General features: G+C 46.5%; 1 protein-coding gene across 1 annotated transcript; it reads left to right on the top strand.

Annotated features, from left to right (window-relative positions):
- Window positions 1-261: 261 nt before the first annotated feature.
- Window positions 262-110240, top strand: blacat1 (BLACAT1 overlapping LEMD1 locus). Its single transcript, XM_086011053.1, has 2 exons — window positions 262-647; window positions 104862-110240. The coding sequence occupies exon 2, from the start codon at window positions 104903-104905 to the stop codon at window positions 105002-105004; it is 102 nt and encodes a 33-aa protein (XP_085867179.1). The 5' UTR covers window positions 262-647; window positions 104862-104902; the 3' UTR covers window positions 105005-110240.
- Window positions 110241-144179: the final 33939 nt, after the last annotated feature.

The raw sequence follows: 144179 nt of genomic DNA on the forward strand, positions 1-144179 counted from the left end.
TCAATAAGCGTGCAGTCAGCGTTAGCAGGCGAATTGCCCTCCTCCCTCCTTCCCTCCCTCTCTCTGTGGTGTGGGAGTGTTCCTAATGCATTTCCCTCTGTAATTCCTACTTTATGAGAGCGAGAGAGAGGGAGAGACGTTGAAGGAGAAAATATTCAGCCCTCGGTTTTTTTTTCCCAATTGCATGACACGTAATCTATATGTGATTGCTGTTTGCTTTATTCCCAGTTTATCAACAGCAGTGATGTGAGTCAGGCTGTGCGTTCAGTCCGCAGTTACTGAATTTCTCTCTCAGCATTGACTGCAGCCAAGAGGGGAAGAATAAGATTTAAAGTGAGCGGGGGTGGGAACATTTCTCACTGTGTCATTTAAAATCTCTGCAGCAGCCTGATGGTGGGGGCTTTTTATTTATTTTTTTGTTTTTTACCGAGGCTGTAGAGGAGAATTGGTGTGTGTCAAGTGGATGTTGCCTCTTGCACATTGATTGGGTGCCTGGATCTTGGAGCTGTCGTCTTGGCTTTTGTGTGTGTGTGTTGTGTGTGTGTTTCCAGAGAGAGAGAGGGAGAAGCGATCATTTAGTGCGGAGTTGCAGAGCTAAACTGGGGGATCCGGCATTCAACAACAAGAGAAACCCATGCAACCCAGCGGTGAGTAGGGGCGCATTTTGCAAAGGGTGGGCTGCATGGCACGGGGGGACGGGGGCTGGGGGGAGAGTGGTCGAGAGAGAGAGAGGAGGGGGGGAGGGAGAGAGCTCAGGATCTGTAAACATACAGAGAGGGGAGAAAAAAACAAATGGATAGTAAACAAAATGCTGGGGGAGGGGAGAAATCCCATTCTTCATTTGGGGTGTAAATATTGTAATGGGTTGCAGTCTGTGATGATCAGGATAGTCTTGAGCCTGGCTCTTATTTTAATGCAGAATTACTAGGTTCTCTCCTTTTTACCTGCGTGTTTCACCTCTGAAATGTCATTCGTATTTGTCTGATTGTAATATAAGCTGCTGGGTTGCTGTTTTGAAATGTTAGCAGCATACGAACCGCAGCAGCTCTGGTTATCACAAGGCTGGGACTGAGCTGAGCCTGGTGGTGGTTGTTGCTGCTGTTGTTGTACATTTTATTGTTCATTGTATCTGATCATTTTTAATACTTAATACTGTGAAATATTTCAGCATTGAAACAGATTTCCAGATTTCCATTGTATCTTTAAGGTGCAGCATTTTGAATCCAGAATCCTACTACATCGATTAGAAGTGATGTATATACTACAGAGAGAGAGAGAGCGAGGTGTTAGCCCAGTTGCCATGACCAGCTAGTCATTTCACCCAGAGCTTCCAAATAACATCATAAACCGTAAAAGCCAAGCTGGCATGGTTTATATATTACTCTCTTCTCATCCTGGCTGTGAGATTACTGCCTGGAAATATATATATATATATTATACAGACAGTGTTGATGGGTGGGTGTTGTTTTATTTTCATGCTTTCTGTTTTAATTGGTAGTGGGTGTCACAACCAGAATGCTGCGTTCTTTGATGTGAGCCGACCTCACGCTGAAGTTAACGATAAGAAAGAAAGATTTCCATTTCTATAGCACCTTTCACGACCACCGGATGTCCCAAAGCGCTTTCACAGCCAAAGAGGTGCTTTTTGAAGTGTTGTTATGTAGGAATTAATTCTAAAGCCATCACTGTAAGTTTATCAAGCGCCAATCTGCCGTTGATTACCAGTGAATAACAAACAATTGTTGTGGGTGTGTATTTTAAATATCTATATGGCATCACATGGTAGAATCATACAACACTGAAGGAGGCCATTTGGACCATCTCTTGGCTCTCCAATTAGTCCCACTCCCCTGCTCTCCCCACAGCCCTGCAATTTTTTTTTCCTTTTCAAGTATTTATCCAATTCCCTTTTGAAAGTTATTATTGAATCTGCTTCCACCGCCCTTTCAGGCAGCGCGTTCCAGATCATAACAACCCGCTGTGTAAAAAAAAAATCTCATCTCCCGTCTGGGTTATTTTGCCAATAACTTAAATCGGTGTCCTCTGGTTACCGACCCTCCTGCCACAGTTTCTCCCTATTTACTCTATCAAAACTCCTCATAATTATATATAGAATATATAAATTTGCATGTATATATAATATATATATGTATGTATGAATATATATACTTATGTATATACATGTATGTATCTATATTTTTATGCACTATATATATGTGTGGATATATATATGTTTAACAATTATGTATTTAAAATGAGAAAATATTGCAATAGCAAGGCTGGTTGATCAGCATCAGAATGACCAAGATAAGTTAATCTTTCAGGTGTAATCCTTCATGTATTATTTTGAAACTTATGGGCTTTTTGCATAAATTTTGCTGTCTTCAAAGGGTAATGAGCACTGCCCATCTAAAATGTAAATGTTAGTCACCATTTGGAGCATCAGATCACTCTGAGGTCTTCTCTCCCTGTCTTTGCTGAAGGCACAGGACTCTGATGGGAAACAGGCCTCTGATGGGGCACAGGCCTCTGATGGGAAACAGGCCTCTGATGGGGCACAGGCCTCTGATGGGAAACAGGCCTCTGATGGGAAACAGGCCTCTGATGGGAAACAGGCCTTTGATGGGGCACAGGCCTTTGATGGGGCACAGGCCTCTGATGGGAAACAGGCCTTTGATGGGGCACAGGCCTCTGATGGGAATCAGGCCTCTGATGGGAAACAGGCCTCTGATGGGAAACAGGCCTCTGATGAGGCACAGGCCTCTGATGAGAAACAGGCCTCTGATGGGAAACAGGCCTCTGATGGGAAACAGGCCTCTGATGGGAAACAGGCCTTTGATGGGAAACAGGCCTCTGATGGGAAACAGGCCTCTGATGGGAAACAGGCCTCAGATGGGGAAACAGGCCTCTGATGGGAAACAGGCCTCTGATGGGAAACAGGCCTCTGATGGGAAACAGTCCTCTGATGGGAAACAGGCCTCTGATGGGAAACAGGCCTCTATTGGGAAACAGGCCTCTGATGGGAAACAGGCCTCTGATGGGAAACAGGCCTCTGATGAGATACAGGCCTCAGATGGGGAAACAGGCCTCTGATGGGAAACAGGCCTCTGATGGGAAACAGGCCTCTGATGGGGCACAGGCCTCTGATGGGAAACAGGTCTCTGATGGGAAACAGGCCTCTGATGGGGCACAGGCCTCTGATGGGGCACAGGCTTCTGATGGGATACAGGGCTTTGATGGGATACAGTGCATTGATGGGGTGCAGCTTCATAGGTTGTAGTTGCCTCTTAGTGCCTTACCCAAGTGGGCATTCTATGTGTGTGACTTTAGGCGTCGAAGCGTAATTTTCCCGTTACCAGCTGGCAGTGAGGACCCCCATCTGCCGCTGGTGCACGGATGTACTGCCCGCTATTTTCAGACATGGTGGGTGAGTTTCTTTGCTACCAGCCGTATTTGGAGAACTTAAGCTTGAATTTAGGATATTCAATCATCAGGAACGCAGTAGGCCGTTTCTGATCTCATCCTCGTCTAAAATGCACTCTATCCAACATGGATAATGATCAGGAGTAGGATCCCTGGCTGACTTTTCCCTTCCCTGGTCCAAAGTGCTTGAGGTCAATTGTATCTCCTCTACTTGCTACCTAACTGAGATCAGCGGACTCAATGCAGACCATCGACTGGGACCTACCTGATCTCATGGGCTCTGAGATCTTCCATCGAGGAAACTGGAAATTACCAGATGCTCCTCCTTGATCCCAGCTGTAATCCAGTTGATTACTTTTCCATATTTTTTTATTCGTTTCTGGGATGTGGGCATCGCTGGCAAGGCCAGCATTTATTGACCAACCCTAGTTGCCCTCGAGAAGGTGGTGGTGAGCCGTCTTCTTGAACCGCTGCAGTCCGTGTGGTGAAGGTACTCCCACAGTGCTGTTAGCGAGGGAGTTCCAGGATTTTGACCCAGCGCCAATGAAGGAAAGGTGATATATTTCTATGTCAGGCTGGTGGGGAACTTGGAGGTGGTGGTGTTCCCATGCGCCTGCTGCCCCTGTCCTTCTAGGTGGAAGAGGTCGCGGGTTTGGGAAGTGCTGCCGAAGAAGCCTTGGCGAGTTGCTGCAGTGCGTCTTATAGATGGTACACTCTGCAGCCACGGTGCGCCGGTGGTGGAGGGAGTGAATGTTTAAGGTGGTGGAATGGGTTGCCAATCAAGCAGGCTGCTTTATCCAAAATAACCTGTTTTCCTCATTTTTTTTTTAACTGAGTGGGAATTCCACAGCTGAGGATAAAAACGAGCACTTGAGGGGGCACAGTTTCTTACCTCATTTTCTTCAAACTGCTTAATTTAGAATTTAGCAAATGCATTTAGGAACAAGATTGTCAAAATGCAAAACAGGAAACAACAGAACCTAATGCCATCCAAACATCACAATCAAGTTTGTAACAACATCCACCATCGAAATGCAGCATGGATCAGAATCTTAGTGTAAATCTGTTCATCGGATGTAGAAATATAAACAAATAATGAGAAGAGGGAACGAAGGTAGCATGAACTGGGGGAGAAAGGTTTTTGTATATTTTGAACTGGAATGTGAGATTGTTTTGTGCTTTTTTTTGTTTTGTTTTTTTCGGGGAGAAGTAATGTTTGTGTGTGGAGGACTGGGAAGACAAAATGCCTCCTATTGCTATCTCATCTTGCTTGCTACGTTAGAGAGCTGTTACGATTCGTGCATGCTATCCAGATGGTGCCTGTGTGAGGTTTGGGCTGTAAACAGAGTCAGATCTGTAATCTAGGGGGAAAAAAAAACCAATATTCTCTTAACAGCTGAAATGATTTGGTTAACAGGAGCATTCATAGTGAGCTTGAATAAATAATGGTTTTGGATTTTTTTTTAATGTCTATTTATTCAGCCTCAACACTGCTGATAAGATATTCATATAAGTGGTAGCAAAATACTGCGGATGCTGGAAATCCGAAATAACAACAGAAAATGCTGGAAAAGCTCAGCAGGCCAGGCAGCATCCGTGGAGAGAGAAATAGAGTCAACGTTTCAGGTCAAAGACCTTTCGTCAGAACTCAGAAAAAAGCAGGAAATGCTGCTTTTTTCTCAGTTCTGAAGAAGGGTTTCAACCTGAAACGTTAACTCTGTTTCTCTCTCCACAGATGCTGCCTGGCCTGCTGAGTTTTTCCAGCATTTTCTGTTGTTATTTCATATAAGTGGAGCTCATTGTATCTCCCAGTTCATACAGCACAGACTGGAGACTAACATTTAGCTTAACTTCAACTCCATTGTGACCTGAATTGGGCCACCCTGGTCACTGGTTCACTAATGTCCTATAGGGAAGGAAACCTGCCGTTCTAACCTGGTCTGGCCTGTATGTGACTCCAGTCCCATCCCAACGTGGTTGACTCTTTAACTGCCCTCTGGACTGGCTGAGCAATCGCACAGTTGTGTCAAACATGAGACAAGGAAGGGGCAAGAAATGCTGGCCTCACCAGCGACGCCCACATCCCGAAAATACATTTTCAAAAAATTGTGCAAATAACCGCATTTTGTCTAGTTAAGAATTTGTTTATCTTTGAGTTGGCCCTGCTGCGGTAGTATTTTAACTTGAAGCGGGTTTTGCAGATGGGGACAAGGTGCCATTCCTTGATGCAGACACTGTTGCATTTTGAGTATCGCCAAATTTACTGCCTGACGTGAATCAGTCATTCATGAAAGAAAGACTTATGAAATAATACTGAGCGGCCTGCGGGTGGCGCTGTCCAGGGAGAGTATAAATACTCGGGCAGGGGCCCAGCTTGCGCAGGACATTCTTAACAGGAACTAGTGATGGACACAACTAGACCGCCATGTTGTAAAACAGTTGATTAAAGCTTTGTTTAACGCTTAGACCAAGTGCCTAGTAGTTTTCTTACATCACTGCCGTCAAGACTATTGGAAACGAATCTGCCAGCTGTGGGTGGCGACAGAGCAAGAAGATGAAATTTAAAATAAAAACAGAAAAATGCTGGAAACACTCAGCAGGTCAGGCAGCATCTGTGAAGAGAGAGAAACAGAGTTAACGTTTCAGGTCGATGACCCTAATTTTCTAATTACCTGATAGACTGGAAGGTGAAATCATATCCCTGGCAGTTCATTGGTGAACATGTATTTTTTTTTTGCTGGTAGTCTTGTAGGTGCTGGTCAGCCTGGCATTGAGTATGGATCTTTTTTCTCTGGCTGTGTTATTTCTGACAGTGTCGTTCAGCGGTTTAGCTGGGGCAGATGTGTCCTTACGCTATAGAAACATACAGGCCTAGAAATTCAGTTGCGTTTGCGCCCAATTAGGGGCGAAAGAGTGGGTTGCGCCGGAAGTTGCGTCGCGCCCGAAATTAGGTGGGCCCTAACATTGGCGTTAGCCGGTAGCGCTGCGCTGGCACCGATGACGTCATCGGTGTGCGCAGTGCCCCGGTACCGCCCGAAACCACGCCGATCCCCATCTTCAGTAGCGGCCGCCTCTTCCGTGGCGGGCGCTAACAACATCGGGAGACCGGGTCCTTACTGCAGCCTTAGTGGCGCAAGTTAAGGTGGAGGTGCGGGGCGGCCGCTTTTTCGGCGGCCGCCTGCCCGCACCTCCTTCCCCGGCCTCCTCCACCCCCCCCCCCCCGCGGCATTGCCGGCTGGTTTCCGTGGAGCCCGGCACTTCTCCGTTGTGCCGGGCTCTTTTGCCGGCACTTGCAATCAGGGCTCCGGCCGTTGCAGGCACCTCCCCCTTAAGAGAAGGGGGAGGCCTGCAGTGCAGCAGCCTGCCGCACCGCATCGGGTGGCGCAGCGGGACCGGGAGCGCTGAAATTCACTTTCAGCGCCCCAAGCGGGGCGGACACACCCTGTACCAGCGCCCGGTTCCGCTTTGGGGCGCTGAAAGTGAATATGGGGCGGGCACGACTGGCTCCGCGGCGGGCGCAAAATTTTCGGCGCAAACGTGCTGGCGGGGCTATACCCAATTTCTAGGCCAGAAGATAGGAGCAGGAGTAGGCCATTCAGCCCCTCGAGCCTGCTCCGCCATGGTAGTTGGGGTGGGGGATGGGGCTCGTGCATCAGCAGTGGGATTGGGATGCGATGTTGGGCTTCTGCTCCACGCAGATCCAAGATTTTATGTGCCCCGTTGGGAAAGAAATTAAAGAGGCAAAGTTCATTCCTAGTGTCACGCACATGTGATCAAGAGCAAAGACAGAATTCAGCATCCCAAGCCAGTTCCTTTCACAACCCATGTACAACCTACTCTGTCAAAGACTTTGCCCAGCCCATTTCATCTCCGAGGGAAAGGTTCTGCCATTTCTCCCTGATCCTGCCTCCTAAGGAAACCAAACAAACCTCCAGAATATCTATTGAGCTTTATATCCTACATTGTACACCCATCAAGCTTTCTTGGCTTGTCAACTCCATATTATATAAATGTGTATTTAACCTCCAGCCCATCAGTAGAGAAAAAAAATAACTTGCATTTATACAGCGCCTTTCACGACCACTTGACGTCCCAAAGCACTTTACAGCTAATTAAGTACTTTTTTGAAGTGTAGTCACTGTTGTAGGAAATGTGGCAGCCAATTTGCACACAGCAAGCTCCCACAAACAGCAATGTGATAATGACCAGACAATCTGTTTTAGTGATGTTGATTGAGGGATAAATATTGGCCCCAGGACACCGGGGAGAACTCCCCTGCTCTTCTTCAAAATAGTGCCATAGGGTCTTTTACGTCCACCTGAGAGAGCAGGCGGGGCCACGGTTTAGCATCTCCTTTGAAAGACAACACCTCTGACAGTGCAGCACTGGGAGTGTCAGCCTAGTTTTATTGTGTGCAAGTCCCAGTACCTTCTGACTCAGAGGCAAGGGTGCTTCCCACTGAGCCACAGCTGACATGGCAAGGAATCTTTCTGTTTCAGGAGTTATTTAATAGATAGTGAACAACAGTGAGAACACCGGCTGTTTCTCCCCTCCCTACTTTGCCCCTCCCTTGACTGTGACAAACTGAAGCAGCCACTATCACATTGGTTGAAAATATCTGACACAGCACTGAGCAGAAGTCAAACCAGGGATCACCTAGTCTGCATTGCTCATTTTTCCCATCAGGGAACTAGAACATAAATATTTACAACCACAGCAACTTGCATTTATACAGCATCTTTAATGTAGTATAACGTCCCAAGGCGCCTCACAGGAGCGTAAAGAGACAAAAATGGACCCCAATCAAACGAAAGAGACATTAGGACAAAGAGATAGATTTTAAGGAGTGTCTTAAAGGAGGAGAGAGAGGCGGAGAGGTTTAGGGAGGGAATTCCAGAGCTTAGGGCCTAGGCAGCTGAAGGCACGGCCTCCAATGGTGGGGTGAAGGAAGTCTTCTTCTTCTCAGGCAGTCCCTCGGAACCGAGGATGACTTGCTTCCACGTTATAAATTAGTTCTCGGGTGACTGATGAGTCCAATGCGGGACCTACAGTCTCTGTCACAGGTGGGGCAGACGGTGGTTGAAGGGGCGGGTGGGTGGGGTGCTTGGGTTGACGTGCGCTCCTTGCGCTGCCTGCGCTTGGCTTCTGCTCACTCCCGGCGAAGAGACTCGAGGTGTTCAGCGCCTTCCCGGATGCTTCTCCTCCACTTTGTGCGGTTTGGGTGAAGGAAGTGCGGGATTCACAAGAGGCCAGTATTGGAGGATCGCAGAGTTTTCAGAGGGTTGTAGGGCTGGAGGAGGTTACAGAGATATGGAGGGGGGGGGGGGGTGTGAGGCCATGGAGGGATTTGACCACGAGGATGAGGAAGGTTCTTTTATTAAATACCTTGCAAGAAACACTATCTGGTGCAGCACTTAGCCATTATAGATCAGGAATTTCTGGTCCACGCTGAGTTAGCTGACCTCAACCAGGGCACAAAGTGTGGCCTCAATGTCCCTGTGATATGGAGGGGAAAATCAACCAGAGCGCGCCAATTTTGATCACTGTTCAGTGACTCATGCTGCATAGTACATGTGTGGACATTGGGTGAGGAAAGGATTGGGATAGGCTGCAGCATCCTAAATAGTCCAAATAGTCCACTGACACAGTACAAAGAATGGCCACTCACGTGAGGGCTGTCAGCAGCTGTGGACCCTTCGCCCAGCAATGAATCACTGCCCCCAGGGGTGGAAGGAAGAAAAGGATCAGAGTTTGGATGGTTTGAATGCAACTTGGAGTACTGTGCACCAATGTTCCCTCTAATTTTATTTTTGGGTGCACGGTCTCTTTAACGGGCTGCGCGGCCCATTCAAAGGAATTCTCCCATTTGAAAAGCCGGTCCCAGGCTGTGTGGGACCTCCAGACAGCTGTGCGACTGCGCAGCTTAGAGGGAACATTGCTGTACACAGCTCTGGTCTCCATATCATAAAAAGGATAGGGAGGCACTATAGAAGGTGCCACAAAGATTTACTAGGATGATATCAGAACTGCGAGGTTATACCTATCAGGTAAGATTGAACAGGCTGGGACTCTTTTCTCTAGAAAAGAGAAGGCGGAAGAGTGACCTAATAGAGGTCATTAAAATTATGAAGGGGTTTAATAGGGTAGACGTAGAGAAGGTGTTTCCACTTGTGGGGAAGACAAAAACTAGGGGCCGTAAGCATAAGACAGTCACTAATAAATCCAATGGGGAATTCAGGAGAAACTTCTTTACCCAGAGAATGGTGAGAATGTGGAACTCGCTACCACAGGGAGTGGTTGAGGTGAGTAGCATTGATACATTTAAGGGGAAGCTGGATTAGCACATGAGGGAGAAAGGAATGGAATATTATGCTGATAGGGTGAAATGAAGAGGGGTGGGAGGAGGTTCTTGTAGAGCATAAACACCGGCACGGACCAGTTGGGCCGAATGGCCTGTTTCTGTGCTGTACATTCTACATAATTCTGTGTAAAACTTAGTGCGGGGGTCTGAAGTAAATCAAAGGATAAACATTGATTTTTTTGAAATTAGCAAATAAATGTCCAGCTGTTCCATAGTCAGGAATAGAAGCTTATCCAATTCACAGTCTGTGTATTGATCTGTGAGGCTGTGCAGACTGCATGAGTGATTCAGGGAGCAAAATGTTCTCAGCAGGTGACTTTTGAAGGCCGTTACGATTGTATTCCTTTTTGTAATTAGAATCGTTCCGAAGTGCCCTGATGCACCGATAAACACCTGCTCTTTGGAGACTGTTTATTAATCGAACTGCTTGTCCCGTGAAGGGTCAGTTTCTCTTTAAACATGCACAATGATGGAGAGGTAGGTGGCTGCCTGCGAGGTGGGAACGCAATTAAAAGATTTCAGATGACATCAGAAACAAGGAAGGAAAAGCCTTAGGTGATTTATACACATCGTTCTAAAGCTTGAGCCCTTAACCCTATCCGATCTCTCTAATGAAGCATTGTAGAAAGTCTTGCATTTATATAGCGCCTTTCACAACCTCGGGATGTTCCATAACGCTTTACAGCCAATGAAGTACTTTTTGGAGTGTAGTCACTGTTGTAATGTAGGAAACACAGCAGCCAATTTGCACACAGCAAGCTCCTACAAACAGCAATGACCACATTGACATAATAAAACTCACTACACACTTAGTTTGAGCATAAAGCAAGGCTTTAATCAACTTGTTTCAGAACATGGAGGTCTAGTTGTACTTCACTAGTTCCTTGTCTTACAAAATGTCCCTGACAAGCTGGGGCCGACGCCCGAGTATTTATACTCCTTGGACGGCGCCACCAGCTGGCCGTCCAGCATTATTTCACGAGTAGTTTCTTGATGAATAATGAGATTTATAACACACATGATGGCTGAGGGATAAATATTAGCCAGGACACCGGGGAGATCTCCCCCTGCTCTTCTTTGAAATAGTGCTGTGGGATCTTTTATGTCCAGCTGAGAGAGCAGATGGGGCCTCGGTTCAACGTCTCATCTGAAGGATGGCACCTCTGACAGTGCAGCACTCCCTCAGTACTGCACTGGAGTGTCAGGCTAGATTTTGCCTCACTCAGAGGTGACAGTGCTACCAACTGAGCCACAGCTGACACCTTGTGCGTGAAGATAAATGACTGCTACCAAGTTCCAAATCTCTTCCTGAATTAATACCCCAGTTAAATTTCCGCAACAGGATAGGGTTTTGATTCCGAATCTACGCTACTTATGCTGCTCAAAATCATGTTCAAAACAATGTAATTCTGGTTGGCATCGACGCTACACGTCAGGGAAAGATCCAGATGGGCCAGCAATCTTAAATTCAAGTGATTGGCATCTGCCATGACCAGTGGGGCTGCTGGGTCAGTCTGCCTTACAAAATGGAAGCCTCAACAAAATATGGGGCCAGTAGTTGACTTTGCCACTGGTAGTGCTTTGCCCATGGAAGAGTCACAGGAGAATCTCACCACTCCCCAGCTCCCGATGGTGGTGGGTCCTTGCCGCTGGTGCGTGCCTCCATAGAGTTAAGCTCATCCGAAACTCTGCTGCCCGTATCCTAACTCGCATCGAGTTCCGTTTACCCATCACCCCTGTGCTCGCTGACCTACACTGGCTCCCGGTTAAGCAACGCTCGATTTTAAAATTCTCATCCTTGTTTTCAAATCCCTCCATGGTCTCGCCCCTCCCTATCTCTGTAACCCCCTCCAGCCCTACAACCCTCCGAGATCTCTGCGCTCCTCCAATTCTAGCCTCTTGTGCAACCCCGATTTTAATCACTCAACCATTAGCGGCTGTGCCTTTGGTTGCCAAGGCCCTAAGCTCTTGAATTCCCTACCCTAAACCTCCGCCTCTCTACCTCTCTTTCTTCCTTTATGATGCTCCTTAAAACCTACGTCTTTGACCAAGCCTTTGGTCACCTGCCCTACTATCTCCTTCTGTGGCTCGGTGTGAAATTTTATTTGGTAATGCTCCTGTGAAGCACCTTGGGACGTTTTAGTATGTTAAAGGCGCCGTATAAATGCAAGTAGTTGTTGTTGATGCTTGCCACCTAATTTATATCACGGTGCTGTCTCCGGGGGGCAGGAGTAGCGGGTTCACGTCGCGCCTTGAGCTCTGAGGATTCCTTCCTGATTGATTGAAAACCTGAATGCCACCCCACCATAAGGCACAGATCCAGGGTAGAACAAATGATAAAAGAATAACCAGAACTTGGTGCCTCTGTACTTTTTGTTAGAAATTTCTGGACAAGCCACTCAAAGGTGAATTTGAAAAATGTGTTTCTAAGTTAATAGGCTAGAGAAAGTTAATATAGAAAATAAAAGCACAATGTACTGAAACGCCCAGTATAAATAGAAGACATAATGGGGTACATGCTATATTTAGCTAATGAGGGTGACCTATATAACTGACAGGTGATTAAGGGAGCCGGTGACTTATGAGATTGGCCTATCCACTAGAAGTTAAATAGTGTTTCATACATTTCCATTAGTTATTCTCTCAATCTAACAGAGCGGATCGTTTATTTAGCTACTTAATTAGTTCAAATATTTTGTCTGCAGTATTCCACTGAGACATCAATGCCTTACGCCCTCTGGTCCCAGGTGACAGTGTAGAGGCAGCACACACACACAGAAAACTTCCTCGCTCGAATTTCAGTCAGGTGTGTGGAAATGTTGGTGCTATATGTCCATTTGAACTGTGAGAAGCACCCAGTTGTATAATTATGGACTTTGTCTTTCCAAAGCTGGGTTGTGTCTGGTTAGCATTTTGAGCCGTACGACTGGAGTCTCGTCGCCGGTGGTGGTAACGGGAGCAACTTGTGGTGATGGATTCAGGGCAAAGATATTGCTCCAGCATTAAAGTGTGAATACGCGAAACAGACCTAGTGGGGGACACTGGGAAATTATGAAATGCACCCCAAAGTCTAGCGCCATTCACCTCTGGAAATTCGAGAAAACAAACTGAGCCCATACGGAAGAGATGAAAGTCTCTTTCTAAAGGGAGCCGGTGTGTCAGAGCCCTGTCTTCTCACATCTGGGGCCTGGATTTGAAAGTTTTCTGTCTGTAAAAAGACACTAGGTTATCCTTTCAGCTGTAAAACCTGGGGCTAAGTGTAATTCATTGTACTTTCATCTCTGGACCTGGCTTGAAATATTGCCGACCCGGGGATGAAGCTCTTAAGACTCTTGGCATAATGAGTTTCAGAAGCCTCAATAGAACTTACAACCCACACAGCACAAAATTTCCTTTGTATCTGCTCTTAAATTATCCCTCTTGCTTTAATCATAGAACACAGAAGGAGGCCATTCGGCCCATTGTGCCTGTGCCAGCTCTTTGAAAGAGCTCTCCAATTAGTCCCACTGCCCCCCTGCTCTTTCACCGCAGCCCTGCAAATTTTTCCTTTTCAAGTATATAGCCAAAGCCCTTTTTAAAGTTAAATAGCTTGTATGAATAGGAATAATAGTGCAGGTGTTGGTGATTTTGTTTATCTCCAGTAAAGGCATTGATGTCTTGCTGGGGTACAAGTCTACAGGTACTGGGCAGCATCCATTAGCTCCCCTTGGTGACTGTTGTTCAGGTATGAGCCTTGAGCGTTGGCAGGCTATGTAATTGCAAGGGGCCACCACAGCCACAGTGCAGCCTGTCTCCACCCGAGATCTACACACTCACTTCCAGCAGGGGTTGAAATCAGGAGCAGTAACTCTGGATGACATCCCCCCCTCTCTGGCAAAGCCCAGTACTCAGGGGGAACTGAGGCCCATGGCAGTGCCCCTAGATCAGCTAACTCAGCACAGCCTGGGGATTGAACTCTGAAACATATACTCAGCCACTCAGTAACTAAAGTCGTTGAACCATTAGTAAAGTACCACCACCTTCTCAAGGGCAATTTGGGCAATAAATACTGAGCTTGCCAGCAACGCCCACATCCGTGAATGAATAATAAAAATAATAATGTTTATATAGTCCAGAGGATACATCAATCTGCAGTGAAGTAAATTCTGGACAGTTAGTTCCCACTTGGTATTCAGAAGGTGTTTAAAAGATGTTTAGAGAGCAGAGTATCACACCATGATACACATCTGAGCCACGATCCCTCACAGGGCTAGTTTATCTTCTTCAGTGTGTGCGGTAAGCTCTTACTTTTTTTCTTCTTCTTCCCCACTTCATTTTCTTTTCTTTTACTTTCCTGAAGGTGCTGATTCATGCTGCACACCGCACCATGTGGCACTGCCCGTTCCTCCCTCGGAGCATCCTTCCGTTAGCTGTCAGCCGGGGCTCAGTGGGTCACTCGCCTCTGAGTTCGAAGGTTATGGTTTCAAGTCCCATTCCAGAGACTCGGAGCGCAGGGCCTGGGCTGACACTCCAGCACAGTGCTGCATTGTCGGAGGTGCCATCTTTTGAATGGGACGTTAAACTGAGGCCCCGCCTGCCCTGTCAGGTGGGTGGCACTATTTAAAGAAGAGCAAGGCAGTTCTCCCAGAGTCCTGGCTAACATTTATCCCTCAACCAACACCTAAAACAGATGATCTGGTCATTTATTTAATTTTTGCTTGTGGGAGCTTGCTGCGCCCAAATTGGCGGCCACGTTTCGTACATTACAACAGTGACTACACTTCAAAAGTACTTCATTGATTATAACACGCTTTGGGACGTACTGAGGTCGTGAAATGCGCTATATAAATGCAAGACTTTAACTTCTTTCTTTATGTGTGGACAGTGGGGAAGACCAACAGCATTAGGTATGACTGTGATGCCCTCCATGGGGAATAACTTGACTATGTTGACAGGGGATCAGAGGGATCTTGGTGTGCATGTACATAGACCTCTGAAGGCAGCAGGACAGGTAGATAAGGTGGTTAAAAAGGCATATGGGATACTTGCCTTTATTAGCCGAGGCATAGAATATAAGAGCAGGGAGGTTATGATGGAGCAGTACAAAACATTAGTTAGGCCACAGCTGGAATACTGTGTGCAGTCCTGGTCGCCACCCTATAGGAAGGATGTGATTGCATTGGAGAGGGTGCAGAGGAGATTCACCAGGATGTTACCTGGGCTGGAGCGTTTCAGCTATGAAGAGAGACTGGACAGGCTGGGGTTGTTTTCCTTAGAGCAAAGAAGGCTGAGGGGGGACCTGATTGAAGTATACAAAATTATGATGGGCATAGATAGGGTAGATAGAAAGGAACTTTTCCTCTTAGTAGAGGGGTCAATAACTAGGGGGCATAGTTTCAAGGTAAGGGGCAGGAGGTTTAGAGGGGATTTGAGGAAAAACTTTTTCACCCAGAGGGTGGCTGGAATCTGGAACTCACTGCCTGAAAGGGCGGTAGAGGCAGGAACCCTCACAACATTCAAGAAGCATTTAGATGAGCACTTGAAACGCCATAGCATACAAGGCTACAGACCAAGTGCTGGAAAATGGGATTAGAATAGACAGGGCTTGATGGCCGGCGCCGACACGATGGGCCGAAGGGCCTCTTTCTGTGCTGTATAACTCTATGGCCTAGAAATTCGATGGAGCCCCAAACGGGGCGCCAAGCTCGCCTGGGCGCCGGAATTACCGCTGCGAACGGAGCAGTTGCGCCCGCCGGAAATTCAGTTTGAGCACCCCAAGAGGGACGCGGGGCGCTGCTCGAGGCGCCCCGCGTCCCTCTTGGGGCGCTGAAACTGAATATCGCAGCGCAACGTGCCGCAGCGCCACACGCTGCAGCACGGCGTGCTGCGGTACTGCAGGCCTTCCTCCCTTTCTTAAGGGGGAGGGGCCTGCACCAGCGCGATGACCGATCGCCAGTGCCGGCAAAAGAGCTCGGCACCGAGGAGAAGTGCCGGGCTCTCGGGACACAGCCGGAACTGCCCGGGGGGGGGGATCAGGAGGCCGGGGACGGAGGTGCTGGCAGGCGGCCGCCGAAAAAATGGCCGTCCTGCACCTCCACCTTAATTTGCGCCACTGCCGCCACAGGTAGGCCCCATGAACTGGGCGCGATTTGCAATCGGCATTACAGAGGCGGGCGCGACCAAATATCGCGATCAGGGCACTAGTGGGGCGCTGCGCACACCGATGACGTCATCGGTGGCGGCGCAGCGCTACAGGCTAACGCCGCCATTAGCGCCCCGCTAAATATCGCGGGAGGCGTGGCCAGTGGCGCTAAAGCCACTGAGTGCCCTCTTTAGGCGCTAACTGGTGGCGCAGCCCACTGAATTTCTAGGCCTATGACTCTAATATTCCCATATGTGAGAAATGGCTAATTGCTTGAGATACTGCAGAGTGGTCGGCACTCACAGAACAGTACTCCAGCACAAGTGACATATTCAACAAGAACTTGCCTTTAAGTGCAGATATCTCAGGGGGTTGTAGGGCTGGAGGAGCTTACAGAGATAGGGAGGGGCGAGGCCATGAAGGGATTTGAAAACAAGGATGAGAATTTTGTAATCAAGGCGTTGCTCAACTGGGAGCCGATGTAGGTCAGCGAGCACAGGGGTGATGGGTGAACGGGACTTGGTGCGAGTTAGGACACGGGCAGCCGAGTTTTGGATCACCTCAAGTTTATGAAAGGTGGAAGATGGGAAACCAGCCAGGAGTGTGTTGGAATCGTCAAGTCTCGAGGTAACAAATGCATGGGTGAGGGTTTCAGCAGCAGATGAGCTGAGGCCGGGGCGGAGTTGGGCGATGTTACGGAGATGGAAATAGGCGGTCTTGGTGATGGAGCGGATATGTGGTCGAAATCTCACTTCACGGTCAAGTACGACACCAAGGTTGCGAACAGTCTGGTTCAGCATCAGACAGTTGCCATAGAATCTGAAGCGCAGAAACAGGGCCTCTCGGCCCAACTGGTCTGTGCTGGTATTTGTACTCCACACGAGCTTGCTCCCACTCTTGTTACCTATTGCCTACCCTTCCCCTATCCCTCCATTCCCTTCTCCTTTCTGTGTGCCTCTAACCTCCCCTTAAATGCATCACTGCTCTCTGCTTCAACCAACTGCATGTGGCAGCGAGTGTCACATTCTCACCACTCTGTAAAGAAATTCCTCCTAAATTCTTAATTTGATCTGACAGTGGCTATCTTATATTTTTGTCCCCTTGTCCTGGACTCGCCCACAAGTGGAAACAGTGGGGTATGAATCTGTCTTGGATGGTAGAGCAAAACAAGCGATAGTGAATCGGTAGCCCGTTTTTCATTCCGCCCAATTTTCTTTCCTGTTGACAATGGAAGCAGGTCCACCCTGTGTTGAGGCTGATGATGACCTTTTTCATTACAATGAATGTGCGTGCGCAGTTGTTCAGAAGTCTCGATCTGGCAGTAGGCTCCCCCCGAAGTCTGTTTTTTTTGCATTACTGGGTCACACAGACGGCCTGTCCTAGTTCACTAAAAGATAACAGCCGGTGACATCAGGTGTCGCTGCCATGACTGTTTGCCACAACAACAGCCTTTGCCGACACCTTGCAGGTGTCACTCTTGGCTCAGTGGGTAGCACTCTCTCACCTCTGAGTCAGAAGGTTGTGGGTTCAAGCCCCACTCCAGAGACTTAAGCACATGTTCCAGGCTGACACTTCAGTGCAGCACTGAGGGTGGGGGGGGCCGTCTTTTGGAGCATGACATTAAATGATGGATGAGATATACAACAGAGACCCCATCTACCCTCTCAGGTTGAGTTTTAAAAAAAAATCACAATATTTTAAGAACAAGGGAGTTCTCCCCGGTGTCCTAGCCAGTGTTTATCCCTCAACCAAAACAAATGATCTCTTTATCTCATTGCTGTTGTGTGGGAGCTTGCTGTGGGCAAATTGGCTGCCGCGTTTCCTACATTACAACAGCGACTACACTTCAAAAAGTACTTTACTGGCTTTGGGACATCCTGAGGTTGTGAAAGGCGCTATATAAATGCAAGTCCTTTCCTTGTTCCTTTGAGAGTGATGAGGGAAGAAATCAGCTCTTCAGATGGCTCTTCGCGAAGCTGGAGGCACTAACAAGGCCGCACAGGATGTTGCACGAACCGACTGAGCCATCGTTTTTTTTTTAGGATGTCGGCGGGTTGGAGTCCTAACTCCATTGATGGCACTTCTCCTTCCTTCACTCACTGTAGAATGTTCACCAGAGTCTGGGTCCTCCCCGTTTCAGTGAGATCGAGAAAATTGCCCACAGGCTGGTGAGCGACTTTGTATTGTGATGGGAGGCCAGTTTCCTTGCTGCCACACAAGTTCAAGGCTAGATGCGCCTCCTTACACCTAGACATTAAACAAGACCAATGATCTGTGTGCACGAGGGCAACTAATTAAGGGATAATGAATGAGAAAATGAGATGGCCCATTAAGTTATAATTAGTGAAAGAGTCGGTATTAATTTTTGATTGACAGCTGCGTTTAAAGGTCAGGTGAGGTAGGAGGAATGCAAGACGATTCCAGGAAACCGATGAGAATCATAGTCACTGCTTTCTTCCCCCCTTTCAATTAGTTGACTATATTACACATTGTGTGTTATGTGACTGAAAAGCCTAATCCCTGGCCAAGGCTGAATGTATCACTCATGACAGTGAGTGAGATTCTTCAGGAATGCACAAGCATTTTTTTTTTGTTCACCAGAAAGGGCAAGTTGTCAGCTGATGGATGTTTGAGACTCAGGCCTCAGTAAAGAGGCTGGAACAGAGTCGTAGAATCTTACAGCACAGAAGGAGGCCATTCAGACACATCGTGCCTGTGCCGGCTCTTAGAAAGAGTGATCCAATTAGTCCCGCTCCCCTGCTCTTTCCCCATAGCCTGGTAACTTTTTCCCTTTCAACTATATATCCAATTCTCTTTTGAAAGTTACTATTGAATCTGCTTCCACCACCCTTTCAGGCAGTGCATTCCAGATCACAACAACTCGCTGCATAAAAAAAAATTCTCATCTCCACCTTGGTTCTTTTGCCAATTATCTTCAATCTGTGTCCTCTGCTTACCGGCCCACCTACCACTGGAAACAATTTCTCCTTATTTACTCTTATCAAAACATTTAATAATTTTGAACACCTCTATCAAATCTCCCCTTATGCTCTAAGGAGAACAATCCCAGCTTCTCTGATGAGAAGGTCCAAATTATATCGTATTGCTCCCTGACCACCACCCTCCCCTCCTCGCCCCCCCCCCCCCCACCCCCCACCCTACAACCAACTTTCTCTCCTGACTTGCTGGTGAAAGTTACAGGGGTCTCCTGCCAACATGACCGTTCTTTTCCTATGAGCTCGGATCGTGTCATCAAGCTATTCCTTCATGGGGATCATCACACCCAAGTCCAATCCTTGTGTGCTTTCCACACACATACACAGAGGGTCTTCAGATAGCGATCAGCAGCGGGTTCCGTGGCTGGCTTCAGTAGCGGGTAAATTCAAAACTAATCCGCGGAAACAATATTTCAGTGAGCGAGTGGTCAATCTACGGAACAGGCTCCCTAGTGAGGCAGTGGAAGCAGTTAATAACAATTAATTCAAATGCAAATTAGACAGGTTTCTTTCAGAAATTAACATTTTGGGATACAGTACATGAGTTATCTGAGACATGACATGTGGTGAGTGTGACGTGCTCGGGAGGGACAGAGGACTCTGGACTTCTGGTTCCCAAAGCTCTCCACCACTGGGGGTTTCCCTCACCTCATGTCTGGGTCTGATGTAGATTAATTGATGGAGATTGATTGCTCTTATAGTCAACAACTCCATTATCGGTGTATCATGCAACTACCCGGATGGTAGCAGGCGAACTAGCTGGACTTTGGTCTTTTTCCATCTCGCAATTCCTATGTTTTTATGACTTTTCTACTCCCTAGCCCAGGAGCACTGCGGCCAGTTTATAGCACCCTAACTGCACACTGGATGGGATCAACTAACTCAGCATCAATCGATAACCATACCTGGGACCTTCTGGTCCGTATGACCTGGTACTTTATTGGGCGGTGTTTTTACCCACTGGGACATCGGGGAGGTTAAGATGTCACTTTGACACAATTTGTCAAACTCCATTCTTCCAGGGCACACACTAGTAACAATGGATCAAATAAAGGTTACAAACTAGTGAAATATGTAGTGAGAGCAGTGGTTTTTTAAAGGGTACACACAAGGCAACGGTGGTTTTACAGAGGGTGCGCACTAGAGCTAGGTAGGTTATGTGGGGTGTATGCAATAGGGAATGGTAGTTGTATAGAGGGATACACAATGGAGACAGCGTGCTGAGGAATAGTGGGCCACATAAAGGGTACACACCAGACATGGTGGGTTATGCAGCAAGTAATAATAGAGACTGGAAGAGAATACACAATGGAAATGGTGACTGTACATAATTTGGAAAAATGGATTATATAGAGCGCGCAAGTTAGGAAAAATGGTTTGAACAGAGAGCATGAAAGAGGGAATGGTAGATTAAACAGAGGCAACACAATGAAATAAAGAAAGACCTTGCATTTATATAGTCCCAAAGCGCTTTACAGCCAATGAAGTACTTTTTAAATGCAGTCACTGTTGTAATGTAGGAATGGGCAATGGACATAGTTCTGTGTGTGGAATGTACGTATTAGGGAGCTGTGGATTATTGTAGAGTCACAGTACAGAAAAGTGGCTATATAGAGATGACACAAATGAGAAGGCTGGGCTGCGTTAAGGATGTGTATTAGGGACTGGCAGATATATGGCAGGGACAGTGGATCATGTAAAGGGTACACACCAGGCAATGGTAATAGGGAGTAATCATTCAGGAATAGTCGCTATATGGAGCTAAATGATAGGGAATGGTGGGAGATTGCAGATTATCTGATCAGAGTGAAACTCTTTGAATGACAATCAGCAGAATGGCCATTTTCTCCACAGCTAGTGACCCCCCTAACAGGACTGTGCTCTCCGAAACCACAAGCTTCAAAGCTGCGTGTTGCCATGCGTCTGTTAGCAGGTCATTGAAGACAACAACAACTTGTATTTATATAGCACCTTTAACGTAGTAAAACGTTCTTCATAGCGCTTCACAGGAACGTTATCAAACACAATTTGACACAGGGCCACATAAGAAGATACTGGGGCAGGTGACTAAAAGCTTGTTCAAAGAAGTAGGTTTTAAGGAGCGTCTTAAAGGAGGAAGGAGGGGTAGAGAGACGGCGAAAAACCTGATGTTAAAAAAGGAATTTAGGGTCCAGGGGTCGTGAGAGGGTGACTGGCCGTTGAGGTAGCTGCTTTCACAGGTGACTTCAACAAAACTGATCTCATTCTTTGCTTGGGCAGAACAGAAGAGATTGTACTGTGGCAAACTGCAATGGGATCTAGCTCCACCAGCCAGCACTGAGGGAGAAGTAACTGATTAACTCGAAACTACATTGACCATACAGGGCAATGACTGAACTCGCCTTAAGGTAGCATACATATGTGCACACATCTTTTAAAAACCACTTGTTAGATTAGGTTGCACCAGTGTCATCAACAGGGAAACAAATCTGCCAGTGCCCCCTCGTGAGAGGCACAACTAATATATCCAAAGATAAATTCTGCTTTAAACAAAAGGAAAACTTATAAACCTAAATTATATGGTGGAATGAAAAGAAAGACTTTTATTTCTAGAGCGCCTTTCACAACATCAGTACATCCCAAAGCGCTTTACAGCCAATTAAGTACTACTTGAAGTGGAGTCACTGCTGTAATGTAGGAAACGCGGCAGCCAATTTGCGCACAGCAAGCTCCCACAAACAGCAATGTGATAATGACCAGATTATCTGTTTTAGAGATGTTGATTGTGGGATAAATATCGGCCCCAGGACACCGGGGAGAACTCCCCTGCTCTTCTTCAAAATAGTGCCATGGGATCTTTTACATCCACCTGAGAGAGAGCAGACGGAGCCTTGGTTTAATGTCTCATCTGAAAGACGGCACCTCAGACACTGCCGCAGTCCCTCAGTACTGCACTGGAGTGTCAGCCTAGATTGTGTGCTCAAGTCGCTGGGGTGGGACTGGAACCCACAACCTTGACTCAGAGCTGAGAGTGCTACTCACTGAGCCACCGATGAGATCCAACCAGGGTCTGAAGTAATGGTTCCATGCAAGTGTCGGCAACCCCCAAGTAAACTTGTCGGATCTGCTAAGGTGGTCCAGCAGGAAGACACACTCCTGTTGGGTTTGCCAAGCAGCCGTTCTTAATGAACCCAGCAGGTTGACTTTGGGGGGTGACCACCCATTGCATGAGACCCGTGCCTCAGGAATCAAGGCTGTTAGTATCTCTGATGATATAAAAGCAGCATTATTGTCCGCCAGGGAAGGATAGAGGGAACAGCTCTTTGTGTGCCCTTTAAGCAAATACCAGACTCGGCTAATCTGGCAGAGTTTCGATGAACAGGATGAATTCATCGTTTCACCAAGAGCCTTGCGGAGATCCAAGAAGTGCTGAAGTAGTCCTTGTTGTTTCGGGAAGATAAGAGCGCAGCAGAGCATTAAATGTCCTGAACTGTGAAATGTACCTGTCTGGAAAACTGAAGCATACTGGAAACCCATAATCTTTTTAGACAGGTACAAAGGGACGCCCAGACAGTACAAGCACTGTTCTAGCAAATCACAAACATAATTCAGTTCTTGCTGCAGTGACTCACAGTCACAAAGCTCCCTCTTTTCCCCTGTACAACCAGGTGCTCCTTTCTCCAGTATCGCCCAGTAAGGGGAACAGGAGCGATCTCCAGGCTCTTTTTATATTAACCGTTTATTTTTGTTTCAGTCTGAGGAGAGCGCGTGCCTCTCCTCTCCCACTTCAGGTTTGTCTTTGGGTGCTGGTCTCCATGGACCAGCTAGGCCCAGACCCCCCCCTGCCCCGGGCAGTGCAGAGACCCAATTGCAATGGGGCGCAGACAGGTGGGACTGGGTCCCTGCCTTTAGCTTGCATGACAGAGGCACTTCATCCAACAGCAGTCCATAGACCCAGGGTCTATGGTGCAACTCATTCCCAGCAGCTCATGCTGTTTTCCCTTGGGATATAGGAACACAAGTAGGCCATTCGGCCCCTCCGGCCTGTTCCGCCATTCAATTAGATCGCGGCTGTTTTGTGCCTCAACTCTACGCCATTTAGCTCCATATCCCTTACCTAACACAACTCTACCGATCTCAGTCTTGAAAGCTCCAACTGTCCCCCAGCATCCACAGCCTTTTGGAGGCAAGAGTTCCAGATTTACACCGCCCTTTGTGTGAAAAAGTGCTTCCTGAGTCAGATTATGTCCCCTTGTTCTCGATCCCCCATTGGAGGAAATAGTTTCTATCCTATCTATCTACCCTATCGAATCCTTTTAACATTTTAAACACCACTATCAGATCACCCCTCAATTTTCTATTCTTAAGGGAATACAAGCAACCAGCCCTCATAATATAACCCTTTAAGCCCTGATATCATTCTGGTGAATCTGCGCTGCACCCACTCCAAGGCCAATATATCCTTCCTTAAGTGCGGTACCCAAACCTGAATACAGTACTCTGTGTGGGGGTCTGACTAAGGCTGCACATGGGGGTGCAGCTAACAACAAGATAAACTCCACCGCCCTGAAAATTCTCAAAGTGGGGGGGGGTCCGTTTCACCGGTTTCCCACCATAACCTCACCGGAAAATGGCAGGTTGCACCAGGTCCCGCCATTTCTGGGAGTTTCCGGCATGCAACAGCAAGCATGAAGTGCTCTTGCAGGGAGCCGGCATGGGCTCGACAGACCGAATGGCCTCCTTCTGTGCCGTAAGCACTCTATGATTCTAACTTCTGCCCACCCCATTGACGTAAGAAAACTATTAGGCACTTGGTCTAAGCGTTAAACAAAGCTTTAATCAACTGTTTTACAACATGGAGGTCTAGTTGTGTCCTTCACTAGTTCCTGTTAAGAATGTCCTGCGCAAGCTGGGCCCATGCCCGAGTATTTATACTCTCCCTGGACAGCGCCACCTGTAGGCCACTCAGTATTATTTCATAAGTCTTTCTTTCATGAATGACTGATTCATGTCACCCATAAAATGTCAAATGTCGCATGTGGAGCGGAGCCTGGCGCTGGGCGTGCCCTACACCGGGATCGCCCCTGCTTCCCGGGCTCATCCAGGATCTGGCGTGGTGCTGGAGGCTGCCGCTATGCCAAGTGAGAACAGGCATACTGGACTCTAGGTGGGCGAATGTGGGCCCCGCCAGAGGGGGAGGGGGAACAGCAAGCCTAGTAAGCACCCCCCCGAAAAAAGGAACGTTTTTTTAGGTTTTTTTAAATGTCGATTGATCCTTTACATAGGGGGACGTGACTAGGTAACCACCCCCCCCCCCCCCCCACCGCTCCTCCCGCCTCCATCAATAGGGGCAGACTTTATGGTTAGATGAGACAGGCAGCCATGGGAAATGTGTTGGCACTCGCGTTGGTGCCCACCTGCCCCCAGTTCTCCTGGTGTTCGCCGTTCTTGCTCCTAATCTTTTAAAAAAAACTTGTGTGCCCTGTCCTTTGAACTCTGTGGGGCACAATTTGCCTGGAGCAGCTTTGTCACTTCCTTTCAGAATCTTGAAAACTTCAAGTCATCTTGAAGTCCCGTGTTCCAAAGAAAACAAACCCAATTTCCTGAACCTTTTCCTCATAACATGCACTGCTGAAACCCCAAATCAGGCCGAGTTACAGCTGGAATATATTTTACTGCAGCGATTGCAGTGCATTACTACCATAGTTGTATTTATTGTGAGGGTCGGTGTGTAATATTGTTTCTGTAATGACACCCCAGGGCTTCCATTAAACTACACTTTGAAATGACCATGGCGTTTACCCTGGTTAAATATTTATAACTGGAGAAAGGAACTGTGGATTCAGAATGTAGTCTCTTTCTCTGTGTGTGGTTTTTTTTTCATTTGTCCCAGTGTTTCTGTTAAGATCTGTTCATGTTCCTCAGACGCTCACTGCCTGCACCAACTCCGACTGACGTCAAAACACCTTCATGGTTAGAAGCGGCCGGCATAGATTTTCAAATCGGCAAACGTATAAAATTCTTAGAGGGCTTGACAGGGTAGATGCTGAGAGGCGGTTTCGCCTGACTGGAGAGTCGAGAACTTGGGGGTCCTAGACTCAGGATAAGGGGCTCGGCCATTTAGGACTGAGATGAGGAGGAACTTCTTCACTCAAGAGGGTGGTGAATCTTTGGAATTCTCTACCCCAGAGGGCTGGGGATACTCAGTCATTGAGTATATTCAAGATTAAGATCGATAGATTTCTGAATATTAAGGAAATCAAGGGATATGGGGATCGGGCGGGAAATTAGAGTTGAGGTTGAAGATCAGCCATGATCCTATTGAATGGCGGAGCAGACTCGAGGGGTGGCCTACTCCTGCTCCTGATTCTTATGTTCTTATGTCCCTGAGGTCTGAAGGTCATCAGGTTTTTTAACTCTATTTTCTGCGTTTGTTGACTTACTGGTACATTGTTTCTGTTACTGTGTACAACATAGGAAAGGTTCTCTGCAGTAAGAGCAAGGTTCCAGTCTGGGAACCTTTGTGTGCCATCCTAACACACACCCTTTTACCCTGTTTTTATATTGGGTAAAGTGCCATGTTGGTGCCGCCGGCTCCCAGTGCATGGGTTACAGGATAGCATCAGCGAAGGGAAGGTGAATTTGTCAGATTCTTTGACCCATTTTTGTGCGAGAAACCTTCAGCAAATCAGGCAACATCTGCGGAGAGAACCGAGGAGATCCGGGTGTGGATCTTTGGTCAGAACAGGAATGCTGTGAATGAACAGCATTTAAAAAGGATCAGAACAAATGGGAGGTAGAACACACACACATACACACTCACACACAGACACACACACACAGACACAGACACACACACACAGACACACACACAGACACAGACACAGACACACACACGCAGACTCACACACGCAGACTCACACACACAGACACACACACATACACACACACACATACAGACACACACACATATATATAGACACAAACACACACATAGACACACACACACATACAGACACACACATATATATATAGACACACACACACATACAGACATACAAACATATATATATAGACACACACACACATAGACACACACACATATATATAGACACAGACACACATACACACACATAGACACACACACATATATACAGACACACACACACATATACAGACACACACACATATATACAGACATACACATGTGCGCATACATACAGACACAGACAAGTACAAACAGACTCACAAGAAAAGAAATAGAATGACCTGTAAGGTGCTTAAGTTGAATTAAATTGATGGTTAAAGGGCAGAAGTGATATTAGCAGGAGACAACAGGGGGTATAGTGAGGGAAAGCGATAAGTGAGACACAGAGTGTAACTGAAAAAGATGGGGGATGAGGCAGGTAGAAATACAGCAAGTGAGGAAGGTTCTGTGACTCAGGAACCTGTTAGAAGTTAAAAGCAGGTCGATACCATGAGTGCAGCAACTTTGCCGGTACGATCTTGTAATGGAGGGTCCCCACCCCAAGCACCAACCCATACTCTTCACCCCCGCCAAAATCCCCGGAAACATCGACACATCACCAGCACTTCCTACCCAAGAGAAAGGGAGAGCTATAGTTAAGGTTGGGAATCATTAAAGTCAATATTAAGGCCAGAGCGCTGTAAATTGCCTCGTAGAAAGATACGGCGCTGATCAGATTTTTGGTATTGGGTTCGCATTTTGGAAATTTCCAATGTCCTGGTCAATATTCATCCCTCAAGCAACTAAAAACAACAGCTTAGCTGGTCATTATCGCATTGCTGTTTGTGGGATCTTGCTGTGCGCAAATCGGCTGCCACGTTTCCTTCATTGCGACAGTGACTACACTTCAAAACCTACTTAAATGGCTGTAAAGTGCTTTGTGGCCTCCTGAGGTCATGAAGGGGCTGTATAAATGCAAGTTCTTCCTTTAGAATGCAGGCTCATAAAATGGACTGTCTGGTGTGAATACTGAACAGGTGACCCTAACGACTATTCCACTCGCAACCACATCAAAACAAAACACAGCGAGCTGTTGTGATCTGGAACGCACTGCCTGAAAGGGTGGAGGAAGCAGATTCAGTAGTAACTTTCAAAAGGGAATTGGATAAACACTTCAAAAGGAAACCATTTGCAGGGTTATGGGGAAAGAGCGGGTGGGGTTGGGGGGTGTGGGGGGGGGGGAATCATGAAGGGCTTAGATAGCGTAAATAAAGAAAAACTGTTCCCAATGACTGAAGGGTCGATAGCCAGAGGGCCCAGATTTAAGGTGATTGGCAAAAGAACCTGAGGCGACATGAGGAAAAACCTTTTTACACAAGCAGTGGTTAGGATTTGGAATGCGCTGCCTGAGGCATGGCATGGCGGCCAGAGGCCGGACCGTGAGTGGGAGAAGCAGGCCCCGGGCCGTCGGACCGTGGAGCCGGCGACAGTGAGGAGGAGGCCGCGGTGACGAGGAGGACGGAGCGGCTGAGGGACATCGTGCTCCCACTGCCACTGGATGCCAAAGAATTGACTTTCTGAACACGGCGCTGTAAGAATAGCTGACGTGTCCCGACGGGGAGTAAGCATTCCATTGTACTTGTACTAGTACTGGTTACATATGGCAAATAACATTGAATTGAATTGAATTGATAGGGTGGTGGATACAGATTCAATAGTAGCCTTCAAAAAGGAATTGGCTAAATACTTGGAAGGAGAAAAAATTGCAGGGATATGGGGAAAGAGCGGGGAGAGTGGGACTAACTGGACTGCTCTTCGAAAGAGCCGGTGCAGACTCGATGGGCCGAATGGCCTCCTTCTGTGCTATATCATTCTATGATGATTCTATGAATGGGACTAATTGGAAAGTTCTATCAAAGAGCCGGCACAGGCCCGATGGGCCGAATGGCCTCCTTCTGTCCTATATCATTCTATGATTCTATGTGCACGAACCAACTCTTAGAAACTGAATCCCAATAAATGAGGGGACATTTGGCAATGCAAAAACATTTCAATATTTAAATGTAGATATATATTGGTCAGAACAATAGGAGGGTGTACTGCCGGATCTGGCAAGGCAGTTGTCTTTCAGAAACATGGAGAAGAGAGTACTTCAAGGCTGGCTGCTTTCACAGCCCACATATCTTCTGGCTTGTGTGGCTGGAATGTTAATCTTTTACTTTGATAAATGAGCTTGACCCTCCCCGTTCCACCCCCTGCCCAACCACCCCCCCACCCCCGCTCTCCCCCCACCCTGAGTGGAATGTACTGTACCTTGGTAGCAAGTCAATATGTGCGCTGGTCATCCACCTCAAACCGATGCTTTTGCTACTCTCGGTGTGGGAAGAAAACAAGTGAATAAGTCTGTCTTGTAAAGCCTATTAGCTTCGTCAAGACACACTGCAACATGATCACGTTAAGATTAAATTTGTGTGGCGTTGGTAATGTTTCTGCATGACCAGAAATGCAGAAAAGATAAATAGTGATTTGGTTAATTAGAGGAGGGGAAGAAAATATGTGCAGTCACTGTGAACAATGGCAGTATAGATCCGTGAGCCAGCTAATAACGGAGCTCTCCTACACTGTAGTGTTTATGTTTAATCTCGGGGTAGGGGGCGGGGGGAGGGGAGGGATTGCCATTGTTGCAGAAGGCCAGCATCAATGGCCCAGCAGGGTGCTCCAGCAATACCCTCTCCAACAGTCAGTGCAGAGCCAGTGAAGTATATACAAGGGCTTTCTGCTCCACAGACCAGAAACGCTCTGTAATCAAAAGGCCCTTTTGTTGTGCGGCTTTACCAGACCTGGGGCTTGACAAAGAAACCTGAGACTGGGGCGGGTTAAAAAAATAAATCGCAAGACCTGTAGAGGTGACCGTGCTGGGACGGAGCTCTTTTTTTGCCTGTTCCCGAGCTGCCCGTGAAATTGGCCGTTGAGCCAAATCGAGTTGTTTGCGAATCTCTTTATTTTTCATGTTGTCATTTTTTTTTCCAGTAGCACATTTTTTATTGTTGCCAGGTGTCCAAACTTCTCTGATGTGGGTTATTTTCTGCTCATGTCCTTAGGCCATGCGTGGACTGCTGCTAATAGGGCAGTTGGGTCACCTTCTCCCGGTGATACTCGTCACCCTTTCTGCCGGGATGTGCCTGGCCTTTGTTTGGCCCTCTCTATCCCAGAAAGAAAGAAAGACTTGCATTTCTACAGCACCTTTCATGACCTCAGGACGTCCCAAAGCACTTCACAGCCAATTAAGCACTTTTGCAGCGCTACTGCATCACTGTTGCAACGTAGGAAACTCCGCAGCCAGTTTGCACACAGCAAGCTCCCACAAACAGCCATGAAATAAATGATGAATGAGATCATTTGTTTTAGGTGATGGTTGAGAGGTAGATATTAACCAGGACACCGGGGAGAACTCCCAAACTCTTGTATTCAAATCTCTGGAACGGAACGTGAACCCACGACCTTCTGACTCAGTGGCGAGAGTGCTACCCAATGAATCAAGGCTGGCACCTTGGCATAAAATGGCAAAGTGTGACTTCAAAACAAGTGAAGACACTCAAGTGTACGTCCACATGCTCTGTGTTAGCACAGGGTGCTGCCTGGGTACATTTTCATAGAATCATAGAAATATACGGCGCAGAAGGAGGCCATTCGGCCCATCGTGTCCGCGCCGGCCAAAAAAGAGCTCTCCAGCCAAATCCCACTTTCCAGCTCTTGGTCCGTAGCCCTGTAGGTTGCGGCTCTTCAAATGCATATCCAAGTACTTTTTAAATGCGATGAGGGTTTCTGCCTCTACCACCCTTTCAAGCAGTGAGATCCAGACCCCCACCACCCTCTGGGTGAAAAAAATTCTCCTCAACTCCCTTCTACCAATTACTTTAAATTTATGCCCCCTGGTTATTGACCTCTTCGCTAAGGGAAATAGGCCTAGAAATTCAGTGGGCTGCGCCACCAGTTTGCGCCCAAAGAGGGCACTCAGTGGCTTTTGCGCCACTGGCCAAACCCACCGCGATATTTAGTGGGGCGCTAATGGCGGCGTTAGCCTGTAGCGCTGCGCCGCCACCGATGACATCATCGGTGTGCGCAGCGCCCCGATGGCCATATTTGGTTGCGCCCGCCTCCTCAGCGCCGGCCGCAAATAGCGACCGGTACACAGGGGCCTACCTGTGGCGGTAGTGGCGCTAGTTAAGGTGGAGGTGCGGCCGGACGCTTTTTCGGCGCCCGCCTGCCCGCACCTCCGTCCCCGGCCTCCTACACCACCCCCCCCCCCCACAGCATTGCCGGCTGTTTCCCGAGAGCCCGGCACTTCTCCTTGGTGCCGGGCTCATTTGCTGGCACTCGCGAGCGGGGATCGCGCTGTTGCAGGCACCTCCCCCTTAACAGTGGGAGGAAGGCCTGCAGTACTGCAGCGTGCCGTGCCGCAGCGTGTGGCGCTGCGGCCCTTAGCGCGCCGATATTCAGTTTCAGCGCCCCAAGCGGGGCGCGGGAAGCCTCGTTTAGCGGCCCGCTTCCATTTGGGGCGCAGAAACTGAATATCCGGATGGCGCAAGTGGTTCCGCGCGCAGCGGTAATTCCGGCGCCCAGGCGAGCTTGGCGCCCCAAACTGAATTTTTAGCCCATAGGTCCTTCCTATCCACTCTATCTAGACCTCTCATAATTTTATACACATAAGAACATAAGAACATAAGAAATAGGAGCAGGAGTAGGCCATACGGCCCCTCGAGCCTGCTCCGCCATTCAATAGGATCATGGCTGATCTGAATCTAGACTCACGTCCACTTCCCTGCCCTCTCCCCGTAACCCCTAATTCCCTTATCTGCTAGGAAAATGTCTATCTCCATTTTAAATTTATTTAATGTTGCAGCTTCCACAGCTCTTTGGGGTAGCAAATTCCATAGATTTACTACCCTCTGAGTGAAGAAGTTTCTCCTCATCTCAGTTTTGAAAGGGCAGCCCCTTATTCTAAGATTATGCCCCCTAGTTCTAGTCTCACCCATCAGTGGAAACATCCTCACCGCATCCACCCGATCAAGCCCCTTCACAATCTTATATGTTTCAATAAGATCGCCTCTCATTCTTCTGAACTCCAATGAGTAGAGTCCCAACCTACTCAACCTTTCCTCATACGTCAACCCCCTCATCTCTGGAATCAACCGAGTGAACCTTCTCTGAACCGCCTCGAGAGCAATTAAATCTCCCCTCAGCCTCCTCTACTCCAAAGAAAACAACCCCAGCGTTTCCAATCTTTCCTCACAGCTAAAATTTCCCAGTCTTGGCAACATCCTCGTAAATCGCCTCTGTACCGTCTCTAGTGCAACCACTACTTTCCTGTAATTTTCTGCCATATTATTGCAATCTGATTGTTTTTTAATGGTTTGAGAGTTTCCATGAAAAACAAACCTCCAGTTTGACTCAAAATTTCTCCCTTTTCTCCCTTTACACTGTTAGCTGATCCAAGTTAGGGTACGACAATTGACCACATGGCTCCTACTGGGGAGGGGAAGCGGAGGTCAGGCAGGGTTCCTGTTGTGTCCGAAAGTAATAAGACACAAGACTGCAGGGGAACGGTACAACAGGTGTTTACTCAATGTGGCTCACTCTGGAACTGAACTGTACAGATTACTACTCAGTGCTATATACAGGTGTGGTCACTGCCGGTACTACAGTATACAAGAGCTGTAAAAGGTAGTTCCCCCCTTAAAGGTATATACATTACAATTCCCACTCCTAATCGATGGTCAATGATTCCTGATGGGAAGTACATATGTGGGGGATGCTGCTCGAGCACAGGGTTGGGCTCAGCTATGAAGCTGCCCAGGGTGGAATAGCCTGCAGACATTCACAGTCTGGGCTCGCAACGTGAAGAACGGCCACTTTGGCGATTTATCTCAGGGCTGCCTGTGCTCAGGGAACTGTCTGCCAGCCAGAATAACAACAGAAAACGCTGGAAAAACTCAGCAGGCCAGGCAACATCCGTGGAGAGAGAAACAGAGTTAACGTTTCAGGTCAAAACCCTTTGTCAAGACTGAAAAAGCGCAGGAAATGAAACAGATTAAAAGGCCAGGTTGGGGGCTGGGAGAGAACAAAAGAGAAGTGAAGAGACATTAAGAGGTATTCAAAACAAGACGAGATGGTGATAGGACTAGTGGAGACAAAAGACGGCTCTAGATTAGGTGTGAAATGGGCTGGCAGAATGGGAGACAGCTGCCATGTGGGAGAGAAAAAAAGGGGGGGGAGGGCCAAAACAAAGGTGTGGATAAAAAATATATGTAAAAAAGTAATAGGGGCCGAGGTTATGATCTGAAATTGTTGAACTCGATATTGCAGGGCCTGTGCTTTTAAGAGAAGCAGGGAGTAAATTGGAAGAAAATACAACTTCTTGGAAAAATTCTGTCTATGGACCTACTCTGACCAACATATCCACGTACAGAAAACAGTGGGTCATTGGGTGGGGGGGCAGGGGGGGGTCTTGTTACCCATTCTCTGTGGTCTTCTGGAGCTTGAGGGGGTCAGAGAGGAATTTCCAAGAATTTTTTTTTCCTTAAATGGGCCTAAGTTTTTCTTTCCCCCCCGCCCCCCTCCCTCCTTTGGATTTTTGCCTCTCCCGGGTGATTGTGTGGCTGTGTGACGGGGGCATGATGGGAACGGGGAAAATGGTGCGCAGAAGCTCCACCATGGCCGGATGGGATAGGTTCGATGGGGCCAGCTGGTTTTTCCCTGATGCCCACTTGCAGACTCACTTGTCTTTAATTCTCAAAGACCGAAAGAAAAGCAAATGTCTGTCGTTGGGACGGTCACAAATTTCCAGAGCAGCTGCATCTGTCATAAGCCACCTCATCAGAGACTAAACAAGAAACAGAAAAACAAGTCGATAATGTCAGTTTCATTTTGATAAGATTAGAGCCTAGTTGACAGATATGAAAAATCATTATTCTCCTTCATTTCTGGTCTGTACTCTACCAACAAATCCTGGAATATAGAATGATGCTAGAATTTCCCAACATCTGATAGACACATGAAACCAGAAAAACCCGCTGGTTAATACCTGCTACCACCACAGTCAGCTGAGCATCATCTGTGGCTCAGTTGGTAGAACTCTCGTCTCTGAGTTTGAAAGTTGTGAGACCCACTCCAGAGACCTGAGCACAAAATCCAGGCTAACATAGAAACATAGAAGATAGGAGCAGGAGTAGGCCATTCGGCCCCTCGAGCCTGCTCCGCCATTCAATGAGATCATGGCTGATCATCCAAATTCAGTACCCTGTCCCTGCCTTCTCCCCATATCCCTTGATCCCTTTAGCCTTAAGAAATATATCTACTGTAACTCCTTCTTGAATATTTTTAATGAATTGGCCTCAACTGTCTTCTGTGGTAAAGAATTCCACAGGTTCACCACTCTCTGGGTGAAGAAATTCCTCCTCATCTCAGTCCTAAATGGTTTACCCCTTATCCTTAAACTGTGACCCCTGGTTCTGGACTCCCCCGCCATCGGGAACATCCTTCCTGCATCTAGTCTGTCTAGTCCTGTTCGAATTCTATAAGTTTCACTCTGCAGTGTAGCCTGCCATTCGCCACCACCGTGCTCCATAAGATGGAAAAAGTCATGAGCAACATCGATTGACCTTCCCATGCAAGAGGACTTGAAAAACCCACCACGAAAGTGCTTAAAATTGCGCTGGCCATTCTGGGAAACAGCAGCCAATATTCTTGCAGCTGGTATCGACCCACTGTCCAGAGGGACGGAATCGTGGGACACACGGCAACATAAAGAACCTCATCACTGACCCAACAGCAGAGGTCCCCGGCTTCGGCCTCCCTCGAAGACAGTGGACAGCACTCAACCCAATCCGCACAAGACAGGGACGATGTGGCCTCCTGCTCCACCAGTGGACGATGAGGGAACGACCCAAAGTGCGACTGTGGCCATGAGTCCCAGACCATGGAACCCATCACATCCACCTGCCCACCGAGATCTGTTGCTGGAGGCGCCTCATTTCTCCCCTCGGCATCTCGGGGGGCCATCGAATGGAGAGCCAAACTAGACATCCCATTATAAGCTTGTACTGTGGTGTCCACATTGCCACTATTTAGGTTATAAAGCCTGTGTGCATCCTTCCTGCCGGCCACAAAGCCCTCTCGTTCTGCTTTATTTTATTATAAGTAACTGCATATCTGGAGACAGGTTCATATCGTCAGGAACTGTTGAGCTTTTGATCCCAGCATTCAGAAACATGGGAAGCTCCCCCACCCCACCCTGGTTCAGTTGGAGGATGTTGACTCTCCGTATCATGGTGCAAACACACACGAACCAAACCCCTCTTTTGGTGTGTGCGGAGTCACTGCTGTGCCCTATGGCTTTTTATTCCTATGTGATAGTATTTCAGCCTCATGTAGGGGTGAAAGCCATGGGATACTCAGTGAGAAACACGTCTGCAGTAACCGACTGAAGGTCTTTCCAGCAAAGTACAGCCTCATTAGCGGGCTTTGGAGTTCTCCAACAAATGTTTCAGATAGTAAGTGTCCTTGTAGGGCCTCTGTTTTATGTGGTTTCTGTCTGAATTAGGCAGGTATGAAGGTGTGCATTATTATATATCAGAAGTTGGTTGTATCTGATGTCTCATACAGCCTATGTTTTACAACATGCAGTTGCTCTATTAATGAGGGAACCGTAAACATTTTGTTAGACTCACATCGACAATGAGGAGTTATCAGATGACATATTGCAGAGCGTATAAAAGCAAAATAGGTGGCACTTTTATAGAGAGGATTGTTATAAGGAGGGAAGTAAGGTGTATCCTTAAAGATAGCATGGGGGGGGGGTATGTCTGTGAAGTGCAGCTGATCTCTGTTGAATCGGAAAGATAAATATTCTGAAGTTTTGCTCAGTTACTTTTAGGGATCAGAGGATATTTATACAAAACTTTAAATTTGTGGAGTAAATAGGGCACATTGTACTGTATGTGGTCTTTGGAAGGAGCGGGCTTGATGGGCCTTAATAGCCTTTTCTCATTCCATGCTTCCTTGGCAACATGTTGAATAAATTATGCAATCTTGGAATGAGTAATTAAGAAACAAAGTACAATTATTTTTGCCCTGGACCACATTTAGTAACGAGGAGGTGCGGAGTGGCTCGCCCTACAATTTCCCCTCTCATCACTTGAAGGAAGCATCTTGTCTTCCAACCTTATTGGCACGGTGTGGACTTCCCTCTTATTGGCACGGTGTGGACTTCCCTCTTATTGGCGCGGTGTGGATTGGGAACTTGCCGCTTTGGTAGTGAATCACGGCAGCAGGCCTGAGTCAAGTTGTTACATCCCCTGCTGGCACTAGGGTGCCAATCCTACAGGATTGACCTGGGGTCTCCAGGAATTGAATTGAAGATATCCAGAACACTGCTGCGAGTGACCCTGGAGAAAAATCATAGGGGCAGCAAAAAAAATTGTGTGTTTTTGTCATTTACTTTGGACACTTCTGTTTATTACTTATAAAAATATTGGCGATTGGGGAAAAAAAAAGTTGTTTGACTGACAGCCAAGAATCATCCAATTGGGTATTGAAGAGTCCTTTCGTTTTCCGATTGGCCGTGGGAAGGCGGGCGCTGTGAAGATGGACATGTCGGGGCGACCAATGGTGAGAGAGTGGGGGCTTGCATTTCTATAGCGCCTTTCACGTCCACCGGACGTCCCACAGCGCTTTACAGCCAATGAAGTACTTGTAGGAGAACTTGATGGTGGTGTTCCCATGCACCATGTAATCACTGTTGTAATGTAGGAAATGAAGCAGCCAATTTGCGCACAGCAAGCTCCCAAAAACAACAATGTGATAATGACCAGATAATCTGTTTTTGTTATGTTGATTGAGAGATAAAGATTGGCCAGGACACCAGGGAGAACTCCCCTGCTTTTCTTCGGGAGAGTGTCATGGGATCTTTTACGTCCACCTGAGAGGGCAGACAGGGCCTTGGTTACCCCTTCCCAACTCCATAAAATCTGCAATAATGGCTAAAACTGGATAACTGTTTACATGATTAAGTTGTGTTTTGATGGGTTGCTTGCTGGCGAGGATGTTCAAGTTATTTCGGTGGGTTTGTCAAAGCATTTTCTGATTCGATGGCAGAAGGCAGTTTCATCGGTGACTGACAAATCCTGCAGACGACTCATGAGAGAGTGCGTGAGGAATGACAAGTGGCAGATGTTGTTGAATGTGGCTGGCACCCGTCCAGAGAGGAGAGGGAGCTGGGATAGCTTACAGAAACCACCAGCTCAGCGTGCAGCTGCAGCAAAGGACACAAGCAAGAGTGCCTGGTTGGCCTCCAGAGGGACGGAGCATCAAGTCCCAGGAAGTGATCAACAAGATTCTGCAAAGCACTGGTCCTCCCCCATTTGGAGTACTATGTCCAATTCTAGTCACCGTACCACAGTGGGGACATCCTGGGATTGGAGAGCGTACAGCGAAGGGCATTTAAATTTGATTAGGCACTTAAGAACATAAGAACATAAGAAATAGGAGCAGGAGTAGGCCAATCGGCCCCTCGAGCCTGCTCCGCCATTCAATAAGATCATGGCTGATCTGATCCTAACCGCCAATCCACTAGCACAGAACCATCTCCTGAATCTAACAGAATTAGACACACGAAATAGGAGCAGGATCAGGCTACACGGCCCCTGGGCCCGCTCCGCTACCCACAGGGCCATGACCGATCCGAACCTAGACTCATGTCCAAATTCCTGCCCGCTCCCCGTAACCCTTAATTCCCTTTACTCCTAGGAAACTGTCTATTTCTGTTTTAAATTTATGTAATGATGTAGCTTCTACAGCTTTTTGGGGCAGCATATTCCATGGACCTACCACCCTCTGAGTGAAGTAGTTCCTCCTCATCTCAGTTTTGAAAGAGCAGCCCCTTATTCTAAGACTATGCCCCCTAGTTCTAGTTTCACCCATCATCGGGAACATCTTCCCCGCATCCACCCGATCCAACCCCTTCACAATCTTATATGTTTCAATAAGATCGCCTCTCATTCTTCTGAACTCCAATGAGTAGAGTCCCAATCTACTCAACCTCTCCTCATATGTCCATCCCCTCATCCCCGGGATTAACCGAGTGAACCTTCTTTGTACTGACTCGAGAGCAAGTATGTCCTTTCTTAAGTATGGACACCAAAACTGTACGCAGTATTCCGGGTGCGGTCTCACCAATACCTTGTACAACTGAAGCAATACCTCCCTATTTTTATATTCTATCCCCCTAGCAACGAAAGCCAACATTCCATTGGCCTTCTTAATCACTTGCTGCACCTGCATACTAACCTTTTGCGTTTCGTGCACCAGGACCCCCAGATCCCTTTGTACTTCAGTACTTTCCAGTTTCTTGCCATTAAGATAATAACTTGCTCTACGATTTTTCCTGCCAAAGTGCATAACCTCACACTTTCCAGTATTGTATTCCATCTGCCAAATCTCTGCCCACTTACTTAGCCTGTCGATGTCCCCTTGCAGGTTTTTTATGTCCTCCTCACTCACTACTTTCCCTCCCATCTTAGTATCATCTGCAAACTTTGATATGTTACACTCGGTCCCCTCCTCCAAATCGTTATTATAGATTGTAAAGAGTTGGGGACCCAGCACTGACCCCTGCGGAACACCACTAGTTACTGATTGCCAGTCTGAGAATGAACCATTTATCCCAACTCTCTGCCTTCTGTTAGATAGCCAATCCTCTATCCATGCCAGAATATTACCCCCAATCCCGTGATTTTTTATCTTAAGCAATAATCTTTTGTGTGGCACCTTGTCAAATGCCTTTTGGAAGTCTAAATACACTACGTCCACTGGTTCCCCTTTATCCACCCTATACGTTACTTCCTCAAAGAACTCCAGCAAATTTGTCAAACATGACTTCCCCTTCATAAAACCATGCTGACTTTGTCCTATTAAATTATGATTATCCAAATGTCCTGTTACTGTCTCCTTAATAATAATGGACTCCAAAATTTTACCTACCACAGATGTTAGGCTAACCGGTCTATAGTTTCCAGCCTTCTGTCTACTGCCCTTTGTAAATAAGGGTGTTACATTAGCAGTTTTCCAGTCTGCCGGGACCTTTGCCGAGTCCAGGGAGTTTTGGAAAATTATTACCAATGCATCCACAATCCCTAACGCCACTTCCCTCAAGACCCTAGGATGTAAGCCATCAGGTCCAGGTGATTTATCCACCTTGAGTCCCATTATTTTACCGAGTACCACTTCCTTAGTGATTTTGATCGTGTTTAGCTCCTCCCCCCCTTTAGCCCCCTGTTTGTCCAGTGTTGGGATATTCTTAGTGTCTTCTACTGTAAAGACTGATGTAAAATATTCATTCAGTGTTTTTGCCATCTCCATATTTCCCACCATTAATTTCCCGGTCTCATCCTCTAAGGGACCAACATTTACTTTAGCCACCCTTTTTCTTTTTATATAACTATAAAAACTCTTACTATCTGTTTTTATATTTTTTGCTAATTTACTTTCATAATCTATCTTCCCTTTCTTAATCAATCTTTTTGTTATTTTTTGCTGTCTTTTAAAGTTTTCCCAATCCTCTATCCTCCCACGAGATTTGGCTACCTTATATGCCCTTGTTTTTAGTCGAATACTATCCTTAATTTCTTTACTTAGCCACGGATGGCTGTCTTTTCTTTTACACCCTTTTCTTCTCAGTGGAATATATATTTTTTGGAAGTTGTAAAATAACTCCTTAAATGTACACCACTGATCATGTATCGTCTTACCCTTTAATCTATTTTCCCAATCCACTCTACTCAATTCCGCTCTCATACCTTCATAGTCTCCTTTATTCAAGCTTAGCATGCTTGTTTGAGATCCAACCTTCTCACCCTCTAACTGAATATGGAATTCAACCGTGTTATGGTCACTCATTCCAAGGGGATCCTTTACTAGGACATTTTTAATTAATCCCATCTCGTTACACAGGACCAGATCTAAGGTTGCTTGCCCCCTGGTCGGCTCAGTTACATACTGCTCAAGAAACCCATCCCTAATACACTCAATGAACTCATCCTCAAGGCTGCCCTGCCGAATTTGATTTGTCCAATTAATATGATAGTTAAAATCCCCCATAATTATAGATGTTCCCTTATTACAAGCCTCAACTATTTCCTGATTGATACTCCGTCCAACAGAGTTGCCACTGTTCGGAGGCCTATAGACTACGCCCACTAGTGTTTTTTTCCCCTTATTATTCCTTACCTCCACCCAAACTGTTTCATTATCCTGATCTTTTGACCCAATATCATTTCTCTGTATTACAGTGATTCCTTCCTTTATTAACATAGCCACCCCACCTCCCCTTCCTTCCTGCCTGTCCTTCCTGATCGTTAAATAACCTGGTATGTTTAATTCCCAGGCATTGTCACCCTGCAGCCATGTTTCTGTAATGGCCACAAGATCATACCCATATGTAGTTATTTGTGCCATTAACTCGTCCATTTTGTTACGAATGCTACGTGCATTCAGATAGAGAACTTTCAAAGATGTTTTGTGACACTTAGTTCCTGCTTTTGCCCTTTTTATTACTTTACTTTTTACTCCATACCTTCTGCCCCTTCCTGACACGCTCTGGTTTTTAATTTCCCCACTGCTACCTAAGTCTATGACCTTCTCTGTTGTCATTTTTATTATTTGCTCTCTAGGAACCTCCCCCCCCACTAGTTAGTTTAAAGCCCTCTCTACAGCCCTAGTTATATGATCCACCAGGACTCTAGTCCCAGCACTGGCCAAGTGAAGCCCGTCCCAACGGAACAGCTCCCTCCTGCCCCCGTACTGGTGCCAGTGTCCCAGGAAGCAAAACCCATTTCTCCCACACCAGTCTTTGAGCCACGCATTTAACTCTCTAATTTTATTTGTCCTAGCCAAATTCGCTCGTGGCTCAGGTAATAATCCAGAGATTATTACCCTTGTGGTTCTGCTTTTTAATTTGGCCCCTAGCTGCTCAAACTCCCTCAGCAGAACCTCCTTCCTTGTCCTATCTATGTCGTTGGTACCAACATGGACCACAACAACTGGATCCTCCCCCTCCCACTCCAAGTTTCTCTCCAGTCCAGAGGAGATGTCCTTAACCCTGGCACCGGGCAGGCAACACAGCCTTCGGGACTCTCGCTCTCGGCTGCAAAGAACTCTATCTATCCCCCTAACGATACTATCCCCTACCACTACAACATTTCTTTTAACTCCCCCCACTTGAATGGCCCCCTGCTCCACGGTGCTGTGGCCAGGTTGCTCATCCTCCCTGCAGTCCCTGCTCCTGTCCCCACAGGGAGTAAGAGCCTCAAACCTGTTGGACAAGTGCAAGGGCTGCGGCTCCTCCAACACTACCGCCTGGATCCCCGTACCTGCCTCACTTCTAGTCACACCATCCTGACCCTGGCCACGGACTACATCTGAATTAATTAATCTAATTGGTGTGACTACCTCGTGATACAGAGTCCAGGTAACTCTCCCCCTCCCTGATGTGTCTCAGTGTTTGAAGCTCGGACTCCAGCTTTTCAACACGGAGCCGGAGTTCCTCGAGCAGCCAACACTTACTGCAAATGTGATCACTGTGAGCATCAATGGTGTTCACCAGCTCCCACATATTGCAGCAGCAACACATCACCTGAGCTCTCATTCTATGTAATTAAATTTATTAATATTATTCTTAAATATCCTCTGCCCCGATTCTAGATGGTGAATATCACACCTTAGAAACTATAAACCAAAAGAGATTTAAGCTTAAAAGGGAGAAATACTTACCAACCAATCACTTACCCGCTTTCTGGTGACGTCACACTTGGATTACTTTTTACCTCTCTCCTTCCAGACTGGAGATTGGTACGCCTTACCTGGTCTCTGGGGCCTTTTATAGCCCCGCTCTGCCGCTCAGGATTCCCGCCGATGCTGTGAGGCCTTACCTGGTCTCTGGGGCCTTTTATAGCCCCGCTCTGCCGCTCAGGATTCCCGCCGACGCTGTGAGGCCTTACCTGGTCTCTGGGGCCTTTTATAGCCCCGCTCTGCCGCTCAGGATTCCCGCCGACGCTGTGAGGCCTTACCTGGTCTCTGGGGCCTTTTATAGCCCCGCTCTGCCGCTCAGGATTCCCGCCGACGCTGTGAGACCTTACCTGGTCTCTGGGACTTTTATAGCCCCGCTCTGCCGCTCAGGATTCCCGCCGACGCTGTGAGGCCTTACCTGGGTCTCTGGGACTTTTATAGCCCCGCTCTGCCGCTCAGGAATCCCGCCGACGCTGTGAGGCCTTACCTGGTCTCTGGGACTTTTATAGCCCCGCTCTGCCGCTCAGGAATCCCGCCGACGCTGTGAGGCCTTACCTGGTCTCTGGGGCCTTTTATAGCCCCGCTCTGCCGCTCAGGATTCCCGCCGACGCTGTGAGACCTTACCTGGTCTCTGGGACTTTTATAGCCCCGCTCTGCCGCTCAGGATTCCCGCCGACGCTGTGAGGCCTTACCTGGGTCTCTGGGACTTTTATAGCCCCGCTCTGCCGCTCAGGAATCCCGCCGACGCTGTGAGGCCTTACCTGGTCTCTGGGACTTTTATAGCCCCGCTCTGCCGCTCAGGAATCCCGCCGATGCTGTGAGGCCTTACCTGGTCTCTGGGGCCTTTTATAGCCCCGCTCTGCTGCTCAGGATTAAGCTTGAAGAAGCTACAGAAACTAAGGGCGATTGCACTGGAAGGAAAAAAAAAAGGGAGATCTTATTGAGGTATTCAAGGTTCTAAGAGATGTAGGTAAATTGAAGCCTAATAATATGGCCGACATATTCCAAACCCACTGTAACATTTGCATATTGATTTATCATTGGCCCGCAGGCATATGTAAGGAATACCTATTATATTCACATGTGATCACATGCTGAGTTGTCATTGGCCTGCAGGCATCTGTAAGGACTGCTATTGTTTAGAAGACCCAGGGGTTCTAACTCCATTTTGTCCACATGGTGCTGTACTGTTGTGAGTCAGATCAGACCTGATGCTTCATTAAAAGAGTTTAAACTGTAATACTCCGTTGTCCTGCAATTTATTATTTTTGTACAAAGTATGCAAAACAAGACATGGTGTCAGAACAGGGATTTGAAATGGACATCGTTGGAGCTCCCTTACCCCGAATGAATTGGGAATCTTTGAACTTACCTAGAGAATGGAGCAAGTTCAAGCAACACGTGGAGTTGATGTTCTCGGGTCCACTGAAAAGCAAAGGGGAGGAAGAAAGATGCAGCTACCTACTCCTGTGGATCGAAGAAAAAGGGAGAGACATTTTTAATACATGGTCTCTCACCACGGATGAAGCAAAGGTACTGAAAAGTTATTTTGACCGTTTTGAAGCATATGTGATGCCCAAGACAAATACGATATTCTCTAGGTACAAGTTTCAGGAGAAAGTACAAGGAGCTAGTGAGTCATTTGAACAGTTCGTGACTGAATTAAAACTGCTGGTAAATGACTGTGCATATGCAGATAAAGATGAGATGGTCAGAGACCGCATCGTGTTTGGAATACATTCAGCTAAAGTGAGAGAGAAACTTTTGAATGTTGGGTCCGGGCTAACGCTGGACAAAGCTATAGACATAGCTAGATCGAACGAGATAGCCCAAGCACAGTTGAAAACCATAACCGGCGCCACGAGCAGCTCGAGTGAACAGACAGTGCACGCAGTTAATAGACACACACCAAAGAACACTGCCAAGAGAGCGTGTTTCAGAACAGAAAATACAGAGAGAGTTCTAAAAATGGGCGACACAGACATAAAACGCTTCAAAAACTGTGGATATTGTGGAAACAACTGGCATGGAGAAAAGGTGTACTGCCCTGCCAAAGGAAGGCAATGTACTAAATGTGGTAAACGGAACCACTTTGCTAAAGTTTGCAAGACTGTTTTCGGAAAAGCAGTACACACAGTGAGTGACAGCCAAATGCCAGATAGAGAGCCAAATGCAGAGGAGCTGTTTATTGATTCTGTGTCACAGCAAAAACAGATTTCAGAGATTGAGCAAGCTTATGCTGATATTGAGATAGGAAAACAGGACAAAGAGCTTAAGTTTAAACTAGACACTGGAGCTCAGGTTAATGTAATTCCTCTGAGTGAGTATCACAGCTTGAAGGATGAGTGTGAGCTACAGCCCACCTCACGCAGACTGACCAGCTATGGGGGTGAGCAGCTCATTGTAAAAGGCACATGCGCGATGAAATGCAAGTACAAAGAAAGCGACATGATGTTGAACCTTTACATTATTGACACTCAAGCACCTCCAGTGCTAGGTCTAAAGGCATGTTTAGACATGGACCTCGTCAAGCTAGTGCTATCCTTGACAGCACCAGTTGAGAAGCAGACAGTCATGGAGGAGTTTGCTGACGTTTTCAAAGGAATCGGACTATTCCCAGGTGAATGCACTATTCACCTTGACCCAGCAGCAACCCCTGTGGTTTGCCCACCGAGAAGGATACCCCTTGCTCTACATAGTCGCCTGAAGGAGGAGCTGCAGAGCATGGAGAATACAAAAATCATCGTCCAGGAAACAGAACCGACAGAGTGGGTCAACGCGTCAGTAGTGGTTGAGAAACCACGTACAGGCAAGCTCAGAGTCTGTCTCGACCCCAGAGATTTGAACAAGGCTATCAAACGCCCTCACTACCCTCTACCAACGCTAGATGACATCACACCCAAGCTAGTGGGAGCACGTTACTTCAGTGTAATGGACGCACGATCAGGATACTGGACTATCAAGCTCACGGAAGAGTCATCCTAACAACGTTCAACACACCATTTGGACGCTACCGATTTCTGCGTTTACCATTTAGTCTTATCTCAGCTCAGGATGAATTCCAGCGGAAGATCGACGAAACCTATGAAGGCCTCGACGGTGTAGTCGCAATCGTAGATGACATCCTCATCTATGGCAGGAATAGAGAGGAACATGACAGGAACCTCCGTGCGATGCTACAAAGATCACGGGAAAAAGGTATCCGGCTCAACCCCAAGAAAAGCATAATCGGATCCACCGAGATCAGTTATTTCGGGCATCGCCTCTCAACTGATGGCATTAAGCCGGATCCAGAGAAAATCTCCGCCATCAAGAAGATGGAGCCGCCGAAGAACCGCGCAGAGCTAGAGACAGTACTAGGCATGGTTAACTACTTAGTCAAGTTTGCCCCGAGCCTCTCCGAAATCAACGCACCCATGCGTCAGTTGCTCAAACAATCCAATGGGTTCCTGTGGGACAAACAACATGACACAGCATTTCAGAAAATGAAAGACCTAATCACCAGAGAACCAGGACCAGTTCTTGCCTACTTCGACCCCAACAAAGAGCTCAGACTACAAGTGGCCGCGTCAAAGTACGGACTAGGCGCAGTATTACTGCAAGAAGGAAAGCCCATTGGCTACGCTTCCAGATCTCTCACAGACAGTGAAATCAACTATGCTCAAATCGAGAAAGAGCTATATGCAATTCTGTTCGGATGTAAGCGTTTCCACCAGTACGTCTATGGCCGACAAGTCATTGTGGAATCCGACCACAAGCCCCTCGAGTCAATCATGAGGAAACCACTAGCCGCAGCCCCACCAAGGCTACAGAGAATGATCCTTCAGCTACAGAAGTACGACTTCACAATCATTCACCGTCCAGGCAAAGACATTCCTGTCGCAGACACGCTCTCCAGAAAGTCTCTTAGCCACCAGGACAGCAGCCTCAGTGAAGGCATGGATGTGCAGGTGCACATGGTGTACAACAGCTTACCTGTGAGTGACTCAAAACTGAAGGAGATCCGAGCAGGAACAGAGAAAGATGCACAACTCACACTGCTGAGCAAAGTCATACAGGAAGGATGGCCTGAGGAAAGGAGGAAATGCCCTCAGAGCATATCTGAATTCTGGAACCACAGAAACGAACTGTCACAAATCAACGGAATCGTCTTCAAAGGGGAGAAAATCATCATTCCTACCAGTCTCAGAGAAGAGATGTTGACAAAAATTCATGCTGGACATATGGGCATGGAAAAATGCAAACAAAGAGCACATGACATTATGTTTTGGCTCGGAATGTGCAAACACATTGAGGACATTGTCGGAAAATGTTCCATTTGTCTAGAATGCCGCCCATCAAATGTCAAAGAGCCCATGATACCTCACCGTATCCCAGACAGGCCCTGGCAGGTCGCGGCAATGGATCTGTTCACATGGAACAGCGAGGACTACAGCAGATTTTTTGAATTGGACAAGCTTCACAGCACCACATCTGCAGCTGTGATCCACAAGCTAAAGACAGCCTTTGCCAGGCATGGCATTGTAGAGACCTTAGTCTCAGACAATGGGCCCCAATACAAATCAAAAGAGTTTGAGTCGTTTGCCAAGGCATGGGATTTCACACATGTCACATCAAGCCCACATTACCCTCAAAGTAATGGTCTTGCTGAAAAAACTGTCCAGATTACAAAAACACTCATGGACAAAGCCAAAGCGGACAAAAGAGACCCCTACATCAGTCTCCTTGAGTACCGCAACACTCCGGTTGACAACTTCAAGTCACCAGCACAGCTGTTGATGAGCCGCAGACTTCGCTCAATCCTTCCAAGCACCAACCAGCAGCTGCAGCCAGAGGTCGTCAGCTGCAAGCAAGTGCATGCAAAATGTGTACAGAGACAGCAACACCAAAAGAGATACGATGACAGGTCAGCTAGACTACTGCCGCCGCTGCACAATGGAGAATCCATCAGAATCCAGGAACATGACTACTGGAAGCCAGCAGTCATCATCCAGCCAGCTGACACTGAGCAATCGTATCACGTCCGCACCCCAGAAGGACAGGTGTACCGCCGCAATCGCAGGCACCTCCTGAACACCAAGGAACAACACCGTCATTCCGACGAGAGGATCAGTGCAACAGAGTGTGATGAACAGAGCAATACACAAAACACATCATACTTACCTGAACCTAAACCTGAACCTGATTTGTTGACCGATTCAGGAGCATGCTCAGTTCCATACCACACAAGGTCGGGATGAGAGGTCAAGCCTAGAGTTATCCTTGGCTTGTGAACTGCCAAAGGGTGTAGGCGGATCGCTGCCCTAAAAAAACTGTACATCATTATTGAAACGTTGAGATGTTTTCAGTGCTAGTTAAATGTTGAGTTTACTTATATGTTGATGCTACTGAGAACATTATGTAGAAGAAAGGTTCAAAAGTAATGCATAACATTTTTCTTTTAAAAGAAAGGGGATGTAACATTTGCACATTGATTTATCATTGGCCCGCAGGCATCTGTAAGGAATACCTATTATATTCACATATGATCACATGCTGAGTTGTCATTGGCCTGCAGGCATCTGTAAGGACTGCCACTGTTTAGAAGACCCAGGGGTCCTAACTCCATTTTGTCCACACGGTGCTGTACTGTTGTGAGTCAGATCAGACCTGATGCTTCATCAAAAGAGTTTAAACTGTAATACTCCGTTGTCCTGCAATTTATTATTTTTGTACAAAGTGTGCAAAACAAGACACCCACGACCTCCACCACCTAGAGGGAGAAGGGCAGCAGGTGCATGGGAACACCACCATCAAGTTCTCCTCCAAGTCAAACATCACTCCGACTTGGACATATACCACCGATCCTTCATCGTCGCTGAGTCAAAATCCTGGAACTCCCTGCCGAACAACACTGTGGGAATACCTTCACCACACGGACTGCAGCGGTTCAAAAAGAAGGCCCGCCACCTTTTCAAGGGCAAGTAGGGATGGGCAATAAATTCTGGCCTTGCCAGTGATGCCCACGTCCCAAGAATGGATAAATAAGATCAGAGAACTACAACAAGGGGCGTAAACTCCAGCTCATGATACAACAATGAGCAGACAGTTAGGATTTCACACAGGGGATAACGCACAGATAAGGGGTCATGGTGTCGGCAAATTCAAGGGGGAATGGGATAGATATTTGGCAGAAAACCAATTGTGGAGCATAAGGCTCAGAGTAGAATAGTATTTTTGGGACTAGCCATCTTGTCCAGCCGTATCCATTCCTATATTTGTATGAATTAATGATTGAAAAATGGCCTCCTGTGTCGTCCATGGTCCCAAAAAGAACATTTATTGCTGCAGAATTTGTGTTATAAGTGATGTGATGAAAAATTCTGATGTATCACTGTTGACAATCTTTTAGTCAATTATTAATGAGTGTTTAAAATATTAAAAAGATTGGATAGGGTAGATACAGAAATCAACAACAAGAGGACATTATTTTAAGGTTAGAGCTAGGCCATTTAGGAGGGAAATCAGGAAGCACTTTTTCCACATAAAGAGTAGTAGAAATCTGGAATTTCCTTCCCCCTAAAATGCTGTGGATGCTGGGGGGCAATTGGAACTTCCAAGACTGAGATCGATAGATTTTTGTTAGGTAAGGGTATCAAAGGATATAGAAACATAGAAGATAGGAGCAGGAGTAGGCCATTCGGCCCCTCGAGCCTGCTCCGCCATTTAATGAGATCATGGCTGATCATCCAAATTCAGTACCCTGTCCCTGCTTTCTCCCCATATCCCTTGATCCCTTTAGCCTTAAGAAATATATCTAACTCCTTCTTGAATGTGAGAAGTCACACAACACCAGGTTATAGTCCAACAGCTTTATTTGAAATCACAAGCTTTCGGAGCGCTGCTCCTTCATCAGGTGAAGTGAAGAGATGCATATAGGCACAGCATATATAGTCAGAGAACACTGCCAGATGATTACAGGTAATCTTTCTAACTGCCCTTTATCACCTATATGCTGTGCCTATATGCATCTCTTCACTTCACCTGACGAAGGAGCAGCGCTCCGAAAGCTTGTGATTTCAAATAAAGCTGTTGGACTATAACCTGGTGTTGTGTGACTTCTCACATTTGTCCACCCCAGTCCAACACCGGCATCTCCACATCATGGCTCCTTCTTGAATATATTTAATGAATTGGCCTCAACTGCCTTCTGTGGTAGAGAATTCCACAGGTTCACCACACTCTGGGTGAAGAAATTCCTCCTCATCTCAGTCCTAAATGGCTTACCCCTTAACCTTAGACTGTGACCCCATGTTCTGGATATGGAGCAAAGACAGTTAGATGGAGTTGAGGTACAGATCAGCCATGATCTCATTGAATGGCGGAGCATGCCTGAGGGACTGAATGGCCCACTCCAGTTCCTAATTAATATTACCTACCCACACACGGGCCAAAAGAAAAATAGAAAATACTGGAAAGGCACAGCAGGATAGAATCGGAGCGACAAAGCTAAATTAAAGTTATGGGTCATAAACTTATGGTAAAGCTCTGTTGAAGAGACATACATGAGATTTTTTTTTAATGCACTGACTGACGTGTTTTGCATTTCCAGGTTTTATTTCAGATTTCCAGAATTAATGGTTTTTCAATTTATTCATGTAACGCGTCTGGATTGCTGAACTGGGGCTGTACTGATAAACTAGCAGCCCTGTTGTTGCAGTCGTGTAAAGGGGAAGACAGTGAAAAGGCAGCCTACCCCAGCTAGAAACACACTACAGGATCAGTTGGGTTCCTTCTGAATGCCGCCGCAGCTTTGGGCTGGTGATCGAGACTGGGCCTGTCTGACCTCTCCAGGCCCTAATTTACCTTTGAGTGACACTGCACCGTTAGTCTGCCGTCCGATTCTCAGCCAGTTGTTGCACTCGTAGATTATTCTGCCGGTTGCCTCTTCTTTCCTTTCGAATGGGTCTGTCAGGTGATGCTCTGCCTCTTCAGTAGTTATAAAACAAAGGTTATTAAAAAGAAAAAAAAAGTTCAAGAATTTAATCACACAGCAGACTGTTGTCACTGAACCTTATGTAGTTGAATCAATGCTGCCAGAGCTGTGCTCTTCACAGCCTGACTTGTTTTTAGCATCTCACTGCCTACAGCAGAGTAAAGAGACACTAATTGTGCCTAATAATGCATTAATAGTCTTGTCCTTCTCCCAGGCCTATGATTGATGTTCCTCACGCATGACTATGCCCCGCTTCTTCTGCAGCACTGACTTGAGCTTGATTGCAGCTGCCTTCAGCCCAGTGGCCGTCTCTTCACATGAGCCCAGACGATGAATGTCAACGGGCTATTTCACCGTGGGCAGCATCGCAGCCGAGCTTGCTCCTGTTCTTGCACACGTCCACTTTCAGGAAGGGGTCCTGAGATAATGATCAGGAGTGGGACCCCAGACAATGATTCCCTATCCTAGTCCTGGGGTAATGAGGCGACACTGCTGCTGCTTTCTCACCCTTTAATGGGCCAGAAATTCGGGTCGGAGGCTTCCCGCGGATGCAAGCCCCCGACCTGCACTTACCTAGCGCGCCGGCCGTTGTGCTGTGGGCCCGCGTGGGATTCTGATCCTGGGCCTGCTGCAACTGCCGGCGCGCAGTGCTTGCGTATCCCAGGGGCGCAGTTAGTTCGAAGCGTCCCCTGGGATCACGTGGGCCATGGAAAGCCAATGGTAGCAGGAAGACCTGTCAAATCTATGAATACAGTTCGGCCCCAAAACATAACTAAAACTTCAAATACATTTTTTTTAAATCACATTTTAGAATAACTATAAATTACATATAATAACTATTTTAAACAATAATTAATTTTTGAAAAAATTAATTACAGTTTTTAACGGGGCTAAAAATAAACTTACCTTTCTTTAAAGTATTTAAAAATAATAAACCTGTGGAAAAAATGTTTTAATTTTACTTAATTCACCACTTACCTTGTTAAAAGCAGGCCTTGCGACTGCTTTTTACAAGCGTAGCTCCTGGAGACTTACCCTCCTGGAGAAACCTGCAAAAAAAACGGAAGTTCCAGGCGTACGCGCTGCCTCTCCGGCGCACAACCTGTGAATCCCTTCTTTCAAGGGAACGGAAGTTCCGGTTTCCCGCGCATGCGCAGTGCATGCACGAAACCGGCACTTTCGTTGGGCCTACGGGTGAGTACCCCATGCGTACTCACCCGTAGGGACCCGAATTTCTGGCCCAATGTTTCTATCATCTACCCATATAACATTGGCCTGTATTTTGTGGCTCCTACGGGTGAGTATGAGGTGCGTACACGCCCGTAAGGGCCGCGCAAGCTCAGGGTTTTCACACGCGTAGCGCATGCACGAAAACCCGGAACTTGCGATCTGTCAAGAATTTTCTTGACAAATCACAACGCATCCCCGGGCAAAGGGCATTTGCAGGCAGAGAGCTGGGCTATTTGCCCAACTTCTGCCCAGCGAATGCCCGTCAAATTCTTATGCCTGGTAAAAGCAGGCGTAAGGCCTGCTTTTACCAGAATAAGGGCGCTAACTTCGTCGGGACGCTACTTTTAACACCCCAGAAAAATTAGCACCCTCGCGCATGGAACTTGAGTGGTTGCGTCCCAAGAGGGAAGCGGGGCGCTACTGGAAGCGCCCTGCATCCCTCTTGGGTCGCTGCGAGTCAATATCGCGCCGCGGTATTGCAGGCCTTCCTCCCCTTCTTAAAGGGGAGGGGCCTTGAGCAGTGTGACCCAGGGCCCAGCTGGGCCCCCGGGGATCAGGAGTGCCGGCAAAAGAGCCGGGCACTCGAGAGAAGTGCCGGGCTCACGGAGCGCAGCTGGCAGTCGGCGGGGGGGGGGCGTTCAGGAGGCCGGGGACGGGAGCGCAGGCAGGTGCTGGCAGGCGGCCAACAACAAAAATGGCCGCCCCACACCTCGCCTTTAATTTGCGCCTCCCCGGCCGCAGGTAGGCCCCCCTAACCCCGTCGGACATAGCGTCTGGCGGTAACTCAGGGGGCGCTCCCGAAGATCGTGGCCAGGGCGCTGCGCACGGCGATGACGTCATCGCCAGCGGCGCAGCACCACGGGGCACTAACGGTTAGCGCCGCCGCTAACCTCCCGCTGAATTTCACGGGAGGCATGGGCGGCGCTGCGCCAGGGCGGTACTTGCTTTGCGCCTCCCTTTAGCGTCTTAGGGCGCTAACGGGAGGCGCAAAGCAACCCAATTTTTCCCCCCTAAGAGTCTAAATGAATCTAAAAATAAATTATTTTCAATCATTTAAACATTAAAACACCTGTAAAATAAGGTAAGGTTATTTTTAACCCCTTTAAAACATTTAAATTTATTTTAAAAAAATTTAATTTTTGATTTAATTATTTAATTAAATGGCATTTTAATTAATTTTAAATATGTAATTTTTATTTATTTATTTGAAGTGTACATGTATTTTTTGGGGTATTCCTATTCATGGTTATGGGTATACCATACATATGGAATCCTCATGAGCATGAATGGTGAGCCCCTTCTATCATTCGTTGGGCTGGCCCACGTGATGGCCCACGCATGCGCCCCTGGGATAGGTGGGCCTCTGCCCGCGCGCACCCGGGGAGGCCCAGGAGCGCAGGTGGCCATCGATCCCGAAGCCCCAGGTAGGCACGGATCTTCTATGCGGATCGGAGGCATTTCCCCGCGGGAAGCCTCCGACCGCAAATTCAGGGCCAATTATCCTGCTGTTCTTGTGTCACCTGTTTGGGGCCTGAACTTGACAACAATATCGGCCCCACTGTGCTTCCTGTCAGAGGTCCTAAAAACAGACGTCTGACTAATTGTACATTTACATCCTGACCGATGAAGCACAACATGTCGATACATCACGAACCAGACTGTTCGCAATCTCGCCGTCCTATCTGACCCCCAGCTGAGCTCCCACCCCCATATCTTCCCCGTAGTGTCAGCTGTGACTCAGTGGGCAGCACTCTCGCCTCTGAGTCAGAAGGTTGTGGGTTCAAGTCTCCACTCCAGGGACCTGAGCACATAAAGCTAGGCTGACACTCCCAGTGCGGTGCTGAGGGAGTGCTGCACTGTCGGAGGTGCCGTCTTTCGGATGAGATGTTAAATCAAAGCCCTGTCTGCGCGCTCAGGTGGATGTATAAGATCCCACGGCACTATTTAGAAGAAGAGCAGGGGAGTTATCCCCGGTGTCCTGGGGTCAATATTTATCCCTCAACCAACATAACAAAAACAGATTATCTGGTCATTATCACATTGCTGTTTGTGGGAGCTTGCTGTGCGGAAATTGGCTGCCGTGTTTCCCACATTACAACAGTGACTCCACTTCAAAAAGTACTTCATTGCCTGTAAAGCGCTTTGAGATGTCCGGTGGTCATGAAAGGCGCTATAGAAATGCAAGTCTTTCTTTTGTCACTAAGAAGGCCGACTCCCACAACAACAACTTCCATTTATATCGTGCCTTTAACATAGTAAAACATCCCACCTCCATAATACCGCCCGTCTGTGCCCTGCCTCAGCCCATCTGCTGCTGAAACCCTCCAAGACACACACCATCCTGCCTTGGACATATATTGCCATTCCTTTATATCCTGGAATTTCCTGCCTGTTATCATTGTGAGAGCACCGCCAGATTGAGAACTGCAGCGGTTGATGGTGAAGGCCCACCGCCATCCTCTCCGAGCAACCAGAGATGGGCAAGAAATGCCGGCCTTGCCAGCATTGCATGCATCCTGTGAACAAATTTATTTTAAAAAATGGTGCTGTGTACAGATCCATAATAGGAATATTTTCACAGGTTACTTTGGGCCAGTGCATGGAAAGTGCAAAAATATTCTTACAATGAATATAAACAGTTCTGCAGTAATAAGACTCTGGGGATATGATTACAGAAACAAAAATAAATCAGGGAGCTATTCTGCAGTGAATCTCCATCGCAAGTCAGTTTCTAACATTTCTATATACAGTATGTTGCCTAATGGGCTGTCAGCAGTGGCTCAGTGGGTAGCACTCATTCTTGAGTCAGAATGTTGTGGGTTCAAGTTCCACTCCAGAGACTTGAGCACATAATCTAGGCTGACACTCCCAGTGCAGTACTGAGGGAGTGCTGCACTGTCAGAGGTGCCGTCTTTTGGATGAGACATTAAACCGAGGCCCCGTCTGCCCTCTCAGGTGGACGTTAATAAGATCCCACGGCCACTATTTTGAGGAAAAGCAGGGGAGTTCTCCCTGGTGTCCTGGGCCAATACTTACCCCTCAACCAACATCACTAAAACAGATTATCTGGTCATTATCACATTGCCGTTCGTGGGAGCTTGCTGTGCGCGAATTTGCTACCACATTTCCGACGTTACAACAGTGGCTACACTTCAAAAGTATTTAATTGCCTGTAAAGCGCTTTGGGACGTCTTGAGGTCGTGAAAGGCGCTATAGAAAAGACAGGGCTTTTTTTTACAAGTTACAGGTATTTGGACTGAGAGATTGAAGGCGTTAATGCTATTAAATTGCTCTGAATGTGTCGCCTCTGTGATTCGTATGCAATGCGAATCCTCCGCGTATGGCTGGTTATTGCAACAAAATAAGCTGACAACCTCTATCAGAGCTGCAAGCCTCCTCTCTGACAAATTGCATTCTGTCTCCTGGGTCAATTCTTCGTAGCTGTAAAGATTTCAATTTACTGGGGTGCTATTGAAATGCTTGACGGAGCGTTAGATTGTCGCTGGTTTCTATACAGCATATTGTTTCTGCGCGCCCGTGTCATAGCAGCCACCAGATTCTGATTATTTTTTTTTAAAGTGTTTCGGACTGGCCTCCTGATTGAAAATGTAACATGTCTCTCACTGGCCCATTCTGACGGGGCTTTTCCCCTCTTTTTGAAGCTGAATTGTACACTCATTTTTCAGCACCAAGGCTATGAAATTAGATTTGAAGTTCAATTTCGTTTATATTGGGCAAGAATTTTAAAAAAAAGAAATGGCTTGAAGCATTTATTGCGCAGCCTGGGTTTGATGACACTTATTACTGTAGACGGCTCCTGCTATACCTCCCTGTAAAAGAGATCATATGGGGGCAGATTCTCCTGTTCATGGAGCTATTGAATCGCCTGGGGGAGGCGAGTAATGGAAAATCGGAGGAGAGTTGCCCCTAAAGTCCGACTTTCCATTCAGTTAAATTAATGGATGAAAAAGCAAGTGGGTTTTGTTAGGATCGTGCATTCCATCCTGCACCATTTTCCTGTATTCGCTGAGCCCAGACAATACGCTGTGATTGGAGCACAGAATCTAGGCTGACACTCACAGTGCAGTGCTGAGGGAGCGCTGCACTGTTGGAGGTGCCGTCAGTCAGATGAGACGTTAAACCGAGGCCCCATCTGCCCTCTCTGTCAAGCGCTTTGGGACATCCTGAGGTCGTGATAGGCACTATATAAATGCAAGTCTGTCTGTCTTCTTTATTTCTTTCGCATTACACTGTTATTGAGTTTTCTCCCCCCACGCCCCCCCAACAATCCCACTCCTCTCGCAAAGGCACTGAATCCTTGCTGGAGGGCAGTACCACATATATCGGCCTTGCTGCACTCTTTGTGTGTGATCCTAGATCGTTATTTAACACTGTTGAAAGTAACCTCAGCATTAACCAAGAAGGATGTTTCCTGCTGGGTATTCCTGGTTGGGTTTAGCCTCTCTTCTCAAAGCTGAATGAAATCTTCACTTTTCAGCGTGCCTAGATGCACGCAATTTCCAACGAGTCACTGAAGTCTCTGTCTCAGGAGAAGGAATTTTGACTGTATCCCCCACTCCCTTCCCTAGGGCAGCAATGGTTGAGATAAACCGAGGCATTTTTATTGCTGTACGGCTGATATCAGCTAATTTAGTACAGATTGAGCAACCTTCCTGGACTGTGTGACTTGGCTGCTCAGCACACAATGCATTTTAGCATCTGAGCCTTGGAGGCAGCTGACTACTGCCAATCTGCAGCTGGGATTGTGAGATAAGAATGGGGTGAGAACAGAATGGGGGCAAGAGAAGGATGGTGGGAGAGGGATGGGGAGAGAAGGATGGGGAGAGAAGGATGGGGAGAGAAGGATGGGGAGAGAGGGATGGGGAGAGAAGGATGGGGAGAGAAGGATGGGGAGAGAAGGATGGGGAGAGAGGGATGGGGAGAGAAGGATGGGGAGAGAAGGATGGGGAGAGAAGGATGGGGAGAGAGGGATGGAGAGAGAGGGATGGGGAGAGAAGGATGGGGAGAGAAGGATGGGGAGAGAGGGATGGGGAGAGAAGGATGGGGAGAGAGGGATGGGGAGAGAGGGATGGGGAGAGAGGGATGGAGAGAGAAGGATGGGGAGAGAAGGATGGGGAGAGAGGGATGGGGAGAGAGGGATGGGGAGAGAAGGATGGGGAGAGACGGATGGGGAGAGAGGGATGAGGAGAGAGGGATGGGGAGAGAGGGATGAGGAGAGAGGGATGGGGAGAGAAGGATGGGGAGAGAAGGATGGGGAGAGAAGGATGGGGAGAGAAGGATGGGGAGAGAAGGATAGGGAGAGAGGGATGGGGAGAGAAGGATGGGGAGAGAGGGATGGGGAGAGAGGGATGAGGAGAGAGGGATGGGGAGAGAAGGATGGGGAGAGAAGGATGGGGAGAGAGGGATGGGGAGAGAAGGATGGAGAGAGAAGGATGGGGAGAGAAGGATGGGGAGAGAGGGATGGGGAGAGAGGGATGGAGAGAGAAGGATGGGGAGAGACGGATGGGGAGAGAGGGATGAGGAGAGAGGGATGGGGAGAGAGGGATGAGGAGAGAGGGATGGGGAGAGAAGGATGGGGAGAGAGGGATGGGGAGAGAAGGATGGAGAGAGAAGGATGGGGAGAGAAGGATGGAGAGAGAGGGATGGGGAGAGAAGGATGGGGAGAGAAGGATGGGGAGAGAAGGATGAGGAGAGAGGGATGGGGAGAGAAGGATGGGGAGAGAGGGATGGGGAGAGAGGGATGGGGAGAGAGGGATGGGGAGGGAAGGATTAGGAGAGAGGGATGAGGAGAGAAGGATGGGGAGAGAAGGATGGGGAGAGAAGGATTAGGAGAGAAGGATGGGGAGAGAAGGATGAGGAGAGAGGGATGGGGAGAGAAGGAGGGGGAGAGAAGGAGGGGGAGAGAAGGAAGGGGAGAGAAGGAGGGGGAGAGAAGGAGGGGGAGAGAAGGAGGGGGAGAGAGGGATGAGGAGAGAGGGATGGGGAGAGAAGGATGGGGAGAGAAGGACGGGGAGAGAGGGATGGGGAGAGAAGGATGGAGAGAGAAGGATGGGGAGAGAAGGATGGAGAGAGAGGGATGGGGAGAGAAGGATGGGGAGAGAAGGATGGGGAGAGAAGGATAGGGAGAGAGGGATGGGGAGAGAAGGATGGGGAGAGAAGGATGAGGAGAGAGGGATAGGGAGAGAAGGATGGGGAGAGAAGGATGGGGAGAGAAGGATGGGGAGAGAGGGATGGGGAGAGAGGGATTAGGAGAGAGGGATGAGGAGAGAAGGATGGGGAGAGAAGGATGGGGAGAGAAGGATTAGGAGAGAAGGATGGGGAGAGAAGGATGAGGAGAGAAGGATGGGGAGAGAGGGATGGGGAGAGAAGGAGGGGGAGAGAAGGAGGGGGAGAGAAGGAAGGGGAGAGAAGGAGGGGGAGAGAAGGAGGGGGAGAGAAGGAAGGGGAGAGAAGGAGGGGGAGAGAAGGAGGGGGAGAGAAGGAAGGGGAGAGAAGGATGGGGAGAGAAGGATGGGGAGAGAGGGATGGGGAGAGAAGGATGGGGAGAGAAGGATGGGGAGAGAGGGATGGGGAGAGTGTGATGGGGAGAGAAGGATGGGGAGAGAAGGATGGGGAGAGAGGGATGGGGAGAGAAGGATGGGGAGAGAAGGATTAGGAGAGAAGGATGGGGAGAGAAGGATGAGGAGAGAAGGATGGGGAGAGAGGGATGGGGAGAGGAGGGGGAGAGAAGGAGGGGGAGAGAAGGAAGGGGAGAGAAGGAGGGGGAGAGAAGGAGGGGGAGAGAAGGAAGGGGAGAGAAGGAGGGGGAGAGAAGGAGGGGGAGAGAAGGAGGGGGAGAGAAGGAGGGGGAGGGGGAGAGAAGGAAGGGGAGAGAAGGAGGGGGAGAGAAGGAGGGGGAGAGAAGGAGGGGGAGAGAAGGAGGGGGAGAGAAGGAAGGGGAGAGAAGGAGGGGGAGAGAAGGAAGGGGAGAGAAGGATGGGGAGAGAAGGATGGGGAGAGAGGGATGGGGAGAGAAGGATGGGGAGAGAGGGATGGGGAGAGAGGGATGGGGAGAGTGTGATGGGGAGAGAAGGATGGGGAGAGAAGGATGGGGAGAGAGGGATGGGGAGAGAAGGATGGGGAGAGAAGGATGGGGAGAAAGGGATGGGGAGAGAGGGATGGGGAGAGAAGGATGGGGAGAGAGGGATGGGGAGAGAGGGATGGGGAGAGAGGGATTAGGAGAGAGGGATGAGGAGAGAAGGATGGGGAGAGAAGGATGGGGAGAGAAGGATGGGGAGAGAAGGATGGGGAGAGAAGGATGAGGAGGGATGGGGAGAGAAGGATGGGGAGAGAAGGATGGGGAGAGAAGGATGCGGAGAGAAGGATGGGGAGAGAGGGATGGGGAGAGAAGGATGAGGAGAGAAGGATGAGGAGCGAAGGATGGGGAGAGAAGGAGGGGGAGAGAAGGAGGGGGAGAGAAGGAAGGGGAGAGAAGGAGGGGGAGAGAAGGAAGGGGAGAGAAGGATGCGGAGAGAAGGATGGGGAGAGAGGGATGGGGAGAGAAGGATGGGGAGAGAGGGATGGGGAGAGAGGGATGGGGAGAGAAGGATGGGGAGAGAAGGATGGGGAGAGAAGGATGGGGAGAGAGGGATGGGGAGAGAAGGATGGGGAGAGAAGGATGGGGAGAGAAGGATGGGGAGAGAGGGATGGGGAGAGAAGGATGGGGAGAGAAGGATGAGGAGAGAAGGAGGGGGAGAGAAGGAGGGGGAGAGAAGGATGGGGAGAGAGGGATGGGGAGAGAAGGATGGGGAGAGAGGGATGGGGAGAGAGGGATGGGGAGAGAAGGATGGGGAGAGAAGGATGGGGAGAGAGGGATGGGGAGAGAAGGATGAGGAGAGAAGGAGGGGGAGAGAAGGAGGGGGAGAGAGGGATGGGGAGAGAAGGATGGGGAGAGAAGGATGGGGAGAGAGGGATGGGGAGAGATGGATGGGGAGAGAGGGATGGGGAGAGAGGGATGGGGAGAGAAGGATGGGGAGAGAAGGATGGGGAGAGAAGGATGGGGAGAGAAGGATGAGGAGGGATGGGGAGAGAAGGATGGGGAGAGAAGGATGGGGAGAGAAGGATGCGGAGAGAAGGATGGGGAGAGAGGGATGGGGAGAGAAGGATGAGGAGAGAAGGATGAGGAGCGAAGGATGGGGAGAGAAGGAGGGGGAGAGAAGGAGGGGGAGAGAAGGAAGGGGAGAGAAGGATGCGGAGAGAAGGATGGGGAGAGAAGGATGGGGAGAGAAGGATGGGGAGAGAGGGATGGGGAGAGAAGGATGGGGAGAGAAGGATGGGGAGAGAAGGATGGGGAGAGAGGGATGGGGAGAGAAGGATGGGGAGAGAAGGATGGGGAGAGAAGGATGGGGAGAGAGGGATGGGGAGAGAAGGATGGGGAGAGAAGGATGGGGAGAGAAGGATGGGGAGAGAGGGATGGGGAGAGAAGGATGGGGAGAGAAGGATGAGGAGAGAAGGAGGGGGAGAGAAGGAGGGGGAGAGAAGGATGGGGAGAGAGGGATGGGGAGAGAAGGATGGGGAGAGAGGGATGGGGAGAGAGGGATGGGGAGAGAAGGATGGGGAGAGAGGGATGGGGAGAGTGGGATGAGGAGAGAAGGAGGGGGAGAGAAGGATGAGGAGAGAAGGAGGGGGAGAAAAGGAGGGGGAGAGAGGGATGGGGAGAGAAGGATGGGGAGAGAGGGATGGGGAGAGAGGGATGGGGAGAGAAGGATGGGGAGAGAGGGATGGGGAGAGAAGGATGGGGAGAGAGGGATGGGGAGAGAAGGAGGGGGAGAGAAGGATGGGGAGAGAAGGATGGCGAGAGAGGGATGGGGAGAGATGGATGGGGAGAGAGGGATGGAGAGAGAGGGATGGGGAGAGAGGGATGGGGAGAGAAGGAGGGGGAGAGAGGGATGGGGAGAGAGGGATGGGGAGAGAAGGACAGGGAGAGAAGGATGGGGAGAGAAGGATGGGGAGAGAGGGATGGGGAGAGAAGGATGGGGAGAGAAGGATGGGGAGAGAAGGATGGGGAGAGAGGGATGGGGAGAGAAGGATGGGGAGAGAAGGATGGGGAGAGAGGATGGGGAGAGAAGGATGAGGAGAGAAGGATGGGGAGAGAAGGATGGGGAGAGAAGGAGGGGGAGAGAAGGAGAAGGATGGGGAGAGAGGGATGGGGAGAGAAGGTTGGGGAGAGAAGGATGGAGTGAGGTTGGTGGGAAGAGGGATTTTTGTCATTTTTGTGTTGGTGGGTCTAACTTGTGTGTACAAGTGTCGCTCCCCCTACACCTGCAAGACCCAAAAAGACGTGTGGCTGTGATATAAATACCATATTCTATCATAAGCTGCAGTAAAACCAGTTCAGAAGCAAGAGATATAAATGTGATTTCAGATTTTATTTCAGTACACTGTTGAGAATGTGATTACCCCTGGGTGTTTGAAACTACTACCTTGGACCTTCATTTGCAACTGCAGAATCAAACAGCAAACTGTGCCTTTGATAACACTCCCTGTTTGTGTGTTTATTTATTTATCGTTGCATTCCCGGGAGATTTGAGTTTTCCACTGACTGGCAGGTGGAGCTGTTTGATTTGACTTGTCGAGAATCAGCCCCTGCAGATTTTTGGCCCATGTGTCTGTAAACAGCCTTTGCCGTATTTGCAACACAACGCCCTTATATTTAACATGCCCATGCATTTATATAGCTTCTTGGTTAGGCCACACTTGGAGTACTGTGCGCAGTTTAGGTCTCCATATTACAAAAAGGATATTGAAGCACGGGAGAAAGTGCAATCGTATTAGTCACATGCACTAATTTTAGTAGAAAATGCTCCACACACACACACTAATACAAGTAAATGTACTTCACGTTAAGTAAATTTACTTAACAAGGACCCACCAAGATTCAGTAACCAAGGAAGTAAAACCACACACCGACAGTCAAAAAAAACTCGCACACTCTGCTTTTCATTTTCTCATTTTACCAACAAATGCACAAAAAGGTTAAAGTTCACATGCCGTGTGAATATGAGTATTGAGATCACATGCCCAGTGATGGTGTCTAATACTCATTATTTACTTAGTAATCAGAAATGCAATTAGCTATATCTGCAGTCCCAATTGGCCACATGTGACTAATTTATTGGACAGCACGGCTCGAACTAGGGACAAAACTGTGAAAGATAGAGTATTGTGAACAGATTAACAGCTTTTACAATCAATCATAGACGATTGGAAAAAGGAGCTGGCCTGTTTCTGTGCTGTAAATTCTATGTAGTTTATATAGAATCTTGGTTAGGCCACACTTGGAGTACTGTGCGCAGTTCAGGTCTCCATATTACAAAAAGGATATTGAAGCACTGGAGAAAGTACAGAAAAGGTTCACAAGGGTCTTGTCAGAATTGAAAGGATGCAACTATCAGGAAAGATTGAGCAGGCTGGAAAAGAGAAGAGGTGACCTGATAAGGGTCTTTAAAATTATGAAGCGTTTCGCTAGTGGATGTGGAGTAACTTGTGGGTGAGACCAGAACAAGGGAGCGTCAATATAAGATAGTCACTAACAATTCAAACAAAAAATTCAGGAGACTTGTGCTCCAGAACTACCCGGGCCTCTAGCCAAGCTGTTCTAGTACAGCTACAAAACCCGGCCAATTACTGCCCCATCAGTCTACTTTCAATCATCAGCAAAGTGATGGAAGGTGTTGTCGACAGTGCTATCAAGTGGCACTTACTTCCCAATAACCTGGTCATCGATGCTCAGTTTGAGTTCTGCCAGGACCACTCGGCTCCAGACCTCATTACTGCCATGGTCTTAACATGGACATAAGAGCTGAATTCCAGAGCTGAGGTGAGAGTGTCTGCCCTTGACATCAAAGCAGCATTTGACCGAGGGTGGCATCAAGGAGCCCTAGTAAAACTGAAGTCAATGAGAATCAAAGGGAAAACGCTCAACTGGCTGCAGTCATACCTAGCACAAAGGAAGATGGTTATGGTTGTTCGAGGTCAATCATCTCAGCCCCAGGACATTGCTGCAGGAGTTCCTCGGGTCAGTGTCCTAGGCCCAAACATCTTCAGCTGCATCATCAATGACCTTCCCTCCATCGTAAGGTCAGAAGTGAGGATGTTCGCTGATGATTACAGTGTTAAGTTCCATTCGCAGATAATAAAGCAGTCCATGCCTGCATGCAACAAGGCCTGGACAACATTCAGGTTTGGGCTGATAAGTGGCAAGTAACATTTGCGCCACACAAGTGCCAGGCAATGACTATCTCCAACAAGCGAGAATCTAACCACTGCCCCTTGACATTCAACAGCATTACCATTGTCAAAGCCCCCACCATCAACATCCTGGGGGGTCACCATTGATCAGAAACTTAGCTGGACCAGCCACATAAATACTGTGGTAACAAGAGCAGGTCAGAGGTTGGGTATTCTGTGGCGAGTGTCTCACTTCCTGACTCCCCAAAGCCTTTCCACCATCTACAAGGCACAAGTCAGGGGTGTGATGGAATAGTCTCCACTTGCCTGGATGAGTGCAGCTCCAACAACACTCAAGAAGCTCAACACCATCCAGGACAAAGCAGCCTGCTTGATTGGCACCCCATCCACCAACTTAAACATTCACTCACTCCACCACCAGCGTACCGTGGCTGCAGTGTGTACCATCTACAAGGTGCACTGCAACAACTCGCCAAGGCTTCTTCGGCAGCACCTCCCAAACCCGCGACCTCCTCCACCTGGAAGGACAAGGACAGCAGGCATATGGGAACACCATCACCTCCAAGTTCCCCTCCAAGTCACACACCATCCTGACTTGGAAGTATATCGCCGTTCCTTCATCGGCGCTGGGTCAAAATCCTGGAACTCCCTAACAGCACTGTGGGAGCACCTTCACCACACGGACTGCAGCGGTTCAAGAAGGCGGCTCACCACCACCTTCTCAAGGGCAACTAGGGATGGGCAATAAATGCTGGCTTTGCCAGCGACGCCCACATCCCAGGAATGTATTTTTTAAAAACAGAGAGTGGTGAGAATGTGGAACACGCTGCTACATGGAGTGTTTGAAGCAGAGAGCACTGGCACCTTTAAAGGGAGGCTTGATACATACATGAGGGAGAAGGGAATAGGAGGATCTGCGGGCAGAGTGGGAGGTGGTAATTACACTGGTAGGAGCCTCCTGTGAAGAATAAACAACGGCTTAGACCAGTTGGCCAGCTTGGGCTTTTTTTGTGTTGTAGATGCTATGTAATTCTAAATAGTGCTTCTCATTTTGTGAGAATGCTGCTTAGTTGTGCAAAGTGCTGTTGTCTGCACTGCTCACGGTGTTGATTTTGGGTCAAGCGCAATGAATGGAACAAAATAGCGCTACCGTTTACAGCATTAGGGCTAGTGTGCAAATGTGTTGGGAGGCTGCAGCATTTTCAGACGCGGCCAGAACCACAGCATATTCAATCTTTACTGCAAGTTTGGTGTTGGACACCTTTTATGCTTAAGGTTTGGTTCCGTGCATTGCTCTCACTCCTTCTACACTCCAGTCAGATACCGGTTTCGAAGATGTGCTGAGCTTACCCCATCAGCACAGTCAGAGACCCACACACACATGAGGCTGCAATGCTGAGAGATCCTAGAATGAAGAAGAGATGTGGGAGGAGGCTCGTGTGGAGCATAAACGCCGGCATAGACCAGTTGGACTGAATGGCCTGTTTCTGTGCTGCAGACTCTTAAGTAATTAAACAGATTTGTACAACCAGAGATATTAATTTCGTGCAGTTAGTAAATGTGGTACTGAGCCAAGCAGACCGGCATGCTCCCAGCTCCAAAGCTTGCCTGCACTGAATTAGCCAATAGCAGTAGGGGTTTCTACAGCTAGCCGCAGTGCCCCCTGGGTTAGTTGTGTGGATGAGCCTGCGGTTTCAACATGTACCTTAACGCTAATCATTTTTCCAGCCTTGTGTCTCTACTGGCTGCATGTGGACTCAGTTATACTGTGCGGATGACTCGAGGCTTTGTTGGAGATCACATGACCTGCAGTTGCATGGGGCTGGCCAGGGCTCCGTAGCAACGTGCCAACGCCAACTGCGTGGCCTGACATGGTTGGGTCTTTATAGTAATCTGGGATGTAATGTTTAAGTTATCCACCAGATGGAGCCAAATAGTAAGGATTCACATTCACCAGTATTTAAGGTAATGGGTCATGTATTCAATGTCCTGGTACACCAGTTTATACGGTAATGTGGCATTGCATTATGGGTGTGACTCAGAGGTGAATCCTCCATCTTGCCATCGTGCAGTTAGAATTGTGTGTTTTGCTTGCAGCCTGTAAGAGATGTTTCTCTGCTACACCATGTAATAAACAGTTGGGTTTTGTTCCTAATATCTCGCTTCTCTCAGTTTCTGACCTTACCACTCGGATATCACATGTTGGCAACGAGGATAAACAGATCACATCTTGAAGAAGAAACAAAAAAAGAGCACTGAATAGAGGATCATGGCTGCTACGGTAGGAAAGATCTCTGCTTTTGATGTTCAGACGCAGACCTGGGATGAGTACTGTGAGTTGCTGATGCATTTCTTTGAAGCAAATGATATAAATGATGTCGGAAAAAGGAGAGCTATTTTGCTCACTTCCGTGGGAAGTCAGACATATAGTTTAATGAGAAACTTATGCAGTCCTGAAAAGCCTGGAGACAGATCATTTGCTAACTTAGTGGCCTTGCTAAAGGACCATTTCAATCCCAGACCGAATGAGATTGTACAGCGTTTCAAATTTAATTCACGGAACAGAAAACCGGGAGAGACTGTATTGGATTATGTAGCGGTGTTGCAAAAATTGGCACACGATTGCAATTACGGCAACAACCTGAAAGACATGCTGAGAGATAGGCTAGTTTGCGGGATAATGGATGATCGAATGCAGCGGAGATTATTGTCCGAGACTGGGCTTACGTATGAAAAAGCATTGGAACTTGCTCAAGCCATAGAGACAGCGAACCGAGATGTAAAAGAAATACAGGGTTCGGACTGGGCTACTACAAAGCAAGTTGCAGGTCAAGTTGTTGTGCACAAGTTAAATATGCGCCAGAAACCACAACGTGAGCATGTGAAGGCATGTTATAGATGCAATGGCGATCACCTGGCGAGGGAATGCAGGTTTCTGGAGGAAAAGTGCCACAAGTGTGGGAAAAAAGGACACATAAAACGTGCATGCAGGGCAAAAGCAACCGTGGAGGAATACAAACCAAAAGGGGGAGGAAAGCAAAACCTAGGAAGAGAAGTGAAAAAACAGGGAGCACATCACATCAGCGGAGAAGCTGAGAAAGAAGACGACATGTTCATAATGCATAGTATGGTAGAGAACATTCCAAAAGTGGATCCTATCACTTTGCAACTGACAGTAAATGACTCTAAGGTCAACTTTGAAGGGGATACAGGATGCGGCGTAACCATAATGAACAGGGAGGAGTACTCAAAATTGTGGAACCGTGCAAAAGTTCCAGAGTTAAAGTCTTGCTCTATGCAGCTTAAAACATATACCAGTGAGCGAGTGGCGACATTGGGTACGGCTACTGTAACTGTGCAACACAGGGACACCGTGGAACAGCTACCTGTAGTTGTAGTATTGGGTTCTGGACCAAACTTGTTAGGTCGGGGCTGGATACAAGAACTTAAATTAGATTGGGGAGCAATAAATCAAATAGAGGGAGGCAAACAATTGTCTTTGCAAGAAGTGATGATGGAACATGAGAACGTGTTCAAGGAAGAACTTGGCACATTTAATGGCCCCCCAGCTAAGATTTATGTAGACAAGGAGGCACTGCCAAGGTTTTTTAAACAACGACCTGTGCCTTATGCCATGAAACCGAAGGTAGAGGCTGAGCTTGACCGTCTTTTGAGAGAGAACATTCTGGAACCCGTGAAATGTTCAGAATGGGCAGCTCCCATTGTACCTGTTTTAAAACCAGACAATTCGGTAAGACTCTGTGGAGATTATAAATTGACAGTAAATAGGGTGTCTAAACTAGAACAGTATCCTATTCCCAAAACAGAGGATCTCTTTGCAAGCCTGGCTGGAGGGAAGAAATTCACGAAGCTGGATATGAGTCATGCACACTTGCAGATTACACTAGATGAGGAATCCAAGAAGTATGTAACCATAAATGCACACAAGGGTTTGTTTACCTATAACCGCTTACCATTCGGTGTCTCATCTAGTCCAGCTATTTTCCAGAGGACTATCGAGGGTGTACTGCAAGGGATCCCACATGTTTCAATCTATCTGGATGCCATTCTGGTGACGGGAAGAACCAACCAGGAGCATCTGAGCACTCTGAGAGAGGTACTACAAAGATTGGATAAGGCTGGGTTACGGCTCAAGAGGAGTAAGTGCACTTTCCTGGGGAATGAGGCCGTGTTCCTGGGACACAGAGTGGACGCCACCGGGCTCCATCCAATCAAGGAGAAGGTACAAGCACTGCAGGAGGCCCCAGCTCCGACCAATGTGACTGAGTTAAAAGCTTACCTGGGACTGCTAAACTATTATAACAGATTTTTACCAAACTTGGCAACAGTGTTAGCACCTCTTCACAAACTTCTGCACAAGGAGACACAGTGGCAGTGGGAAGAGGAACAGAGGGTTTCATTTGAACAGTCCAAGAAACTGATGCTGTCCTCGGAGGTGCTGGTTCACTACAATGCAGAGAAAGACCTCATTCTCTCTTGTGATGCTTCACCTTACGGGGTGGGGGCACTTCTTTCACACAGCTTGGAAGATGGAACAGAAAGACCAATAGGGTTTATGTCTCAAACTCTGACACCAGCGGAAAAAAACTATTCCCAGTTAGATAAAGAGGGGTTAGCAGTAATGTTTGGGTTACAGAGGTTTCACAAGTACATATATGGCAGGAAATTCACCATATGCACCGATCATAAACCTCTTCTATCTCTTTTTAATGAAATGAAAGCAGTACCACAGATGGTGTCACCCCGGATCCAGAGGTGGGCAGTGACGTTAAGGGCATATGAGTATGTCATCGTTTACAAGGCGGGCAAGTACCATGGGAACGCAGATGCCTTGAGCCGTCTTCCACTGCCAGGTACACCTATCTGTGCAGCGCCAGAGGACAGAGTTTTGATGTTGGAGGACACGGACACGGCAATTGTGACCGCAGAACAAGTAAGGACATGGACCGGTAAAGATCCAGTACTGTCTAGAGTCCGAGAATATGTGATGAGGGGTTGGCCACAGCATCCAGAAGGGACTGATTTCACACCTTACAGTGTCAGGAAGACAGAGCTGAGTGTGCAGGATGGTTGCATGTTGTGGGGAGCACGAGTGATTATTCCACAGCCAGCATGACAGTCTATCCTAGGGCAACTACATCAGTGTCATCCTGGAGTTTGCGTATGAAAGCCTTGGCAAGGAGTTACTTGTGGTGGCCAAAGCTAGATGAGGAGATAGAAAATCTAGTCAAGACATGCAGCACTTGTCAAGTACCCAGGAAGGCACCAGCAGCGGCTCCTCTCCACCCCTGGGAGTGGCCAGATAAGCCATGGAGAAGACTACATGTAGATTATGCGGGTCCATTCATGGGAAAGATGTTCCTCATAATCATTGATGCCCATTCCAAATGGATGGATGTTTATCCTGTAAATTCTGCTTCATCTACTGTTACTATAGACTGCCTGTATAGAAGTTTTAGTAATCAAGGGCTACCGGAGATCGTAGTAAGTGACAATGCCACGTGTTTTGTGAGTACAGAAACAAAAGAGTTCATGAGAAACAATGGCATAGTGCACGTGACCTCAGCTCCATATCATCCGTCTTCAAATGGCCTTGCGGAGAGAGCCGTACAAACATTTAAGGAGATGATGAAAAAAAGTGCGGAAGGGAGTTTGGCAGCCAAGGTGTCACGAGTTCTGTTCAGCTACAGAATAACACCTCAATCTACCACAGGACTCTCTCCTGCTGAGCTGTTGTTAGGACGTCGACTACGCTCCACTCTTGACCTGGTTCACCCAGATCTAAAAAGGAAGGTGGAAAACCGACAAATCAAACAAAAGGAGAACCATGACAGAAGGACAAAGAGCCGCAGTTTTGGAGAAGATGCGGTCCTTACCAGGAATTTCAGTTATGGTCCAAAATGGATTCCTGCCGTCATAGACTCAATGATTGGTCCAGTATTATATACGGTCATGGTGGGAACTGGTCAGGTAGTACGCAGACATGTAGATCAGATACTGACCAGACCAGGGGAAATCGAACTGGAGGTTCCAGAGGAGATGTCGGAGGACAAGTTGGCCCCCAGTTATCCAAATGCATCGGTGGTACCACCACCACGAACAGAGCCAGTTCCACCTGGACCCCTTCGTCAAGAGGAAACCATCGTAGCAGAGTCAGATACTCTGGGTACTGCTCAGGAGCAGCAGGTGGCTCTACCACAACCAAGCAGGGACTTGACTGTAAGACGTTCACCAAGGGCTCACAAGCCGCCAGAGAGATTGATAACGACCTGCTAGATTCGTTCAGTATGGACTATCGTTAAAGGAGTTTCCGTATGGGACTTTTTAAGAATGTTGTTAAGAAATTAATGTTCCACTTAAGAGGGGAGGGATATAGTAATCTGGGATGTAATGTTTAAGTTATCCACCAGATGGAGCCAAATAGTAAGGATTCACATTCACCAGTATTTAAGGTAATGGGTCATGTATTCAATGTCCTGGTACACCAGTTTATACGGTAATGTGGCATTGCATTATGGGTATGACTCAGAGGTGAATCCTCCATCTTGCCATCGTGCAGTTAGAATTGTGTGTTTTGCTTGCAGCCTGTAAGAGATGTTTCTCTGCTACACCGTGTAATAAACAGTTGGGTTTTGTTCCTAATATCTTGCTTCTCTCAGTTTCTGACCTTACCACTCGGATATCACAGTCTTGTTCTGCCAGTGTCGAAGTGGGTACCCATGAAAACTGGAATGCTGAAAGACAAATCTGGAATCGACCAATTCACAAGCGCAAATATCACATTCCTTCATGGACAGTCAACACAAGGATCTGCTGGAAAAAAAGACAAGTATATACTGTGTATATATTGTCCATCGTCTGCAACTGCACAGGCTCTCTTAGGAACATAGGAACAGGAGGAGTCCATTCAGCCCCTCGAGCTTGTTCCACCGTTCAATTAGATCACGGCTGATCTGTATCTTAACTCCATTTACCCGCCTTGGTTCCATAACCCTTAATACCCTTGCCTAACAAAAATCTATCAATCTCAGTTTTGAAATTTTCAAATGACCCCCAGCCTCAGCAGCTTTTTTGGGGGAGAGAGTTCCAGATTTCCACTACCCTTTGTGTGAAGAAGTGCTTCTTTGCATCACCCCTGAACGGCCTGGCTGTAATTTTAAGGTTATCCCTCCTTGTTCTGGACTCCCCCCACCAAAACAGATAGTTTCTCTCTATCTACCCTATCAACTCCTTTAATCATCTTCAGCACCTCAATTAGACCACCCCTTAATCCTCTATACTCACAGGAATACAAGCCTAGTCTATGTAACCGGTCCTCATAATATAATACTTTTAGCCCCGGTACCGTTTGCTTCATCTCTTGTGAAGCCAAGTCACAAAGTGAGAATCCAGTACAGAACACGGTGGATTTTGGGTTGCCATGGAATTGCAATCCCGAGAGTGTAGATGACAGACATCTCTCAGGCCACTGAGGGTGTCTTCCGACTTAAAACAAGGCGGTGGGGGGGTGGGGGGGGAGAGAACTTCTGAATAGTGAAGAATGCTGTGATGTCTTCACTCTTCACTGGTTTAAGACTAAGTCATTCAGACTAGAAGGTCCCAGGCTGATCTGAGTCCGGCAGCAGTTTGAGAGCTACAGTTGGTCTTAGGGCCCATGGGCTTGGGAAGGGAGAGGGCATGGGGGGGCGGGGAAATCAGGCAGGATCAAGCGTGGCTGTGACGCACAGTCAGATAACCTGCCGACACTTGCTGTTCAAGGTCATGCTTGGGTGAGGTATGGGAAGAGAGGCCGGCACTTCTGGAGCCGTTCTCCAACACGAGCATCTCCTTCAGGAGAGATGGGGAGAACTTTGCGTGGGGGTGGGGGGAAACCAAAAAAGAAAAATAGCTGTCGAGAGTTGGTTTAGAATTCTCATTACATTGTGCCCAATTCTGGGAGCCACGCTTTAGGAAGTGTGTCAAGACCGCGGAGAGGGTATGGAGGAGTTTTACTGGAACAGTACGCAGGATGAGGGACATCAGATATATGGAGAGACTAGAGAAGCTGGGATTGTTCTTCTTGAGCAGAGAAGGTTAAAGGGGAGATTTAGTAGAGGTGTTCAAAATGATGAGGGGTTTTGATTGAGTAAATAAGGAGAAACTGTTTCCAGTGGCAGGAGGGTCGGTAACCAGAGGTCACAGATTTAAGATAAGAGGGGAAGGGAGGGTTTTTTTACGCAGCGAGTTGTAATGATCTGGAATGCGCTGCCTGAAAGGGCGGTGGAAGCAGATTCAATAGTAACTTTCAAAAGGGATTTGGATACACACTTGAAAAGTTAAAGGGGGAGAAATTCAGTATCGCCCCGTTTGGGGCGCTATTATTGGCGGTGCGCAAAATTTAGCACCTGGCGCTAATTATCGCCTCCGACAGCAAACTTGGCTTTTATCGCCCCTGCAGGTGATTGGAGCGCTAAATCAGGCGCTACACACCTCTCTTAAGGCGCTAAGGCCGAGGAGTGAGGTGCTACCTCACAGCGCTGGCGAAGCTCATGTGATTTCAGTCAGCAATGGAACACAGACACACTGGCACCGTCCAATTCTTAAAGGGGAGTTCTGACAAATGGTCATCGACCTGAAACGTTCAGTTTTTATCTTAAAGGGGAGGGTTGATCTTGCTCTCCATCCACATCCTGCTCATTGCAGCCTTGAATCTCGGCCTGAATCTCGGCTTGGAGAGACCTGTACATCAAATCTGCTGGAAAGAACAATGGAGAGAACCAGGGAAAGAGCTCAGAGTGCAGCCCCCACAGTCTCTTCTAAATCGATACAAGGGCAAATCAAAACCAACCTGCAAAGTGCTGCTCAGTACCCAAAACTCCTCCACACAGCATTGAATCTCTCCAGAAGTCTCTCTCTCAGAATGCGTGGTGCAAAAATGTCACCAACCAAAAAAAGGCAGGAAGTGGTCGCCTTTAAATAGCGCTCCCCCAGTCCCTTTCTGACAGCATAACGCTCCCCTCAACCTGTCATTGCTAGTGGCAGGCGGTAAGGCAGGGGGCGCCACTCAATTTCTGGTCCGGGGCGCTAACGGGGTGCTGCGCACTCAACTGACGTCACAATCTGCCGGCGCAGGAGATCGTGGCGGTATTGTTTAGCGCCGCCACAAAATGTCCGGTCAATTTCGCGAGAGGCGCAGATATCGCCGCGCCTGGGCACTAGTTGCTTTGCGCCCCACTTAGCGCCCTCTTAAGGTGCTAACGGGTGGCGCTACCAACTGAATTTTTCCCCCAAAATCTGCAGGGCGATGGGGAAAGAACAGGGGAGTGGACTCTTTAAAAGAGCTGGTACAGGCACAATGGGCCGAATGGCATCCTTCTGTACTGTAAGATTCTATGATTCTACATGCTTAGTTACATCAAGTCAATTTGCAAATGGTAGGACTGTGGGGGAGGAGGTAATGGGGCAGAACCTGAATCTAGAGGAAGTGCTTTATGGAAACATGATGTGCATATTTACTGTCAGGTTTAACCAGTTTAGAGGGTTTTATTACTGAGTTGGTTACAGAATAGTTACACTGGCCTAGAAATTGGGTTTTGGCGCAGCGACGGCTTTAGCGCCGGAAGTTAGTGCCGGAGCTAAGTCGCGCTGGGCGGGCCAAAAATTCACTACTTCTGCGCCCAAACGGCTGCCGGCGCTGCTGAAAGCTGTTAGCGCCTGAAAACTGGCGCTATGCGCTGAATTTCGGCGCTATTCCGGCGCTGCGGCGCCCGCTGCGGTGCGGCAGGTTCGGGAAGTGCAGGCCTCCTCCTTCCCTTAAGGAGGAGCTGCCTGCACCCGGCCGCGGCCCGCGATAATCTTTTTAAAAATGAGCCCGGCACCTCGGACAAGTGCCGGGCTTGCTTCTGTTCCGGGGGGGGGGGGGGGGAAGTCCGGGGAGGGAGCTGCGGCCAGGCGGGCGGCGGGAAAGCGGCCGGCCGCCGCGGGGCCTTTAATGCGCCGGCGCAACGTTCTGTAAGGCACCTCTGCCAGAACGTTGCTTGCGGCTGCCACGGGCGAGGCGGCCGCAACTCAATTTCCGAGTTCGGGCGGGTTACCATGGCAACCAGGACGCTGCGCACACCGATGACGTCATCGGTGCCGGCGCAGCGCTACCGGCCTAACGCCGATTTAGGGCACCTGTCAATTTCAAAACTGGCCATAACTTCGCCGCTAGGCCCTCTAGCGCCTCAAAAGCGGCGCTAAGGCCAGTGAATTTCTAGGCCACTGACTTTAGAAACAGATAACCAGACATCCTGGTGTGACAGGCACAGTCGTGATTGTCCCACAGTGGTCCTGACAGGTGGTTTCACCACTATGAGCTGTCTCTCTCACTCAGATATTCATTGACAGGTAGCAGGTGCGTGATTAACATAGAACATTGCACCTGCAACCTGTGAATGTAGACTTGACCTGGGACAAGCGTTAAAGGGGCCATGTCCTCAAGTAAGCAACTGCCCAAATTTCCCCACCGCAAACTGTGAGTTCGTGCTGCGCAGATTTCTTTTCAATCGGTGCCAGAAATCAAAGCATTTTGGTCTTGGTTTAAAACAATTTTTTTCACCTCCTAATCGTCTCCCCATCTCTCCTGAAGCTGTTGACTGGTACTGAGGTATGATGTTATAGGCACTGACTACCCACCCTGTGCTTCACCCGAATGGACATTCTTTATGGGTGAGCCTAGACCGCGAGTGTCTGAAAGCTAATCAGTGTCTCTTGTCCTCACCCAGTGTCCACGTTCCACTAGTGGGTCACTCGATTGAGGTTGGGAGATGGGAACCCTGGCTGATTTTCCCTTTTTGAACCCGGGGAGAAGCGGAGGGGGGGTGGGACTGAGACTAACTGTGGCACCCCTACTGCCGTCCTGGCTGCGATCAGTTAATTCAGCACAGGCAAGCTTTGGTGCTGGAACCGTGTTGGTCTGCTAGGCTCAGCACCACACAAGGCGGCACACATACTAATTGGGTGCTAAATTTTATGAAGAAAAAGAACTTGCATTTATATAGCGCCTTTCACGGCCTCAGGACAGCCCAAAGCACTTTACAGCTGCTGAAGTGTTGTCACTGTTGTAATGTAGGGAAATGCGGCAGCCAATTTGCGCACAGCAAGCTCCCACAAAAAACAATGTGATAATAACCAGATAATATGATTTAGTGATGTTGGTTGAGGAATAAAAATTGGTCGGGATAGCGATGAGAATACTCCACCTGCGAGGGCAGATGGGGCCTTGGTTTAATGTCTCATCTGAAAGACGGAACCTCCGACATTACAGCACTCTTTCAGTAGTTCACTGGAGTGTCTTCTTCTTAGGCAGTCCCTCGGAACCGAGGATGACTTGCTTCCACATTAAAAATGAGTTCTCAGGTGACTGATGAGTCCAATGCGGGACCTACAGTCTCTGTCACAGGTGGGGCAGACGGTGGTTGAAGGGGCGGGTGGGTGGGTTGCTTGGGTTGACATGCGCTCCTTCTGTTCTTTGCGCTTGGCTTCCGCTTGCTCCCGACGAAGAGACTCGAGATGTTCGGTGCTTCCCGGATGCTTCTCCTTCACTTTGTGCGGTCTTGGACCAGGGATTCCCAGGTGTCGGTGGGGATGTTGCACTTTTTCAAGGAGGCTTTGGGGGTGTCCTTGAAACGTTTCCTCTGCCCACCTGGGGCTCTCTTGCCGTGTCGGAGCTCCGAGTAGAGCGCTTATTTTGGGAGTCTCGTATCGGGCATGCGGATGATGTGACCCGTCCATCAGAGCTGATCGAGCGTGGTCAAAGCTTCAGCACAGAGTTATGTGCTCAAGTCTCATGGAGTAGGATTTGAAACCACATACCTTCTGATTCAGAGAGGTGACAGTGCTACCCACTAAGCCACAGCTGACACCTAAACTGCCCTAGAGTGGTCAGCTTACTTGTAACAATGGAGAAAGACTGTGACAACATGGTGTTTCAATACTCAGGCGATACCGTGTTGTAGATGAATATTCCCCTTGTTTCCCAGGCCCCCCACACACACCCTGCAGTCACGACAGCAGGTGGCCAACTTGCCCTCAAGCCTCCTTCAGTATTGCTCTGAAACCAGCTACCAGGAGGCATGATTCTTTTGCTGCTCCTATACTGGGTTTAATACGGTAATACTGTTGCCAGTTCCCGACAGGGGGGAGCTTGTGTCACTGATGGTGACCCCCCACAGTAAACTTGTTGGTTTCGGCCACTTTTGTTGCCTTGGATATTTTTCTGAAGAAGTTATTTTTTGTTTTAATTTGCACGGCCTGAAGTGGAAAATGGTAGTAAAATACTGCATCCACTCAGCTCCTTGTTTGCTACTATTCATCTCTTGTTGTGAGTAGCATTTGAAATTTACAGACGGGCTTCACAGATTTTTAGTTGTTTAAAAAGCTCCATTTTGGAAGGATAATAGAGCGGGGTTTTCTCCTATCCTATTGTACCTTAAAACGTGGTGCGTGACTCACCGTTTACCTTTGACAGGACCATGAATGGGCAATAAATGCAGCCTTGCCAGCATCCTTTGGCATGTGTAGGGCTTTGTTTAAAAAGGGAGTTCAGTTGAGGAAACTAACATCATACCACAAGATGACTCAAATGGCTTCTGTTTCCAATTTATTTTCCATCTTTTTAAAAAAAATGGTTTTCCAGAAAAATTACAGTTTTGTCAACTCTATATGAACACGTCCCTGGCAATCTGTGTCGAGAAATCCAATGGACCAACCTCCTTTTCCACTCAGTCCCTTTATGTCAAATTCTAATGGAAACCCGTGTCTTTCACTTCCATTGATCGAATTCCAGTGAACCAAATGACTTGCTATTCATTCCCAATGATAGAATTCCAATGGACCAAACTGCTTTCCATTGTATGGCAAAACCTTTTTCCATTCACTCCCAATGTATAGAACATTAATGAATCAAACCAGTTCTCATTCACTCCCATTGTATAGAATTCCAAGGACCAAATCACTTTGTGTTGCACAGAATCTTACTGAACTAAATCCGCAATGAGCAAAGCACCAGGTGCTTCCCTGTGGGAGGGATGGGGAAACTCAAAGGGCCAGCTACCTTGGTCCTCTCTCTCGCATACCTCCTAGTGGTTAGGTTCAAAGTGGCTTTGCTAGATGCCTGACAGCAGCTCTTCCTGCCTGTCCTCACAGCAGGGACAGGAGTGGTGTGGCATCAAACATGGCTCATGGGAACCTAAGAGAGGGGAAGGAAAATAAGAAAATAAATTATAGAAACAACTGAGGAAATTAGATTAGTGTTTAATATCTTTTATTCTTTTTCTGTCCGTATATGTTTTTTTTGATAACCAGGTGACTTAGCAGGGAAGAGTTACTGAACCCAACAATGTTGAGTTACCCGCTGACATGAATCTTGCCATTCATGTAGAAATGATTTATGAAATACTACTGGGCGGCCTGCTGGTGGCGCTGTCCAGGGAGAGTATAAATACTCGGGCACGGGCCCAGCTTGCTCAGGACATTTTGTAAACAGGAACTAGTGAAGGACAACTAGACCTCCATGTTGTGAAACAGTTAATTAAAGCTTTGTTTAATACTCTGACCAAGTGCCTAGTAGTTTTCTTATGTCACCCGCCATGGCCTCGCCCCTATCTCTGTAACCTCTGCCAGTCCTACAACCCTCCGAAAACTCTGCATTCCTCCAATTCGGACCTCTTGCTCATCCCCGATTGACTTCACCCCGCTATTGGCGGCCACGTCTTCCGCTCTGGAACCTAAGCTGTGGAATTCTCTTCCGTCTCTCCATCTCTCTCCTCGTTCAAGATGCTCCTTAAAACCTACCTCATGACCAGGCTTTTGGTCAGCTGTCTTAATGTATCCATCATTGTCTCGGTGTCAATTCTTTTGTCTGAAGCACCATGGGACGTTTTACTTTGTTAAAGGTGCTATTTAAATGCAAGTTGTTGTTACTGTATGTTGATACAGCTCCCTCACACTATCAGGCTGAGTAATTCATCCCAGCTAATATTCTGTATTACTGACTCTATCTCTAAGGATGTTAGTCCAACTCCCTTACACAGTCAAGCTCCGGAACTCTTCCCAGCTAGTTCCATAAGATGTCAGCAACCCTTGCATTTAAACAAAATTATTTAACAAAATAATGGCCCAGAAATTCGGGTTGGGGGCTTCCCGCGGGTGCAAGCCACCGACCTGTACTTAGCTTGCGCGCCGGCCGTTGAGCTGTGGACCCCTGTGGAATTGCGATCCTGGGCCTCCTCCAGCTGCCGGCGCGCAGTGCTTGCGTATCCCAGGGGCGCAGTTAGTTCGAAGCATCCCCTGGGATCACGTGGGCCATGGAGAGCCAATGGTAGCAGGGAATGCTTCATTCATAAGACCTGTCAAACTTATAAATACTATAAGCCCCAAAACATCACTAAATCTTCAAATAATTTTTTTTTTAAATCACATTTTTTAAATAAACTATAAATTACATGAAATAATTATTTTAAACAATAATTTAAATTTTTGAAAAAAATTATTTTATTTTCTAACGGGGCTAAAAATAAACTTACCTTTCTTTAAAGTATTTAAAAATAATAAACCTGTGGAAAAAATGTTTTAATTTTAATTAATTCACCACTTACCTTGTCCAACTTCTAGAGACTTACCCTCCTGGGAAAACCTGCAAAAAAAACGTAAGTTCGATGCGTACGCGCAGCCTCTCCTGCGCACGCGTTCGACCTCTGAACCCCTTCTTTCAGGGGAACGGAAGTGCCGGTTTCCTGCGCATGCGCAGTGCATGCAGGAAACCGGCACTTCCATTGGGCTTACGTGTGGGTACCCCGTGTGTACTCACCCGTGGAGACCCGAATTTCTGGGCCATTAATAATTCTTTACCCAGAGAGTGGTTAGAATGTGGAACTTGTCATAGAGTAGTTGAGGAGAATAGCATAGATGCGTTTAAGGGGAAGCTAGACATGAGAGAGAATGGAATAGAAGGGCATGCTGATAGTGTTCGATGAAGTAGGGTGGAAGGAGGCATGTGTGGAGCATAAACACTGGCATAGACTAGTTGGGTGGAATGATCCTTAAATTCTATGGCTGCGATTTTGCCGGTGCTCAGAGCGTGGATTCGGAGGCGGATCCGCTGTCAAAATCACAATGATTGATGGCGGGTTGGGAACCCGCCTCCGTGTAAGTTTCCAAAGCGTCGGGTCTGCGATTTCAGAACAGACCCGGCACCAAGCAGCGGGGGAGGCATTTAGGATACTTAACTGCTTATTATCTGCTTGTTAAAGACTATTTTGCCAGCCTTTTCCTATTTTCCCACATTTTCAATGGGGTTCACGTTGTTTGGAGATCACGTCAGGTAGGTATGTCGAGAGTTCAATCGAGCTGAATTGCAGTATAAAATCTAACCTTTCATATCTGTTCAGTTTGCAGTGTCAGAAGTTGCTAATTTCAGGATTAGGAAGACACATTTGATCTGTATTGAGGCTGTAAGTGTGCGGTGTAAACTCTATATGCACTCCTTGGAATAACTTCTCTCCCCATTAACTGATTGCTTCTACCATCTCATCCTCAATTGCCATATATAACCGCAGAATGGGAACGATTTATACTCTCTCACCCTGGTCCTCAGAATCGGAAGATGATCATCCGCAGCAGCAGCAGAACCAGGCACACCAGCAGCACCAACAACAAGAGCACCAACGAGATACCCCCAACACAGGGTTTACAGGCAGAGAATGAGCTTCCTCAACATGGCTGAGCAGCAGTGCCAAAGGAGGCTGAGACTTTCGCGACAGGTAGTCGCCGGCATTTGCGCAATGCTCGGTCAAGACCTGCAGCCCAGAGGAGCGGGTGGACACGCCTTACCAGTGGCTGTCAAAGTCACCACCGCACTCAACTTCTTTGCATCAGGCTCCTTCCAGGGATCATCAGCAGCAAACATTAGCAGCATCTCCCGGTCGGCCGCCCACAGATGCATCACGTAGGTCACCGATGCCCTCTTTGCCAAATCCACCAATTACATCCACTTTTCCACTGATGAAGCCAGTGTTATCGAGCGGGTGCTCAGCTTTGTCAATCTGGCTGGCTTCCCACGGGTGCAGGGCGTCATCGACTGCACACATGTGGCCATCAGGGCACCCCATCAGAACCCAGCAGCATTTGTCAACCGCAAGGGTTTCCATTCCCTTAATGTGCAGCTGGTGTGTAACCATAGAAAGAGCATCATGCAAGTGTGCGCGAGATTCTCTGGCAGCTGCCATGACTCTTACATCCTGCGCCAGTCCAATGTCCCTCAGCTCTTTGCTCCGCCAAACAAACTTTCCAGCTGGTCCTTGGAGACAAGGGCTATCCCATGAAGACGTGGCTAATGACACCATTGAGGAGGCCATCAACCGAGTCTGAGGAGCGTTACAATCAAAGCCACATTTCCACCAGAAGTCTCATCGAGCAAACAATAGGGTTGCTCAAAATCTGCTTCAGATGCCTGGACAGATCCCTTCAGTACGCACCAGCCAGGGTCTCGAGAATCGCCGTTGTCTGCTGCGCCCTGCACAACATCGCACTGCAGCGAGGATTAGCGCTGCATGAGGAAGAAGGCGCAGAGTGCACAGCCTCTTCAGAGGAGGAGGAGGAGGAGGAAGAGGAGGAGCAGAATGAGGTTCAGCAAGGCAAAGACCTGGAGGAGGCGGCTGACCCAGTGTGACCAGCACACGAGCACATTGCTGCCCGTGATGCCAGGGATGGCCTAATCAATGCCAGATTCACCTAACGTTATGCAGCACAGACATGTGGGTGCCACATGCACATGAAGGTTGGCATCACCCCACTGCCACACCATAGAGCATCTCTACAATGAACTGTTCAATCCTTGCACTGTCACCACCATTGCTGGACAATAAAGGTGCTCTTACCCTTGTCTGTGCCATTTCAATTTGTGACCACACATTTGGCAACAAAATCAAACATTCAGAAAACATTACTTTATTACAAAAAATAAAAGAACAAAATCTTAACACTCATTTATAGCAATTCACCCAAGTGACTACCCTTGTGACTATTTCTGTGGGAGCTTTCTTTTACGCGTGCTTCTACGTGGTGCTACCTCTGTGGCTTCACCAGATGTAGAGGCAGCCTGATCACTTCACTGCTGCGCCTGCTTAGATGCCTTTGGCGGTCATCCTCTGGGTTTTGGAGTCTTTGAGGGCCCCGCCAAAGTCTGCTCCTCCTGCGGCTGTGCAGGGGCAGACTCGGCCATCACTGTTCGGGGAGGCATCTGGGGCTCTGACCGAGGGGTTGGCAAGGGGGAGGAAGTGTGAGCACTTGGAGAGGAGCCCCACTTCCATGTCCCCTCCCACCATCATCCTTCTCGTGGGCCACCCGCACTTCTCTGCTAGCAAGTAGCTGGAGAGCACTTTGCTGCACATCAGTGGGGCCATGAGGACCTATTTCTGTGCTGACATTCCTCATAACAAGGACGTCCATGAACCTCTGGTTTCTCTCCTCAATAGATGCCATCTATCCTCCATAGATGACCATTTATTTAGAAGTGTTACCATGTTCTCCTGAGTCTGGTGATTTATGTCCTCCATGGAGGTTGCCATCCTTTCTCTGGCAGAACCTACAGATGCCAGTGCGTGCGCCATGGCGTTGCTCATATTTGAAATGGACTCCTCCATTCTCTGCACACTCGCAGTCACCATGGTTGCAAACCCTGTCAGAGCCTCCTGCATTTGTTCCTGAAGCTCCAGGATCGCCCTCTTCCCGGATGATCCCCGAGGCTCAGCGTCTGCATGCAGCTCAGCAGAGCTGGGAGACTCCTGCGGCCTCTGAAGAGGAGTCTCCACTGCTGTCCCTGTTTCCACCATCTGATCTTGCTCACTAGTGACTTGTGATACACTAGCTGACAACACTACTCTATCTCGCATAGGACCCACCGAGGTGTGCGTCTCTGCGCTGGTGCTGGGTGCGCTCATTTCTGCTGATGCTGCTCCCTCAGAGGCTGGAGGATCCTCTGAGGAGTGCTTCTGCTCTTCCTCCTGGAATGTGGAGGGCCGGGCTCTTGATGGTCCTGTGGGAGAGTAAAGACATGAGTTAGACATGTGATATGTAGATTGCAGACACACCCCATTATGCACATGATGAGTATTCAATTTCTATTGATATCAGATCCCAATCGAGTCACTCATGAATGCAAAATAAGATGTTTGGAAAATAATTCTGTCACCAGGTTGTTCTAATGAGCCCCTCTCTCCGTCCCCCACTTCAGGCTGGTCAACTACTCCTGCGATGTCCAGAGCTGCCACCTCAGCGTGGGTGAGTTCAGCCAGTGATGGTGGTCCTCTTCGTGTTCTCTCCCTCTCCCTCTTATTGTGGGCTCTCTTTTCCTGCAATGAGGGAAAGAAGTGCAGTGTTAGTGAGAGTGATGGAATGAGTGTAAAGAATGGATAGGATAGATGTTTAGAGGGAGACTGTGATGGAGTGGGGTGTCAATACCAAGTTGCCTCCTTTTAAGTTGTTGGTTGTTGTCATTGCATAACGTTGAGGGTGAGTGTGAGGGGAACATAGTAAGATGGGGATGTGATTCTGTAGATAAGGAGACAGGCATGGGTGATGGTGCAAGGGATGTTGGGGTGAGTTAGGATGTGCAGGAGTAGGGATGGCAATGCAGGGTGATGGGAATGTGATGACAGGCACAGCAGAATGAAGGTAAGTGTGCTTTTATACTCACTTTTCCTGAACGCAGGAGATCATCGAACCTCTTCTGACATTGCACCCAGGTGCAAGCAACAACAGACCTTGCATTCACCTCTTTAGCTATTTGTAGCCAGGCTGCTTTGGTCTGGTGAGAAGGTCTTGTCCTTTCATCTCCAGTGGACAGAGCCTCCCTGCGTCCTCTGACTCCCTCCACAAGAACATGGAGGGCGTCATTGTTGAAGCGTGGCGCAGCCCTCTGTCTCTCTGTAGTCATTTTTCAATCAAGCAGCGCTCAGGAGTATGAAAACAGAAGTGAGAGCAAATGGGATCATGGCCCCCTTAAATAGACCAGCAGCAAATGCGTCATCAGAGGAGCTCAACAGACCCGCACCTAGTGACTGGGCCGAGTAACGCGCACGGCGGGCTTAACAAGCCCAAACAATGCAGCACAGAGCGGCTGGAGCCGGGAGCGGGACCGGAACCCGCCAACTACCTCTCCCGCCGCGAACCCGCCTCAGTGGCAAAATCCAGCCCTGTGTAATTCTATGTGCAGGAACACAGATGAGAAGGTCAAAAGATCTGATGGTGAAAGTTTGCCATTGGCCCCTGAAATTAGGGGGACAACTCAAATCAGTCTCAGTGTTTTTCAAACGTCTTTACAGTTTTAGTGCTACCACTGGTGAGGGTGAAGCACTCAATCTTTGTGCGCTGCACTTGGGAGATGTGGCATTAACGGGGCCAAGAATGGAGGGAAAGAGTATCACCCAGAAGGCCTCCTCCTTCAATTCCCAGGGGACAGAGCCTCCCTGCGTCCTCTGACTCCCTCCACAAGAACATGGAGGGCGTCATTGTTGAAGCGTGGCGCAGACCTCTGTCTCTCTGCAGTCATTTTGCAATCAAGCAGCGCTTAGGAGTATGAAAACAGAAGTGAGAGCAAATGGGGACATGGCCCCTTTAAATAGACCGGCAGCAAACGCGTCATCAGAGGAGGCTGGATGGGGGAGGGGAAATTCCATGTTGTTGACATCCTCATGTTTGAAATACAGTAGAAATTACCTCTGGAAATAATGAGGTTTCACTCTAGCGTTCTTCCTTGTGCATCTAATGATTTGTTTTCTATCTAAAAGAGTTTATTCAACTGTATATGTTTAGTCGAACGTGGCTTGCCCGATGAATCTGTGCAAATTTATAATCGCCAGGTCAAATGAAACTCGTTGAAGCTCTAGCTCCTCGATTTTTGTTCTGCTTGACGCAATCACTGGTAATGCAGATCGTGCCTCTCCTTCAGGATGACAGTCATTAGAGCGTAACATATTGGGAGAACATTTCGAAAAACAGACGTGATGGTTTGGGCGGACAATTTATCCATCGTGCTGACACTGATGAGGAACAGCAGCCAGGAGCCAATGTCACCCGTTTCTTTTCTGTTGAGACAAATCAATAAGGTGTCTGTGATTACTATTCCAACACCTTCGCGCTGTCTGAGGCACAGGAGAGCTGTAAATTTCAGATTGTCCATTAACCCCTCAATATCACAACTTCTATCATTACTATTCCAACACCTTCGCGTTGTCTGAGGCACAGGAGAGCTGTAAATTTCAGATTGTCCATTAACCCCTCAATATCACAACTTCTATGAATACTAAGCCTTCATTGTAACAAACTTTGTGAATACAAATCGAGCCTCCAACTTTTCTCTGTCTGCCCTGATCTTTTTCTCTATTTTATTGCTGCTGCTCTATGTAGGCATCACTGGCAAGGCCGGCGGTTGTTGCCCACCCCTATTTGCCCTGAGAAGGTGGTGGTGAGCCGCCTTCTTCATGAACCGCTGGTAGCGATTTGATGAGCAGCTTGCTAGGCCGCTTCAGGGAGCAGTTAAGAGTCAACCATATTGGTGTGGGACTGGAGTCACATATTGCTAAGGATGACAGATGTCCTCCCCTAAAGGACAGTTGTTTTTTTTACGACAATCCAACAGCTTTTACTGATACCAGCTTTTTATTTCCAGATTTTTAAAAACTGAATTCAAATTCTCAAACTACCACGATGGGATTTGAACTTGCATTCTCTGGATTATTAGTCCAGGCCGACTAGATTACTAGTCCGGTAACCTAACCACTATTTCCACTTCCTTGCATCCTTACTGTGCTGAGATCAAGGCTCATCATATGGACTCCTACTTTCACTCATTCATTTTCTGGACCTCAAAACTATGGAGCTTCTTGCCTCCTTCATCTTTCCCCGCTTCTCGCAAACTGCAGGCATTTAAATTCCAATCTTGCATCGGAGCTCAAGCTATCGAAAGGTCCACGTGGTCGGTCGCAGTGTCCGGGAAATATCATATCCCACCATGCCTCTCATGATACTCGTCTATCAAATCTTTTGCCAGGTCTTCATCCAGTTCTCTCCTGAGTTTACTGAGACAATCAGACCCACAACCTCCCCTGGAGAGACCATGTTCATCACCTTCTACATAAAGTAAGCAAACCGAAACTATCTTTTCACCTTCTTCATTCTAAGTTTGAGGCTATGCCCTCTTGTTGTAGCTTAGGTGTCACCTAATCACTATCTCTTAATTTACCTTATCTTCTCTCCTAGTCTTTTATTGTGTTGCACTATGGTCCTTCACCTGGGTTTCTCAATTTAAAAAAAACTCACATTACAAAACAAACTACGTGATAACAAACCTCTTATACCAATTAGTGTTTCCCTTGTCCTGGCTGAAACTTCTCTGACTCTTGATTTCGAAGAGACGTCCCGTTGAGAAGAGGAACTGGTGATTTTCACACTGTTGGATAGGCGCTCCTGGTCAGCAGAAACTGGCAAAAATTAATTCAGAGGTGCTGTTGTTGGTGTTCAGCGTGAAGCGTGATCAAATCCCTCCATGGCCTCACCCCTCACTATTTCTGTAACCTCCTCCAGCCCCACAACTCCACAGATCTCCAATTCTCGCCTCTTGCGCGTCCCCGATTTTCATCACTCCACCATTGGCGGCCATGCCTTCAGCTGCCTGGGCCCTAAGCGCTGGATTTCCCTCCCTGAATCTCTCCGCCTCTCTGCCTCTCCTTCTTTAAGACGCTTCTTAAAACCCACCTCTTTGACCAAGATTTTGATCACCTGTCCTAGTGTCTCCTGATGTGACTCAGTGAAAAACTTTGTCTTATAACACTACTGTGAAGCGCCATGGGCCGTTTTATTACAGAATCACAGAAATCACAGAATCACAGAAATCCCACAATGCAGATAGAGGCCATTTCGGCCCATCGAGCCTGCACCGACACATATCCCACCCGATCCCTGTAACCCCTACACCAACACATATCCCACCCTATCCCCGTAACCCCACGTATTTAATCCCCCTAACACTAAGGGTCAATTTATCATAGCCAATCAACCTAACCCGCACATCTTTGGACTGTGGGAGGAAACCGGAGCACCCGGAGAAAACCCACGCAAACACGGGAAGAATGTGCAAACTCCACACAGACAGTCACCCGAGGCCGGATTCGAACCCGGGTCCCTGGCGCTGTGAGGCAACAGTGCTAACCACTATGCCACCGTGCTGCCCATAAAAGGCGCTATATAAATGCAAGTTGTTGTTGTTGTTGTTGTGGAGTGAGTGCCGGTCTTCTTCAGTCACATTTCCCCTTGGGCCACCCAGCACTCTGATTTACTTTTGAGTTCAAGCAGGTAACAGTTGGCCAATAGTTGGAAAAATGAGCTCGGAGATGAAAGGCTGGGTCCAACAGGACTCAACTTCTTTCAGTAGAGTCGCATCTCATATTGTCCCATTGGAGACAATGAAGACATTTGCAGCTCAGGCCATCCTGCCTAAGCCAGCTGGATCAGGATGTGGAGGGTGAGAAAGCATTTCCCTATCCTTGCTGGAGAAGGAAGTGTGGAGGGTAAGGTGGGGTGGCAGTGACCTTCTTGACAGGTGGGAATTATATAGCAGTGAGAGAAAAGTAGGAAAATTCACTTGGAACGAAAGGACCTGTGTAGAGTGTTTAGACTATGGTCTAATTTCCTACATTACAATAGTGGACTGTACTTCAAAAGTACCTCATTGGCTGTAAAGCACTATGGGACGTCCTGAGGTCATGAAAAGCGCTGTATAAATGCAAGTTTTTTTTATGTTGCTATATTCAAGTTAATGATATTCACTCGTAGTATGGCTTCAGGAAATTTTCAGACTTAATGATGCCTGCATTCAATATATTGCCATTAATAATTATCTGACGCAGTAAAGTTTTATGATTTACGACAGGCTATCTGGGTCACAAAAGGTTACAGTCACATTCTGTCGCTTTGTAAGATTCTAAGATTTCGTGTGAAATTTCATGGTGACCTTTATTTTTCATCCCATTACCTCTTAAATGGTTGAAAATGCCAAGCACTGGAAAATATAATTGGGTGAGCAATAATAATTGGGGCCCAAGCCTCATTAATGGTAGAATTCCTATTGTGCTTTATATTATGGTGTGGCGATATTAGTCCACACCCTGCGGGGATAAACCCTTGGAGCCTCAGAACATGTCCTGTGTCAATGAATCTTGGGGGTGGTAAATGAAAGGATGCAATATTCGCTTTCCCAAATCTAGTCATTAATTTCTTCATTCATCCTGTGAGGGTTGTGGTGCACTCCTGCTCCTCCTGGCCCCACAAGGACATTTTATAACAAAAATATCAAACTTGCCTTTATTGGGCTTCCTTCTGGCCCCACTCCACTCCCACGCTAGGGTGTGACGTAAGAAAACTACTAGGCACTTGGTCTAAGCGTTAAACAAAGCTTTAATCAACTGTTTTGCAACATGGAGGTCTAGTTGTGTCCTTCACTAGTTCCTGTAGAAGAATGTCCTGAGCAAGCTGGGCCCATGCCTGAGTATTTATACTCTCCCTGGACAGCGCCACCAGCAGGCCGCCCAGTATTATTTCATAAGTCATTTCCACATGAATGACAAGATTCATGTCAGGGTGTACTGGCGGGAAACTGACTGCTGCTTCCCGCTCAGGCCTCCTAGTAAATATTGCAGTCGGGTCCCGATGACAAAGAAGGACCCCGGCGGGTTTCCTTACCACCTGCTCAGCGAAGCGGGTGAAAATCCCGGCAGGTCAGCTCCGGGGTGGGTAAGTGACCTGGGCGATTTTTAACTGCCCACCCGCCTGCTTTCTGCCTTGTAGAGTTAAAATCACCCCCCCCCAAATAATATTATCAAGAATTTTAACATCATGTCATGAAGTAGCTGATCACAGCTGGGCGGCAGTAAGGGTTCCACAATTGAACTCAGCACCCCAGAGATTGGGGGAGAGGGGGAGAAGGGGATGAAAATTAGTTCAGTTTCCCGTTCCTTTTCACTGTCCAGTGAACCCCCCCCCCCCCCCCCCGCTGTCTGCGTGTGGTATTGCTGAGGACCGGATCAAGCTTGACTGTGATGCCCCCTCAGGTCGAATAACCTGCAAATACTGCAACAACAAAAAAAGTGGCCGCGGACCAGGTAAGAAAGAACCTGGGTTTATATAGCGCCTTTCTGCATGATGCATCTCAGGATGTCCCAACGCACTTTGCAGCCAAAGAAATGCTTTTCGAAGCGTAGTCGCTGTTGTAATGTAGGGTACAGAGCAACGTTCCTGCCAAGCTGCGGGCCGCACAGCTGTCTGGAGGTCCCGCGCAGCCCAGGACCGGCTTTTCAAATGGGAGATTTCGCGATTTCGAATGGGCCGCGCAGCCCATTAAAGGGACCGTGCACCCCAAAAATCATTAGAGGGAACATTGGTGCAGAGGGTGCCTGGGAACACATCACAGATATTTATTATGCGCGGGAGGCATTTTGTTTCAACCTGCAAAGCACAGCGTTTAATTTGGGAGAAATGGCTCTCTTCAAACAACCGAGAGATGTAAAATGTGAATGTGTGTTGCTGTGTGAAGGGAATAGTCAGGGTTTTAATGATGCCATATGGCTTCTAATTACGGACAGAGCAGGAGCAGAATTTACTGCTACTTTCTCTAATCTGCTATTCAGTGCCTGCTGCTGCAGACCCTGCTCAATTGGGGAGTTGAGCAATAGTATTGCAATTAGTGATTGATAGCAGAAGGCGCACACACATTACGCGGAGGGCACGTGAAGAATGGAGCAGGATCGAGGCTTACAAAACAAAAACAAACACAACATTTGTCAGTCTCCGTTTGTCAGCTGTATTTTTGTGGCTCAGTGGTTAGTGCTCTCGCCTCTGATGCAGAAGGTTGTGTGGTTTAAATCCCACTCCAGGAACTGAAGCAAAGAAATCTAGGCTGACACTCCATTGCAGTGCTAAGGCAGTGCTGCACTGTTGGGAGGTGCCATCTTTCAGATGAGACATTAAACCGAAGCCCTGTCTGCTCTCTCAGATGAACGTTAAAGATCCCACGGTACTGTATAAATAAGAGCAGAGGTGTTCTCCTGATGTCCTGGCCAATATTTATCCCTCATTCAGCATCTGAAACAGATTATCTGGTCATTTATTCAATTGCTATTTGTGGGAGCTTGCTGTGTGCAAATTAGCTGCCACGTGTCTGACAATACAACAGTGACTACACTTCAAAAGTACTTCATTGGCTGTAAAGCGCTTTAGCACATCCTGAGGTTGTGAAAGGTGCTATAGAAATGCAGTTCTTTCTTTATACCATTGAGTTCAATCGGTTGCTGAAGACATGAAGCTCAGGGTCACCGGGTGCAGTGCTTGACGGTGCATACAGGCAGATGGGTCACGATGTTTGCTGCAGTGTGCAGCTGAATTCTTCTTCTTCTTAGGCAGTCCCTCGGAACCGAGGATGACTTGCTTCCACATTAAAAATGAGTTTGCAGGTGACTGATGAGTCCAATGCGGGACCTACAGACTCTGTCACAGGTGGGGCAGACGGTGGTTGAAGGGGCGGGTGGGTGGGGTGCTTGGGTTGACGTGCGCTCCTTGCGCTGCCTGCGCTTGGCTTCCGCTTGCTCCCGGCGAAGAGACTCGAGGTGTTCGGCGCCTTCCCGGATGCTTCTCCTCCACTTTGTGCGGTCTTGGGCCAGGGATTCCCAGGTGTCGGTGGGGATGTTACACATTTTCAAGGAGGCTTCGAGGGTGTCCTTGAAGCGTTTCCTCTGCCCACCTGGGGGTCTCTTGCCGTGCCGGAGCTCCGAGTAGAGCGCTTGTTTTGAGAGTCTCGTATCGGGCATGCGGACAATGTGAGTTGCAGGGATGTAGAATGTACTGCATGTTACAGCCAGTGTATGGCAGGCTTACCGGGCATGTTACGCTATACTGTAGCCATAGCGGTGCGCTACTTGATAACAATCCTGACACACATCTGTACTATGTGATAAGGCAAAGGTGTGGCAGGCTGACTACACGACGCTACAGCTAGGTCACGGGGAGAACTATGCAACACTATAGGCATACAGCTATATCACAGGACATATTAAATATTCATAGAAAGATAGAAGATAGGAGCAGGAGTAGGCCATTCAGCCCCTCGAGCCTGCTCCGCCATTCAATGAGATCATGGCTGATCATCCAAATTCAGTACCCTGTCCCTGCCTTCTCCCCATATCCCTTGATCCCTTTAGCCTTAAGAAATATATCCAACTCCTTCTTGAATATATTGAATGAACTGGCCTCCACCGCCCTCTGTGGCAGAGAATTCCACAGGTTCACCACTCTCTGGGTGAAGAAATTCCTCCTCATTTCTGTCCTAAATGGCTTATCCCTTATCCTTAGACTATGACCCCTGGTTCTGGACTCCCCGGCCATCGGAAACATCCTTCCTGCATCTAGTCTGTCCAGGCCTGACAGAATTTTATAGGTTTCGATGAGATCCCCTCTCAATCTTCTAAACTCCAGTGAGTATAAGCCCAATCGACACAATCTCTCCTCATACGTCATTCCTGCCATCCCAGGTATCAGCCTGGTGAATCTTCGCTGCACTCCCTCCATGGCAAGAACGTCCTTCCTCAGATAAGGCGACCAAAACTGCACACAATACTCAAGGTGCGGTCTCACCAAGGCCCTGTACAACTGCAGCAAGACATCCTTGTTCCTGTACTCGAACCCTCTTGCTACGAAGGCCAACATACCATTTGCCTTCTTAACCGCCTGCTGCACCTGCATGCTTACCTTCAGCGACTGGTGCACAAGAACACCCAGGTTTCTTTGCACTTCCCCTTCTCCCAATCTATTGCCATTCAAATAATAGTCTGCCTTCCTGTTTTTGCCACCAAAGTGGATAACCTCACATTTATCCACATTATAGTGCATTTGCCATGCTTCTGCCCAATCACCCAACCTGTCCAAATCGTACTGGAGTTTCACGACATCCTCCTCACAGCATACCCTCCCACCCAGCTTTGTGTCGTCTGCAAATTTGGAGATATTACATCCAATTCCCTCATCCAGATCATTAATATATTTTGTGAACAGCAGGGGTCCTAGGACCGATCCTTGCGGTACCTCACTAGTCACTGCCTGCCACTCGGAAAACGACCCGTTTATTCCAACTGTTTGCTTTCTATCCGCCAACCAGTTCTCTATCCAAGTCAATACCTTGCCCCCAATCCCATGTGCCTTAATTTTGCACGCTAATCTCTTATGCGGGACCTTATCGAAAGCCTTCTGAAAGTCCAAATATACCACATCCACTGGTTCTCCCTTATCTATTTTACCAGTTACATCCTCAAAAAATTCCAGTAGGTTAGTCAAGCACAATTTACCTTTTGTAAATCCATGTTGACTTTGTCCGATCCCGTCACTGCTTTCCAAGTGCTCTGCTATTACATCTTTTATAATGGACTCTAGCATTTTCCCCAGTACCGATGTCAGGCTTGCCGGTCTATAATTCCCCGCTTTTTCTCTACCACCTTTTTTGAATAGTGGGGTAACATTAGCTACCCTCCAATCCATGGGTACTGTTCCAGAGTCTATCGAGTTCTGGAAGATGACCAGCAATGCATCTACTATTTCTAGGGCCACTTCCTTAAGTACCCTGGGATGTAGATTATCAGGCCCTGGGGATTTATCGGCCTTCAGTCCCATCAATTTTCCTAACACCATTTCCCTACAAATACTGATTTCTTTCAGTTCCACCCTTTCATCAGACCCTATGTTCCCCGGCATCTCTGGGAGGTTATTTGTGTCCTCCTTTGTGAAGACAGAACCAAAATATGTATTTAGTTGGTCTGCCATTTCTTTGTTCCCCATTATAAATTCCCCTGATTCTGACTGCAAGGGACCTACGCTTGACTTCACCAATCTTTTTCTCTTCACATATCTATAAAAGCTTTTACAGTCAGTTTTTATGTTCCCTGAAAGCTTACTCTCATACTCTATTTTCCCCTTCTTAATTAATCCCTTTGTCCTCCTTTGTTGAATCCTAAACTGCTCCCAATCCTCAGGATTATTGCTTTTTCTGGCCTATTTATATGTCCTCTCCTTGGATCTTATGCTATCCCTAATTTCCCTTGTTAGCCACGGTTGAGTCACCTTTTTTGTTTTATTTTTATGCCAAACTGGGATGAACAAGTTCTGTAGTTCATCCATGCGGTCTTTAAATGTTTGCCATTGCCTATCTACCGTCAACCCTTTGAGTGACATTCCCCAATCAATCCTACCCAACTCGCTCCTCAGACCATCATAGTTTCCTTTATTTAAATTTAGGACCCTAGTCTCTGAGTCAACTACTTCATTCTCCATCTTAATGAAGAATTCGATCATATTATGATCGCTCCGACCCAAGGAGGCTCGTACAACAAGATTGCTTATTAATCCTTTCTTGTTACATAATACCCAGTCTAAGATGGTCTGATCTCTGGTTGGTTCTTCGACATATTGGTCCAGGAAACCATCCCGTAAACACTCCAGGAATTCCTCCTCTACAGTATTGTTACTAATTTGGTTAGCCCAATCTATATGTAGATTAAAGTCACCCATGATGACTGCTGTGCCCTTATTGCACGCTTCTTTAATTTCCCTTTTAATGCCATCCCCAACCTCCGCCTTACTGTTTGGAGGTCTATATACCACTCCCACTAACGTTTTCTGCCCCTTAGTATTTCTCAATTCTACCCATACAGATTCCACATCATCAGAGCTAATATCCTTCATTACAATTGTGTTAATCCCTTCTTTAACCAGTAATGCTACCCCACCTCCCTTTCCTTTTTGCCTATCTTTCCTGAATATCGAATACCCCTGGATGTTGAGTTCCCCGCCTTGGCCATCCTTGAGCCACGTTTCCGTAATCCCAACCAAATCATATTCGTTTACCTCTATTTGTGCAGCCAATTCATCCACCTTATTACGAATGCTCCTCGCATTAAGACACAAAGCCTTCAGGCTTGTTTTTTTAATGCTCTTAGACCTATTAGAATTATTATTTACTGTGGCCACGTTTGATTTAAACCGTTGATTTCTTTGACTGCCACTTTTGTTTTTCTCCTTCCTATCTTTTGCTTTTATCCTTGTTTCCCTTTCCTCTGTCTCCCTGCTCAGGTTCCCAACCCCCTGCCTTTTTAGTTTAAACCCTCCCCCAGAGCACTAGCAAACACTCCCCCTAGGACATTGGTTCCAGCCATGCCCAGGTGCAAACCGTCCGGTTTGAACTGGTCCCACCTCCCCCAGAACCAGTTCCAATGTCCCAGGAACTTGAATCCCTCCCCGTTGCACCATTCCTCTAGCCACGTATTTATCTGAAATATCCTTCTATTTCTACTCTGACTAGCACGTGGCACTGGTAGCAATCCTGAGATTATTACCTTTGAGGCCCTATTTTTTAATTTACCTCCTAACTCCCTCTATTCCGCTTTTAGGACCTCATCCTTTTTACCTATATCGTTGGTGCCTATATGCACCACAACAACTGGCTGTTCACCCTCCCCTTCCAAGATGTTCTGCAGCCGCTCTGAGACATCCTTGACCCTTGCACCAGGGAGGCAACACACCATCCTGGAGTCTTGTTTGCGGCTGCAGAAATGCCTATCTATTCCCCTTACAATAGAATCCCCTATTACTATAGCTCTCCCGCTCTTTTTCCTCCCATCCTGTGCAGCAGAGCCACTCCTGGTGCCAGGAAGTTGGCTGCTACTGCTTTCCTCTGATAAGCCATCCCCCCCAACACCACTCAAAGTGGTGTATCTGTTTGAGAGGGGGATGTCCACGGGGGACCCCTGCACTACCTGCCTGCGCCTAGTACTCTGCCTGTTGGTCACCCATTCCCTTTCTTCCTGTCCAACCTCTACCTGCGGTGTGTCCAACTCCGTAAACGTGCTAGTCACATCGTCCCGAGCATCGCGACCGCTCCAGTACGCATCCAGTCGCAGCTCCAGTGCTGCAATGCGGTCTGTCAGTAGCTGCAGCTGGATGCACTTCCTGCACATGTAGTTGTCAGGGACACAGGAAGTGTCCCTGAGTTCCCACATAGTGCAGGAGGAGCATACCACAGCACCAGGCTGTCCTGCCATGACTTACCCTTTAATTAATTGAATTTAAATTAAATCAATCAATCCCATTAATTACACTACAGTTAAATGGTTTACCAACAGTCCCCACTACACCAGAGAGACCTTAGTAACTATAAACCACAGAGTTAAAGTTTAAAAAAGAGAGACATACTCACCAACCAATCACTTACCTGCTTCCTGGTGACGTCACACTTTGATTACTTTTTACCTCTCTCTCCCGCTGCTGAATTGGTAAGCCTCGCCTCATTGCTGCCGCTTTTAAACTCCGCTGCGGTCCTCACTCCACACCCAGGTCCGCCGCTCTGGTCGGGCCTCGCCTCGTTGCCGCCGTTTTTAAGCTCCGCCGCGGTCCTCACTCCACACCCAGGTCCGCTGCTTAAAATAACAACAACAACTTGTATTTATATAGTGCCCTTAACGTAGTAAAACGTCCCAAGGCGCTGCACAGGAGTATTTTTAGACAAACAATTTGACACCGAGCCACATAAGGATAAATTAGGGCAGGTGACCAAAAGCTTGGTCAAAGACGTAGGTTTTAAGGAGCGTCTTAAAGGAGGAAAGAGAGGTAGTGAGGCGGAGAGGTTTAGGGAGGGAATTCCAGAGCTTAAGGCCCAGGCAACAGAAGGCACGACCACCGATGGTTGAGCGGTTATAATCAGGGATCCTCAAGAGGGCAGAATTAGAGGAGCGCAGATATCTCGGGGGGTTGTGGGGCTGAAGGAGATTACAGAGATAGGGAGGGGCGAGGCCATGGAGGGATTTGAAAACAAGGATGAGAATTTTGAAATCGAGGCACTGCTTAACCAGGAGGTCAGTGAGCAACAAAAGGATAATTGCTTGCATTAAAGTAAAGCTGATCCTAATATTTATCTTACTAGGTTTGGGGTGCCTAATATGGGACTTCGCCAGATCTGATGTGCTTCATAATTTCATCCAGCCCACCACGGCCATACATTGTGTAACCCTCCAAGGAGCTCCTTGTTCTAAAAAAAAATGTTCTGCCCTGATCTGATCCTTCCCATTCCCAGCACAGAACCACAGATGAAGAGTTTGAATGTTGTCAACTCAAAGCACGTGATGAAAATAGAATTTTCTTTCTTGAGTTTTATATAGTGTTTAAGATGGAGGTTACTATGTACGAAATGGTGGGCTGGTCTACAAGGACTAGAGAGAGTTGTTGATCACGATTTAGCAAATAATGAATTCCATCTGATGGGGAGGCGACGTGACTGCAATAACTAATTAAGCAGCTTCGGCAGATTATTGTGTGATTTCTGATTGTTGTCCTGTGCTAACACAGTCTAGTTGAAATGCAGGAAAGGAAAATTAACTGTTACAGATGGTTTCCAATGTCCCATTGACTACCAATGCGCCGAGTCCCACATCATCAACATCCTGGGTGTCGCCATTGACCAGAAACTCAACTGGACCAGCCACATAAATACCATGGCTGCTAGAGCAGGTCAGACACTGAGTATTCTGTGGCGAGAGGCTCACCTCCTGACTCCCCAAAGCCTGTCCACCATCTACAAGGCACAAGTCAGGAGTGTGATGGAATACTCGCCACTTGCCTGGATGAGTGCAGCTCCAACAACACTCAAGAAGCTCGACACCATCCAGGACAAAGCAGCTTGCTTGATTGGCACCCCATCCGCCACCTTATGGATCCACTTCCTCCACTATCGGCGTACCGTGGCTGCAATGTGTACTATCTACAGTGTGTACTATCTGCAGCAGCTCACCAAGGCTTCTTCGAGAGCACCTCACAAATCTGCGACCTCCACTACCAAGAAGGACAGGGGCAGCAGGTGCATGGAGACACCATAACCTCCAAGCTCCCCCTACAAGTCACACACCATCCCATCTTGGACATATATCACTGTTCCTTCATCATCGCTAGGTCAAAACTTGCATTGGAGGCAGTTCAGAGAAGATTCACTAGGTTAATTCCAGAGATGACGGGGTTGACTTATGAGGAAAGGTTGGGCCTATACTCATTGCAATTTAGAAGGATGAGAGGGGATCTTATTGAAACATATAAGATACTGAGGGGGCTCGATAAGGTAGGTGCAGAGAGGATGTTTCCCCTCATGGGGAAATCTAGAACTCAGGGGCATAGTTTCAGAATAAAGGGTCGCCCTTTTAGAACTGAGATGAGGAGGAATTTCTTCTCTGAGGGTCGTAAATCTGTGGCATTCTTTGCCACAGAGAGCTGTGGAGGCTGGGTCATTAAATACATTTAAGGTGGAGATAGATTTTTGCAAGATAAGGGAGTGAAGAGTTATGGGGAGCAGGCAGGGAAGTGGCTTTGAGCCCAAGATCAGCTATGATCTTATTGAATGGCGGAGCAGGCTCGAGGGGCCAAGTGGCCTATTCCTGCTCCTGTTTCTTAGGTTCGGAGTTCCAGGGTTTTAAGAACATAACAGCATCATGGGAGTACCTTTACCACTTGGACTGCAATGGTTCAAGAAGAAGGCCCACCACCACATTCTCAAGGACAACTAGGGGATGGGCAATAAATGCTGACCTTGCTAGCAATGCCCTAATCCTGAGAATTCATTTTCTAACCTAGGCAATTTACTGTCAGTTCAGTGCAGTGCTAGTTCACTAATTACCTGTCTGTGTTATGTAATACGTGCATTTATATCATGCTTTTCCAGTCAAATTATCACAATATGTTCTACATAATGATTTTTTTTTGAAGTGCAGTGATTGTTATATTGGAAAACAGCCATTGTTACAGACAACACAGCTCACTCAATAAAAAAGCGAAATGAGATTCCTGGCCTCAGCTGCTCTAAATTCCCCATATACTCAGTAGACAATATTTGCGATTTCAACCCCAAGCAAAACACCTGCTGGCCGCTGTCAGGGACCGCCAGTTAAAGCCCTCCAGATACTACTGAATAATACCTGGCATCTGTCCAGTGCAATGTAGTATCAGGAATTAGCAGTTGAACCCTCTAGATACCATTGAGTGACAGCTGGCACCTGCCCAGTATCAGATAGCATCAGGTATTGGCAGTCAGAATTCTCCAGATGTCATTGAACAATACCGCGAACCTGCCCCTGTGCCAGCTGGTGCCAGTATTCACAATTGGAACCCTGGAGAAAGCACTGGATTTGTTTTATAATCCATATAATTACAGAAATGTCACTACCCTTAGGGGTTCTATGTTGATTGTGCACTGCAGTGAGGTTTGAGCATTTGTTCAATGCGTCTTAGAATAAAATTGGGCCAAGTACAATTCCAAATTGTAGCTGTTTAGAGTTGAGCCGAACCTTGCATGCTTGGCAAGCTGGGTCTAGTTATGTTCCTTGGGGTTGGCTTTGGCCTGTGCTCATGCGGAGAGCTACAGTCTTGCGATCGTCTTCTAACCCATTCACTAATGCTGGATATAGCTTACTCTCAGTAGGTCCTACTGTAACATTAGAAAAGAGCCAGCTGGAGTCTTTCTGGAGCCAGGGATGGGCACTGAGATTGCGTCAAGCCCTGCCTTGTCTCGATGCAAACTCTGTGACCTCAGTTACTAGATTATTGCCATTACGTTTTATAGAGACAAATACTCACATTGGAGGATTCAAGCTGTCTGAGTTCTCAAACCTGGTAGCTAACTGAAGATTTATCACACATGTTTGCACAATCACAACTGTGTTATAATGGACAGGTTGGTGGTCATATTGAATGGGTAAAAGATTTGTAAATTCTATTCACTTTCCAGTTTGAAGATCAAATATCTTTCAAGTAATATCTGTTTATCCTTCTATCTGTGAGGATTTAGTTTATTTATCCCTGAATCTCTGATCTTTCTGTGTGTTTATCCCTCTATCTCCAATCAGCCTATCTATTCTTCCTTCTCAATCTTTTAGTGTATTTATGCCACATTCCTAATTCATTTTCTCCCTTACAAGTAACGTTGGCAAGTAAGTCACATCAGACAGATTTTTCCGATAATATTCTAGCTGGAAAACACAATACTGCAAATGCATCTTCTTTCCAACTCTTTGCTACTCTCTTATCATTTTGGTCGTAGTTGCTATTTAAGAAACATGTGGCTGCTGGAGACTATACTTGCCCTCCATTTTATTTTGCCAGAGTACAACAGGTCACTGTGAGTTTAGACACTCTGTCACTCCTGGCCACTGTCACTCTTTACATAGGATACACGGCACAGAAACAGGCCATTCAGCCCAACCAGTCCATGCTGGCATTTATGCTCCACTCGAGCCTCGTCCTGTCTTTCATCATCTAAATCTATCAGCATAACCCTCTATTCCCTTCTCCTTCATATGCTTGTCTAGCCTCCCCTTAAATGCATCTATACTATTCGCCTCAACCACTCCCTGTGGTAGCGAGTTCCACATTCTCACCACTCTTTGGGTAAATTCCCTATTTGATTTCTTGGTGACTATCTTATATTGATGGCCTCTAGTTATGCTCTTCCCCACAAGTGGAAACACTCTCTCTGTATCCACTCTATCAAAACCTTTCATGATTTTAAAGACCTATTAGGTCACCCCTCAGCCTTCTCTTTTCAAGAGAAAAGGGACTCAACCTGTTCATCCTTTCCTGATATGTATACCCTCGCATTTCTGGTATCATCCTTGTAAATCTTCTGTGCACCCTCTCCAGTGTCTCTATATCCTTTTTATAATATGCCGGCCAGAACTGACCGCAGTACTCCAAGTGTGGTCTAACCAAGGTTCGATACAAGTTTAGCATAACTTCCCTACTTTTCAATTCTATACCTCTAGAAATAAAACCCTAGTGCTTGCTTTGCCTTTTTTATGGCCTTGTTAACCTGTGTCGCAACTTTTAGTGATTTGTGTATTTGTACTCCGAGATCCTTTTGCTCCTCTACCCCACCTAGCACCCTCCAAGTAATAAGTGACCTCCTTATTCTTCCTACCAAAATGTAATACCTCACATTTATCTGTGTTGAGCTTCATTTGCCAATTATATGCCCATTCTGCAAGATTATTAATGTCGTCGTGTAATTTGTTGCAGTCCTCCTCAGTATTGACTATCCCCCTCAATTTGGTATCATCTGCAAATTTAGAAATTGTATTTTTGATTCCAAAGTCTAAATTGTTAATATAAATTGTGAACAACATTGGTCCCAGCACTGATCCTTGTGGAACACCACTACCCACCTTCTGCCACTGTGAATAGCTACCTTTTACCCCTACTCTCTGCTTTCTGTCTTGAAGCCAGCTAGCTATGCATTCTGCTACTTGTCCCCTGACTCCGCATTCTCTGAACTTATTCATTAGTCTATTATGCGGTACCTTATCGAAGGCCTTTTGAAAATCTAGATAAATTACATCTACTGCATTACCCTTGTCTACTCTCTGTTACCTCTTCAAAAGATTCATTGAGCTTGGTCAAGCAAGACTTTCTCTTTTGAAATCCATGCTGACTATTCATTACTATGTTTTTGGTTTCTAGATGTTCTTCTATTTTCTCCTTTAGTAGGGATTCCATTATTTTTCCGACCACTGATGTTAAGCTGACTGGTCTATAATTCCCTGGACATGTTCTATCCCCCTCTTTAAATATCGGTATTACGTTAGTTATCCGCCAGTCCTCTGGCACTACATCTTTTTCTAACAAATTATTAAATATGTATAGTAATGCCTCTGCTATCTCTTCCCTAGATTCTTTTAAAATGAGTTGGTTGGTCAGAAGGAAAAACTTGCATTTATATAGCTTCTTAGTTTAGCTAAAGACTGGTAAACCATCAAATAGAAACCGCTATCGTAAACCCCACGTGTGGTATAAAGACCTGTAACATACTCCAAGCAATTAATTCTATTTTCTTCAGTAACTTCATGATGATGTATTAATTCGTTTATAGAAATTTGTAGCAAATCTTAAAAAAAATAAAGAGCAAAACATTAGGTGGCTTACAGTACGTGCATTCCTGAGCGATTGAGGTGTTGTTGTATACTGCAAAGGACAAAAGCTGAGGCTGGGTTACAGTGATTTAAGACAGTTATTGTTTCTTAAAGTACATACACTGTGAACGTCCCTATTGGTGTGTGCCAGGTGCTTCCACTTGTGATCACTATCCAGCAACTTCTGCTGGAAGGTGTACATGGATGAACAGGTATGAGCCCATCTGTGATGCCCAGGTGGTATAGCCTGTGGAAAATCACTGCCATCATGTGAAAAGTGGCCACTTAGGGCAAGGTATTAGAGGATGACCAGCACCTGTGGAACCATACCCCAGCAGGAACCAACACCTTCAGGAGAGGAAGAGAGAAAATTAACCCAAACAAGTACCTTTTTTTTAGTATTTGTTCATGGGCTGTGGGCATTGCTGGCAAGGCCAGTATTTATTGCCCATCCCTAATTGCCCTTGAGAAGGTGGTGGTGAGCTGCCTTCTTGAACCACTGCAGTCCGTGTGGTGAAGGTGCTCCCACAGTGCTGTTAGGGAGGAGTTTCATCATTTTTACCCAGTGGCGATGAAGGATCAGCAATATATTTCCAAGTCAGGATGGTGTGTAACTTGGAGGGGAACTTGGAGGTGGTGGTGTTCCCATGCGCCTGCTGCCCTTGTCTTTCTAGGTGGAAGCGGTCACGGGTTTGGGAGGTGCTGTGAAAGAAGCCTTTATTGGCGCTTTTAATTTTATTTTTGGATTGAAAAAACATGTCTGTTTTTGCTGGTATGAGCAGCTATGACTTTATGTTTCTCGCGTCGAGCATTGTGAGGTACCCCCTATCAGCAAGTTGCAGATATTATAACTGAGCCAATTATTTATTTTTTCTTGAGTAGATGACGACCTTAATTCATTCCACAGTATACATGTTAACAAAGTACTTTCTTGGCTCAAAGAAAGAAAATCAACTGCTTTGAAATAAATGATTTTATTGTTGTACTAAACAGGAGTTATTGGGCGTCTGTTAAACCTCCAAGGGCAGTTCTGTACCCGTGAAAATGCAACTCAATTTCCATCTATCGGGTGAAATGGATAGACTGAAGTGAATGATTTCTTTATAATGCATCTCTGAGGAGCATTAGATTGAAATCTGTTCACTTTCAATCCATTAATTCCATCTCTAAGGACTCGCTTAGCTGAGGCACCATATCTACAGTTCGATAGCCCGTAGTTGTAGTGGACTATTTTAGTATTTCACTAGTGTAAAAACATAGTTTTTGTGCAGTGAAGTCGGTGATGTGGTGAAAATGGATCAGTGATGAGCCACTGTCTATAGATAACCCTGAGATGAGTTGTGGGGGTGCGGGAGAATATGAAGTGATTGAACACTCGCCATCATTCTGCCTTCCTGCAGTATTTGCTGGAATCACATTACATTATTGGGAAGTGCAGGAGCTAAAATACTCACTGCCCGTCTGCTCTGCAATTATCAATGTTAATATAAAGAGAATGTAGGTCACAAGCAGTATACAAGAATATAACAGTAATGACCAACAAGTGGCCAATCAGACACCTGAACACTTTATCTCAGTACTCCGAGCATCAACTGCACTCTGAATGCCCCTCCGTATGGCACTGAAGTGTCAGCCTAGATTTTATGCTGAAGTCTCTGGAGTGGGACTTGAACCCGCTACCCACTGAGCCATGGCTGACACCATGGCCTCCATTGACCGCAGTTTTACTCGGGCTCCTTGGTGCCATACATGGTCGAATGCTGCCTTGATGCTGCTGATGGAACGACTGATTCTCTTCATTCCACGATGGAGCTCAGCATGACTGCTAGCGACCTTTAAAAGTAAAAGGTGGCGAGCAATGCATGGAGACCACTCTCCCTAGACAGGAGGGAAATAACTGGGCAATGTAAAAGCGCCTTGTAACTGTACAAATCCTACAGGGTCCATTGGAAGGAACCTGAGTTTGATGAGTGTTCGATCTACATAATGTAATATCAAGCAATGCCTTGGTATTATTAAAATGGCAGTGCCCAAAAGTCAGTTGTAGCAATGTTATCGCCATGTGTCTCAGGTTCCATGCCTCCCTGGCAGTAGACTCAGAGTGAAAGTAGCTAGAAGCTAGCTGCTCCATCCACACTTGCTGATGATGCATCCCAGTTTTCTTTGTACCTCTACGGTAATTTCCACTCTGTTATTGTAAAGGAGGTTTTGTGCTGGCTAATCCATTAAAAAGAAATGATTGTAGTATCAGTATTTGTGCCAATTGTAACTGTACCCACTTGGGTGTAACTGAGATGCATAAATATGCAAACCACTTATGGTTTTACAGTTGCACAGGGAACTGGGAACTAATTACAATATAAACAACAACAAAAAATGATGGTTGGCAAAAACATGTAGAGGAACATCGGAACAGGAGGAGGCCATTCAGCCCCTTGAGCCTGTTCCACAATTCAATTAGATCATGGCTGATCTGTATCTTAACTCCATTTTCCTTCCTTGATTCCATATACAGGAAACTTTGTGCTATCCGGCACCGACGGGACCGAGCTGTTGCCGTTCCCTCAAAACTGCCGGACACACCAGCGTTAATGTTGAAACATACGGAGCTTTTCATCTCCGTATCTGATAACAAACACTGTTGCTTAGCAACAGCTTCTAAACAGTCGGCCCGTACCTTGGAAGCGTCTCTGTAGCTTAGCAACAGCTTCAGAGAGACTTGCCAGAGCCTGACTGTTGGAAAAAAAAGCCACGAGAAGAAAAAAAAACTAACAAAATAGCTCCTGATTTTTGCCGGTGGCTCGAGCTTGCCGGACACTTAGCCTCCAGATAACACAAAGTTTCCTGTACCTTATTACCCTTACCAAACAATAATTTATCAGTGTCAGTTTTCACATTTTCAATTGGAGGAGTTCCAGATTTCCACTACCCTTTGTGTGAAGAAGTGCTTCCTGACATCACCCCTGAACGGCCTAGCTCTAATTTTAAGGTTTTGCCGCCTTATTCTGAACTCACCCACCAGAGGAAATAGTTTCTCTCTCTCTAACCTATCAAACCTTTTAATCATCTTAAAACCCTCACAATCAGGTCACTACTTAATCTTCAATACTCAAGGGTATACAAGCCTAGTCTATGCAACAGTTTATATATCACATATGAAAATGTATTTGCTACCGATATATATTTAAACTCGAGCTTTACTTACAGAACTTGCTGCACCCTGAGGATTGCCAACACTCTCAAAGCTTCTAATTACTGCAGAGGTACTGAGTGGCACCCAATTCAAGAGCCAGAACTTCATTTTTAACTTTCACCAACTCTGAAACTCGTAATAACTGTTTTAAAAAAAAGATCTGAGACAAAATTCTGAAACCAGCCAAAGTGGATCCAGAAAAAATAATTCCTGCAACACGCTGTAACCAGCAGAGAGGAAGCTTTCTTTTTCTAATATTGTAATTTTTCTGAGTTTTGTATTAAACCATATAAAGCCAATGAGCTGTTTTGGGGGTGGGGGGAGGTTGGGGTGATGTGGGAGGGGGTTATGAGGCCTGGAGAATAGGGAGAGACCCTCGAAGCTCTCGTCAATGAGCTGCCGTGTCTATGAGTGTTTTGCTGGCAACAGAAGCGATTTTCTGCAGTTTTGCAGCAAGCACACGCCAAACTCTGTGATGCAGAGAAACTGTGTCAGAATGCTAAAATAGACCACTCTGCCTAACTATGCATATCGGCCAGAACACCTTGTGCAGCTTCATCTTTCAACACCATTGACTTCTGTACTTCCAGGGGCAAAAGCACAAACTCAAATTTGCCTCTAGTATTTTTTTCCATCTTGTTGTGAAATACACAATTTTGAAATTTATACATTTTTGAAAAATGTTGACAGAAAGCTTTGATCACCCCCCCCCCCCCCTCCCAGCCCACCGTCCCCGCTGCCCCACCCTCACCACGTCATCTCCTGGGAGAAGCAAAGAAACTGAGAAAAGAAACAGGGTCATTAAGGGAAAATATACTCTGGAAAATTCCTCTCCAACTCAGTTAGGTGATCAAAACCAGTTCAGGAGATCACACGGACCAAGTTTTATCTATAAAGATGTGATCTCTGCCCCAGTCAAGAACTGGTCCGGCTCCCTCTTGAAGGCGTGCAGATAGTCAGCACCCACCATACCAGCCGGCAATGTATTCCAGAGGCTCCCTACTCTCCAGGAAAAGAATTGCCTAGCATCCAGTTTATTCCTACTCTTGAAAAGTTTAAACTCATGTCCCCTGGCCCTCCCCATTCTGTTAAGATGGAATAATCATTTATAATATAAATGCACGTTGTTGTTGTACAGTGAGTATCAACATGTTATTCAATCATAGAGGTATCATAGCTAAACCTGACCCTGTCCTCACCCAACATGCACACGTAGAAAGTACTATTGGAGGTTGCTGGATAGTGACCAGCGATGGGGACCCTGGCCACAATCTTCCTCTCTGTAACCCAGAACCGCGGAGGCTAGTTGTAATGGCCCTCCTACCACGTAGTTAAGATCAACCATCAGCACAGGCTGAGAGTTGAACCAGAGATGCTCCTGGCTGTACGATCCATAAAAAGGTTTATCCCAATCTTTGCATAACAGGCTTGCAGCTGATCTTGAACTGAATTCAGGGACTCGTGAAGAACAGGAAAGCTAGAAAAATGTAGGGAGAGGAGAGAAGATGAGGCAAAAGAAGGGAGAGGATGTATTCAGAAAATCCTCCTGTTGTGAAAATTACACTCCAGAGACTGATTATGCATTGAATGCATTCCTCTTGCATCAGTCAAGCTGCACATTTCAGACCCTAATCCATTTCTGTTAACATTCATTAATGTGTGTTGTTCAGAGTCACTGTGAATGACTGATGCTTGAGCAGTTACCCCGGAATCCTCTCAAGGATCTCTTCCAGCCATCTATTAGCATGCTCATTATTTTTAATTTATATAATGGGTCAAAAGGTATTTGTAAAGGTCTCAGAAAAAGCCACAATGAGTCTTAAATGCTTGGGTAATATTTATGGATGTGACATAGCCAAACGCTCATTTTATGAAGGAAAGCATGTCGGTGGCACCACTGATTTCAGAGTCAGTTGTGTACAGGGCCTGTGTTTCTAGGTTAGGCAGGGTCCGTGTCTGGAACTGCCAGGAAGTGCGTGCATTAGACCTGGGACCTGTTTGCTTCCTAGGGTATGTTGCTACTGAGCTGGTCTTTTGAAGTCCAATTATGTATTTTTTCTAATGCACTTTATTTTACTTACATAATTGTTGGGGGGTGGGGGTGGGGAGGCACTCGCAATGTTGTATTCATCCCCTAGCTTCCTGCAAGCTCCATTTTTGGGCTGTGAAAATCCACACCCACTCCGGTGGATTCCGACTGTAATGGTGTCAGCCGTACCTCAGTGAGTAGCACCCTCAGCTCCGAGTCAGAAGGTTGTGGGTTCAAGCCCTACTCTGCAGACTTGAGCACATAATCTAGGCTTACACTCAAGTGCAGAATTGAGGGAATGCTGCACTGTCGGAGGTGCCGTCTTTCGGATGAAAATCCTTAATCCGAGGCGATGTCTGCCCTCTATGGTGGATGTAAAAGATCCCGTGGCACTATTTCGAAGAAGAGCAGGGGAGTTCTCCCCGGTGTCCTGGCCAATATTTATCCCTCAACTAACATCACTAAAACAGATTATCAGGTCATTATCACATTGTTGTTTGTGGGACCTTGCTGTGCACGAATTGGCTGCCACGTATCCTACATTACAACAGTAACTACAGTTCAAAATGTACTTAATTGGCTGTAAAGCACTTTGGGACGTCCTGAGGTCATGAAAAGCACCATAGAAATGCAAGTCTTTTTTTCTTTTATATAGCACCTTTAACATAGATAAAACACAACAAGGCGCTTCGCAGAGGTATAATTGAATACTGGACACCAAGACGAAGAAGGAGACTTTAGGAGGGATGACCAAAAGCTTAGGTCAAAGAGGTGGGCTTCAAGGAGGGTTTTAAAAGAGGATAGACAAGTGGAGAGCCGAAGGGATTTGGGGGGAATTCCTCAGCACGGTGCCCAAGTGGCTAAAGACGTGGCTGCCAATGATGCATCATTAAATCAGGAGTTTGCTTATGTTAAATTTAATTAATATTTCCAATTTCCATCACTAAGATTATATTAACTTGTGGCTATGAAAAAGGGTGCTCTTGTGAGTTTTGCACTTTAATGTATAAAAATACATATAAACATATTTCTTGCAATCAATTGTAGGCCATACCAGGACATTAGTGAACCAGCTGGGTTTTTACAACAATCCAATAGGTTTCATGATCATTCAAGTGCTAGACCACAAATGACCAGATTTGTTAAATTCAATTTCACAATTTTCAGTGGTGGGATTTGAACTTACAACCACTAGGCTGATTGTCCATTACCCTGGGATGGCAGGAATGACATATGAGGAGAGATTGGGTCGATTGGGCTTATACTCGCTGGAGTTTAGAAGAATGAGAGGGGATCTCAGTGAAACATAAAATTCTAACAGGACTAGACAGACTAGATGCAGGAAGGATGTTCCTGATGGCGGGAGAGTCCAGAAACAGGAGTCACAGTCTAAGGATAAGGGGTAAGCCATTTAGGACTGAGATGAGGAGGAATTTCTTCACCCAGAGAGTGGTGAACCTGTGGAATTCTCTACCACACAAGGCAGTTGAGGCCAATTCATTAAATATATTCAAGAAGGAGTTAGATATATTTCTTAAGGCTAAAGGGATCAAGGGATATGGGGAGAAAGCAGGGACAGGGTACTGAATTTGGATGATCTGCCATGATCTCATTAAATGGCAGAACAGGCTCAAGCGGCCAAATGGCCTACTCCTGCTCCTATCTTCTATGTTTCTATAACCACTTGGCTACCATACTCCATCTACAGGGTCTTTCATAAGGCAGTTTCTTTGTCTGACCTGGGTGGGCACCTTCAATGCTTCAGTGCCATTGTTAATAGCTCTGTAATTGCCCGATTGCGAATTGCAGGAGCTGGGCTATTGGGGTGATTCTGCGACACCCATTCTTACAGCAGGGAAAGCCAGACCCCAGGGAGCATAGGTTGGAGTTGGGCCCTCTGACCTCTGGGTTGCTAAACTGCTACACTGCCTTACCCAAACTCCAACTCAACACGCCTGTGCTTGCTTTCGTAAATTACTGGGGATGCTGGCCAGATGTAAGAGAAAAACTTTTATCATTTTTTAAGTCAAATAAAATCAATTAAAATCAAATAAAACTTCTTTGTTCTGTAGATCGAAAAGAGTTGAGTGAAAAAAGTGCTCCCACAGAACTGAAATTCATTAGGAGCACTTAAATTTAATTGGATAAAAAATTGCTACCTAGGGACACATCACTTTTAAGTAACTTATTCCGAGGTTGAGTACTGTGGGGAAACATCGCCTCATATCTGTGTTGTAAAGAGATTGTGGTATCAAATTGCAAATAGAGAGAGAGCAGCCTTTGGGGCAATCTCTCAGATTTCATATAAAGGTCCAGTAAACCCAGGGCATGAGCAGTTACCTAAAGGATCCTAGCCTTAATGTTTCCCACAGTGCATTCTCTTTCTTTCTCTCAAATCCTGAAAACACTTTTATTTATTTTTCAGATCAACGGTTGTTCGATGCCATGCACTGACTCTCATAGGTGATGCCCCAATTCACATTTGCCTGTTTCTGTGGACTCCATGGCTTGTGCAATTCTAAGAAAAAGAAGGAAGAACATGGTTCGGAACGGGAGACATCTGTGTAAAAACGGGCTAAGGATTATGGTATACTCAACCCGGCCCCACCTTATACAGGGGGGCAGCTGTATCTCTTGGAATCCAACGTGATGCTCTTGCCCCAGAGTAATGAACAAACCATGAGATAGACTGCATCTGACAATGTCCTTCTAGAGAGAAAGACCTCCGTTCTGCTGACCTGTTGGGAGTGTGCATTAATATCTGTTTTGCATTAACAACCTCTAGAAAATAGGTCGAGCCACAACTTATAACATGAATAACTTGTAGACAGTTCCACTCAAGGCGAAACACCACAGATCCTACACAAAATGATTCTAGCACCTTTTCTTATTCTACAGAGCCATGCATTTCAAAAATGGCAGTGTGAGGCGTCCAAATATTTTCCTGAAGGGTGCAGATTGTACTGAAAATTCAATTGCATCTTGATATTTCCTTTGATGTTTAGGGGGTGGGGAGTTGGTTGTATTTTAAATCCATTTTCTTTAAATAATACTGCGGACATTGGGTTATTGCAGGTGCTGGGACCTAACACCTGAAGCAATCCAACTATGCCTGTGCGAGCAATGTCCCATTGCCACTGATCTATAAAGGAGCATCGGTTAGCTTGCTCCCTCTAAAATGGAGAATTGTGGTATATTATGGTTATATCTTGTTCCCTATTGTCAGCAGCAAAGGAGGGCTTTTCTTGTAACTGCTATTGTACAATATTGCACCGTATCCTGTCATTCTCATTGGAAGTTAGCGCTGCGAACTCTAGTTGGACATATTGCTGGAGGTTTCATCACTTGTCTCTTGGCTCCAACCACCCCACCCAGTCAAACAGCTTTTTTTCCCTAGCGCTAATATTTTATTAATTAATAAACGAAAGCGCTCAAAGAAAATGAAAAAAAAAACACCCGTTTTTTTTTTTACGTCCCCCTTATCATTTTTGTTGCTCGCATCAGTGTCCAGGAGATTAATCTTTAATCCCTGGAGAGTTGGAAACGCTAGTGGAAGTCTGCAATGCAGATATTGCCAGACTGCGCCATTAAGCACTTTAGCCTGGCTATTTATCACTGCGGTGCTTTGAGGCTTGGAGACAATCGTGGTGTTCAAATGCCGTTCGTTAGCTGCTCTAGCACGATCTCTCACGAGGTTATGATCAATGCTCCCTTTAAGGGGCTGCGTGGGACATTTAAAATACCGTGCATGCGCGGATTTTTGCATTGAAAAGCCGGCAAGCCGTCTGTGCAGGGTCCCTGGAGTGCTGCGCAGCCGCGCGGCTTACAGGGAACATTGGTTATGATGCGATCGAAAACTCCCCCACCCAGATTATGTCATGGTTCTGCAGCACAGTCCCACCGAAATGTATGAGCTAGGGCTGCAGTTATTTTTTTAAATTTTAAAACGAATAATACGATGGCAGTGATGCTCTGGTCCTTCATCTTACTTTGCAACATCTGGTGTTTGAAATGTAGAGAAAAATCTTTTATTGCTGACTAGCAGTTTGTCCAAGGCAGTATAAAGGCATTCAGTAAATCAGTATTCGTCGGGTTTGGCAAATACCGTGTGCTACAGTGGAACAGACTGCAGTCCCCGCTGTACTTGCACCTTCCATATTTCATGAGTTTGACAGGCCGCGGAGCATCTCTGATACCTGCAGAGCCTAGAAACTAGTCAAACTGAATGGTAAAGTTATTTAAATGAGTGGGCTTTCTTAAGTAAGGACAGAGTTCCAAATCTCCTCGTTGTCCCTCTTTTGACGGTATGGCTTATAAAGAATATTTTTCTTGGATGAAGTAGAGTGGCCGAGATGAAGTAGGGTAGGAGGAGGCTCGTGTGGAGCATAAACACCGGCACAGACTGGTTGGGCCGAATGGCCTGTTTCTGTGCTGTAGACTCGTAATTTTCACGACTCTTTCACAATTCAAAGTGTAGTCCAAGGAATACAATCATTTCTAACAGGATAAAGTAGGAACCACTTAAGATAAACTCATAATTGTTCTCATTTTTATATATCTGGAATTATCATTATTTAACTCAGTTGGTTATTTTTGTAAAATATTTCCCCTCCCTTTCTGACACCTTTCTTACCTCTCCCGTCCTCCACTCCTGGAAGCAATTACTCCTCATTAGGGTACAGCTCTATGGGTCCCAGGAGCCCTCAAGTAACTCATCCACATGTCCATTCATCATGTAAAAGCCAGGACAGTGAGGAGAAAGGAAATCTGCAAATGCCGGAACTCTGAAATAAAAGCAAAAAATGCTACAAATACATAAGAGTCAGAATCGATATATTGGGTTTTGATGAAGGGCATTTGCCCGAAAGATCATAACCTGTTTCTTTTCTCTTTATAGATGCTGACTGACCTGCTATGTATTTACAGCATTTTCTTTTTTTTTTAATTCTAAGACTATTAAAGTTAGAAGCTAATTGACTATGAGTGGCATCCAGCCGAGTCTGATACTATCCTCACCTTATGTCCAGACATGTGCACGAGAGGACACCAAGGGAAGGATTACTTAAAACTTTAAGAAATTTATTTATGAAAACTGACTACTCAGTGTGCAATAATGGCAGTTTTGCACCAGTATAGCTTCTTTAGTTCCTCAGCTGTAAGGCAGAATTAGCAACACTGACTGAATTTTGGCCTCTTTAGTCCTGGGGTACTGAGGCCAATTGTGGGGCACCAACTGGTGTTGGCTGAAATCGAGTAGCTTATTACATATAAGCAAAACATTTTCAACCGCTAAGTAGAACACTTGCATCTCTTGTTGCGTTCTGGGTAAGATGGTATTACAGTGCTCTAAAGCACCGGGGAGTTCTCCCCAGTGTCCTGGGCCAATATTTACCCCTCAATCAACATCACTAAAACACATTATCAGGTCATTATCATATTGCTGTTTGTGGGAGCTTGCTGTGCGCAGATTGGCTGTCACGCTTCCTACATTACCACAGTGACTACATTTCAAAAAGTACTTCGTTGGCTGTAAAGCGCTTTGGGACATCCGGTGGTCGTGAAAGGCGCTATATAAATGCAAGACTTTCTTTGTTTCTTTCTTTCACATAAGGTTAGCTTTTAAAACACCGCACATGCAGAAGGGTAGGACACAGTTGCGCGACGTCACTTGTTGCGGCAAGGCGAGCGGAGGCTAGAGGGATTCCCTGCAGGGAGGGAACACAGCCAAATTCAATGGCTTGCTCCTTCTCCACTCCCGCAGGTCACTTTAAAAGCAGCACTGTAGGAAGTCTGGGAACAAGTCGCAGAGCCTGGCCTCCCAGCTGGATGTGTGATGTAGCACGGAGCATCCCAAGAGAGGGAAGAAACTATTGCAGAAACAGTTACCATTGATTTCCACTCTTTTCTATCGAACTGCTTACGTAATATTTGTTCAGACATAAGGGGCTGGATTTTGCCAGCCCCAAGGAGGTGGGTATGGAGGCGGGACTGCCGGTAAAGTTGCAGAAAGTGGGGGCGGATGGCAAACCCGCCCCTATCCCGCCTCCGTGCCCTTTTGCCAGGAGGTGGGAAGCCGTCCTGATCTGGGTCCCGTCTCATCGAGGCGGGAAAGGGATTAAATCCTTTTAATCGCCTGTTAACAGGTAGTAACAGGTAGAAAAAAGGATCAGTCCCATTTTACCTTTTCAAGTGCAGGCTTCCTGACCTCAGAGAACCCCGCTGGGGTGGAGGAGTTGAGCAGGAGGTCTGCGGGGATCGGAGGGGTCTGAAAGTGCAATGTAGAGGTGAGTGATGGGTGCAAGTGTGGAGTGGTAAGTATGTGAGGTGAGTGTAAAGTGTTAGAAAATGTTCACTTGCCTTTGTTTCTACCTACAGCCTTCAGCTGCTCTGAATCCGGAGTCCTGACACCTTCATTGTAGATTTCACAGACTGGCTGTTGGATCCTCCGAAACAACAGTCATCTGATTTCTACAAAGTAGAAAGGTTTGATGAGTCCTGAACACAAGGGCTCATCAAACTACACAGAATGTCAGTGTTTGACAATTCACGGAGCTGTCAAACGCTGACATTTCCTCTTTCAAGAAATCTTGACAGATGGCATGTCAGACGTTGATGTGCTCTGTCACTGACTTCCCCCTAACTGGCCTGCTGAGCCCGCAGGGCGGGCTTAACAAGGTCAATCGGGAAAATGCCGCTGGTTGGCCAGAGGATGATGGAGGCGGGCCTGAGACCCGGCAAGCAGCAGTCCCGCCTCCAACGCGTCTCCATTCAGAAAATCCAGCCCTTGGTGTTTTTTCATTTCCCCTCCGCTCATGATTGTCCCATGAATGGGGTATAATTATAGAATGATACAGCAGAGAAGGAGTCCATTCGGCCCTTCGTGCCTGTGCCGGCTCTTTGGCGGAGCTGACCAATTAGTCCCACTTCCCTGCTCTTTCCCCATAGCCCTCCAAATTTTTCTCCTTCCAGGTATTTATCCAATTCCCTTGTTTGAAATGTACTATTGAATCTGCTTCCACCCCCCTTTTAGGTAATGCACACTAGATCATAACAACTCGCTGCGTAAAAAAAATTCTCCTCTTCACCCCGCTGGTTCTTTAGCTAAATCTTGGGGGAAAAAACTTTTAGTGAAATGGAACTAATCTTATCAGTGCTTGCAAGTGTGAGATAAGTACACAATGCTGAGTTTAATATTTCAGGCCAAGTAGATAATATTCAGTGTCGAGAATGCGGGCTAAATTTCCTCATGCCATTGGTAGTTAAGCAACGCAATATCAGTCTTTTTTCTGCACACAGTTGTGTTACAGTGGTCGTGTGTGACCTTGGTACATGGGCTAACTCGCAAGCAGCAGCTACCTGATTGGAAAATCACAGGTGCACACTGACTTAAATGGATGGAAAATTGTGGGATTTGAGGCAACGCAGTTTGGAAAATGTAGACCTACAGTTTTCACTGAAAAAGGCTAAAATAAATAAACCAATGGATCTTTCATTAAACATCAAGCAAAAGTCTCCCTTTGAAGGCAAAAATTTTAAGTATTCTTATATGTGAGAATAATATAATGGATCTCTTTATTCAACCCAGCACTGCACTCTAAGTAATGTCTAATTTCATCCAAAGGTACTAATTTAAAGTTACATCATCCCACAGATGTTTGTGATTTATTTCAGGCGTACAGTTTCACTTTAGATGGACAAAAGCTGATCAAGGCTTGCGGTCACTATGATCATTGATTATGATGTTTGCGGTCACTATGATCATTGATTATGGTGTTTGCTGTCACTATGATCATTGATTATGATGTTTGCGGTCACTGTGATCATTGATTATGGTGTTTGCTGTCACTATGATCATTGATTATGGTGTTTGCTGTCACTATGATCATTGATTATGGTGTTTGCTGTCACTATGATCATTGATTATGATGTTTGCGGTCACTGTGATCATTGATTATGGTGTTTGCTGTCACTATGATCATTGATTATGGTGTTTGCGGTCACTATGATCATTGATTATGGTGTTTGCTGTCACTATGATCATTGATTATGATGTTTGCTGTCACTATGATCATTGATTATGGTGTTTGCTGTCACTATGATCATTGATTATGGTGTTTGCTGTCACTATGATCATTGATTATGGTGTTTGCGGTCACTATGATCATTGATTATGGTGTTTGCTGTCACTATGATCATAGATTATGATGTTTGCTGTCACTATGATCATTGATTATGGTGTTTGCTGTCACTATGATCATTGATTATGATGTTTGTGGTCACTATGATCATTGATTATGGTGTTTGCTGTCACTATGATCATTGATTATGGTGTTTGCTGTCACTATGATCATTGATTATGGTGTTTGCTGTCACTATGATCATTGATTATGGTGTTTGCTGTCACTATGATCATTGATTATGATGTTTGCTGTCACTATGATCATTGATTATGGTGTTTGCTGTCACTATGATCATTGATTATGATGTTTGTGGTCACTATGATCATTGATTATGATGTTTGCTGTCACTATGATCATTGATTATGGTGTTTGCTGTCACTATGATCATTGATTATGGTGTTTGCGGTCACTATGATCATTGATTATGGTGTTTGCTGTCACTATGATCATTGATTATGGTGTTTGCTGTCACTATGATCATTGATTATGGTGTTTGCTGTCACTATGATCATTGATTATGATGTTTGTGGTCACTATGATCATTGATTATGGTGTTTGCTGTCACTATGATCATTGATTATGGTGTTTGCTGTCACTATGATCATTGATTATGGTGTTTGCTGTCACTATGATCATTGATTATGGTGTTTGCTGTCACTATGATCATTGATTATGGTGTTTGCTGTCACTATGATCATTGATTATGGTGTTTGCTGTCACTATGATCATTGATTATGGTGTTTGCTGTCACTATGATCATTGATTATGATGTTTGCGGTCACTGTGATCATTGATTATGGTGTTTGCTGTCACTATGATCATTGATTATGGTGTTTGCGGTCACTATGATCATTGATTATGGTGTTTGCTGTCACTATGATCATTGATTATGGTGTTTGCTGTCACTATGATCATTGATTATGGTGTTTGCTGTCACTATGATCATTGATTATGATGTTTGTGGTCACTATGATCATTGATTATGGTGTTTGCTGTCACTATGATCATTGATTATGGTGTTTGCTGTCACTATGATCATTGATTATGGTGTTTGCTGCCACTATGATCATTGATTATGGTGTTTGCTGTCACTATGATCATTGATTATAATGTTTGCGGTCACTCTGATCATTGATTATGGCGTTTGCGGTCACTATGATCATTTATTATGATGTTTGCGGTCACTCTGATCATTGATTATGATGTTTGCGGTCACTATGATCATTGATTATGATGTTTGTGGTCCCTATGATCATTGATTATGGTGTTTGCTGTCACTATGATCATTGATTATAATGTTTGCGGTCACTCTGATCATTGATTATGGTGTTTGCTGTCACTATGATCATTGATTATGGTGTTTGCTGTCACTATGATCATTGATTATAATGTTTGCGGTCACTCTGATCATTGATTATGGCGTTTGCGGTCACTGTGATCATTGATTATAATGTTTGCGGTCACTGTGATCATTGATTATGGTGTTTGCGGTCACTCTGATCATTGATTATAAGAACATAAGAACATAAGAAATAGGAGCAGGAGTAGGCCAATCGGCCCCTCGAGCCTGCTCCGCCATTCAACAAGATCATGGCTGATCTGATCCTAACCGCCAATCCACTATCACAGAACCATCTCCTGAATCTAACAGAATTAGACACACGAAATAGGAGCAGGATCAGGCTACACGGCCCCTGGGCCCGCTCCGCTACCCACAGGGCCATGACCGATCCGAACCTAGACTCATGTCCAAATTCCTGCCCGCTCCCCATAACCCTTAATTCCCTTTACTTCTAGGAAACTGTCTATTTCTGTTTTAAATTTATGTAATGATGTAGCTTCTACAGCTTTTTGGGGCAGCATATTCCATGGACCTACCACCCTCTGAGTGAAGTAGTTCCTCCTCATCTCAGTTTTGAAAGAGCAGCCCCTTATTCTAAGACTATGCCCCCTAGTTCTAGTTTCACCCATCATCGGGAACATCTTCCCCGCATCCACCCAATCCAACCCCTTCACAATCTTATATGTTTCAATAAGATCGCCTCTCATTCTTCTGAACTCCAATGAGTAGAGTCCCAATCTACTCAACCTCCCCTCATCCCCGGGATTAACCGAGTGAACCTTCTTTGTACTGACTCGAGAGCAAGTATGTCCTTTCTTAAGTATGGACACCAAAACTGTACGCAGTATTCCAGGTGCGGTCTCACCAATACCTTGTACAACTGAAGCAATACCTCCCTATTTTTATATTCTATCCCCTAGCAATGAAAGCCAACATTCCATTGGCCTTCTTAATCACTTGCTGCACCTGCATACTAACCTTTTGAGTTTCGTGCACCAGGACCCCCAGATCCCTTTGTACTTCAGTACTTTCCAGTTTCTTGCCATTAAGATAATAACTTGCTCTACGATTTTTCCTGCCAAAGTGCATAACCTCACACTTTCCAGTATTGTATTCCATCTGCCAAATCTCTGCCCACTTACTTAGCCTGTCGATGTCCCCTTGCAGGTTTTTTATGTCCTCCTCACTCACTACTTTCCCTCCCATCTTTGTATCATCTGCAAACTTTGATATGTTACACTCGGTCCCCTCCTCCAAATCGTTAATATAGATTGTAAAGAGTTGGGGACCCAGCATTGACCCCTGTGGAACACCACTAGTTACTGATTGCCAGTCTGAGAATGAACCATTTATCCCAACTCTCTGCCTTCTGTTAGATAGCCAATCCTCTATCCATGCCAGAATATTACCCCCAATCCCGTGATTTTTAATCTTAAGCAATAATCTTTTGTGTGGCACCTTGTCAAATGCCTTTTGGAAGTCTAAATACACTACGTCCACTGGTTCCCCTTTATCCACCCTATACGTTACTTCCTCAAAGAACTCCAGCAAATTTGTCAAACATGACTTCCCCTTCATAAAACCATGCTGACTTTGTCCTATTAAATTATGATTATCCAAATGTCCTGTTACTGTCTCCTTAATAATGGACTCCAAAATTTTACCTACCACAGATGTTAGGCTAACCGGTCTATAGTTTCCAGCCTTCTGTCTACTGCCCTTTTTTAATAAGGGTGTTACATTAGCAGTTTTCCAGTCTGCCGGGACCTTTGCCGAGTCCAGGGAGTTTTGGAAAATTATTACCAATGCATCCACAATCCCTACCGCCACTTCCCTCAAGACCCTAGGATGTAAGCCATCAGGTCCAGGTGATTTATCCGCCTTGAGTCCCATTATTTTACCGAGTACCACTTCCTTAGTGATTTTGACCGTGTTTAGCTCCTCCCCCCCTTTAGCCCCCTGTTTGTCCAGTGTTGGGATATTCTTAGTGTCTTCTACTGTAAAGACTGATGTAAAATATTCAGTGTTTTTGCCATCTCCATATTTCCCACCATTAATTTCCCGGTCTCATCCTCTAAGGGACCAACATTTACTTTAGCCACCCTTTTTCTTTTTATATAACTATAAAAACTCTTACTATCTGTTTTTATATTTTTTGCTAATTTACTTTCATAATCTATCTTCCCTTTCTTAATCAATCTTTTTGTTATTTTTTGCTGTCTTTTAAAGTTTTCCCAATCCTCTATCCTCCCACTAGATTATGGTGTTTGCGGTCACTGTGATCATTGATTATAACGTTTGCGGTCACTCTGATCATTGATTATGATGCTGGCGGTCACTCTGATCATTGATTATGATGTTTGCGGTCACTCTGATCATTGATTATGGTGCTTGCGGTCACTGTGATCATTGATTATAATGTTTGCGGTCACTGTGATCATTGATTATGATGCTGGCGGTCACTCTGATCATTGATTATGGTGTTTGCGGTCACTGTGATCATTGATTATGATGTTTGCGGTCACTCTGATCATTGATTATGATGTTTGCGGTCACTCTGATCATTGATTATGGTGTTTGCGGTCACTCTGATCATTGATTATGATGCTGGCGGTCACTATGATCATTGATTATGATGTTTGCGGTCACTGATAATTGATTTCCTTTCTATAATGCTTGTATGGTTAAAAGGAATGTTGTTGATGCTGCACCCACATTCAGGGATCAGGGACAGGCATATACACAAAAATACAAGACCTGTATAACACGTACATGAATGTAGATTTCCCTGGTAATGAACTGCAGAAGTTTTCCTCAACACACCTCTAGTAATAACATCACAGTTGTTAATCATGAAGCGTGAATGTCATCTCTCACCAGCGGCAAAGCAGACTAGAGATTAACAAATTTGCAGTTTCAGCTTCATGTGCACCTGCTACACCGATATATATAAAGGATTGCCAACTGTGCTTTTGTTACTGCTGCAGCTTTAAAATGGACCAGCCTGACCACACTTGGAATACTGTGTGCAATTTCAGTCAGTGCCCTTCAATTGCCCTGAATGGGGGAGATTGTTTGAACTTCCAGATGTATCTCTGCCTTGTCTCAGGATCTTTAATACATCCTTAGTTTGTGTTTCTGCTGCAAACGGAATGAAAACTTACATCAGAATGAAGAACTGGTTACTCTGGAATATGCAGTTATGATGGGACCTTATCCAATCATGTAAAAAATTGAGTTTCTGTGTAAAAATAATAAATACATATATTTAATTATATAGATATCCTCAATAATAGTCCATACAATTCTGATTATCTGTGTACAATATATTTTTATATGTACTACTAGTATCATATTTCTAATGTGATTGATGGGAGATATGATTATGAAAATCTAAGCTGTAAGAATGTCACAATAGCTGTAACTTTCAAATATATCATTGAACATATACCTGATAGAAAACAGAGATAGATGTGTCGGAAGCTAAATACTGCGGATGCTGGAAACATGAAACAAAAATGGAAAATGCTGGAAATACTCAGCAGGTCAGGCAGCATCTATGGAAAGAGAAACAGAGTTAATGTTTCAGATCAATGAGCTTTCATCAGATCAGAGAGATGAGACAGGTTGTACGTTCATATTTATATAGAGGAGACTCAGTGGAATGGGAGGGAACAGATGTGGCACATGTCTAAAATGGCAACCTGTTGCATCTACTAACTGGGGAGTGGGGGAAGAGGGAGGATTGCTTTATTTTAAAGATCACAAGTTAGTTCTGGATGAGGAAGGTTATTTGGCCAATATTAGCTCAGCCATTGGGAATGACCCTAAAGTCCCCCCATTTCCAGTTCTTAAATGATTCCAGGTTTTTCACCTTCACATTACTCTAATTTGTATTCAGTTGAATGCCATCTGTGTGGAAATTTATCTTGTTATCCTTGAGCACCCCACATGTCTACCCTCCCTCTATGTACTGTACTGGGGGCGGTGTCAAGTAAAATCTTATTGATCTGTGAATATGCACTAATTTTATGACTGACAAATTGAACAGCGTGAGTCAAAAGTATATCAGTAGATGCACATTAGCTGTCTCTCTGATTATTCCAAATACCTGAAACTCAGCCAATCCGGAGTGAAATGACAGAAGATGTTGGCTATTATTTTGGCAGTGAATAGGTGAGTGGATGTTTTAACGATCCAATGTGCAAATCATGCAAGAGGTCTTTCTTTACTCAGGTGATGACAGAATGTTTGTAAAGTGCTATTTCACTGCGATTATAGTGCATTGTGAGAACTTTACAGAAGGAGGTGGCAGGTAGGGGATAGGGAATCTGGGAGCAGGAGCTCTGAACACAACACTGTATATTGTTGATAAAAAGGGAAAACTGCAAATGATGTCAAACTGAAATTTAAAAAAAAACAGAAAATTCTGGAAACACACAGCAGATCCATGTGAAAAGAGAAAAGGTTAATGTTTCAGATGTAGGCCTTTGTCAGAACTGGAAGATAAGCAAGCCCCTTTAAAAAAGCATCAGTGCACCTAACTCTTGACTTATACCTGTCGTTCAGTTCTCTACAGGAGCTCCCTTAACCAGGGGTCACAGTCTAAGGATAAGGGGTAGGCCATTTAGGACAGAGATGGGGAGGGATTTCTTCACCCAGAGAGTGGTGAACCTGTGGAATTCTCTACCACAGAAGGCAGTAGAGGCCAATTCATTAAATATATTCAAGAAGGAGTTAGATATATTTCTTAAGGCTAAAGGGATCAAGGGATATGGGGAGAAGGCAGGGACAGGGTACTGAGTTTGGATGATCAGCCATGGTCTCATTGAATGGCGGAGCAGGCTCAAGGGGCCGAATGGCTCACTCCTGCTCCTATCTTCTATGTTTCTAGTTTCTAGTTATAGCAGTCATCCTCTGACAACTCAAAGTCGTTTTTGCACTGAAAACAAATTTGAATTACTAGATAATTTGCATTAATCAGCTTTCAATTAAGAGGTGTAGACTGCACACCCAAAACATTAACTTGTCTTTTTGGATGCTGTCAGAGATGCTGTCTACTTCCATTCTATTTTGTATCAATCTGTAACATCGCGTTAAATTATTCTCGGGAGCAACCTTGTCTTAACAGTTTTAAACGCTTTGGTCCATCTGTTGCACCAAGGTGAAAAAAAACAGCTAAAATGGGGCTTCAACAGACGTTTAAATTGTCACGTAGAGCAATAAATACTAATGTAGCCAATCTGATCCAATCAGCTTTTGACTGCATTTACAAAGGGCACTAGTGACATCTAGTAGCCACAGACAGGTAATGCAACTCTTACATCCACAAGCTTGACTAGTTCGAATTTGGGTTCAACCATGTTTATTAGGACACAAGGGAGGCGAAAGTGCTCAATTCCTAATTTATTGTTTCCTATTTTATACTCACACCAAGTTTTTCACTAAAATTAACTCATGGGGGAATTTCACTCCCATGGTGGAGGTAATATACATAATTAAGAATTATATTCTTGCCAAAAATATGCATACAACACTGTAATTACTCCAAGGAACTGTGTTAGCCTGTTCGAAGAGTGTATGTTGCCATTAGGACCCACTGTTTAAAAAAAAAATCAGCAGTGACAAGATATTAACAATAATTACTACAATTCTTTGCAGCAGTTTCATCTTTAACAAGTGAAAATCTCAGAGAGCTACTTTACCAATAAAGTATCCTCTTGATTTATTCTTTAAAAAATATCTGTACAATCTGACAGGATTCGTCCACAAGTATAACCTGTGGGTTTCTCTATACCCTTCAGATGTTCCTTTTAATAAAAGTGCATTTGCTTTAGAATGTCCGAGACCCAATTCAGTATAAAGCTGTTTTTTATCTGGATTCAAAGGACTTAAAACATTTTTAAAGATTTAGAAACGAGAACACTGGTGTTTATTAGATCATTTTCTTTGATAAATCTCTTCATTGCTGGAAAAAGTATATCGATGCTAGCCTGCATGGCATATTGTAGTGACACTGCCCTCAAGCTGGGAGGAGCTCCTACAGCATTTTTAGCCAAGAGGACTGTAAAAGCATTTCAGCATGAAATAAAGATTGGAATTTGCCAATCTCTGGACCGAGGTTGGCCCGTGCATGCAGGACCAGTGTAAATCTCAATTTGTTGATAGTCAAGTTATATTTTAGATAATGGCTCGGAATTTGCGGTGGGTAATAACAGCAGACGAACAGTGTTTGCTGTTCTTCTTCTTCTTAGGCAGTCCCTCGGAACCGAGGATGACTTGCTTCCACATTAAAAATGAGTTCTCAGGTGACTGATAAGTCCAATGCGGGACCTACAGTCTCTGTCACAGGTGGGGCAGACGGTGGTTGAAGGGGCGGATGGGTGGGATGTTTGGGTTGACGTGTGCTCCTTGCGCTGCCTGCGCTTAGCTTCCGCTTGCTCCCGGCGAAGTGACTCGAGGTGTTCGGCGCCTTCCCGGATGCTTCTCCTCCACTTTGTGCGGTCTTGGGCCAGGGATTCCCAGGTGTCGGTGGGGATGTTACACTTTTTCAAGGAGGCTTTGAGGGTGTCCTTGAAGGGGTGCTGATATTACCCCTTTGAAACTGACCGCAACTTCAGGATGTAGCACATGCACATCCTAACGCGGAAATCCTGAGGTTGCGGTCAGTCATTTGCTGCTCCGTCACTGGCTGCGCTGTGCTCCCCCCCGCCACCCCCCAACCCATAGCCGGCAATCAGGGAAATCAATGAAACTAACGAAAACTTTGGCTCTTCCGCGGTAATATTGCTGTTAAATACCCATTAAAAGTTAGACCCTGTTGGATTAGGTATAACTGAAAGAAAGACTTGCATTTCTACAGCGCCTTTCACGACCACCGGACGTCTCAAATCGCTTTACAGCCAATGAAGTACTTTTGAAGCAGAGTCACTGTTGTAATGTGGGAAACGCAGCAGCCAATTTGCACACAGCAAGCTCCCACAAACAGCAATGTGATACACAACGCAGCTTATGGTGAGACTTTCAGAATGTGATACAGTTTTTGGAAAAAAACATTTTTTACAAAAAGCTTAGGTTAGAGGTTTATTCCAAGTCGGGTATTACAAACAAGATTTGTATTCTACTACATATAACTCTGGACCCAAGCTTCACAATTTCACACAAATCCCTAATTTCATGCGTGGAATAAACACGGAGTGTAGTTGGCCTTAGCTTCTGGAATGAATTTACAACTGGGATAGTTATATAGCTTAGTCTTATGAAGGTGGAAGGCAATAGAAATAATTTAATAGTTAAGAGTTTTACACTGAGGGCAGGATGTGTATGAGTCAGCAATACAAGATGAAGCCTTATATTCAAGATGGTGTGTATTAGAGATAGCTTTATAACAAATAGCCTTATAAAACTACCCCACCCATTCTCATTATAAGAAAGCCTTATTTTGAGGGTGGGGTGTGCAACAGGGATATTTTGACAACTCTGAGCCTTAGGATATGTAACGGTGACTCCTATAATTAAAAGCCTTATACTGAGGTCGAGGGTGTAATAGAGTAATAACTGATAACCTTATACTTCGGGTAATAGAAAGAAAAAACTTGCATTTATAGAGTTCCTTTCACAACATCCCAAAGCACTTCACAGCCAATTAATTACTTTTATAGTGTAATGAAATGCAGCTCCCAAATTGTGCACAGCAAGCTCCCACAGACAACAATGAGACAAATGACCAGGTAGCCTGTTTTAATGTTGTTGGTTGAGGGATAAAAGTTGGCCAAGACACTGGGAGAATTCCCCTGCTCGTCTTCAAATAGTGCCAAAAGATCTTTTACATCCACCTGAGAGAACAGACAGGGCCTCGGTTTAACATCTCATCCGAAAGACAGTGGGGGTGAAAATGGGTATCGCTGATAACTTTTAAAAGTTTGGAAAATTAGCGTCAGGCGCTATGTTTTTCTAACTTTTAAAAAATTCAGTTTTCTCGCTTCAAGCGCTCCACTTCCCTCTTGGAGCGCGATCGGCAGCAGGCGGGGCGGTCAGTTCTGCAGCGCTGCCCACTGGGCCGTGCAGCGCTGCCGCGTTGGAAGGCTTCTACCCTCCCTTAAAGGGAAGGGCCATCGCTGCAGGCTCTGCAAAAGAAAGGGCACCTACCTGGACCACCGGGAGAGCGGCGAACCCACGCGATCAGTCCGACACTCACTCAGAGTGGCGGGCTGATTGACCGCGAAAAAAAACGGATCAAAAAAGATACTTTTTTTTTTTACTTATCTCGGCCACCTCACCTTTAAGCATCGCCCCCCAAAGCGGCCAGTCGCCCGATGCACGTCCCCTGAAGCTGGCGTTGTTTTCGGCTGGCAATGCTTCAGGGGTTGGAAATGAATTTTGGGTCCAGAGCACTACTGGGGCGATGCGCAGCCGGATGACGTCACGATCTCCGGCCGCAGGCGGGCATGGCAATAGGGGTTACTGCCGCCGCAAACCAGCAGGTGAATTTTGCGGGCAGCGGTAGCATTGCCGCTCCTGGGTGGTAAGACCTTAGTGCCCCTTATCGCCCCCCGGAGGCCATAATGGGAGGTGCTAAGGCACCGAATTTCTAGCCCAGTACCTCCAACAATGTAGCACTCCTTCAGTACTGCACTGAAGTGTCATAAAATCATAGAATAATACAGCACAAAAAGGAGGCCATTCACCCTATCGTGTTGGCTCTTTTGAAAGTGCTGTCCCATTAGTTCCACTCCCCTGCTCTTTCCCCCTAGCCCTGCAAGTGTTTCTCCTTCAAGTATCCAATTCTCTTTTTGAAAGTTACGATTGAATCTGCTTCCACCACCATTTCAGGCAGTGTATTCAAGATTATGTGTTCAATTCTCTGAAGTGGGGCTTGAACCCACAACTTTCTGACTCAGAGGCGAGTGCGCTACGACTGAGCCACCACATATATCGTGGGCACAACGTGCAACTGAATTACTTACAACTGGGAGGCTTGTACTGTGGCACGAGGTGGAATAGAGATTGTCTTATACTGAGGTAGAGAGTGTAAGAGAATTTTGTTTATAACTAAACATCTTACGCTGAAGTAAGGTGTGTAATAGGAATCATTGTCTAACCAAAAGCTTTATACGGAGATAGGATGTATAATAGATTGTTCTATAGCCAAAAGCCTTACACAGGTAGGGTGTGTCATAGAGATTGCTCCATAACGGAACATCTTGCAATGAAGTAGAGTGTGTCCTAGGGATTGTGTGTCCTAGGGATTGTTCTAAATCCAAAAGTTTTATACTGAGGTAGAGTATATAACAGGGATAGTTCTTTTTAATAAAGCGTTGCATTGAGCTGGAGGATGCAACACAGTAATATTGGAGAATCTTATACAGGGTTATAGAACTGCTTTTATAACAGAGCCTTATACTGCGGGTACAGTGTGCAACAGAATTATTACAATTCAGAGCCTTAGACAGAGAGTAGAATGTGTAGTGGAGAGTTTTAGAACTAAAACCCTTACACTGAGATCGGGTGTGTAATAGAGTTTTAATAATTAAAAATCTTGCACTGAGGTAGGATGAGTAATAGAAATTGTTCCATAACTAAAAGTTCTGTGCTGAGATAGGGTTTAAAATAAAGTTATAATTGAGAACCCTGTTATAGAATCATAGAACAGTACAGCACAGAAGGAGGCCATTCGGCCCATTGAGTCTGCGCCGGCTCTTTCGAAGAGCAGTCCCACTCCCTCGTTCCCTGCAATATTTTTCCCCTTCAAGTATTTATCCAATTCTTGGGGTAATAGAAAGCATTTTTTAACTGAGAGCCTTTTACTGAGGGTGGGGAGAATTTTATAATTGACAGCCTTGCACTGACGATGGGCACGGTTATACAAACAGTGTTATAATAATGGTGGAATGTGTAACAGAGTAAGTGTTACAAGAGCCATATAATGAGGATTGGGTGTGTAGCAGTGTTATAACAGAGTTTGTAAAAAGATTGTGTCGCCTTATAACTATTACAGCAATTTTACATGAACCTAGTGTTTTTTTAAATAATTTTTTCACTGTTTCTCCAAATGTTCCTGTTTGTGTCCTTTCACTTTACACATGGTTGGTGAACAGTACAGGGCAGTGGGTTGTGATCCCTCTCGGCAGCGAGGGCAGTGGAATGAACTGCAAATCAGTAGTTTACTTCATGGGTCTCTCTTTTGGGTAGAGATACGCAAGTGGTCTGCTTTCCTGGGTGATATGGGCTTGTGTGAGGCAAGGCCTTGCTTGCCTGAGGTTATATTGACCTGTGCAAGAAGGTCCAGTACCGGGAAAAATTCTTGCTTGCGCAAGAGATATAAGCCTGTGTGCTTAACTAATCCTAGATACTATAGGGCTGTGCCTGAAGGCCGTTGTCATAGAAATTTACGGCACAGAGGAGGCCATTCGGCCCATCGTGTCTGTGCCGGCCGAAAAAAGAGCTATCCAGCCTAATCCCACTTTCCAGCTCTTGGTCCGTAGCCCTGTAGGTTACGGCACTTCAAGTGCATATCCAGATTGAAAGAAGGTGTGTGTGAAAGAAGGTTTTGCTTGCCCTGGGTATTACAGGCCTCTATGAGATGGAGCCCTATGCTAGGGAAGGTTTCAATCAAAACAATTTTTGAAACAGAAACAATAGAAATAACATCTCTGGAATGACTTTCCATCTCACCTTCATTTAGAAGGTGATACCCTAATTTACAACAGTTTTTAAATATATTTATTACGTAGTTTATTACTGGTGTATCTTGTATTATAAAGCTAGGGTTCGTAAAACTTCTTGAAACCTAAAGCAACCAATGAATCTCCCAACAAATTTGACTACACTTCTTACCTTTGTCACTTGGCTGAGTCTTCACTGGAGGACACAGATTTAAGGTGATTGGCAAAAGAACATGAGGATTTAAAAAAAAAATACAGCAAGTTGTTGTGATCTGGAATGTACTGCCTGAAAGGGTGGTGGAAGCAGATTCAATACAGGTAGACTACCCTTTATCCGGACTTCCGAAAACCGAAACCCTCTAAAAACCGAAGGTTTTTTCGTTCAGCGTAAGTCGTGCGTACGAACGAAAAAACCTTCGGTTTTTAGAGGGTTCCAGTTTTGGAAGTTCGGATAAAGGGTAAGTCGTGCGCACGACCCCCCGCCGACCCCGACAACCGCCGACCCCCCCGGCCCCGACAACCGCCGACCCCCCCGGCCCCGACAACCGCCGACCCCGCCAGCCCCGGACCCCCCCGCCGACGACAACCGCCGACCCCCCCCGCGGACCCCGCCGGCCCCGACAACTGCCGACCCCGCCAACCGCCGACCCCCCCCGCGGACCCCCCCCCGCGTACCCCGCCCCCCGCCGACCCCGACTGACTTACGCTGAGCGTCAGCGTAAGTCGTGCGCACGACCCCCCCCGAGGACCCCCGCCGACCCACCTTCCGAAATCCGAAATTCTCCTTTATCCGAAACTCGGCTGGTCCCGAGGTTTTCGGATAAAGGATAGTCTACCTGTAGTAACATTCAAAAGAGAATTGGATACATACTTGAAGGGAAAATAAATGACAGGGCTATGGGGAAAGAACAGAGAGTGGGACTAATTGGATAGCTCTACCAAAGAGTCAGCACAGGCACGATTGGCTGAATGGCCTCCTTCTTTGCTGTATGATTACAATTTTCTCAGAGGTGACTCCAGCATCAGTCTCATTAAACTGATTATTTCCACTGAATCAATTCAGCCCATGACCTCCACTGAATGTCATTCAGGATGGTGCTGACTCTGAAGTTTGACCTGGGTAAAGTGTCTTGAGTTATGTAGAAGGATTAACAAAATGGTGGGATAAAACTATGCATTAGCTGAAAGACCTGACCTTTTTTCTGCTAGTTTTCATTTAGTTTTGGCTGGGGGAAAGGGGGGAGGGGGAATATTGTTCTTTTCCATTACACTTGGGTTAGACTATAGTTGAGAGCAGCATTTAGTCTGCAAAGGGAGTGATGCTACCCAGTGTATTTTGAAGCACCTTAGCACTAGTAACTATAGCAATAAGATAACAAGAGCAACATACTTTTACCAAAATTAGGTCTGTGATGATTACAGCAACCTTTCTGCACCTTCTGAAAAATTAGTAAGATTTCAGCGAGATCCAAATAATACCGTAAGCAACAGAAAAGATACTGGAGAGTTAAATGTGAGAATCTAGTCAGGTTCAGATGGTATATACCTATATCCCATTATATAACTACGTTTTCAGTAGTGTGCGACACATCTTAAATCTGAATACCGTACTTCAAATCTGAATGTCACAATTTAAATCTGTATGCAAGACTTTAATAATTGGCTTAAATACCCAGGGATGTGCTCAGTTAACCATTCTTAATTACTGAAATATCCAATTTTCAACATTACCATTCAAGTCATTTTGTCAGTCTTGTTGGTTTCTGACCCACAACACTATATATACTAGCAATTAAAGTTATCCCATAAATAAATATATTGAAAAGGACCAGAGGGGAGATGAGGAGAAATTTCTTTACACAGCGAGTTGTTGTGATCTGGAATGCACTGCCTGAAAGGGTGGTGGAAGCAGATTCAATGGTAAATTTCAAAAGGGAATTTGCAGGGCTATGGGGAGAGAGCAGGGGGAGTGGGACTAATTGGCTAGCTCTTTCAAAAAGCCAATGGGCCGAATGGTCTCCTTCTGTGCTGTATGATTTCCATGAGCAACGCCACAGGAGACAAGTATTAATGGTAATCTAGAATTGCGTTACACACTGTAATCAAGGGATTCAGATACATAAAATGATGGGCATTCAAGAGCAAGGTTATAATCTAATCCGAGCGTTTGAATGGTTTTATGTATAAAGAATAAAGGATACATGGGAGTGAGTTACAGGCTGTAATCTAACCTAAAGATGTGGGTGGCTTATTTATATAAATAAAATAATGGATAACTGCCAGGGAGCTCGAGTTTAATCTTTAGATGGTTTATTTACAGATATTTAGTCAGTTGAAAAGCGCTTTACAGCTTTATATGCAAAGCGCTTTACAGCCAATTAAGTACTTTTAAAGTGTAGGGATAAGGGTTGAGGGATAAATGTTGGACAGGACACCGGGAAGAACTCCCCTGCTCTTTATCGAATAGTGCCATGGGATCTATTATGTCTACCAGAGGGCAGATGGGGCCTCGGTTTAACGTCTGATCGAAAGAGGGCAGCTCCGACAATACAGCACGCCCTCAGCACTGCACTGGAGTGTCAGCCTAGATTATGTGCTCAAGTCCCTGGCGTGGGACTGTGAACCCACAACCTTCTTACAGAGGCAAGAGTGGTACCCACTGAGCCATGATAGGACTCATTGCTGTGACTTAGGAGGATAGATTTTAACTATTGGCTGGCCGTCTGATCGCTTCACCAGAAGGCTTGGACCATTTTCAGGGTCAGGCCTCATTAACATGCTGTCAGTGAGCTGCGTGTTGCATACAGGGATCATGCGGCAGCTCGCCGGCTCTTAGCTGGCACACTATCGGGCGGCCTGGAGGCTGACCCAGCCAGCAGGAAGGTAGATCCGGTAGTGGGAGGTGTGAATGAGAAGATCACAGATGTTGGGGGGGGGGGGGGGGGAGGAGCTTACAGTGGCAGCAGCTCGCATTATTCTTGGGGAGCCCAGAGAAGCACTCCTGCTCCTTCTGGCCGCACACAAATAATTGTAGACCCCTTTGTTGCACCTCTTCACCACCAGGTGTTACTGAGCAGAGCGTCCACAGTGCATGCTCTGCCTAGTAGATTGTTCAAATAATACCACCATCCCATGTACGTCAATATGCACAGATTAATGAGGTTCCTGCCTGATTTAGGCGAGCGCCTAGGCGGGTGGCCACTGGGTAAAATGGAACCAGTGCGGGAACAAGGCAGAAAGTCGACCACCTTGATTTTAACTCCGCCACTGCCCCGTTTCAGCCAGGCGGAGGGAGTTAAAATCTACCCCCGGGTGTCAACATAGTTGAGATAAGAAGAAAAAATGTGAATGCAGAAAATCTGAACTAATAGATGGAAATACGCAGCAAATCCGTCCGTATCTCAAAAAGAAAAGACAGATTCAAGGTTCAGGTGGAACTCTTCATCAGACTTCAGTTTTGGATGTGGTTGGACCTGAACTGGATATCTAGCCTTTTCTGCTTGTATTTAAAATACACTTAATTTTCAGTGCCAGAGAGGTTGATTAGCAACTATTACGTAGTTAAAAGGGTACTTACGCTTGTAATGACAAGACTCACCTTTCTGTGGCGAGTTTAGTTCATATCTACCATGCAAATACAGCAACTTCACGACATTCAATGCATTTCAATGGTGAGGTAGACAGTGCAATGCTGCTTTTGTGAAGCTAATGGCGGAGCCTCGCAACTCAGGCAGCAACTTTTGGATATTGGCATTTAACCGCACATCTGTTCCTCACCTGAAGTTGCTGTACCATTTACATATAAATAACAACGAGGGCCATTAGCCTCACCGCTATTTTGAGAGCAAAAACTGGCCCACTGATTGATATGCACTTTTGGGCACTGTAGCAATGAAGTTGGCTTAAAAAAACTGTAACAATTAATATTTTATCAGAATTGTTACGAGTGATGAGAATTTTGGAAAGAAAATTTAATACTGGTAAAGTATTCACCTTTGTAACTATCTGGAGCTTATTGAGTCATTTGTTTTACATTGTGTTTGGCATACAAATATTTTCATATTCTGTCCTGGAAAATGAAGGACAGAACTTATAAATTGCTGCTGTCTATTGAATGTAATTATTATTTATTATGTAATGTACTTGAATGACAAATCTATGCAGTGTGAGTGAGCACTTTTGGTAGAATTTGCAGCATGTCCAATAAATCTATGTTCTGATGGATTATGTGTCGTCTGTTAATTACTTGATTCCATTATGCTATAAAACCAGTTAAAGCAAAGTTTTAGTGAATCGCTGGTGCAAGTAGATAGTTACAGCACACCGTCGATTGGAGGCTATAATATTTTGCTGATTCCTGGTATCCATTAGTACTTTTTTTTTAATTTAATGAAATGGGCAGTAGCCCATACACTGGCACTCTAATGCACTGTACCCGTGGAGTAGTATGATACAAGAACATAAGAATTAGGAGCAGGAGTTGGCCATTCGGCCCCTCAAGCCTTCTCCGCTATTCAATAAGATCATGGCTGATCTTCGACCCCAACTCCACTTTCCCACCTGATCCCCATATCCCCTGATTCTCATGGAGTCCAAAAATCTATCGATCTCAGCCTTGAATATACTCAACGATTCAGCCTCCACAGCCCTCTGGGGTGGAGAATTCCAAAGATTCACCACCCTCAGGGTGAAGAAATTCCTCCTCATCTCAGTCCTAAATGGCCAACCCCTTATCCTGAGACTATGGCCCCTAGTGCTAGACTCTCCAGCCAGGGGAAACAACCTCTCAGCATCTACCCTGTCAATCCCCCTTAGAATCTTGTATGTTTCAATGAGATCACCTCTCTTTCTTCTAAACTCCAGAGACTATGGGGGAAAAATTCAGTTGGTTTGCGCCTCCCATTAGCACCTTAAGAGGGCGCTAATGGGGTGCAAAGCAACTAGCGCCCGGGTGCGGCGATGTTTGCGCTGCTCACAAAATTTACTAGACATTTTGCGGTGGCGCTAAACACTACCGCTACGATCTCCTGCGCCGGCAGATCGTGACATCAGTCGAGTGTGCAACGACCCGGTAGCGCCCCAGACCGGATATTGAGTGGCACCCCCTGCTTTACCACCTGCTGCTAGCAACGAGAGGTTGAGGGGAGCGTTTTGCAGTCAGGAAGGAACTGGGGGAGCGCTATTTAAAGGCGACTGCTTCCTGCCTTTTTTTGTTGGTGACATTTTTGCACCACGCATTCTGAGAGAGAGAGACTTCTGGAGAGATTCAATGCTGTGTGAAGGAGTTTTGGGTACTGAGCAGCACGTTGCAGGTTCATTTTGATTTGCCCTTCCTTATATCGATTTAGAAGAGACTCTGGGAGCTGCACTCTGAGCTCTTTCCCTGGGCCTCTCCATTGTTCTTTCCAGCAGATTTGATGTACAGGTCTCTCCAGGCCGAGATTCAAGGCTGCAATGAGCAGGATGTGGATGGAGAGCAAGATCAACCCTCCCCTTTAAGAGCTGGCCGGCGCCATTGTGTCTGTGTTCCATTGCTGACTGACATCACATGAGCTTCGCCAGCGCTCTGAGGTAGCGCCTCACCCCTCAGCCTTTGCGCCTTAAGAGAGGTGTGTAGCGCCCAATTTAGTGCTCCAATCAACTCCGGGGGCAATAAAAGCCAAGTTTGCAGTTGGAGGCGATAATTAGCACCAGGCGCTAAATGTTGCGCACGGCTGATAATCGCGCCCCAAACGGGGTGATACTGAATTTTTCCCCCTATAGACCCAATCTACTCAATCTCTCCTCATAAGACAACCCTCTCATCCCAAGGATCAATCTAGTGAACCTTCGTTGCACCGCCTCTAAGGCAAGTATATCCTTCCTCAAATAAGGAGACCAAAAGACAAGAGTTTGCATTCACTGTTCCTGGCATGGAGAATCACCAACCTGGACTGTGCCAGTGCAGAGAAAGTGCCAAGTGGCGGCTTCAAACTTCCCCACAGACGGGAGTGACAACCAAATCAGTCACACCAGTTGTTAGAATTGTCTTATGCAGCTACCAGTGGCCAACTACAGGCAGGCTTGGCAGAGGTCTTGTTCTCTGCCCATCATATCGGCTGGGAATAGTGCACAGCATGGGCAAAACAGGGAGAAATGCAAACTTAAAGTTGAAGTTCAAAGTTATGATCAAGTATGAGACGGGTACCTACATGCATTAATGTGTGTTTCTGTGCTCTAAAAAAAAATGTCCGGTTACTTGCCATTTGGTGGGTATATTTTATTTCAGCCTTGCCCCAATCAATTATAAAGGGCTCGATTTTAATAGCCCTGAGGAGGCGAAAATCAGAAAAAATGGCTTCAGACACCCAACCCGCCTCCATCCCGCCCCCACCCAATTTTCGTGAGTGTCCGTTCAGCCGCTCCCAAACTGACCCGACAGGAATCGGTGGGACAGGTAGTTAAGGCAGTTAAGAGCCTGTTAACTGCCTTGCTAATCCTATTTTGATAGTGGTTTCCCATTTTCGTGCTTCTGGCTCCTGTTTTCCCGACTTGTCAGAAAGAGGCCAGGTTCAAGGAGACGAGTTGCTGGAGGACATGATTTGTATGCATTGGTGGAGCACTTTAAAAGCACCCCTGAAACATGGCTGACATTCAAATGCAACAACTTTGCTGTTGTAGGCATGGGATAAGATTTTGCACATCTACTGACCTTATGACTGTTCAAGCTGACACCCATCTGCAGTGTGACATGAATGGAATAATTTCAGGCCACTTCGACTGTGCGCTTGCAAGCTTGTTGCCTCAAATGAAATCTATAGCAAGGGGATGGAAAAATTTATGCCCGCTCATCCTGGTCCTCATAATCAGAGGAGTAGCAGCTGCATGGCTCAGCGCAGATCTTCCTGGGAAGAAGAGTAGGATGAGGACAAGGGGCGCCTTGCATGCCCTGTTGTGACCAATGCAGCATTCCTCCAGTTCACTGCTGCCCGTCAAGCAGGGTATACACACAGCCATGCCACATTAGCATAAGCTTACTCTTCAGCCATAGGTGGCTACCATATGGCTCTGTAATTGCAGGCGACATTTGTCCAATGTAATACATCATCTCTGCTATACCCTGTTATTTCCTATCACTTTTACCATAAGCATTACAAAAGGAAGTCACCCTGAGCCCTCAATGCGCTTTTGCCATTTCCCAGAACACATAGGCCACACAATCAACTGTTTGCCATAACTTTTCTTTTACACATCACAAAAGGATAATAAACCAACAACAGTCAGAAAAAAGACAAATCACCCAACGGAGTCCCCTTGTGACTATAGGTGCTTAATCTTTCTCTTATGCGTGCTTCTACGTGGTGCTTCCCCTGTGGCTTCAGCAGATGTAGAGGCACCTTGCTGACTAGGATGCTGTGCCTGTTTAGATGCCTTTGGCAGGTGTCCTCTGGGTTTGGGGGCCTGGGAGGGCTCTTCAACAGTCTGGTCTTCCTGCGGCTGTGCAGGGGTTGAAACGGCCATCTCAGTTGTCTCCGCAAAGTGGGTCTCTGACCGAGGGCTCCGCAGTGGCATGGTCGTGTGAGCGCTTTGAGAGGAGCCCACACTTCCTTCTGTCCTGCCAACATCTCTCTCATGGGTCAGCAATGCTGGCAAGTGGCTGGAGAGCACCTTGCTGCACATCAGGGGGACCATGAGGACCCGTAACTGCACTGGCAGTCCTCATCAAAAGGATGTCCATGAAGCTCTAGTCTCTCTGCTCAATAGCTACCCATTGCTCCTCCAGAGATGACATTCTATTTTGAACAGTCACCATGTTTTCCTGACTCTGGTGACTTATTTCCTCCATGGTGGTAGCCATCCTTTCCACTGAGGTAGCCAGCCTTTCCACAGAGGTTGCCATCCTATCCATGGTGGTGCGTTCATGCACCATTGCCTCCACCACAGCAGTGCTGATGTTACAGATGGACTCCTCCATTCTCTCCACACTCGCACTAACCCTGGAGGCAAACCCTGCACTTGTTCCTGTATTTCCTGAGACGCTCTTTTTCTGGATGGCCCCAGAGGGACAGCGTCTCATGCAGCTCAGCAGAGCTAGGAGTTTGCTGCAACCTCCGCCGAGGACTCTCCACTGCTGTCGCTGTCTCCACCATCTGCTGATGCTCACTTGTGCACTGTGATAGACCAGGTGGCAACAGTACTCTAACTCGTGAGGGCCCCACCGAGGTGTGCGTTGCTGCATTGGTGCTGGGTGCGCTGAGTCCTGGTGACGCTGCTCTCTCAGAGGCTTCAGGTTCCTGAGGAGTTGTCCGGCTCTTCGTCCTGGATCGTGGGGAGGGGGGCACTTGATGGTCCTGTGGGAGAGTAAAGGCATGATTTAGACATCTGATATTGATGTAGCAGACACATCCTTTTGAGCAGATGATACAACACGATTCTCTATGAACATCATATGCCATTGCATTCTGAGAGGGATGAAACTCTATTATGTCACCAGCTTCCTCTAATGTGCCCGTCTCTCCATTGCCCACTTCCAGGTCCTCGCCATCTCCAACAATCTTGTATAGCCTCCTCAGCACTGGTCAATATTGCTCGGGTAGGTGTTCCTCCTCCAGTCATTGCTCTCTCCCTCTTATTGTGGGCTATCTTTTCCTGCAAGGAGGGACACAAGCGGTGTTTCAGCCACATTGATGGAGTGAGTGTGAATAATCCCTACCATAGAAGCTTTGAGGGAGACGAAGATGGGGTAAGTTGCCAAGACGAAGCTAGCTCCCTGTGCGGTTAGTTGTTGTCACTGCAGGACAGTGAGAGCGAGTCTAAGGGGTGCATAGGCAGGATGCTGAAGTGATTCAGTGCAGAGACAGAGATGGGAAGTAAGGGTAAAGTGGCATGTGAAGGAGGAAGCTTACAACGGAGAGTGCTGGTGATGAGAAGGGAAGCAGATTGAAGGCAAGTGTGATGGGATACTCACTTTTGATGTTCGTACAAGATCATTAAACCTTTTTCAGCACTGGATTCACGAGCGTGCATATATGGACCTTGCACTGACATCCTCAGCAAGGCGCAGCCAGGTTGCCTTGGTCTGCTGAAGAGGCTTCCTCCGGCCATCAGGAGGGAAGAGAATCTCCCTGCACCCTCTGACAGCATCCACAAGAGCATGGAGGGAGTCATCATTAAAATGAGGAGCTGCCTTGCCTCTGGAAGAAGTCATTGCGTATAAATCAATATCAATGAGTCCAGGAATCCACGAGAGAAAGGCTATGGCTGAAGGGCAGCTTTAAAAGCAGCTGCTATGATAACGTCATCAGAGGCAGCCATCCGACCCGATCGCACTCATTGGACCGGCCAGTGTGCCTCATTGAAATCAACAAGCTCATTGAATCAAAATCGGACATCAGCAGTTGATCCTGCCGGAAGCGGCTCCGGAACCAACCCACCACGCAAACCGACTCCAAGCCGCCTCGGGAATTGAAATCGAGCCCAAAGTCTCCAAAGTTATTAATTGGGGGAAATTAATTCTGAAGAGAAATCAGTTCCACCTTTCATGCAGACAATGGGGGAGTGGAAAGCTGCAATGGGCCCTAAGGGATAATGTGCAGCAAGAAAGCTGGCAAAAACAGAGCTGGAGGGATAAACACTGAAAGATTGGTGAAGAAAGATGTGAGATTCAAGGAGCTAGAATGAGGGTTCAAACACTGAAGAACTGGGGATGAAGGCGACGTTACTTGCTATCTGATGGTCAGCTGCACCAAAGCAGGATACGAACATCCTCCCACTCAGTAGTTGAGTGCTGGTTTGTCCACCCGGGTTTGCAGCTATGTGCATATACTCAGTGAAACCCAACTATCATGGTTACCTGTGGAACTAGCCATGGGTGTAATTCACAAATAGCTTCTTTTTCAAAGATCTGAGCCAGCAATGAAAATTGTGTCTGGTACAGGTCTATTTTTGGTCACCAATCTTCAGTCATCAATGTAAAGGCACACTATGGGCTGGATCAATGGGGACGTGATGGAGGCGGGACTCCCACTTTTTGGACTGTAGTCCCGCCTCCATCGACTTGTGGCCAACCCACGCTATTTTCCCTTGATTGACCTTGTTAAGCCCGCCCAGCGGGCTCAGCAGGCCAATTAAGGGACACCTGGTTACTGGTGACGTCAGTGATTGACATTTCATCTGTCAAGAGCTTTTGACAGATGAAAAATCAGCGTTTGACAGCTCTGTGAAGCTGTCAAACACTGACAATCTGTCTTCTAACTTGAGTCCTTCTACTCAGACTCAGTTAGAGATCTCTCCAGACCAGAAAGCAGAATGCTGCAGATTTTGACATTTCAGTGGCCATTCTGCTTTCTGTGCCGGTGAACTCAGGGACTCCCAAGAACTGAAGGAAGGAAGCCTGCAGGAGAAAGTAAAGGTAAGTAAAACTTATTAAAACACTTTACACTTACCTCACACACTTACCTCTGCACACATGCACCCATCACTCACCTGCACAACGGACATCTCGACCCCTCCAACCCCTTCAGACCGACGGTCCGCCTCGCTAACTTGGTGTGGTTCGGAGCCATCGGGAAGCCCACACTTCAGGGCTAAAAATAGGGATGAGGCAAAAAACTGCCTGTTAACTACCTGTTAACTGGCAGTTAATTGGCACTAATCCCCTTCCTGCCTCGGGGAGGCGGCACCCAGCACAGGTCGGGTCCCCACCTCCTGGGACATTGGCACGGAGGCGGGTTGGGAGCGGGATGGGTTCGTGCCCCCCCAACATTGCAATTTTCCCACCACTCTCGCCTCCAAGGGGCTTGGAAATTCGAGCCCTATGGCTGGGGTTTTCTGATACTGCACTTACAAGTCGGTGATTTTCCACCTATTCCCTTTAATGGATGGAGAATTCTGGGACGGCAAAGTAGTGGAAAACCCCACCAAAGTAGCTCAAGCCTTGCACTGATGCTAGACTTGTGAGGGGTAATTTTAGCTTTTGGCGATAAGGTAAAACAGGCGATATTGAATCAGCAGCCGGTTATATACCTCTCTCGATTTCCGTTTCCTTTAATGTGGAGAAGGTACCAGAGCAGCAAGGTGGGATTTGGTGATAAGGGCCATATCGGTAGAAGTGGAAAAGATAGAAGCAATAGAAGAGGTGAAATTTGATAGACAGGATGTACTAGAAAGGCTGGGTATGCTTAGAGTGGATAAGTCGCCTGGTCCAGATGGCTTGCATCTCAGGTTGCTAAGGGAATTGGGGGAGGAGATAGCGGAAGGGCTTGCCATAATTTTCCAATCTTCCCTAGATGCGGGGAAGGTGCCTGAGGTTTGGAAAGTGGCAAATGTGACACCATTGTTCAAGAAAGGGTGTAAGGACAATCCTAGTACAGGAAATTCGTTTAAACGGCACCTAAATATCCGGAATTCTCTCTTAACCGGCAAAATTCATACTCCGAAAATAACACCTCAATAACCGGAAATGTTGCCGAGTCTCCCGCGGTGGCCGAGTTAGTCAGTGGGGGTAGTTCTCCAAACTGCCACTACTCGGCTTCTTGGCGCTGTCGGAAGTCCGAACACCTCAATAACAGGAGTCTGACTCTCCCGCGCTGCTGGTAGTCTCTTCCGATCCGCCATTTTTCTGTTTACTGTATAAGTTTTGTTTTACTGTTAAGTAATGAAAGAGTTATGGATTACCCTCAACTGGCAGTACTGTACTTAATCAAGCATCTTCCACCATCCATTTAACACAACATTCTGTAGGTGAGTACCCAATTACTGTATACTGCACAGTTCTTGATTTTTTTCTTTTTCTTTTTAAAAATAGCCTTGGTAGATAACCCTCTCCGTCATCCGGAATTTTTAATCAACTGGCAACACGCCAGTCCCGTCGGTGCCGGATACCAAAGAGTTTCCTGTAACTACAGGCCGGTCAGTTTAACATCAGTGGTGGGTAAAGTGTTAAAAACAATAATAAAGGAAAAAATTAACAGGCACTTGGAGAGGTTTAAGCTAATTAAGGAAAGCCAACACGGATTTGTAAAAGACAGATCATGTTTGACTAATCTAATTGGATTTTTTGATGAAGTAACAGGGAGGATTGATGAAGGGAATGCAATGGATGTTGTCTACATGGATTTTAAGAAGGCATTTGACAAAGTATCACATCGAAGGCTGGTTAACAAAATTGAGGCTCATGGAATAGGTGGGTCAGTGGCAGGTTGGATAAGGAATTGGCTTAAGGACAGAAAACAGCGAGTTGTGGTAAATGGCTGTTTTTCAGACTGGCGGATGGTTACCAGTGGTGTTCCCCAAGGGTCAGTGCTGGGGCCACTGCTTTTCTTGATATATATAAATGACCTGGATATTGGAATGGTGTGGAGATGCCAGTGTTGGACTGGGGTGGACAAATGTAAGAAGTCACACAACACCAGGTTATAGTCCAACAGCTTTATTTGAAATCACAAGCTTTCAGAGCGCTGCTCCTTCATCAGGTGAAGTGGAGAGATGCATATACACACAGCATATATAGTCAGAGAATACTGCCAGATGATTACAGGTAATCTTTCTAACTGCCCTTTCTCACACCTCGGCAGAGAGATAATCACAGCAATCAAAGGTGTGAATGGTGTCCAAACAGGTCAGTCAGGAAAACATTACATCAAAGAACAATGAGGTGGGGTCACAAGGGGTCAAATGTTGCAGATGCTGGGGTCTGTATGAAAAACAAAAAACAGACAAAAAACATTTTTTTTGCTGGAAATCACAGCAGGTCCGGCCGCATCTGTGTAGAGAGAACAAGCCAACGACGACTCGAGTCTGGATGACCCTACGTCAGGTGGGGTTACATGTAGCGTTACATGAACCCAAGATCCCGGTTGAGGCCGTCCTCATGAGTGCGGAACTTGGCTATCAGTTTCTGCTCGACGATTTTGCGTTGTCATGTGTCTCGAAGGCCGCCTTGGAGAATGCTTACCCGAAGATCGGAGGCTGAATGCCCTTGGCTGCTGAAGTGTTCCCCAACTGGGAGGGAACACTCCTGCCTGGCGATTGTTGTGCGGTGTCCGTTCATCCATTGTCGCAGTGTCTGCATGGTCTCGCCGATGTACCATGCTCCGGGGCATCCTTTCCTGCACTGTATGAGGTAGACAACATTGGCCGAGTCACATGAGTATGTACCATGTACCTAGTGGGTGGTGTCCTCACGTGTGATGATGGTATCTGTGTTGATGATCTGGCATGTCTTGCAGAGGTTGCCGTGGCTTGTTCTCTCTACACAGATGCGGCCGGACCTGCTGTGATTTCCAGCAAAAAAAATGTTTTTTGTCTGTTTTTTGTTTTTCATACAGACCCCAGCATCTGCAACATTTGACCCCTTGTGACCCCACCTCATTGTTCTTTGATGTAATGTTTTCCTGACTGACCTGTTTGGACACCATTCACACCTTTGATTGCTGTGATTATCTCTCTGCCGAGGTGTGAGAAAGGGCAGTTAGAAAGATTACCTGTAATCATCTGGCAATATTCTCTGACTATATATGCTGTGTGTATATGCATCTCTCCACTTCACCTGACGAAGGAGCAGCGCTCCGAAAGCTTGTGATTTTAAATAAAACTGTTGGACTCTAACCTGGTGTTGTGTGACTTCTTACATTGGATATTGGAATACAGAGTAGAATTTCTAAATTTGCCGATAACACCAAACTTGGGGGTGTGGCAAACAGTGAGGATGATACCAATCGACTGCAACAGGACACAGAAAGGCTAGCAGACTGGGCAGACAAGTGGCAGATGGAATTTAATACAGAGAAGTGTGAGGTGATGCATTTTGGCAGAAGGAACAGGGAGAGGCAATATACACTTAATGGCACAGTTTTAAAGAGTGTGCGGGACAGAGGGACCTGGGAGTTAATGTGCATAGGTCCCTGAAGGTGGCGGGACATATTGAGAGAGTGGTTAGCAAAGCATGTGGGATCTTGGGCTTCATAAATAGAGGTATTGAGTACACAAGTAGAGAAGTTATGCTGAACCTTTATAAAGCGCTGGTTAGGCCACAACTGGAGTATTGCGTCCAGTTCTGGTCACCACACTTTAGGAAGGATGTGAAGGCACTTGAGAGGGTGCAGAGGAGATTTACCAGAATGGTTCCGGGGATGGGGGATCTTAGCTACAGGGACAGGTTGGAGAAGCTGGATTTGTTTTCATTAGAGCAAATGAAGTTGAGGGGTACAAGATTATGACGGGTTTGGATAGGCTAGATGGGGAAAGGCTGTTCCCACTAGTTGATGGTACAAGGACTAGGAGACACAGATTTAAGGCTTTGGGTAAGAGGAAAAACTTTTTTACGCAGCGAGTGGTGAGGACCTGGAACTCACTGCCAACAGAAGTGGTGGAAGCGGAGACACTCAATGTTTTCAAGGGGAGACTGGATAGGCACTTGAGGGAGATAAACTTGCAGGGCTATGGGGATAGAGCGGGGGAATGGAACTGACTGGATTGCTCTACAGAGAGCCAGCATGGATTCGATAGGCTGAATGGCCTCCTTCTGTACCATTATGACTCTATGACTAGGCAGGATTCAAGCGATGGCGAGATAAATGAATAGGTAAGTTCAAGCATAACATGAAAACATGATCAAAAAGTGTCACGGACATAGCGTGACAGGAGGATGATGGAAAGAGGCATATCAGTTATAGGAAGTGTATACTATGTGCAAGACTTTAAATATATTATGTATGTACAGATGTTGATGGGGTGGATTGGCGATCTGTCCTGTTTAATTTCATAAAAATGCTGCGTTTTCTATATATTTTTAGGGAGGTTTTAGCTATGACAGCATTGTGACTACATTAAATGAATTACATGCTGAGAGAGATTCTGCTGTCCTTGTGTTTCTACATGGAGACGGTGCGAATATACAAAGAAAGCTTGCAGGACAAGATCATCGATTACTACCAGGCGTACACATCTGATTAAACAGGTGGCAATCCACACCACAGCTGATAGAAACACTTAATATTGCTCACTAGCCCATCAGTTGTTTGAGTTTATCCACTGCCTTTGCAGTGATCGAGGTTCTCACAGCCTGGCTATATAAAGGCTGGAAGCATTGTTTGCCTGGCATCTTGACAGGCAGTCTCTACGCCTCTGAAACCTACGGTCATTGACAGCTTTACTTAATTATGAAAGGTGACCTTCTAATTTTCCTTTGTTCTGGTTTGGACTGAAAAGCATACAGATGCCATAACTGTTGCCCAATATCGAGGTTTTTCAGACAATCTCTGCTTTGCCAGGCAGCTAGCAAGCTGGTGCTAGTGGAACACCCCACGAATATCCTCATTTCATGTATAAACTTTGCATCACAGACATATACTTTTATCTAAAAATGATCTGGGACTTTCACTTCATGTAAATTATGCTTTCTGAGATGCCTGTGATTGACAACAAGATTGGTCATTCACAAAGGGAATTGTTGGCAGAGCCCTACTGCCACCACTCACTTTCCAAGAGATACAAAAACTACTGACAGAATTTTACTGGCTGAAAGGAATAATAAATGTGCTCATTAAAAGAGCCATGTGTTTATTTCTGGTTCTGAATACAGAATAAAATATATCTTATAAATTATTCTAAAACTTTAACGTTAGTCAATGGCAGCCTGCACTTACGATCAGTGCCCTTTCACAGTTTTATCATTGAGTCATTTCAAGTGCCATCAGGGATGTGTACTAACCAGTATGGCTGTCCTCTCACACATATGTTAGTCATCCCCAGGGGAGGCAGGATATTTTGCAGAAAATCAATAGCAACAGTTGCCATATTTCAGCATTCTCACAAAATGGAGTATGTCGCCTCTAAACAGCCGGCATTGTGTTTTGTTACCTAGCAACCCCCATAAATTGCCAGCTGCTGATTGAAAATGTTATTTTCAGGTATGCACTAAATATGATTTATTTTCAGGTAAGCACTAAATACTTTTCTTTTCCTAATTTGAATCAGGAGGGGGGTAATAGTGGTTTATAAATACTTTGTACTGTGTGTTAATTGAATGGAGAATAAGACCCCTCAAGTATTACAGAATTGCACATCCACAGATTCATTTTTAATCAAGGTAAGAGATGACACTGCCAGGAAATTGAACACTCAGCCATGTTTGGCAGGAGGCAATGTACGCTTAAAAAAAAGAATGTAATCTCATTCTGAATTCAAATGATAAAAATTCACCCTTGCAGTTTCTAGTATCATTTGAACCACTCGATTAGATTACCTCCTTGTAATATCTTGCCAAGAATCCATTATTTTACATGTAAATTACCTTTGCTCCTTGATAAGATTACAGCCTCACAGTCACGCTCAGATATCTGTTATTCTATATTTAATACAATTTCACATTTACAAAACCTTCACCTGAATTGTGGAAATATTGCCCCTTCTGGCAGTTGCATGAAAAGTTACATCACTACGCCAACTGGAAAGGGCAGAAGTCAAAATCACTCGTAAGGTGATGAGAGTTATCATCCTATGGCCAGTCAGGCACAAGCCCACCCATCACCATATTTCTGATTAACCTTATTGAGTTATACCAGAAGCTACCTATTTTTAAACAAAATCTATTGTGAAAACTGCATGGTTCAGCAGGTGCAGTCCATTTTCTGGGAGTTTCAGATCCCCTAGTTGTCCTCCCCATAGTTGCTAACTTTCCCTGTTAATATTGTCTTCTCTCAGCTCTTTTTGGGAAGTAATTTTTGCTCCCTCCATGAGGAACATCTCCTATTTTCTCTCTGCACTTTACACCCTACATCCTTTGGATGGGACGTTAAATCAAGGATCCCGGCTGTCTGGTCGGGGGGGGTGCGGGGGGGAGGGTGGGTGGGGAGGTTCAAGTGAATGTTAAAGATCCCATCGGATATTCAAAGAATAACAGGATGTTCTCCCAGTGTCTCGGCCAACAGTCCTCCCTCAAACTCCTCCACCCACCAAAATCATCTCGTTGCTGGGATCTTTCTGTGCACAAAATGGCTGCCATGTTTGCCTACGTAATGCCAATCATTGCTAATCAAAGTATTATATTGTGCAAGAAGTGCCTTAAGACATTTCTGAGAGACGTGATAGGGTGCTGTACAAATGCAACTCTTTGGCCCCGATTTTCGGCTTGTGTGGGAAATGGTCGGGTTTCCCCGAATGTGGGGTTTCTGACACACCAAAAAATGTCAGCCAGCTCCACGCAATTTTCCCTCAAGTGGCCAATTAATTCCCAGCATGTGGGCAGCCTTGCTCATTGTCCAATTCGTGTCAGAAAGCCCCACAGTATGATGTCATCATTCGTGGTGCTTTCAAGGTCTATAGCAAGCACTGCATCCTCTGAAGGCTTCCAAACGAACCACACAGGATGGCAGAGGAGCCTGCAGCAGCTGTGGCCAGTGCCAGACCCCGAGCTGCCTTCAAATTCGACGAGGCTTCACTGCAGGCATTATTGGATGGGGTTAGGGCCCACAGGGAGGTCCTCTTCCCTAAGTCAGGGAGGAAGAGGCCTCCCACTGAGACCAATGCTGCATGGATGCAGGTGTCAGCAGATGCCAACTCGCTGGGAGTCACCAGAGGAACCTTGGCATTACATCTGTAACTCCTTCCTTTACTCCCCCACAGTACCATCCAGAGCCCCCGTCCTCACTGTGGAGGAGGAAGAGGCTGTGCAGCCAGACTCCTCAGAGGAAGCTCCAACCTCTGAGGGCGCAGCGTCAGTAGAAGTAAGCGCACCCAGCACCAGCGCACTCACACCTCGGGGGGACCTTTGGGACATAGAGTAGTGTTGTCACCTGGTGTTTCACAGCTCACAAGTGAGCCTCAGCAGATTCTGGAGACAGGGACAGCAGTGGCGAGTCCTCGTCGGAGGGCGCAGGACTCTGCCAGCTCAGCTCAGCTGCGCTGCATGTCGACCCTCTGCCTCTGGGTCCATCCGCAAGAGAAGAGGTGATGGATCTCCATGCACAGATGCAGGAGTCTCTGGCAGGTTTTGTCTCCAGGGTCGCTGCGAGTGTGGAGCGAATGGAGGAGTCCATAGCGACCATGAGCAGAGCCTTTGTGGAGTCATTGGCGCATGAACGCATCACCATGGAAAGGTTGGCAACCTCCATGGAGGAGATAACTCACCAGGGTACGGAAAACATGGTGAGTGCTCATAAGAGAATGACATCTCTTGAGGAGCGTTGGCCATCTGTTGAACAGAGAAACCAGATCTTCATGGAAGTCCTTCTGAGGACTGCCAGTGCAGAAACGGGTCCCCATGGCCCCCCTAAAGCGCAGCAAGGTGCTCTCAAGCCACTTCCAAGCGCTGGCCCCTTCTGGCCTGCGCAGCTTCAGGTGAGTGAGCAGCAGCCTGGTGCTCATCCTGCTGTTCCTGGTTCTGCTACTGCCGCCTCTGCTGCTGGAGATCCTCTAATGGCAAGAAGGGAAGGAAAAAAAGGCGTCCCATGCTTCTCGTAGATGCCTCCGCTGAGGAAGCGCTGAGTGAGGGTGGCGAGAGGGGCTTCCCAGGACATTGCATTGGAGAAGTGTGTGAGGCTCCAACCTTCCACAGCTGTGCCTAAGCCTTGAAGAAGTAGCCCCAAACCTGCAACATCAAGGTCCTTCAACATACAAGTGCTGTCCCTTTAAATCGCAGCTTCTCCGATTGACTTGCAGCTGCTAGCAAGCAAACCAACTGTTTTCATGCCAGGTCTCATCAGCAGGGTTCCCCGCAGGCGTGTTTAGTGTGGGAACCCCTGAAAGTCGCAAGGGCACCCTAAAATCAGCTTAAACAAGGTGATAATTGATCATTACTGTTCCGACGGCCAGTCCTGCCAGCGGCGGACGGGACTGAAGCGGGTCGGAGAGAAACGGCGGTCCGAAAGTTGGACGGGGCGGGGAATCAGGTGGGGGGATCGCGACCTGCTTTTTCGACGATTTTCGGCCCCCGGCCGCATGAAAAGCCGCCCAACGGCTGCCAGAAAATCGGGGCCTTTCTCTTTGTCTCATTTCAGCTCTAGTTCCTACTATGCTTGAAATGGGTCATTCTACTCACTGTTCCTCCTCCAAATATCCTGCATCAAAATCAAGACGCCGCGGACTCTCTCCTACTGCAGCAGGGGTGCTGAATTTAACCACTGGGTTCTTCAATACTGGTTGTGTCCTGGATTTATGGACTTTGCCCCCTTGCCTTGGTTTCTCAATTAAAACTAAATGCATCCAATCCCACAGCAAGATATTGAATTAACAGTTGCAGGGAGGAGTCAAACACTGTCTTCCACAGCATGTGGCTCAGTATTTACATCTTCTTTACAAATGTCAACCATTCATTTGATTCTACCACCCCCCAGTGGTAAAACTGCAGTTCTTTATTTATTATCTCTGCTTGATTTTTCCACATTGTAAGTTTTGGCTTCTATTTATTAATGTTGTTAATGTGGAAAAAGCAAGAAGTATGCATAATTTTTTAAGAAATAAGACATTGCAGGCAGCATAGAAACTAATACAGGAAACTCTTTGGTATTCGGCACCGACGGGACCGGCGTGTTGCCGGTTGATCAAAAATTCTGGATGACGGAGAGGGTTAGCTACCGAGGCTATTTTTAAAAAAGAAAAAGAAAAAAATGAAGAAATGTGCAATATAGAGTAATTGGGTACTTGCCTACAGAATGCTGTGTTAAATGGATGGTGGAAGATGCTTGATTAAGTACAGTACTGCCAGTTGAGGGTAATGCAATGCAATGACTACCAGCAGCGTGGGAGACACACAGTAACCCTGTAAAATGGCGGATCAGAAGAGACTACCGGCAGCGCGGGAGAGTCAGACTCCTGTTATTGAGGTGTTCCCGACTTCCGACAGCGTCAAGAAGCCAAGTAGTGGCAGTTTGGAGAACTACCCCCACTGACTAACTCGGCCACCGCGGGAGACTCAGACTCGGCAACATTACCGGTTATTCAGGTGTTGTTTTCGGCGTGAGAATTTTGCTGGTTAATAGAGAATTCCGGATATTTAGGTGCCGTTTAAACGAGAGTTTCCTGTATTCTGATTCTGTCACCAACACTATGCCAAGTGGGAATATCTAAATTCAAAGATAAACTTTTGTAAAATGAAGGACAAGATTGAGCAACATGTGCCGTGCCACTGCTTGACGTGGCCCAACTCTTGCAATTCTATAGAAAGTACGTTTCTGATGTCAGTTGTGTCATTAGGGGCGAAGCACCAATTGAAGATTAGGCTCTTCTCCACAAGAAGTGTTCACATTTCAGTAATCGCGCATCGTTAAAGTAATTTTTCAACTTGTCTAAAAAAATAAAGCTTGTTGCAAATAAGGCATCATCAAGCCAATTGAATTGGTTGATTACACTGATTGAGCTGCTTGAGTAGATTTAAGTAGTGTGCAAATGATCTTGAGAAACTAGTGGCATGAGGGGTGGGATGAGAGGGATGAGAGTGGGATGAGGGAGCTTGGCCCGGACTTGAGTTCAGTACTGACGTGCAATTGTCTTGAAACTGCTTTCAATTACTTCAGTTTCTAAGTCCATTTAGTATAGCAGGAGAGGGGGAAGCCAGTATTCCAGGAAACCATCAATGAACAGGATAGCCACAGGTACAAGAAATGTCTCCGTGCAGACCAGTTCTGAGGCCAAAGTCACTGGGCTGGAGAAACAATTGGAGACACTCTGCACCATGCGAGAGGAGCAAGGCGTTGCGGGGCAGGCCTCGAATGAGCTGGTCTCAGCAAGAAAGCTATAGTGATGCAATGGAAGGGAAGTGGCGGCCATCTGCTGGAAGGGAAAGAGGACTCGCGTAGAAACAATGAAGGAAAATCGTAAGGGCCCTATGGGTATATAGTATTAGACATCTATGATGCAGACAAGGCCAGTAACACAGGAGGGGAATCACAAGGAATACCGTAACATTGTAAGTAGCAGGTAGTTACCCAGAGAAGAAGGTAGTAGTATTGATAAGAGTCAAGTGATAGTTATGGAAGATTCTATTCTTTTTCTACAAATGGTATGTTGCCTCTCTTGTCCCTTAAGCAAGTAAGAGTAAGAGGCATAATGAGACAAGTAGAAAAGATTCTAGCAAGGGAGGACAATCAGCTAGATATAATAGCTCACGTAGAAAATATAGAGAAGATTCTGTGATGAGCCAGATATCATGATTCACGTAATAAGCTATGATATCAGAATGCGCAAGCTGGAGTCTTCGTAATGGGAACCCAATCCCGACCCACCCACTTCCACTGTTAACGGAGGCAGGTCGGGGGGCAGGCGACCAACCGAGGCAGAGCGATTCTTAAATTATTTTAATGAGGCTGCATACCTCCATTTTAACATCACTTTTATTTTTTAACACCCGCAGGCCGGGAAACCCGGCAGCTGAAGAGCCGGATGTAATAGGTAAATGCCTTTACAGCACTGCTTGTGGGTTAGGAGGAGCAAGAGTGTTCACCCCTGCACCCCCCATCCCGGCCAAACAAGCGAACCTGTAAACCACCCTCGCGATCTGTCCGACACTCCCACCCATAGAAACATAGAAAAATAGGAGCAGGAGTAGGCCATTCGGCCCTTCGAGCCTGCTCCGCCATTCA

The sequence above is a fragment of the Somniosus microcephalus genome, chromosome 18 (genome assembly GCF_052327205.1).
Source record: "Somniosus microcephalus isolate GS21.2 chromosome 18, FLI_Smic_1.0, whole genome shotgun sequence".
NCBI classification, from domain to species: Eukaryota; Metazoa; Chordata; class Chondrichthyes; order Squaliformes; family Somniosidae; genus Somniosus; species Somniosus microcephalus.

Coding starts and splice junctions, on each gene's coding strand:
- blacat1 (XM_086011053.1), top strand. CDS start 104,903: ATGCCCCAATTCACATTTGCCTGTTTCTGTGGACTCCATGGCTTGTGC.